General features: G+C 36.6%; 4 protein-coding genes, 7 non-coding genes, 1 pseudogene and 7 gene segments (V, D, J or C); 9 read left to right on the forward strand and 10 right to left on the reverse strand.

Annotated features, from left to right (window-relative positions):
* The first annotated feature begins 1,046 nt into the window (after positions 1 to 1,046).
* Positions 1,047 to 70,437, forward strand: grb10a (growth factor receptor-bound protein 10a). Of its 3 annotated transcripts, XM_048202474.1 has the most exons (17): positions 1,047 to 1,283; positions 9,328 to 9,438; positions 14,924 to 15,017; positions 24,558 to 24,804; positions 28,361 to 28,496; positions 54,647 to 54,803; positions 56,683 to 56,798; positions 57,671 to 57,745; positions 58,027 to 58,164; positions 61,521 to 61,631; positions 61,838 to 61,936; positions 62,947 to 63,024; positions 63,494 to 63,610; positions 63,876 to 63,942; positions 65,184 to 65,271; positions 65,356 to 65,449; positions 66,862 to 70,437. In XM_048202474.1, the coding sequence occupies exons 2-17, from the start codon at positions 9,388 to 9,390 to the stop codon at positions 67,006 to 67,008; spliced, it is 1,815 nt and encodes a 604-aa protein (XP_048058431.1). In that variant the 5' UTR covers positions 1,047 to 1,283; positions 9,328 to 9,387; the 3' UTR covers positions 67,009 to 70,437. The 3 variants fall into 3 exon arrangements, with proteins under 3 accessions (XP_048058431.1, XP_048058433.1, XP_048058432.1); XM_048202476.1 differs by lacking the exons at positions 1,047 to 1,283; positions 9,328 to 9,438; positions 14,924 to 15,017; positions 24,558 to 24,804; positions 28,361 to 28,496 and adding an exon at positions 34,405 to 34,425; XM_048202475.1 differs by lacking the exons at positions 1,047 to 1,283; positions 9,328 to 9,438; positions 14,924 to 15,017; positions 24,558 to 24,804; positions 28,361 to 28,496 and adding an exon at positions 53,701 to 53,900.
* A 366-nt stretch (positions 70,438 to 70,803) lies between these two features.
* On the reverse strand, positions 70,804 to 70,875 carry trnap-agg. Its single transcript has one exon. It is a non-coding gene; the product is annotated as a tRNA-Pro (tRNA).
* Positions 70,876 to 71,975: 1,100 nt separating this feature from the next.
* Positions 71,976 to 72,047, reverse strand: trnap-ugg. Its single transcript has one exon. It is a non-coding gene; the product is annotated as a tRNA-Pro (tRNA).
* A 3,833-nt stretch (positions 72,048 to 75,880) lies between these two features.
* On the forward strand, positions 75,881 to 78,742 carry LOC125275490 (interferon-inducible GTPase 5-like). The gene is made up of 4 exons (XM_048202478.1): positions 75,881 to 76,005; positions 76,190 to 76,226; positions 76,300 to 76,858; positions 77,040 to 78,742. The coding sequence occupies exons 3-4, from the start codon at positions 76,300 to 76,302 to the stop codon at positions 77,666 to 77,668; spliced, it is 1,188 nt and encodes a 395-aa protein (XP_048058435.1). The 5' UTR covers positions 75,881 to 76,005; positions 76,190 to 76,226; the 3' UTR covers positions 77,669 to 78,742.
* Positions 78,743 to 87,143: 8,401 nt separating this feature from the next.
* trnap-ugg lies at positions 87,144 to 87,215 on the reverse strand. Its single transcript has one exon. It is a non-coding gene; the product is annotated as a tRNA-Pro (tRNA).
* Positions 87,216 to 87,740: 525 nt separating this feature from the next.
* On the reverse strand, positions 87,741 to 87,812 carry trnap-agg. Its single transcript has one exon. It is a non-coding gene; the product is annotated as a tRNA-Pro (tRNA).
* Positions 87,813 to 90,180: 2,368 nt separating this feature from the next.
* Positions 90,181 to 90,252, reverse strand: trnap-ugg. The gene has a single exon. It is a non-coding gene; the product is annotated as a tRNA-Pro (tRNA).
* Positions 90,253 to 90,924: 672 nt separating this feature from the next.
* trnap-agg lies at positions 90,925 to 90,996 on the reverse strand. Its single transcript has one exon. It is a non-coding gene; the product is annotated as a tRNA-Pro (tRNA).
* Positions 90,997 to 92,008: 1,012 nt separating this feature from the next.
* On the forward strand, positions 92,009 to 92,751 carry LOC125276236. The segment is given in 2 exon segments: positions 92,009 to 92,074; positions 92,249 to 92,751. Coding segments are annotated over 2 exon segments (552 nt in total).
* A 291-nt stretch (positions 92,752 to 93,042) lies between these two features.
* On the reverse strand, positions 93,043 to 95,094 carry LOC125275491. The segment is given in 3 exon segments: positions 93,043 to 93,553; positions 94,475 to 94,570; positions 94,969 to 95,094. Coding segments are annotated over 3 exon segments (420 nt in total).
* A 39-nt stretch (positions 95,095 to 95,133) lies between these two features.
* LOC125275492 lies at positions 95,134 to 96,531 on the forward strand. The segment is given in 2 exon segments: positions 95,134 to 95,286; positions 95,366 to 96,531. Coding segments are annotated over 2 exon segments (402 nt in total).
* On the reverse strand, positions 96,490 to 96,561 carry trnap-agg. The gene has a single exon. It is a non-coding gene; the product is annotated as a tRNA-Pro (tRNA).
* A 1,501-nt stretch (positions 96,562 to 98,062) lies between these two features.
* Positions 98,063 to 99,340, reverse strand: LOC125276237 (annotated as a pseudogene).
* A 151-nt stretch (positions 99,341 to 99,491) lies between these two features.
* Positions 99,492 to 100,075, forward strand: LOC125274593. The segment is given in 2 exon segments: positions 99,492 to 99,575; positions 99,737 to 100,075. Coding segments are annotated over 2 exon segments (348 nt in total).
* A 553-nt stretch (positions 100,076 to 100,628) lies between these two features.
* On the forward strand, positions 100,629 to 101,749 carry LOC125275493. The segment is given in 2 exon segments: positions 100,629 to 101,271; positions 101,367 to 101,749. Coding segments are annotated over 2 exon segments (426 nt in total).
* Positions 101,750 to 102,830: 1,081 nt separating this feature from the next.
* On the reverse strand, positions 102,831 to 113,028 carry LOC125276238. The segment is given in 4 exon segments: positions 102,831 to 103,360; positions 111,062 to 111,169; positions 112,281 to 112,340; positions 112,983 to 113,028. Coding segments are annotated over 4 exon segments (537 nt in total).
* Positions 104,236 to 105,536, forward strand: LOC125275494. The segment is given in 2 exon segments: positions 104,236 to 104,346; positions 104,510 to 105,536. Coding segments are annotated over 2 exon segments (348 nt in total).
* LOC125275495 lies at positions 112,561 to 118,267 on the forward strand. Its single transcript, XM_048202479.1, has 4 exons — positions 112,561 to 112,616; positions 116,163 to 116,551; positions 116,763 to 117,051; positions 117,128 to 118,267. Exons 2-4 carry the CDS (start codon positions 116,466 to 116,468, stop codon positions 117,491 to 117,493), a joined length of 741 nt encoding a protein of 246 aa, XP_048058436.1. The 5' UTR covers positions 112,561 to 112,616; positions 116,163 to 116,465; the 3' UTR covers positions 117,494 to 118,267.
* Positions 118,268 to 132,718: 14,451 nt separating this feature from the next.
* LOC125274595 (zinc finger BED domain-containing protein 4-like) lies at positions 132,719 to 134,693 on the forward strand. The gene is made up of 2 exons (XM_048200968.1): positions 132,719 to 133,840; positions 134,374 to 134,693. Exons 1-2 carry the CDS (start codon positions 132,813 to 132,815, stop codon positions 134,525 to 134,527), a joined length of 1,182 nt encoding a protein of 393 aa, XP_048056925.1. The 5' UTR covers positions 132,719 to 132,812; the 3' UTR covers positions 134,528 to 134,693.
* Positions 134,694 to 144,179: the final 9,486 nt, after the last annotated feature.

The following is a 144,179-nucleotide window of genomic DNA, read 5'->3' on the forward strand; positions in this document are numbered from 1 at the left end:
TGTTACAAATTGATACATTTCTGTCCAAATATCAATTCTATCACAAAACAGTTGGCAAATATGGAACCATGAGACTCAGGCCTTTCTGACGATATGTGTTTTGTCAAGATTAGAAAAGGTTTTGACTATAAAGTAGCTAAAATAAATCACCACCCACTAGGGGAGGAGCTCACTAAAATAAATTAAAGTACAGTTTCCATGGTAAAGGTAATGGAAATTTCAAAACAGTTTTCACAGGCTGAATCTTGAGTTCGTAAGCTTTCGAATGATACCTAATTTATGATGATTACTAAAATATGTGATATGAAAAAAAGGCAATAAATAAAAAGAACAAGTTGTCCGCCGGTGACACTTAAGGGGTAAAGGCCTTCTGAAGCAAAGTGATGGGTTCTTGTAAGAAAAATATCATATTTAATAATGTCCAGATGACCGTACACATTGATTTGTGGTGGAAGAGTAACCCCTGAACTATCCCTTTAAAGTCAGCATGAAATGGAAGTTGCAGTCTTTTCTTCCCTAGTGTGACGTATAGGGTGAATTCAGGTTAAATGGGACACTTTTTCTCCACAGTCATCTCAAAGTCAAAAAGTTTCCTAATTAAGTTGAGTGAAACACTTTTCTACAAGAAAACATGTAGGGACTTAATTTTCTATCTGAAACTGATTAGATCCTTGTCATTTGCTATTACTGTGATCTCATGTGAGTGACAAGAGGGAGGAAAAGCTATTTTGATTCCAAATTATGATGGTACATGATTTTTTTTTTTTTTATCATAAATATATAGTAAATACAGCAATATTCCATAAAAATTAAGAATTTTCAATTTTGATTTCTTTGTGACTTTAGGTCTTCCATAAAATGTGCTGTTTTTACCTTGTACTTGAAGGTTGTAATTCTTCCTGATCGGCTTCTTGTTACTTCTTATTTAGAAGATGTGCTCATCCTAGCACAGATTAAATAGCCATTCGTAGATCATCTCAAAGGCTACCCCTGAATTTTGGAACAATGGGTTAAAGTGGGCGGGTTGTAACATAGGAGGTGTGTCTTGTGCAAAGGGGGCGGGGCTGGAAGAGTTCCTCACCCTCGTGTGTTTGATGCAGTCAGCTGAGCACAACTTGTGCGGACGCGGCTCTAACCTCGTACAACATGCAGGATCACAAGGAAAACGTTTAACCCTGTGCACAGTTTGTCATTCCACCGTGTACAGAAAACAATCCAGTTAAACACCCTCCCTTTTAATTCAACTTCTCCGTTCTTTTCCCGTGAAGATTACCAATTTGGAGGTGAGTATGCCAGACTGTTTGGATGGATGGGGGGATGTTTTGAGAACATATGGTTTCGTGCTCATGCTTTTCTAGAGATATGGGGGATATGATTTAGGAACATCCATTTATAACGTGTTTTTTGTATGTAATGTGCATTAAAACACAACAGTCAACAAAGGAGTAGCTTAGCCTATAGTTTACAATAGGGTCGACTTAAAGTAAACTTGCACACATATAGGTTTAATGAGTGAAACGGTCTCGAATAAAGTCAGTTCTGCTGCCAATATACCGGTAAACTCTGAGCAGGCGTGTTTACAAACAACTGAAAGAGTCGATGTATTTTTACGTCGTATAGATTCTCTTCTATGTCTTACTGTGAAGTTATATTTTCTTAAGGGTTGGGAACCCAATTTATTTTAAAATATTGAAACCGAATGATTGTCATGATATGATTTCCAAATTTTGTTAATAGTTATCGGACGTGCATTCTTCCGTCGATGCGGATACCGTATTAAACTATTGACAGTTTTTTAACGCACTACTAACGTTACTAGTAGCACCGCTACTGGGTAAACATCGCGAAACACTAAAGTAGTCCCCGCGTATAACTTTATTTTTAGTGGAATAAAAACATACAGTGCGACCAATGTAGTCCAGTTCGCCAAATAGATGAATTCCGTGAGCCGGCTGTTTTTAGTGAATCAAAACCATTCAGCACGACTTGGAGGGCCACAGTCCTGCAGAGTTTAGCTCCAACCCTAAAAACAACTCAGGAAAAGTATTCCTGAAAACATTGATTAGCTTGTTCAGGTGTGTTTGATTAGAGTTTGAGTTAAATTCTGCAGGACAGTGGCCCTCCAGAACCGAAGTCGCCCATCCCTCATATTCACGAAGGAATGACTCCCATGAGCCAGTTCTTTTGAGCGAATCAGAGCGCCACTTGTGTAACCGTTTTCAGAGCGAATGACTCTTGTGAACCAGTTTTTGTAGTGATTCAAAAGTAGCCTACTTATGAATAATTTGAGTGTTTTTGAAGTACTTACTGAACAGTTGTTACTTTCGTCGTGTTCGAAAAGAAGCAAGAAAAGTTACTGTGTTATGGCGGGCACGTGTGAGAGCGTTAGTTACTGACTGGTTGTGTGAATGAATTGTATTACTTTTATTTGTATTTGATTTATGTTGAAATCTGACATGGGTAAGTCCTATGATTTCTATTCTGAATGTTGATGCTTTTTTTCTTGCACATTTGGCCTTTTTTTTTACCCGTGTTTCAGACTTTTATATTTGGTTTTAAGATTATAGTTCTAATAATCTCATATGAGAGGAGTCTCATGCTTGATATTGTTCTACAGTGTGCTATTAGACTATCAACTTCAACATAATTAATCTTACATTATGGGATTGTGCAAATGTTTGATTTGCATGTCACAAATGCAAATGAGCAGTTTTTCATTGCCCAGAGAAATTGTCCAGAAAAGTTATGTAATATTCTTGTGCGAGAACTCTCTCTTTCTCTCTCACACGCTAACACAAAGGAGGTGTATCTTTTTTTCTTTTGTCAAGGAAGGAAGGAAAGTTGTTCGGTGGTTCTCTAACAATAGACTTGCCGAGTGCAGGGGTTGGATTTTAAAAGGCATGTTCAGGCACACATATATGAGTTTGTCATTCTCCCTCTCTCACACACCTCAACTAGAAATGTGTGGGTTTTATTTGGCAGAGATTCTGCAGAAAGAAATGAAGCAAGACGACAACTCCAAATTACTGCCTCCAGGGCTAGAGAGTTCAATTTAATGTCACTTTAGTTCACAAATTCACATGCATAGTGCTTGCTAAGGGAGGTAAGAGTAAGGAGAATCTTGATAACAGCAAGCACGTCAACATATTCTTGTTCAGATGGCACAGATTGTACCTTACTTGACTTATCCCCATATTTTTGGCCACTGGTTTTATCTTTAAGCCAAGGTGACATGTTGGTATAGAATATGTAGCCTATAGTCATAAAATTAGTTGTATAATTAGGTGTTTGAGATGTACAGTAATGTGAAGGTTATTTATACTAACTATAGTTTGTGGCAACAAAACGACCATAAGTTATAATTTTTATTGAAAATTTTAGTTGATAAAGGGATAAGAATTTCCTCCTTATTCTTCTTTATCTCTCATTATCCTCTAGTCTCTCTGATGTTGTCTCCCACCATCCTACTTTATTTGGCTACATCCCTCAATCTTTAGCTTCAGATGTAAGTGTTAAATTTCATCCTAAAAATAAACAAATCACCATGTACTCCAGTCCTGTGAAACAGCAGTTGGCTTGCTAAAAATGAGAAATAGAGAAAAGAGAAAAACGTGGAAGAATAGTTTTTGCACTATTATTAGCTTTGGCCACATAGAGTCTTGGGGGGGAAAGAGAGAATAAGGAAAAGTGCAAAGGTTTTGAAAGGGAGAGTAGTGTTACATGTGCTCTTAATTTAACCGTTGGTGACTGATCCAGACCCAATGTGTTTGTTTTGGTCAGAGCTGCTGAAGTCTATACAAAAGTGGTTTCGGTCAATCCAAAGCTGTTCTATTTAGAGCAAAAGTGCACTAAAACTACACATGGACTGTCATCCAACCCATCAAACTCATCCAAGCCATCAAACTCCGCTGGCTCACATGGACAGTTAGTGGGAACTCGCGTCGGTTTGCGTTGTGCTTCAGTCTGTCTCCAGTCTGATTTTTCTTTTTCTCGCTAGCTCTTTTGTTTGTGTGTGGTCACACGGGTGGTCCATGTTAGAAAGTTTCTGACCTGATTTTGGAGTCTTGGAACACACACATACCCAGCTGCCTCCGATGGACCGTCAGTCCGTCACAGGGCAGTAGCTCTTTTGATCTCCCCACCGTACCACCACTGCTGGCTTCCAAAGCCTAAAGATCTTCAACGCAGTCCAATATGACAATGCGCTGCTCTGACTTTTTCCCCATTCACAGCAAAAGCTTAACCTTATTTTGTATCTTTTGAATCAATTCGTGTTGACCTTTGACCCAAATCACCCTATTAGCCAGGATTACTATTATAAATGCGGAAAACAATTAAATATCCAGTATCCAACAATATATATTCAGTATTGGTCAATAACATCAGAAAGGCCTTATATCAGCCAAGAACCAGCATAGCTTGATGTGTAAGAAAATGGGCCTCATCTTCAGGCAACATTCCTTTAAGGTTTTGGGTGGAGTGAGAGACACTTGGAAGTCTTGAAAGTCTCAAGGAATTTCTGCCTGTCAGACTGAACTATAAAAAGTTGTATAGGTATTTTTACTTGAATATTGTTTAAGGACTTCAGAGAGTAGTGAAAGTAGTGATATGTCGAATTGTTTACGAAATACTGAAACCGATAATAAAGTTTTTATTTTGTCAAAAAATGAAAATAAAATATCGGCAATTAAATTCTGGTAATTGAACTTGATATTTTAGCCTAACAAATTTTACATAGTGCTACTATAGCATAATTTTTGGTCACGGTGAAGTGCGTCCACACTTATATGTTTACGTGTTGTAGCTTATCCACATTTTATGCATGAAATAGATGCTGATATAGTCAAAAAGAAGTGCAGACTGAACGGAATGTCAAAAGATCCTACCGCTATTTGGCCAGATGATACGCAAACTATGTTTCTTGGTTGGGTAAAGTAAACCAGCGACTCCCTAGAAAAGTTCTGATGGATGGTAAAGACGATTGTGGTGACGTCTAGGAGCCGTACAGTAAGCATGCATGACTAAGTCTGTTCTGTTGATGCACAAACAAAACCGTGTATGTGCGCTCTAGTTGCACCAATCACACATTGTATTTATGACCAGACACATTTCAGTACATTCATGTTGTTTCCACATTCATGATAATGTTTTGATTTGTCATGTGTATGTTGCTGCGTTTAGTAATTCTGAATGGATGTGTACTGTAGTAGTTATATGCAGCCAGGTTAAGGCGCTGTTTTTTTTTTTTTTTTTTTTTCTTTTTCCATGGGTGTGCAATAAATTTATGAATTATATCATTTGGTTATTTGGTGTTGTTTTGGAGTCACCACGTGTCCTTTTTGGTGATACACCTACATTTACAATGAAGAAAATCTTGCAGAAATTACAGTTTTGTGAGAATTACCCTTCAATCTGAAAGTTTACTTTGCTGGATGTAGCAAAAGATGACAAAATGAACGTGTTAAGCAAGATAAATTATGTATGCTTAATTGCACAGTGCTGTCATCTAACGCTGACTTAAAGTTAAACTTAAAAAATGAATAATTTAATTACACTATTAAATGTAATATTTAGCGAAATATCCATTTTGTTTTACTACTTATATCATTATGCTGTGAAATTCACCTGTAGCATTTAAAACTTTATTTTAGTTTAAGTGTTTCATTTTTAATCTATTTAGACAAAATATTATTTATTGGTCATTGGCTAATATAGTCCACCTGGTCTATCACTCATTGGACTTTATATAACAGACAAATACACTACTGTGAGTAGAGCCAAAAGACTTGCATGTTTCTTTCTGAGGCATTATCATCCACGTGGATATTGAAGTCACCGAATTCTACACATGTATACCACTTTTCACGCCATCCTATTGATTAGCCCAGCTGTAACCCTGTACGAATCCAATGTAAAGAGATGGATGAGTCATCCTGGCATTCCCCAGCATACATTACTGTACTTGTTTGCATCTAGAACAGACAAAGTTGCTGTAGACATGAAGCTCAAGTTATCTTTTTTTGGATCCAATTGACGTGGTTGACCTTGCGAAGGGCAAACCATAATGCCTATTCTTTCTCTACAGGAATTCCCAACCAATGATGATGGTGGTGGGTGATTCTTGATGTAAGAAAAGAAAGTAGGTTTCAGACGGACTGCTTGTCTTGTTCTCCTAATTGAGCAGTCCAGTAAGAATGGTGCAACTCTCCTCTATTATAAAGGAAAGATGGGCACTTGACCTGTGTTTATGTGCACACTCAAGGGAGGCCAAGGACGGGACTCTCTTGGAACGATCATCTAGGCCTTGAAATTCCTCAGAAGACATGAGAGGCAGTAGTGGGATCCATTCACCCTCTTATTTTGCCTCCCTGATAAGACCATGGCACATCAAGCTTTTCACCCATCTCTAAACAATGAAATTCCCCCATACTAGCTTTGTGTATGTTTCTCATTATCGAGTCTGGTTGTGCTTGGCTCTGTACACATCGGTTCTTGTCGGTTCTTGTGCAGAGCGCTACCCAAAACACTGGTGGACCATATCGGTATGTGGCAGCTTTATATAGTGTCTGATATCTTGACAATAACAGGTTGGGTTACGTAACCAAAACAATAGAGCCTCTGTCAATCAGCACTCAAAACTATGGGAGGTGAAGATAAATGAACTGGAGCAATTTGAACTTGGAAAGTCTATCTTTTTTGCAATGGATTTCAACATCAAGTTTAGGCCTCTGTCTCTTTTCATTCTTCGAATCACCATATGATGCAGAGAATGAACCTTTGTGAACTTAAAAAGCACTGAGGCAGTTACAGAAAGTCGATTTGTCATGCATCTGGATTTCACACAAGCTTTAAAACCTCCACCATGCCGATTTCACAAGTTTCATTAGTATTTGCAGTTAAAAATGAGTTCATTGTTGTTGTGGTTTTCAGATTATGACACAAGATTTAGTGTGTAGTGTTCAGTGTGTCCAGAAGTTTTAGACAATACTATGCTTTTTAAACACAAGCAAGGCTTCTTTTCAAGTATAGCAATGATTGGCAGTGTGCTGTGCATTGGAAAGCTTTTGTGTCTTTAAATTGATCCCCTATAAAGCCCCACCGCTATATCCAAACACATTCTCATCATCTTTGAACTGTCTACCACTGTTTTTCACCATGAGTATTACATTTTTAAGATGTTTTACAATCTCTTTTTGAACACAAGAACTGCGTAATTTGCCTAATAAGCCCAATTTTATGGGCTTCCTCAAGATTAGTCAACTAGTCTTTCAGGGAACTCCTCTACTAATCATTTTACTAAAAAATGTACTTGATTTTCATGCACCTGATTGAACTAACTTTTGCTGGCCTAATAGAGACAACCTAAGAGTGTGGTCTCAATCATCAGCCAGCTTCTCTGTGTGTGTATGTGCGTGAATGTGTGACGCTTTTCTTCTCTGTCAGTATAATGAGCTTGGCCATTGATGCGTAGCGGGCCTGAACGGCCTTTCAATGCTGGATGTTAATTTGAGGTTTTGCTGCCGTGTTCAGTTGCTCCAGAGTTGAGCCTTGAGTCCAGCTTTTAGCACCACATGTTTAGGCTTACTATTCCTCAGTTTGGACTTTCATTCAATGCTAAAGTACCCTGTCAAAGAGTGCTTCAGTGCTTCCAAACATGTTGGATCAAAATGTTCTGGGATTGAAATCAAAACACCATTTCACTCTCCTTGTTTCTTTTTCTCCAGATCTTTCATTCTTTCCCAATCCGTTTTGTTCCTGCTCACTTTTTAAGCTCTACTCCAGCACAGTCCCCATCTTCCAGCTCTCTCGAGATAAGAACGAAATGGTGAAGTGCTATTTTAAGTAGTAGATTCTGTCATGTAGCATACTATGTCAAACAAGCTGACTGTTAAAGTGCAACAGTGGACAAAGTATTACAGTCACAAACTGCCCATCCTTATCAGCAGCAGCAGATTAAATTTTACCATATGCCCTGATTAGTATATCTAATATATAGTGGTCAACCGTTATATCGCCAAGGCCGATATACCGGCTGATATTTGGCTTTTTTTTAAATTATCGGCATTGGCCGCTAACACTTGATCTCACAGCGCTCACATTCCATGTCTTCATTAGTTTACTGTCTCTGTTTAACAGCTGTGAGATCTTGTGAAGTTTGTATTTGTAGTCTGCATGAACGCATCTACTTGAATGTGAATTCAATTGAGTTTAGCCAGAGATGGTCTTATTATTGGGAGATACGAGGGTCTGTGGCTCTACCATTTTTATAGAAAGCATAAGAAAAGCATCTGATCATAACAACATTGGTATGTCAGCACGAGCTCTACAAATTAGCACTCCAGACACGTTTATTTTTGTGTCAGTGCCTCATTTTATCAGAAGCACAACTTCATTTTGTACTATAAATCTGCTATCCAGTGTGTTCATGTTTTCACCCGGGGAGATCTTACCTCAATGAACTCATCAGACGAAATGAGTCAGAGAACAGCTCCACGCGAATGAAGGTGTAGCCTCGGCGCACACCTCCTATTACGTTATCGTCAAGGACCAATGGTAGTACGAAGGTGTTTTGCGGCTGGAGCGAACTTTTCCTGAAAGTTTGCTTTGGCAAGCCGTTTCAAACTTCCAAAAAGAACACAAAACGAACTTCATTTTGGACTGATTTTGTTCGAAATTACGTCGCATCAGTTCGTTCTTCGATTTTGTTTGAAGTACATCAGGGCCTTAAGTTGGCTTGAAATTATTTTCTAAATTTTTTTTTTTTTTTTTTTTTGACCTTTTCATAACTTGATCTTCCAGTGAAACAACAGACTGGTGACATGCCAGATTTCTTCAGTCATTTAGTCTGCCTAAACACCAATTTTGATTTACCTCATTGATTTTACTCTTTTGAATGTGTTCATCAAAGTGTTTACCAGTTACTCTTTCTGCAGGTTGCATTCGTTATACCAGTAGGTGGTGACAAATGAGTCTTTTGTGTTAGGAGTGACTTATTGAATCATTCACTTAACTGAGTCATTCAATAATGGCTCACTGATTCAGTTTCCAGTGAATGAAATTTTCCTTCAAGGAACTTGAACTTGAATGTTCTTAGCGGGTACTATAGCCAGTCTTGAAGGCAGGAAAGCTATCACACCCTCTAAAGAAAAAGAAATGAAAAATATTAGTCGGTGCATAAAATTAGAATGGTTCATTTGCTTAAAACATTCATTCAAAAAACACTGACCAATTTTTTCAATATAAATGTTGCAAAGTGATTGACTATTTTTAGTGATGAGATTCAAGATTTTTTTATATGAACCAATTCTCTCTCTGTCTTTCTCTCAGGCTGTTGCACAGGGTTTTGGAGTTGCATGTGACTGCTCATCAATTGAGGTGATTCTGAGTATGGCCTTAGCTGGATGCCCAGACTACTTCCTCCACCATCCAAACTACCAGGTAAACTCTAGTGTAGTTGTAGTGTTCTCTCTGAAGCAATGGATTCTTCAGAGCTTTAAAGTTCAGCAGGGCACTGTGTCAGTGTTTCCTGACCGTGCTGTAATATCTCCTCAAGCGGAATATATGCATGTAAAACCCGAATGCTCACACGCACATGAACAAATCCTCCTGAACTAGCATAAGGGGACTCATCTCTTCAGCGCAACGATTCCCAAGGGTTCTGTGGCATGTCCGCATGCCTTTCGTCGCCATGGCGTTGCCATGGTGGCGCACAGCTGACATGCTGACATGCAAAGTGGCGGCTGTTGCTATTTATACCCGGGCTGCACAGTCAGCCCTCTCTCTATATTTGACTCTCCTTGTCTTCTCGCCCTTTCTAATATCATTCCTTTCATTTAACCTTATAAGCTACCAGTCCCTTCCACAAACTATTCCTTTCTCAGACCCTCCCCCCTTTTCCCTGCCCCTGCCCCCACTGGGGTCGCCTATACAAGTGGCTGGTGCTTGTGAACCTGGCAGAGCTTCAGTGTATACAGTGAAGGCAGGGGTGCGGACTGCCCTCTGTCTGTGGCCGTATATAACTCTGCAGGGGGTTTCTCAGAGCCACAGGCACCTGGCCCGAAACTTCCCAAGCAGGGGGGCAACACAGCCCAAATATTCACTTTAAGCATACACAACCCAGGCACCCTGGCTTGCACTGTGCTTCTGCTCTTTTTCTCTTGAAGCATTAAAGCATTCTGCTTTAGCATTTATTTATTTATTAATTCACTCACTTACTATATATCGATGGAGGACCAAATTACTAAAAATTAAATAAATCTTTAAAAGACATAATTAAATTCATAATAAAACATAAAAAAATCCAATATCTTTGAGTTAAAATGGTTAGTTCACCCAAAAATGAAAATTCTGTCATTAATTACTCACCCTCATGTCATTCCACACAAGACTTTTGTTCATCTTCGGTACACAAATGAAGATCTTTTTGATGAAATCTGAGAGCTTTCTGTCCCTCCATAGATAGCTGCGCAATTGAAACTTTGACGCTTTATTTTTTATATTGAGCGGTTTAGTCCAAATTTTCTGAAGAGACATGATTGCTTTATATGATGAACAGATTGAATTGAGGCTTATATTCACAGAAAAACATTTATCAACTCACACATCAGTTGTGGTTAATGGAAGCTCAAGCATGTTCTCGTGATGTGCGAGAACCAATGAGGTTCATTAACGTGCGTTACAGAGCACGTTTGAGCTTCCGGAAGAGGTTTGTTCTCGCGTGTCATTCAGGTTCGGTTGAGCTTCTGTTTATGTTCGCTGATCAATGTTTATAGGGGCTTTTGCACCGGAGGAACCTTTTCATAGTTTCTAGAACTATTGGCTGAAGTACCCGGATTTTGCCGTGTTCGCACCACAGGAACTAGGAACGATTTTAGTTCTAGGAACTCCTTTTGGGGGAACTAAATTAGATTCTACTTCAGAGTAGGGTCTAAACCAGCACTATAGGAACTCAGTGACGTGAGTGTACGTTGATTGGTCAAACCCCGGCACTCTGCATTTTTAAAAATCTGTGTAAATATATTTACTTCAAGAACATGAAAAACGGCGATAATGGTATTTGACTGTTGTCTGCAAGGTTTTGTTCTTTTTTTCACCTCGATACTGAAAGTTGTCATAGGTCTCTTAGCCCCAATTTTTGCTCTTTCAGTTATGTAAATTATGCGTTTACATTCCATCTTCGTTATCACGAAACCCACGACACACAGCAAACACAGCTCCGATCGCGGTGTCTTCTATCCACCGGTTTTTAGCGTTTGCAAATGCCGTGCTTAAAGATGCCACTGTCGGCTGCTTCACAGTTCCTATTTCCGGTGCAAATGCAACCATGAACATGGACGGGGGGAGAAATTAGTTTGTGGTGAACTATCCTAGTGGCTAGTTCCTATAGCTGAGTTTCTAGAACTATTCGGTGCGAAAGCCCCTTATATGTGAATAAAAGCCTAAATTAAAGCTGTTCATAAAGCGATGAGCCTCTTCAGAAAATTTTGACTAAACCACTTAATTCATATGGATTAGTTTTACAATCTCTTTATGAACTTTTTGAAGTGTCAGGGTTTCAATTGTGTAGCAATTGAATGTCAATGGAGGGACAGAAAGCTCTCAGATTTTATCAAAAACATCTTCATTTGCCTTCTGAAGATGAACGAAAGTTTGGAACCACTTGCAGAATCTGTGAAAATGTGAATAATTTTAACAAAATAGGAGGGATCATACATTTTTTTTTGTACTGTCCTGGATAATATATTTTACATAAACAATGTTTACATAAAGTCCGCAAGACAAAAAATAGCTGAATTGATAAATATGACCCCATTCAAAAGTTTATGAGCCCTCGATTCTTAATACTGTGTGTGGTTACCTGGATGATCCACAATTGTTTGTTTTTTTTGTTTTTTTTGTGATGGTTGTTCATGAGTCGCTTGTTTGTCCCGAGCAGATAAACTACCCAATATTATTCAAAAAGATCCTCCAGGTCCCAAAAATTCTTCAGTTTTCCAGCATCTTTTGCATATTTTAAGCATTTACAGCAGTGACTTTATGATCCATCTTTTCACTCCGAGGACAGCTGAAGGACTCAAACTTAAAAAAGGTTCAAACATTCACTGATGCAGAAGGAAACACGATGCATTAAGAGCCGGAGGAGTGAAAACCTTTTGAATTTGAAGATCAAGGAATATTGTACTTAATTTGTCTTCTGGCAAACATTTAATCTCTTCTGTTGCTTCCGAAGGGTAGTACTAAATGGGAAAAAAAAAAAAAAAAAAAAAAAAAAATTTTTAAACAAAATAAGAAAAATTTGGACATCTTTATCCTGTTCAAAAGTTTTCACTCCTGACTCTTAATGCATCGTGTTTCCTTCTGGAGCATCAGTGAATTTTGAACCTTTTTTAATAGTTATTTTTGAGTCCCTCAATTGTCCTCGGTGTAGATGGATCTCAAAATCATACAGTCACTGCTGGAAAGGGATCAAATATGCAAAAGATGCTTGAAAACTGAAGAATTTTTGGGACCTGGAGGATTTTTCTGAAGAATATTGGTCAGTTTAACAGCTCAGGATAAACAAGGGACTCATGAACAACCATCACATTTTCAAACTGTCGATTATAATGTTGTGATGCTTAAATTCACTTGTAGCATTTAAAATGACTCTTGAGAGTTGCAAGTCTTAAATTGCTTGTAGTTAATGAGGACGAACATTAGGGTCAGAGGTCATAGGTCAAATGGAGACTTGGAATTGTGTTTCAGGTTCATAGCAGGGTGTCTGCTCACCAAGAGCCAAATGGGAAAATTGAGTAGTTGTTTGTCTGTCAATGCGTTTATGTATCACAGCACCTAGAATGCAGCACCTAGAATGGCCAGGTTGTGGCTTTCGAGGTCATAGGTCAACTCCTAAATGCTTTCTAACCACTCGTTGTTAATAGCCTAGGCTCTGCCTTTCTAGGAAATTTGCTGTCTTTGTTGCCCCGTGGAATCAGCTGGGGGGTTAAGGTTTACATAACGGACACAAGGCCTGGAGCCTGTCCAAGTACAACACACACACACACACACACACACACACACACACACACACACACACACACACACACACACACACACACACACACACACACACACACACACACCCTCTCGCATTCCTCTGTCATCCACTGCTACAGATCCTGGTGCGTTCCACTTTTGTACTTCCTTGAAGAGAGTAAAAAGTATGTAAAAAAGCATTTAAAGTTTGAATTTGAAGTAATACGGCCAAGATTAAACCCCACTTAAATGAGAGAATATAAACTGAATACTTTCTGCTGGTGTCAGTGAGCAGCATTTATTGACTTTTTTTGGTCTTTTAACACTGTGCAAGATTAACAGTACACTGGCTAAAGCATTAGAGAAGCTTTCTCAGAGCTGTAAATTTTCCTTCCTGTTTTTATAGATGTTTTTCTCTTTTTCTGAGAGCCGGCTGGCTTGGTGCAGCGTGAAGAGAGAGCAGAAGAGAGAAATAGAAAGCAGGCAGGGAGAAGAAGAGAGCATGGGGACCTCTGGCAGAGGCTAGTTCCTGGAAACTCGGCTTCCATGTTCTTAGGTTTCCTAGAAAACTGGAAATTGAAAATGTGGCTTTATTTTTATTATTTTTTTTCTTGGACTACTACTTCTAGCTTTATGCATTCTGCTTTGAATTATATGGTGTGAGATTGTGTGTGCGGTTTGAGAGCACTCGAGCCATTGCTGTGTGCATAGTTTGCCTTTTTTGTTCTTAGTTCTGTGTTGATGCATTGGGAATGATTGATGGGACTGTATTCAGACACACACATATGTGCTTGTAATTACAACTGCCAAAGACATAGTTATTTTTTTCACATTGTTTCTGGCATTCGGTACCCATCTCCTCATGTAGTATACTATATACTGTATTTGTCCATTGCCATCGGTATGTTTTAAGTTATGCACATATAAATTAAAGCAGAACTAAGTAACTTTTTTTACCTTCACAAATAGTTTTCTAAGTCCTTACGATGGTTAATTGACGTGTAGTGGTGTGTTTGAGGCGAGCACTAACCCCCTCTGGCACGTCTACGCCAGAAAACAGCACTTGCAAGTTGAGCTTCGCCGACACAATCTCGCCTCATGTTCACGTTCACGGGAGAGTGACAAAATGCTTTACGGTAATTCAAAAACAATGTATATATTATGACTTTATAAGACAATTTCGAAAATTACCCACCTCCATCGAGATTTCTTGTACTGTATTTGCAAAACTACTGCGCTGGTGTGTGTTGTAGTCGTTGTAGTCCAGAGCTGCGCTTGGAGTATTTACGACAGTGTGATTCACTGAAGGAACCTGTAGGGGGAGCTTCGCAAATCTTACTGAGTTCCGCTTTAACATGTTATTTTACTTTTTTCCAGTAAATATACTATTTGATGTATTTCAGAGATCAGGCCTATATTAGAGCATTTGCTTATTTCCAAGTTATAACTGGGATGTAAACCAGAACATTAAAGGAATATATCACCCAATAGATCAACTATCTATATAACCTATGACCTATATAATATTAGTGACCGGCCATAATAACAGTTTATGATTTTTGACCTTATCGATCATCCATACCCGATTCCTCATTTACTTTAATTATATTGAAAAGAGTGACCAGTATTTTCTTAATAAAAATTACCCTTTTTTGCTTGATAGATAAATCATATAAGAACATCATAAGAGTAAGCAAATGATGACAAAAGGTGTGAATGATTCTTAAACATTAAAAGTATCCAAAAACAAATTAAATACAATTTCTGTAGCACATCTGGAGTATGAAGTTCTTATTTCATAAAGTATTAGGGGCAACATCATCATAAATGACACCTATGTTCATGTCTCACATGCATATCTTCATATATATTCCTGCTTGAACTGTATGATCTCATCCTTATTTTTCAGGACAATGTTGACCGGACTCCTCCTCACAGACCGTCCAATCTCATTGGTTCAAGCTTCCAGCAGTCATCCAATCTGAACTCTCCCAATCACCCAGGTGGGTTATTAAAGGGTCCTTCGGTACATTAAATTTTCCTTGTTTTATTTCTGTACATTCTTTTACTTTAGGAATATTGCATATGAATGACAACATTTAATTTCAGTGCATAAGCAGCATTGTCCTCAGTGGCATTGTGCAGGTCACCGAGTTCTGTAAGGTCACAGAGGTTACTTGGCGAACCCTCCTGTAGCTACAGCGGTTATGTGCACTTAAGGTTGTATATCCTCCACGAGCTGTGCAAGCCAGGGCCTTTCCTGAATCTCTAACCGTTTTATAGCTGTGAGCAAGGCTGTTGGCCACAGATCTTGTTGTATGCATGAGTGTGTACAAGTGGTGTGTGTGTGTGTGTGTGTGTGTGTGTGTGTCCTGCTCTGCTCTCCAGATGCTGCCTTGCTTTAACGTGTCACTACCCTGAAGCATATAGATTTTTCAGAAAGCCACAGCAGGCTTTTGTGTGTGGACATGTATACATTGCGGGCTGGACACATTGGTCAGGGTTGTAAGAAATACTGACATTGATGCATGCATATACATGTGCGTGGCTGTCTAAATGAGGACATATCATAAAGTTCTATTGTTTTGAATTTAAGGTAATTATAAACTAACCCTACCATCAAATCAAGGGTTTTCAGAACTAGATCTAAAGACTCCCATAAGGGGGGAAAATGTTAGATTTAGTGTTGGGGCTGTCAAAGTTACTGTGTGAATTGGATAGTATTGCTATTTAAAAAAAAAAAAAAGCAAACTATATATATATATATTTCTAATTCAGATCAAAGGGTGGGTTTGTCATATTTAGCTAACTTCTTGGGATAGATTTGTATAGCTAAATAAACAATGTCATGATGGGGATTTCTCTTTAACTTATTCTGTTTATATTCTCTGATAATGATGTTTTCTTTCCTCTACTCTAAATCCTCACACAAACTTTTCTGCATTTTTATAAGACATTATTTAGTCTGTGTATTAAGCCGTTTTCCTTGTGGGGACTGTAGAGGGCAGTATCCCGTACATAGACACACACATTTGAGGATAGACACACTCACACACACACAGCATGAACACCCATAAATCTTTCTTGTTGTGTTTCTTTCTGGTCATCTGTGGCCAGCCATTGGGTGTGTGTGCATGTGCCGCATGCTTGCACTTACATGCCTGTTTGCGCTCTATACGTTGAGGCTGGAGTTATACGAGGTGACCTATATTCAGTACACACACACGAAGAGAGAGAGAGAGAGAGAGTGAGATGGAAAGAGTTGGGCACATGAGGTTGGACCGTCTTCTGACACAGTTCCACAGTGAGGAAAGAGAGCTGAAAGAAAAACAACAGGAAAGAGACAGTGTGTCTGGATTATGCTCTGAAGAGATCTCTATTCTCTTTTATAAATTTACTGCTTGCTGGGAATCTTCCTTTATAGATTTCTGATACATTTGTGACATTTGTTCTTTAATTATCTGGCCATTTATTTCAACCATTGTTTGTTCTTGGTTATTGGTTGTTTGGTAAAGTCTGAAGTTAATAATCAAGGTATTGTGTTCTTCATACAATACAAGCATAAACCTGACTAATTCAGGAAGGTTTGTGAGACTTAGCCAATGAATTAGACGCACTCCTCCTTGAAACCCAACCCTACAAACAATCCAGTGTGCAGTCAAGAGTTTAACTTGAATATGATGCATCAAGGATTCAAATCGGCCCCTATTACACATCAAAAGTGTGATTTGGAAAAGGATTTTTCCATGGTACTATGTACAGAAACATGGTTTTACTATGGTACTTGTACATGTCCAAAAACTACAGTATCACCACTGTGCCATGTCAAAAATGTTACAATGGTAGCATGTTCTGATACATGTAACAAGATAATGCCTTGGTTTTTGAAGTAAACATTAAACGATCATGGTTTTACATTGGCACCATTTACATAAAACATGGAATTACCATGGTAACATACAAAAAGAACCTATCTCCTTATTCTATAGCATGTTCTTTTACATGTAGCATGGTAATGCTATTGTTTTTGAAGTAAACATAATAAAAACATTTACTTTTGAACCTTGTACTAAAAACATGGTATTACCTTGGTGCCTTCTTTAAAAACCATAGTACTTTATGGGAATGTTAGTTTTGTGGCTTTATGTAGTTTAAAGAAATGTGAAATTAATGAAAAGAGAGGAAGGGAGTGTTTGAAAAGGCATATTTGCCCCACTTGGCATTGAGAGTAGTAAAGGGGAAATGCTATTTGACACTCATTTGTGCTTGTTGTACCTCTTAATGATCTTGTACTTGTTGTACTTTATTGTTTTAACACTCCTATTCATCGTATGTGCATGTTTGTTTGTGTGTGTGCTTGATTTTGAGAAGACCCCTTTCGCGCACAGGACACTTGCCGAGCTCTTGTTACGTACACAAACACTAACACTCGGACACATGCGGAAGTGTGTGGGTCTGGGGTATGTACGGAATGCACCGTTCGGACGCTGCTGGTATTCTAGTGGAAGTCTGAAGCAGAGCTTTGATTTTTGAATCAGCCTTTCTGATTGGTCAGTTGCTAAGGTAACTCGTGTTAGGGAGATAGCCTAGTTAATATTAGCTAGTTAGCTTAAAGGGTTAGTTCACCCAAAAATGAAATTTCTGTCATTAATTACTCGCCCTCCTGTCATCCCAAACCCTTAAGACCTTCGTTCATCTTCGGACCACAAATTAAGATATTTTTGAGGAAATCCGAGGGTTTCTAAAGTGCACATAAGCCGCGTTTCCACCGCAGAAACTTACCCTAGGAACTAGGAACTTTGGGGTGGTACTCGGTGTGTTTCGACCGCAGGAACCGGGGTCTAAAAAAAAAAAAAAAAAAAAAAAAAAAATCCCTTAGTTCTTTTTAAAAAAAAATAGTTAGAAAAATAGTTAGTTCTTTTTCAAAGTTCCGGAACTTCCGGGGGTGGGACTTGTGGTGCTGAACAACATGCTGATTGGTAGAGCTGGGCGATATATCGATATATTGTCACACGCATTTCGTCAGTAAAGCCGGTTCCCTGATTACCGCTAAATCGCCATCACCTGCTTTCAAATGGAGCTGCATTTAATAGACAGAACCGTAGTTCACTGACAAGCTACGCAATATCGCGTTCATATCGCAGATGAATCGCCTTTGATAATGAATGCAATATTGCGTAGCTTGTCAGTGAACTACGGCTCTGTCTATTAAATGCCGCTCCATTTGAAAGCAGATGATGGCGATTTAGCGGTAATCAGGGAACCGGCTTTACCGCGTGACAATCGCATGCGATATATCGCCCAGCCCTACTGATTGGTTGAGTTCATGCAGCATTTTGATTGGTTGACTCCATGCAGCATTTTATTTCAACCATCATTTTTAAAAGTGTTGCGGTGTGAGCAGTAAGACTTGTTTGCTATTCAAATCAACAATGTAGTTTAAAAAATATGACAGATGGACTGACGATGAGGTCCAGGCTTTATTAAAGCTGCTGTCCGCAACTTTTTTTGTTAAAAATTTACAAAAATTATTTAATGAGAATATACAACATGAATCCATTTTCCAAACCGTGATTTTGTCTTACCCTGAATCATTATGGTACACTTATAATAAGTATTTATATTCGGACTATTTCAGGCCGGACTGGTAGGACCCGCCACAGAGTATCACAGTAACTGCGTGACTCGCCATAGACATACACGGAGAAAAGTAGCTCCGGCTACAATGTTCTTCCACAAGACGCGTGCAGTTCTGTTGATTAACCGCTAGAGGGCCAAAAATCGCGGACTGCAGCTATAAGTTTAAATGCGGAGGACGAAATCCAGTGGGAACTGGAAAGTCGCGTGTAGTCCTACGTCACCAGACTATCTTCACAGTACTTTAGACCGCTATGGAAATGCAGCTAACAATAGGTCTAGGGGGAAAAAAAGTTCCTGGGACAAATTGTTCTGGTAATTTAAGTGGAAACGCGGCTATAGGCAGCAACGTCATTGCACATTTTGAGGTCCAGAAAGGTATTAAAGACGTTGTTAAAATAGTCCATGTGACTACAGTGGTTCAACCTTAATGTTATGAAGCGACGAGGATACTTTTTGTGTGCAACACAAAACAAAAATAATGACTGTAACAATTTGAACTGATGCAGTTGATGTAGTAAGCGCAGTTCAGTGCTTCATTGTTTACGTCCAAATACCGGCTTAGTAAAAAATTGCTTTGAAAGTGATTCTGATTATATTGTTTCTGTCCCATTATCGGTGTGGACTTTCCTATTCTCATAGAATGATTATTGAAACTTTATATTTATAGTTGTCATCATAGTTGTTGTCCTTTGTGTGAACAAGACTTAAGTCAATATATGAAAAAGTGTTCCTGTTATACAGTGAGCTAGCTTAGCTAAATGTCCTTAGTCTACAATTTTTGATACGTTTGTCTGATGGTCATCTCGCTGCCTTCTATTTGCTTTACTAGCCTGGATCAATACGGAATGTCACATGTCATCAATGATAACAGTTTGACCTGATGAGAGAAAAGCACTTTTGTGGCCCACATTGCACTAGCATTACATTCTAGCATGATTTGCTAACCTTTTAAACGCACCAGTTGTTTGAAGAAATCACTTTAGGGCCTTAAAAGCTTGGTTTTTATGGGTCTTAATTGAACAGAGTGCTTCTCAACTGACAGGTCGTGACCCAATATTGTGTCTCAGGGCTGTTTTGATAAGGTTGCAGATGGCAGAGGACAAACAATGCTAAATGCTAATTATAAAATGCAGCACTGTGGTTTTTCTTCAGGACCTCAAGTGGTGACCCTAAGTTAAGAATCACTAGGTAAAGCATTCCAGTCATCAAGTTAGTGAAAATACACACGCCAAGTATTGAACCTGTCTTGCTTGCTTCATTTAACAGGCATGTAGCGTCACATGCGGCCGTTATTACAGAGTTATTCCATGAACCACCTGCTGTTCCTCCCACAGCACACATTACATGGTGATCACCTGTTTTCTGAGGAAGTGGAATATTTGGTTTTGGAAATGTCAGTGTTGAGGTGTCACTGTCACAATCAATGAATGTGAATGTGAGGGGTTCGATCAAGTCAGGGAACACTGGGAAATGTGACCAAAGTGCTGACCACTTGGGTATTTTCTCATTTAACCTAATACCGCCATCTTGTGGCAATTTATTGCTAGTTGCACGGTAAATACAGTATAGTGCATCATTATTAATGCTAATACTGTTCACATCAGACAATTAAATCTTTTGATTACAGTCCCAGATCTTTAGCCACTACACCACAGCATCTCAAGATGCAAACATATTTGAGTAAACAATCCATACTCAAAAGAAAATTACTAGAAGCACAAGGGAAAACTAGCAACTAAAGTTTTTGATATCATTTTTTTGCTGAGGCCATTTCTGAAATTCTGGGACACCGCTGAACCATAATGCATATAGAGAACAAGTGGACATGGTAGTGAATGTTCTGTGGCTGATCTGTCAAAGTGTGTCCAAAGGCTCAACCTAAAATCATTCAGGAAGCCACAGAGGATCTTAAAAAACTCTTCCAAAGAAATGTGGGCTGGGAGAGGAGCAATGTGGAAACCACTGCTAACCAAGAACATAAACTCTCATCTCTCATCTGCCAAAGAGCACCTGGCTGATCCCCAAGACATTTGGAAGAATGTTCTATGAGTCAAAAATGGAACGTTTTGGATGACATGTGTCCCATTATGCCTGGCGTGAAGTGAAAACAGCATTCCAGAATCTAAGAGCATCTTACCAGCAGTCAAACATGGTGCTGCCAGTGTGTGAATGCCTTGCTGTTTCAGAACTCGCCATGAGTGAATTGATAGTTAAATGAAGTTGTGCTTTATCAAAATAAATAAATAAAAACCCTAATATAATGATTATGTGGTGATGCATTGGTTCAGTGTAACATGACTTCATCAGCAATTTATTTTAAAATTTATCTGGGGGCATATGTATAAAGTAAAAATTTAGTCTTAAGTGTGTCAAAATTCTAAGAATGATGTAATTTTACTCTTATTCCTAAGATAATAAGTGTAATTCATAAAGGTTCCTAAGTGTCAAGACTAGGTCTCAGCTCCTAAATTATTTAAGAGTGCTGGAGAGGTATCCTAACCTAGTTAAGAGTAACAAGATGTCAACAGAGAGGAGGAGGCAGTGCACTTAAAGGTGCCATAGATTCAAAATTTGAATTTACCTCGGCATAGTTGAATAACAAGAGTTCAGTACATGGAAAAGACATACATTGAGTTTCAAACTCCATTGCTTTCTCTTTCTTATGTAAATCTCATTTGTTTAAAAGACTTCCGGAAAACACGCGGATCTCAACATAACACCGACTTTTACGTAACAGTCGGGGTGTACGCCCCAATATTTGCATATGCCAGCCTATGTTCCCAACATTATGAAAGGCATTAGACAAGGGCAGCCAGTAACGTCTGGATCTGCACAGGTGAATCAACAGACTAGGTAAGCAAGCAAGAACAACAGCGAAAATGGCAGATGGAGCAATAATAACTGACATGATCCATGATAGCATGATATTTTTAGTGATATTTGTAAATTGTCTTTCTAAATGTTTTTTTAGCATGTTGCTAATGTACTGTTAAATGAGGTTAAAGTTACCATCGTTTCTTACTTTATTCACGGAGACAAGATCCGTTGCTATTTTCATTTTTAAACACTTGCAGTCTGTATAATTCATAAGCACAGCTTCATTCTTTATAAATCTCTCCAACAGTGTAACATTAGCCATTAGCCACAGAGTATATAGCCTCAAACTCATAGAGAATCAAATATAAACATCAAAATAAATACTTTACTCACATAATTCGAAGCATGCATACAGCATGCATGACGAACATCTTGTAAAGATCCATTTGAGGGTTATATTAGCTGTGTGAGAGCTCGTGTGGCTGGGAGCATGCGAATTAAAGGGGCAGCGCGCTGAAAAAATCAGTGCATAGTTAATGATGCCCCAAAATAGGCAGTTAAAAAAATTAATTAAAAAAAAATCTATGGGGTATTTTGAGCTGAAACTTCACAGACACATTCAGGGGACACCTTAGACTTATATTACATCTTGTGAAAAAGCATTCTTGGGCACCTTTAAATGATGACAGGGAGTTGATAAAACGATAAAAGCTTGATTGTCAAGTTATTCTTTTTGTAACTAGTTAGAAATTTAATATTCACTAAGTTTACATGTGCACCAATAATGCGATTATTTCTCATAATCAGAGTCAGGTCCTAATCACAGTAAGATGTTCACATGACACAAGCAGAACTCTTCAATCCAGTTTACATGCAGTTTTCATTACTCTGATTATTACACCCTTGCAGGCTCACTGTTGACTGATTTAGAGATTGAGGATGGCCATTTTGGATTGACATTATTGTAGTCCTTAATTTGCAACACTTAATTGCCACCTCAGTCAGCACGTAAAGCTGCTGCCTGTAACTTTTTTTGGTTAAAAATGATCCAAAATCAATTTGAGCAAGTACATTACAGCCAGTGTTCAAAACTATCTCCTTACCTTTGCCCGATTCACAACAGTATGCTTGTAATAATGTTTTATAATAAAATCGGTACTGGTGGGTTTCCGTCTTTGCGTCATTATGTCATGTTTGTTTACATAAAGGAGGAGTCCCAGCGAATAGGCTATATGTGAGGATGCTACTAGTAGCGGATCATTTATAGCGTTTTCTCACAGCAGCTGGAATAATTAAATTTATCATGTTGATGGCGGATTGTAATCCAGAAATGACAATCATCAGTGACAACTGGAGATTCACCCGTAGTCAAAAGCAAAAGACTTCGAATTGCGGAGGTGCTACAGAAATTGAGATCAACAAGTAACACGTTGTTAACATTAACAATTGTAAACAATTTGAGAACAAAGTATAATAATAATAATACGTTTGACGTGATCGGAGCTAAACGATCATTAGATTTAATCACCATTGGCAGCGAGATTTATGCTTTTTTTTTTCCTCAGTTGGTCAGAACAAAAGTGGCAGATTTGTTACTTACTCCTTCAGGTGACATTTCCATTCTTATTTTGGTCATAGTTCCAAGACTTAGAATCTGTGAGTCTGTGATTGTGTATTCACACCGATGTGATGACTGACAGCAAAAATTAGATTAATCCGCGCTGAGGAGCCATGCCGATCCGCAACCCACATAAAGATGATAATTCCGCAAATAACTGCAATTACAGGTTTCAAACAGAGATGGCGACAAAGAGGCAAAACTTATGGACTGCAGTTTTAAGAATCAGTCTTAGACTTTACTGATAGTTGCTTTTACCTTCTTTATAAAAGTCTCCTACTTTTTAAGTCCTACTATTTACTAAGAATTTTTTGACACTTCAATCAAAGCTTAAGACTATTCTTAAGAGCATTTCTAAGAAGTTTTATACATACGGTCCCAGATTAAAAAAAATACTTTTTTCATTTTTATTTATTCACACAAATAAATAAATAAATACATTTAAATAAATAAACACACACACTACAATTCAGAAGTTTGGGGTTGGTAAGTTTTTTTTTTTTTTTGGTCCCACTTTATATTTGGTGGCCTTAACTACTATGCACTTGCATCAACAAATAAGTACAGTGTACTTATTGTGTTCATATTGTATTGCAGAACACTTTTGCTGCTGTTAAGGTGGGATACGGGTCAGGTTTAAGGGTGGGTTAAGTTGTAAGGGAAGTGTTAACAGTGTAATTATAAATGTAATTACAGAAATTAATTACAGATGTAATTACATGCAGGTATTTTAAAATATAAGTACAATGTAAAAACATGTATGTACAAAATAAGTGCTTTGTATTAAATGATTAATTTAAATGTTAGTACATAGTAGTTAAAGACACCTAATATAAAGTGGGACCGTTTTTTTTTTTTTTTTTTTTATTATGTTTTTGAAAGAAGTCTCTTATGCAAAAATATAGGGGGAAAAAATAGTATTCTGAAATATTACTATTTAAAATGACTGTTATTCCCGTCACGGCAAAGCTGAATTTCCAGTTTTCAGTGTTATGTGATCCTTCAGATATCATTCTAATGTGTTGTTTGGAGCTCAAGAAACATTTCTTATTATTATCAGTGTTAAACACAATTGTGCTGCTGTGATGTATTTTTCTTTGCATAGAAATTCCATTAAAAAAAAAAAAAAAAACGGCTTTTATTGGAAATACACAATATTTGTATTATTATTAATGTTTTTACTTTTCACTTAATTTAGTGTATCCAAGCTGAATAAAAGTATTATTTTTGTTATTTAATTTTTTTTTTTTTTGCCTTTTTATGTTTAATAAAATGCTTCTGCAGCATGACAAATACAAATATTACACGTTCTCTTAAGTAATATGCATGGTAATCGATTATTAATTACAGTGTACTATTGCATATGTGTTTGTTAGCAGTATCGTGGCTGCTGCTGACACACTTTTGTGGCTTGTGAATGATGTAAGACTCAATCTCTCTCTCTCTCCATGCATGTTTTGTTTTGCAGAGGATGATGTAGATCTGGAGGCCCTGGTGAATGACATGGCCTCTCTTTCATCCTATGAGAGCGTCTATGCAACCTGTGGGACCCAGCATTCAGACTCCGCCCCCCTCTTGCACCGCACCGATGGCAGTGGGCTCCATGGCAACAGAGTGGCCCCGCAGCTACGGGCCCCTAGTAATAAAGTCACCGCCCCCCACTCTCCAGCTCAAAAGCTCCGGCGATCTCAGCCAATGCACATACAGGCAGTCAGGTAATGCATATGCACACACAGAAATTGTAATTGAGATGTGAATACAGCAGTGAAAGTTATGATTTCCAGTCCTGCAAAATCATGTAAATTTTGACATTTGAAAGTCATTTTTTTACACTTGAAAAAAATACAGTATCATACAGTAAAAATTGAATTATTCCAAAAACATTATTACACTTTTTGTTTTTAATTTGTTTTAACGTAATTTATTTCTGTGGTTAAAGCTGAATTTTCAGCATCATTACTCCAATGTCAAATGATCCTTCAGAAATCATTCTAATAAGCTGATTTGCTGCTCAAGAAACATTTATTATTATCAGTGTTGAAAACAATTGTGCTGCTAAAAATTTCAGCATTTTTAGATTTTCTTCAAAAGAACAACATTTATTTGAAATGTAATTTATTTTTTTTTTATTTTTATTTTTTTATAAATGTCAAAGTCTTTACAGTAATTTGATCAATTTAAAGCTTAACGTTCCACTTTAAAGTTTTAAATATGGATATTTCTCTTATAAAAACCCATCACTTTGCTTCAGAAGGCCTTTATTAACCCCCCAGAGCCATATGGATTATATTTATGTTGGATGGATGCATTTTTTTGGGCTTCAAAACACGCCCCCCATTCACTCCCATTATAAAGCTTGGATTAGCCAGAATATATTTAAATATATCTCCGATTGTGTTTGTCTGAAAGAAGATGGTCATATACACCTAGGATGGCTTGACAGTGAGTAAATCATGGGATAATTTAAATTTTTGGGTGAACTATACCTTTAATGTCTTACCCAAAACTGTGCTCAATTATCCTCTAATATTTCATAATTTTAATCCTGATTTTTGTGAGGGCAGTCTTTATAAAAGGTGTTGGATCCCTGCCTGTATCACATAGGGTAATCATGAAATAATAATTTAAAAATCCCTATCCAGCCATTGATTTTTAACTATTACAATGAATGTAATTTAGTGCAATTTAATAATTAAAAATAGTTCTAAAATATTACCACAGTTGATTATTTAAATGTGTATATATAATATACACGTTAAACCTACACTTTAACCTATACATAACAGTCCCAAACTTTTGAGCGGTATCGGTAAGATTTTTAATGTTTTAAAAAGAAGCTTAGTCTGCTCACCAAGGCTGCATTTATTTAATTAAAAATCTTACCGATACCAAACTTTTGAGCGGTTGTGTATATATTCAATTTTCACTTTATTGTGTGTCTGTCTGTGTGTGTGTATGTGTGTGTATATATATGTGTGTATGTATATATATATATATATATACATATACATACACACATATATATACACACATACACACACACAGACAGACACACAATAAAGTGAAAATTGAATATATACACAACCGCTCAAAAGTTTGGTATCGGTAAGATTTTATATATATATATATATATATATATATATATATATATATAGAGAGAGAGAGAGAGAGAGAATATTGAAGAAAAAAAAAAAAAAAAAAAAAAAAAAAAAAAAAAAAAAAAAAAAATATATATATATATATATATACACACAGTACAGTCCCACTAAGATTTTTAATGTTTTTAAAAGAAGTTTCGTCTGCTCACCAAGGCTACATTTATTTAATTAAAAATACAGTAAAAACAGTAATATTGTGAAATATTATTACAATTTAAAATAACTGTTTTCTATTTGAATATATTTCACAAAGTAATTTATTCCTGTGATGGCAAAGCTGAATTTTCAGCATCATTACTCCAGTCTTCAGTGTCACATGATCCTTCAGAAATCATTCTAATATGCTGATCTGCTGCTCAAGAAACATTTAATGTGTACAATTGTACAAAATATTTGTGTACAATATTTTTTTTCAGGATTATTTGATGAATAGAAAGTTCAAAAGAACAGTGTTTATCTGAAATCTAATCTTTTGTAACATTATAAATGTCTTTACTGCCAATTTTGATTGATTTAATGCATCCTTGCTGAATAAAAGTATTAATTTCTTTAATTTCTTTTCAAAAAAATAAAAATAAAAATTCTTACTGACCCCAAACTTTTGAACGGTAGTGTATAATGCTACAGAAGCTTTGTATTTCAGATAAATGCTGTTCTTTTGAACTTTCTATTCATCAAGGAATCCTGAAAAAAAAAAAAAAAAAAAAAAAAAAGTACACAACTGTTTTCAACATTGAAAATAATCATAAATGTTTATTGAGCAGCAAATCAGCATATTAGAATGATTTCTGAAGGATCATGTGACACTGAAGACTGGAGTAATGATGCTGAAAATTCAGCTTTGCATCACAGGAATAAATTACTTTGTCAAATATATTTAAATAGTACACAGTTATTTTAAATTGTAATAATATTTCACAATATTACTGTTTTTTTACTGTATTTTTAATTAAATAAATGTAGCCTTGGTGAGCAGACAAAACTTCTTTTAAAAACATTAAAAATCTTGGTGGTTCCAAACTTTTGGACTGTACTGTGTGTGTATATATATATATATATATATATATATATATATATATATATATATATATATATATATATATATATATATATATATATATATATATATATATATATATATATATATATATATATATATATATATATATATATATTAAATATTGAACTTGCACTTCTTAAAAAAACTGTATGTGATTACATGTTATGTATGTGTGTTACTTTTCAAGTCGTCTTCTCATAGTCATAATCTTTTCTCTTTACAAAATCCTCTTAGAGTGCTTGTTCTAATCAGCTCTTTTACACCTCACCTTTCTGCAGGGCTTCTGTGTCGTTCGCTGTCTTTCATCCGCTCTTCTCTGATCTCCATGACAGCAGGGTGTAGTTTCACACACATACACACATCGAGATGGGTTCACTCAGAGGTTCCCGTCTCTACACACTCACACAGACACACAGTCTTCTTTCGTTCTGACTCGGCCATGAACCCTGAACGGCCCACCCCCTGCTACGGTTCGGATTTTAAAAATTCCCTCAGTTATTATGGTCGCTCCAACTGCGCTGAGGCAGTCATGTATTATTCCCGGTCTTATTGATGTAGATCAAAGACCCGAAGATGAGTTTAGAATCTGCAGTCTATGTGTCTGTCTGCTGAACTCTGCCGCACACTACGAAAGTTCATGAACCGATTCTCAGTTGGCTAAGTGGGTTTCAAATCTCTCGGTTTCATTCATATATTCTGTAGTAGAATCCATAATACAGTGGTGAGAATTTCATGTGGATTCTTCTGATTTATTTTTTATTAGCCTATCACTTTACAGCACTGAAGTTTGCAGGGAACTTTGGGGCTTTAATTCCCTGCTTGGTTTCATATTGATTAAAATACAGATGATATCGGGAATACTGCATGGTTAATGGAGCAACGAGACCTTAATGAGAAGAGATGAAACTAACAAGGTGGTTCGGTTAGACTTTTTAGTCTTGGGCGTTTTAGCTTCAGGAACAGTATGTATTTTTGAATAAAGGTGAGTTCAGTACAAAAGTACAATTTTTTTTTTTTTTTTTTTTCTCCTTTTCTCTCTGTCACCTCTTTTAGGCGACTTCAAGAAGAAGAGTTGCAAGTTCGTCCGGCATCTTTGCCAGCTATTCCGAACCCTTTCCCTGAGCTCTGCAGTCCCTCGGGATCTCCTGTGCTGAGTCCTGGATCGCTGCCACAGCCATCGGAGTCACATGTAAGAGTTGAAAACAGACACTGCGGCTCTGAGCCCTGTAGCTATTATCTATCAGATACACATGAGATGTTACATGAGTGATTTATTGCAGGTATAGAGTTGAACCTCACTTCCTGGTTTCACTGCATCTGGCATCCTCTTATGTTTTCACTTATGTTCATACAAAAAACCTAAAGGGGTTCTGGATGGTTCAGAGAAACTCACATGATTAGAAGTTAATTAGGTCTTGGCAGGTTTTGTTGTATTTCCTGGAAAACTAGTTCTGCCTTACCTTGCATTATAGAAATGCCACATTGGTTGTTTCAAAATCCATGTCCATGACCATGTATGCAGTAATTTTAGGCATCAGAGGCAACAAGCAAACAAAGACTTTTGGTGCGTTCAAGTCATGTCGGAAAGATCGTATTTACGAGCAGAACCGACATGAACGCCACCACAATGTCGTAAATACCAGTGGGAAGCTCGTAATTTTCTTTAAGCTCCGATCTATACGAGTTGGGGGCGTGTCAGTCAGAAACATAGCGAAATACCACAATACTTGCAGGTATTTAGCAGTGACATTGTCAGGCTTTTCTATTTACAACGAAGTAAGCTGATTCCAAGCAAAAATACGATAGCATCACAATATAAAAATGTAATATGTAATAATAAATTTTACAATGGCTTCATAAATTAATTAAAAACATAAAAAAGCAACATACAACTACTGCACATTCTTTGCTCTACATTTTCTAGAAGCAGAAGTGTTGTTATTTTGTGTAATTAATTTAGAGAAGGCACACCGCCACCTTACTCCGACGAAAGTGACTTGAACGCACCTACTGTTGTACACACGACTTCCCACCTCGTACATACGAACTTCCCAGGAAGACTTGAACGCACCATTTATTCTTATAATTTGGATGGGAAGTTATGTTCCCAATATAAGACTTTTGTTCATCTTCGGAACACAATTTAAGATATTTTTGATGAAATCCGAGAGCTTTTTGACCTCACTATAGGTTGCAAAGTCATAACCAATTTCAAGGCCCAGAAAGGTAGTAAAGACATCATTAAAATAGTCCATGTGACTACAGTGGTTCAACCTTAATGTTATGAAGCGATGAGAATACTTTTTGTGCGCAAAACAAAAAACAAACGACTTTATTCAACAATTTCTTCTCTTCCATGTCAGTCTCCTATGCTGTTCATGTTGTAAACACAGTGCAGCACTTCCGGGTTCTACGTCAGAATGCCGGCTCATTATTAGCCAGCTCCTGCATCAGCAGAACATGCGTCGTGCTGCTCACGTGAACAGAGTCCGCCAATACGGAGTTGGCGTTCTGACGTAGAACCCAGAAGCGCTGCACAACGCTATGGCATGGAACACTATAGCAATAGCTTTCTTACCTGTACACAATGGCATTTTGCTTTGGGGGTAGGGCAGAACAGACAGAAACAGTTCTTTTCAGTTTTTCCCCTGCATTTGGCCTAAAACACTATTTGTTGTCATCCTGCTTGAAATGTTGACTACAAACACAGAGGTTTTTCAGATTTTCTGTTGCTGTGTTCTCTCCATATTTATGCTTTACTGCAGACTTTAGCCACTGCCTACTATGTGCTGAAACCTTCACTGTAAACTGAAAGTAACATACTCCTGCTAAATGTTTACTCTTTGAATTCTTGCCCCCGGGAACAATACAAGTTTACACCATTGTGAGTAAAAGTTTGCTAAGAAGTATTTCCTACTAAAGCAAGGTGGTATTTGACTCTGGTCAAGCGTATCCACAGCAGACTGGGAGTAGCCTTTGATGGCAACATAACCAGTGCATTATGGGTTTTTTTGAAATAGCCTTTTTTCTTTGTTTTCTCTAGTCAGGTAGCACAGATTCAGTTTTTCCTCCTGCATTTCTACTGCATACTCTACTGGCAGCCAAGTTTTATTGAAAGCCCAGTTTGGCAGTGGTGAATTACCCCTTTAAGCCCAAAGTATACTTTAGTTTTGACATGAATGCTTAAGCCGATCGTATATCTGAAATATATCTGGCCAAATATTTTGGTGTTATGAATTGAAAATAGTAATGTAATTCATAATTTAATGTGAAAGGCATATTAGGTATACGATTTAAGAACAAATGTACTTATTTTGAAATAGTTATTTTTTGCAAATAGTTCAATTGTATTACTTTATAATAAGCATTTATTTCTTTAATTCCTTTCCATGTGTCAGCATCTCCCCGATGAGAAAATCCCAATGTTCAAGACACGATTACGGCCTTGCTAAGATGTTCTGTAATGCAGCCATCTAACATCTTACGTAGCTAGAATTGTTTGTTTTAGGCCTTAGTGTGTGCTAATTGAGGAGCACTATTTTTAAATCAGTCACTAATGAGGTTACAATTCAACTAGGATGCTGCCTTAGAATGTAACAGCCAATGTAGACAGTGGGGCAACTTGCTAAGTTTTAGTACAGAACTAATGACTCAAAGCTTATCAGGTTGCAGTTGCACGGAACGTTTCCTCTTTAATCTCCTGTACACTCTTTGGACTTCACCGGGTCAGTCAGAGGGATTGTTCTTAAAGCTTGTACTTTCCAAGTGCACAGTATTGTTGTGTAACAAGTGCCCTACGAGATAATATGTGCATTTGTCAAGCATTGTTACGAGTGTGAGATCCTGAACGGAAAAGTGTCAGCTCCTTTAACTCCTATTATCTTTTTCCTTAGCATCCTCTGAGCGGAGGCTTTTTTCTTGGAGATGAGAGTTGCTTTCCTTTCACACGCCACTTGCGTTTCCACTTGCGAGTGTGCATGGATGTGTATATTTGTCCAGATCTGTGCCAGCAGTCAAAGCCTTTCCTTCCTCTGTCCTATCCTCTCTGTCCTTTCCCACAATGCCCTGCCTTAAGCTCCCCTTTAAAAGGAAAAGGAAAAAATTATTTTATTTATATACATTGGCATGCACAAGCACATAAGAGAGATAATGTTTTGTACGTCCTCTCCCTGAAGGCGTTCCTTGAGCTTTGAGAAGTTAAGTGTCATTGTGGGATGGCCTTGTGTTTCCAGTTCTTCACTTGGAGTGACCTCACCTCGGGTGGGGTGACATCTTGTGATGTCCTTTATGTGCTGCCTGACTCTATTTCTGTCTTTTCATGTGAATATGATCATTTTGTTGTTGTCAACACCCTGAGGATAGTCTATCCATCACTCCTTTGTCCAATTTCTCTCTTTATTCTGTCTTTTAAGTCCAATCACCTACGGTCCCACCAGCTGTTATAGACTACTACATGTCTCTCTTGTGTTCTGTCTTCCTTTTCTTTGTGCTTTCATTCATTCATTTTCTCTTGCGTTCTTTCCTTTTTTTGTTCGTTCTGTCGTTTTCTTTTTCGCTCGTTCTTTCTTCTTTCTTTCTTTCCCTTTGCTATGGCAGATGAAGTTGAATGTTGTCAATTGTGAATGTTTACTTCAGTTTTGATGTGTATTGATAGAAAACAGAGCAAATTAAAAATGCATTTTTTTATGTAAATTATTACCCAATATTTGTATGTGCTATGTATGTCATTAGCTTAACAACATGCCAACATTGTGTTCTATGCATTTGGCAACCACGCATTGCTGTTGAATGCACTTTTATGTGCAGTTTTGCACAATGAAGTCATGCCATAAAGATCATTTATGCTAATATGCACTATAGCACCTCTTGTGGCCATGCAGAGAATGCAATAGTAAGTACTTTACATTACTTAAAGGTGCTAAAGAGGATGTTTTGTTTTATACATTTTTGCAATATTACTTGAAACTGTCTTTACTAACTGATAAAAGACTATTTATTAGGTGCACTGAAAGTAATAATATTAATATACATCTGTGCACGAGGTAGGGCCTTAAAAACATCAGCCAATCGTTTACACGATCATCGCGTAAACGATTGGCCCTCTGGCTTGTCAATCACTGCCGTGACGTTCCTTGTGAGAGACGAGCGCGGCTGCGCGCTCCAGTAACTTTCCACACTCCAGAGGCGCTGCATGCAATGTTTTTGTCAGGAGACAGGAGTAACAACTGCAGATTATGAGTTACCTGCGGTGAGTTCAACATAATGAATCCACTAACACAACACAGCGAATGCCGGTGGTAAACACTCGTTTTCCAATACTCGTGCACAACTTGCTCATTTCAAAAACTCAGTAACAGTCTTTGGATTCTCAGTCGACGAAAAAATCCTCTCTATCACCTTTAATGAATTTCTGACATTTTAGAATGTAACTGCACGTACTTGTGTTAGAGTATGTTTCGGGCTGTAATGTGAGTGGTAAGCGAGTTACACAGTATGCGTCTCTCTTTGATTTGATCGTTTAGTCATTTCAGCCTTTCAGGTATGCCAAATACAGTACAAGACCTTGGCACAAAGGCCTGGAAAAGTTTAGTTCTTTTGAACATACAGCTGGAACAGATTCCTCATTTAGACTAGGGGTCAGAAGATTGTTTTAAATGTCTTGGAATTGTTTGCAAACATGGTCTTCCTCTCCTTTTGTGCTTTCGCCCTTGAGTGAGTCTAGAACAACTGAAAAAATCTAAAAACAGGACGTGACTGTAGCTTTGAGGTTGAACCTAAGGCAGTCTGCTGAGGAATGAGTTCCGTTGTCAAGACGTATGGGACATCCTGAGCAGTCATGTTGATTTAAGGATAAGTTGACAAGTAAATGTGCAGTTTTGGTCCCACAATTAAGTGATTCTAATTAGTGAACAAGATCATAGCTGTCAACATCGAACACTGAAAATAAGGGAGATTTCCCGGGATCCATCCCCAAAATAAGGGATTTTTTTTTTTACACAATTATTACGTTGGCACTGGGGACAGGGGGTCAGGACCCCCGCACTTTTGATAAGGGCTGCTTCAATCAGTCACACTATATCATCTTTTAGCTTAGGATATTTTCTTTCAAATGAGACCATTTTCATTTTCACGTTTCTGTGAGCTTTAAACAATCAACGGAAATGCGCTCTCGAACGGAGAAACACGCGATCTCCAAACCATCGATCAAAGCGTGCTAATGTTTTAGGACAGGTCGATGGTATATAAATCATGCCCGAACGTTAGCGTTTGTCATTCAAGCCAAACCGCCCATTCAGAAACCAAGAAATTTGAAGGCTGATCTCTCAGGTTGACGCGCAAGCTGGCTTGACTTAAGTTTTCGTGAGGATAAAAGTTTATGGACTGTTTTGATTTCGGTAAATACATCTAGAAAGGTAAAAGCATTGATGGCATATATAAAAGAGATATCTGAAAGTGAAATGAAAGTGATACTGCCTCGTCCAGTGAGGAGGACGCACGAGAGGAGACCTGCGCGTTTAATTGACACAGATACTTGCGTGTTCTGAGTTAACACAATCAGAGCGTAAAAATACGGGATATTTTACGGGAAAATACTAAAACGGGAAGACAGCGGGAAAAGAGCTAAAATACGTGAGAAACCCGGAAAAAACGGGAGGGTTGACAGCTATGAACAAGATGCCAGTTGTTAAGCGTTCTTGTTTTTGCCTATGTTCGAGCGTGAGTTTAAAATATTCTAACTGTCCCCCAGAGTTAAGGCGACCGTTATTTTAGAACGTTTGCCTTTAATGTTTCCATAGCGACGCGTCTTGCGTGTCACGAGCGCTGAACGCAGCCACAATAACACTGTATGACAGATGGATCGCTATTATTTTGTTTTTCCTTGTTTATTTAAAATATTCACAAACTTGCTTACCATGTCATCAACTATCTGATATCCAGATCATCAAATATGTGTAAGTGAGTGTGTTTTGTCGTTTAAAAGCCTTTATAAATGATCTTTATTTTGATCTATAACGCGAGATGGGCGCCGCCATCTTAGTTTGCGCTGCAGTTCACAGAGTCCTGTCAGTCGGATTTACAGCAGGTGAATTCATCCTTTTCTCCCGAAATATATGCAAGTAAGTTGCTGGTGAACTGGAAGAATAATAGAGTAAACTTTATAGTTACTTGGGCCCATTATGTGTGTCTGATATGAATAAATGTCGGCAAATTATATTTGAATGGATTGTTATTGCTCCTTCCACTGATGTCTGACATCAGTGTGTATTTTATAAACTCTAAATATATTGTTTTAATGGTGCTTATGTGTATTTAAATGCCTGAAACCTTAAAAGAAACGTTATGTGGCTGAAAACACTGCATAGTTGTGATATATGACCAGAGCTGCGCGCGTCCGTCTCGCAGCCAGAGCGCGAAAGCACAGTTTGAATCTGGCAGTTATGTGATGTCGCTGAACGTTCGAAATCCCATATGTGGGACCGTACGCCCAGGGGCACAGAAATAAAAATCCCACATGTGGGACCGTACCGCTCAGCACCGTAGGCACCTATTGTAATCACTGGCCTTCTTCGTCTTCGTCTTCGTCTTCTTTGGCTCTGGAAATCTATGGCTGCCCATAGAACCACTTGCAGCAAACAGTTGGAGGACAGTCTGAACTGTCACCATAGCAAATTTGGAGTCTCTACCAACTTTGGACTTATGTTTATGCTAATAACTTTTTAACAGTAAGGGCTAGAAACAAAATTCTTTTTCCTCCTGATTCCTAAAATTTCAATAAACCTTGAAAAGACAAAACAAAACAAACACGTTAAATAATGCAAAGCAGTCATTGCTACTGATATCCCATGGTGTATATCAAAATTTCTTCCTGCTGTCACATAAACATTAACTCAATTTCTAACACAAAACACACTAATGTACATAAAAATAAGAAGAAACTAAATTATTTACAAAAAATTTAGTCATATATGATGTCATGAAGGGACTTCTGGGAATGTCCTTTCACTGTTTAACTGTAAATTATATGGTAATTCATAGTTTTTACTTGCAAAAAGTACTTTACAGTATTTTACAGTACATTGATGTTAAACCATTTACGTTTTTTTACCGTATATGGTAAGGTAACTTAGTTAACCAATTAACATATTTTTACTGTAGCATTTTTACAGTATTTTTCTGTAAAAAATTACAAACATTTTTTCAGTGTACAGTCACATGGTATAGACCTTATGTAGCCCCGCCCCTTTTCAGCGGTGCACTCATTGTCTTTTGACTTCCGGTTTGTATTTCCACAGCGATCTTACGTATTATATGAATGAACTGATCGTTTTAAAATCTTCCCAGTCTACTGACATTTGTTAACATCTGCTTTAAACATTACATTGCTCATGATAACTTTCATTAACTCTACAACAAGTAAATCCACTTAACCAGCTAATTATTCTTTGACAGCGATGCCATAGAAATGTACAGGGCTACCACAAAACGGAAGTTCAAAGACAATTTTATAAAGATGGCGGCGCTTGTTTCTCTGGTGTATAAGGTCTATATTGTCACACCACCAAGGCCTAATGTTTCTGATTGGGCCGTCATGATATCAGATTTTTCACTACACTGTTCTCATGACCGGAAGAATTCAATAACGATATATCGCGATATCTATAGAAATCTTGAAAAAATAAAATATAAATAATGCTCTGTTAAAGCTGCAGTCCGCAACTTTTTTTGGTTAAAAATTATCCAAAATCAACTTTTGAGCAAGTACATAACCAGCCAGTGTTCAAAACTATCTAATTATCTTGTCTCGACTCACAACAGTAAGCTTGTAATAATGTTTTATAATAAGAGCGACATGGCGGATTTCCGCGGGAAATTTGAGCATGCAGCAGTTCCTCTGTGCGTCATTACGTCATGTCCGTAAACAAAGGAAGGAGTTCAGGCTAATCGTTTATCACGTGAGGACGCTGCCGGTAGCAGCACATTTATAGCCTGTTCTCACAGCATCTGAAATAATTAAACTTATCATTTTGATAGCCGGTTGTAACCCAGAAAGATCCAAATGACAATCATCAGTGACAACTGGAGATTCACCCGTAGTCAAAAAGCAAAAGATTTGGACTGTGGAGTGGCTACAGACATTGAAATCTACAGATAACGCTAATACACACTAAATAAACATAGTCACGCAATGCTGATGTTGTTAACAATAACAATTTGAGATCAATATAACAGTAATAATAATTTGCACGGTTTGGCATGATCCGAGTTAAACGATCGTTAGATTTAATCATCATTGGCAGCGTGATTTATTGTAGGCCTAATGCTTTTTTCCTCAGTTGGTCAAAACAAAAGTGGCAGACATGATACTTACTTGTTCAGATGATATTTTCCAGTGAAAAATCTTATATTGGTCATACTTTCAAGACGTAGAATCTGTGATTCTGAAGTTCAGTATCCACACCGGTGCGGTGATTGACAGCAAGCATTAGATTCATCCGCAGTGACGAGCTGTGCCGAGGCACAACGCATGTATAGATAACCTTTCCGCATAATGACTGCAATCGCATGTTTCAAACAGAGATGGCGACAAAGAGGAAAACTTGCGGACAGCAGCTTTAAATTTATGTTTACTTGATTTTTATTTTTTTTATTTTTACTAATAAATCACACCATTGCAAACAAAAGGAACAATTACACTTATTTGCTACCTGATACTGAGAAAAAACTGATAAAAGGTATTTTAAGTTTATCGGGGAATGCAAAACATTTGCGAGAGAATGCAAAAGCATTGACAGTTTTTCCTCCGGTCTCATATTTTTTTCCATCACCATGTCCCTTTAGGTCATTGGTCTCAAACTCAGTTCCTAGATGGCCACAGCCCTGCAGAGTTTAGCTCCAACCAGCTCCAACTCACCTGCTTGGAAGTTTCTAGTAATCCCAAAGACTTGATTAGGTGTTTTTAATGAGGGTTAGAGCTAAACTCTGCAGGGATATGGCTCTCCAGGAACTGAGTTTGAGACCACTGCTTTAGGGGTTCTTTAGTTTTTAAGAGTGTCTGAAGGTTACACTTCCAGTAAGCATGGCTGTGGATGGTTGGCAATACTCTTTGGGTATTATTTTGGATATGATATTACTACTGAAGAATGCAACAGATGGTTTATGCACACATAAGGTTTCTTAATGATCTCATGAGGATTGTCTGACCCTTAGTGACCGGCGGGCATCAGACAGGACTGGCCAGGCATGGCGTGGGCACAATATGCATTGCTCAATATATAGTTAGTAGTCTCTTGCTGAGCGTGGGAATGGAATAAATGCTGCTGCTGTGTTTGTGATACTGACAGTGCGTTAGTGTGATTATAATCAGGTGCTTGAGATCTCTGTCAATATGCGTCACAAAGATGGAATCTTTTGTAATTTCTTGTGCATGCTCCACAGAGGTCTTTCTGTATGCGTGTTTATCTGAGCGTCTTTGTATTTATATTGGCACCACCCTCAGACTAGACGAGATTACACTCTGCCTGCATCTGCAACTGAAATCATACACTCCGTCTTGCTCAAATACATGGACAGCAGATTGAATCTGTGAGTTTTTTGACAGGTGAAAACTATGATGTATTGGTTTACATCTCTATGGTGATCACAAAAAGTACTTGGACACTTAAGACACTCTTGTGTGTGATTTGTGTGCAAACAAAATATCAAACCAATATTTTCAGGATTTTAATGATCAGGACTTCAACTTTTAAAGCAAGAAGTTTAGTGAGAACTTGTAAAAAAAAAAAAGGTTTTAAGAAGTTAGAATTCAAATTAGAAAACAGTAGTAGGCTGCGTGAACTTAAGATCAGATCACGTTGAGAATAATTGGTTTAATGCAGTGACCATTTGGCTTAAGTGTCCAAGTACTTTTTAGGGCCAATGTATATCACCAGAGCTGTGAGGAGAAACCTTTTATGCCTTGACATGTTTTCTCTCTCAGTCCCATCTTCTGGAGGATTCTAGGATTCCTCTTTTGGACTGATTGTAAGACATTTATGGAACATGTAGTGGCTGGTTTAGATCATAGGATCATAGGTATCCAAGTACATAAGATCTAAATAAAATCGGTGTGAAAGCTGCATTTACTTGCATAATGTGATATATACACTCATCAGCCACTCTAATAGGTACACTTGTTCAACTGCTTGTTAATGCACATATCTTATCAGCCAATCACATTGCTGCAACTCAATGCATTTAGGAATGTAGACATGGTCAATATGATCTGCTGAAGTATCAAACTGAGCATCAGGATGGGGAAGAAAGGTGATTTAAGTGACTTTGAATGTGGCATGGTTGTTGGTGCCAGACGGGCTGATCTGCTGGGATTTTCACACACAACCATCCCTAGGGATTAGAGAGAATGGTCCAAAAAAGAAAAAATATCCAGTGAGCGGCAGTTCTGTGGGCGAAAATGCCTTGATGTCGTCAGAGGAGAATGGCCAGACTGGTTTGAGCAGATAGAAAGGCAACAGTAACTCAAATAACCATTTGTTACAATGGTCAAAGCTTGAAGCAGATGGGCTACAGCAGAAGAAGACGATGCCAGGTGCCACTCCTGTCAGATGATAACAGGAAACTGAGGCTACATTTCGCATAGGCTCTCGAAAATTGGACAATAGAAGATTGGAAAAATGTTGCCTAGTCTAATAAGTCTTGATTTTGCTGCAGCATTCAGATGGTAGGGTCAGAATTTGGCGTAAACAACATGAAAGCATGGATCCATCCTGCCTTGTATCAACGGTTCAGGATGGTGGTGGTGGTGGTGTAATGGTACCCTTTGGGCACCTTAGTACCAATTGAGCATCGTTTAAACCAGGGGTTCCCAACTACATTCCTGGAGGCCCCCCAACACTGCATGTTTTCCATGTTTCCTTAATCAAACACACTGATTCAGATGATTTAGAGACTCCAAGACCTGAAATGGGCGTGTCAGACAAAGGATCAGACAAAGGAGAGATACAAAATATGCAGTGTTGTGGGGCCTCCAGGAATGTGGTTGGGAACCACTGGTTTAAACGCCACAGCCTCCTAAATATTGTTGCTGACCATGTCCATCCCTTTATGCCCACAGTGTACCCATTTTCTGATGGCTACTTCCAGCAGGATAACGCGCCATGTCACAAAACTCAAATCACCTCAAACTGGTTTCATGAACATGACAATGAGTTCACTATACTCAAATGGCCTACAGTCACCTGATCTTAATCTATTGCATCACCTTTGGGATGTGGTGAAATGGGTGGAGCGTGTACACACACGAACACACACACATATATGATTTCTTTCATTTAATTTATTTATTAAAATTTATGTAATCATTTAAATAATTAAATGTTTAATTATGATTATTTATTTGAAGCTAAATTGGTAGAGCATAGCACAAGCACTACCAAGGTTGTGGGGTTGACTCCCATGGATCACATGGACAGATATATAAAAAGTGTTCTTTGCATTAGAGGTGTCACGTTATGATGAAGATGATGATGATGAAGACGATGACACAGGGCTGATTGCAGCATACATTTATTAATTTGAACAAAAGAAACAAAATACATCATAATGGACAAGATGGACCAGATTTAAAAAGTCCATTGTATGGTCCTCGAGGGAATGATCCCCCTGGGAAAGGAGGATTTTAACTGCTGCTAGATCCATTTTGTGGTCTTGTGTTCTGTCATGTTATGACGATAATGCTGAAGAAGATGATGTGAGAGACGTAGTGGATCGAACTGCAGCATACATTCATGAAATCAAACAAAAGAAACAAAATACAAACTAGAAAGAAAACAAAGGTAAACAAAACCATGTGTAAACCACAATCAACAAAAGACAATGAACAGAGTAAACTGAAGGCCTTAAATACAAAAGATAATGAACTCAATACAAAACAGGTGTGCATTAATCAATCAATGAATTACAGTGACAACCAAACAAAACAGGAAGAAAACACAGGAATTACTGGTACTAAACTGAAAGTCCTTGAGAATTAAACCAAAACACTGACATAACGTTACAGGTATTTTCGGGCCCTAATGTCTGTACATGACCCAAATCACATGTTAATCGAATCCAACATGAATAAATTAATTTTTTAAAAAGGAAAAACCTGACTTTTTCAAACGGCGACCAATATCAGAGATGACAAATAACAAACATCATGGCAGCTGTAGATTCATAAGAATGCCCATCTTCTTACCTTATTTGTAGATTCATTCTTTGATCCTTCCTAACATTTATGTTAGGTACATTGTTTTAGTTCACTCAAAAATTAAGATTCTGTCATCATTTACTCACCCTTATGCTGTTCCAAACTCGTAAAAGACTTTCGTTCATCTTCGGAATACAAAAGAAGATATTTTTACTAAAACCTGAGTCATGACTTATGTCCCTCCGTTGACAGCTACGCAATTACCACTTTGATGCCTTAAAAAGTTCATAATGAAATCGTAAAACTAATCCATATGAATTGAGTGGTTTAATCCAAACTTTCTGAAGAGACCTGATCGCTTTATATGGTGAACAGACTTTGAACACCTCAACTTTGAAAGCCCTGTGGGTTATTTTTGATAGAAGCATCTCCCAAATGCATAAATGTGAATGTTTTTCAGAATGACGTGCATTGATGAATCGCCCACAGTAAGACTAGAAAATAAATGGGGTAAATTCTGATTGCATGTCGACTTTAAGCTTGTGTGTAACTTCTCCGAGTGGTGTTTGTGTGCTTGTTTAAAACTGCAAGAGCGCACAGGTCTGCCTCAGTGGGATTAATTAGGATTCACTAGATTTTTATTTTTCTACTTTTCTCTTTATTTATGTGTGTCAGAGTTCCTGTCATGCACATACAAACACTAATACGGCATTCTGTGCATGAGTGATCCATCTCTGATGTAGTAACTCGAGTTTCAAGCACTGAACCTGCCGTGAACTCAGCTGGATTCTGTGAGCGAGTGATTAATGGCAGTGAGCCAGAGCGTGGAGCCGCAGGGGGTGCGTGTCTGTGAGTTTGTGTACAGTGCGAAACGACACCAGGCCCTGAAGATGCTCGTAAACGTCAGACCACAAAGTGACAAGTGATTGAGTGCTAGCAACATACACAAAACCAACACAGACGCATATGTGTGTTAGTGTGTGAGCGACAGTGACACCTAACATGTTTGTTGAACTAGTTGTCTTTGTTTTCAGTCTGTCTGGATTTTTGGAACATAGACATAGCAACAAATCAAAACAATGCAGCTGCACTTCATGCTGTATATCAGGTCTTATATTTACATATAGGTATACATGCGCATGTTGAGAGAGAACAGAATGTTCAGGCTGTTGGCTTGGGTTCTTATTTGTGAATGATTATATCACATGCCCCGTCTGTACTCTCACATCTTTTTTTCCAGTGCCTGTTTATTATCAGAGACGAACAACATTATCAATATTGACTTAAAGGGTTAGTTCACCCAAAAATGAAAATTCTGTCATTTATTACTCGCCCTCATGCCGTTCCACACCCATAAGTCCTTCGTTAATCTTCGGAACACAAATTAAGATATTTTTGTTGAAATCCGCAGTGAGGCCTCCATAGCCAGCAATGACGTTTCCTCTCTCAAGATCCATTAATGTACTAAAAACATATTTAAATCCGTTCATGAGAGTACAGTGGTATTATAAAGTGACTAGAATTTTTTCGGTGCGCCAAAAAATTTTGGGGCATTTTAACATGGGGCTCAATGAGATTCTGCTCTCTTTTGGAGCATGTCCCTAGCGGCCAGTCGACGAATTGCAGTTGAAGTCACTTCCATATTGGCTTCAAGAGAATCTGGGGGAGGTTGCCATTTGGTTCAAACCCTTCAAGGTGTTATTGCTTTAATACCAGAACATGTGAGAAAATGACTTTTGCTTTTCTTCTGTTCCTTAAACTGTAATTTTTTATCTTCAAAATCACATTTGTCAATCTACTACAGCATATTAACTTGCAAAGTATTTACCCAGCAAATCTTGACACTATCTGAGAATTTTCTGATTTATCTCTCTCTCTCTTTTGTTTTTTAACTCTCTTTTGGAATAACAGTAGCATACATTATATAGATATTACAATTGAGTTTTGTTCTTTGATTTTTGCTTCTGAAGAAGGCCACATCTAAGTTGTAAAAGAAACCTTTGTCTACTGTTTCCTCACTTAGTCTTTAAACCGTAGTTCAGACAAGCTTAGACGTCCTCAGACTAGCTTTGCTTTGATGATAGGCTGACATTTGTTAACTTATAACTGAACTCAACGGCTTCTGGCAGCATGGGACAAAACTTTTTTTAGTCTATCTTGTCCTCGGGATGTTGCAGTCAGCTGATGAGACTTTGCATGCATGCTTTGCCTGATTGGAAAAAATCGAATTTCTCTGTGTCATCTTTCTTTCTCTTCGAATGGCTCTCTCGTTGTGTGTAAAGAGAGTGCAATACTGTACAATCCACAAGTTATCATTGTCATATTAACTAACATGCACTGTGTGCATTTACAATTGGATAATTGTTTCGGTTGTATTTTAGGAGTCTGGTTTCTTTGCGTGTTTGCGTAAAACATTTGTCTTGTGTTCGGCTTGTTTGCGCTGTTCCATTTCACATCCATCCAAAACAAGATGAGAAGGATTTCTAAGAAGCTTCTTACACAGAATTCATGTGACTTTTCATATGTGAATACATGGGTGTGTGTTATAGTTTCTACATTCTTCTTTACCTGATACACAGTCATTTTATATTTCAGGCATGGTCAGTCAGGCTTATGTGTTTGAGATAAGACTTTAAGTGGCAAAGATCATGGAGTTCAATTCACATGTATTTATGTAGCATTTTTAACAATGGTGAATGTCGCAAATGAGCTTTTCTGGGCGTGTTGCATAAAATCCCAGTGAGTCAGCACAAAACTGGCAGAAACATTTGTGAAATTGACAGTTTATGAACGTGGCATTGTCAGGCCATGAGAACTTACATTTTATTCTCCTTTTATTTCATTAGGCAGATGTTTGTCTATATAGCTGAGTACATGTATTTTGTGTATGTATGTATATATATAATATATAAGGGTAGGTTTTTAAGGAACCTTGTTTCCACCATGAAATATGCAAGATATAAACTCAATTCTGAGAAAAAATGTCAATTGAGAGTTTATATCTCACAATTGTGAGAAAAAAAGTCAGAATTGTGAGATAAAAAGTTGCAGTTACTCTAGTTCTTGTTATTTAGTGGCGGAAACAAGCTTCCATACGTTTTGATCAGCTATATGTAATAAAATAAAATATACATTGAAATTTTACTTAAAATATACGTGGAAATTGTTCTTAGTTATTATTTTGGAATAAAAATAAAAATGCTTTAAAAGTACTAACTTGAGAAATATACTTCATTTTAATAAATAAAACGGTCCCACTTTATATTAAGTGGCCTTAACTACTATGTACTTACATTTAAATTAATCATTTGATACAATGCACTTATTGTGTACATACATGTTTTTACATTGTACTTATATTTTAAAAACACCTGCATGTAATTTGATCTGTAATTAATTTCTGTAATTACATTTATAATTACACTGTTGACCCATCCCTTACACCTTACCCCTACCCTTAAAGTGTTTTGCAATTCAATATGAACCCAATTAGTACATTGTACTTATTTTTTGATAGTCACTTGAGGTCACTTAATATAAAGTGGGACCAATAAAACATTTAAAAAACAGTGAGGACTCCTCATTTGAGAATGCCACTGGTAAAAAATATTCTGTTATACCCTACTAACCTACGATCTGAATCATATTGATGAGTTTGATTTTTGAGGAGAAAGAGATTTTGAATCTCTTCTGTAAAAACAGTGAGCAGGACATCACGTTCCCTGTCTCGTTTTGTGTAGTTGATTTGAGTAGAATGATGTACATGCTGAATTTAAACAGACCCCTCACACCACTGGCAATCCACATATTTGTTTACCTGTCTCCTGAGTCACGCTGTTTTTGAAAACCACTTTGTATTCTTGGTTCACACAGTCAAACAAACTCAAATGCCCCATTTAGGAGAAGCTTTGCCAAAAATCTCCTCCCAGGTGACCCACTAAATGTTTGTGCTGTGAAATGAGACACCGTCGCAGTAGAGTTGAATGTGTCTCTGCGTGTGGATCCTGTCTCCACCCTAGTGTACACTCAACACCAGTTTGCTTCGATTTGTGTGCCAGAGCCTAAGGACACTCTACAAAACACACACACAGTCACACACACACTGCCCAGTCAGCTGACTGCAACACAAACCCTCGAGAGATGACATGACCCAACATTACTAAAAACATCAGCATGAGAAAATAATCCTCTCCTCAAACTACCCTTTTCCCTCTTGATTCTTTATTCTTCTTTATTCTATATTTATGTCTGTTTATTTTTGTCATCAGTTAATTGGAAAATTACATTTTAGGGGAACAACAATGATGATTGCTGGAGTGATGTGGACACTGAGTCCTTGTGCAAGACTTCAGCCACTTATGCTGATTTTATGCAAATTCTGAATACATATATATATTTAAATTCTTAGGATTTTTAAAAAAATTTAATTTAAGTTCTTAGGATTTTTAAAATCAGCTTCTCAAATGTAATGCTTATAATATAATGTGTAATAAAAATCTTTAAATTAAATTAAAAACTAATGTAAAACAGGTTTTCACTGATGATCTCAGATTTTCGAATTCCCTTACATCAGTAGCTGTATATAAATATGATTATATTTCTCATATATGGGTGTATATATGTTCAATGAGTCCTAGTGTTTGTATTTGGTTATAAAAATGCAGTATAAATATTCACCGCTCCAGTTGAGGGTGGTTGCACTCTACTGTTGATATGCAAATGTTGAACAGAAAATGCATCTTGTGGCAAATGTATCCTGTTCATCTGTTTTTATCCTTTATTCTTTCGGTTTCCACTTGTTGATAAACTGTCAAACACGTTGGGTTGCACAAACATGTCTCTCTCTCTCTCTCTCTCTCTCTCTCTCTCTATATATATATATATATATATATATATATATATATATGCACTGACTGACTTCTCTCCTCTCCGTGAAACCTGAAACTTCTAAAGCTGTCACTAAAGTTTATCCCCTGAGATCTCTAAACAAAGGTGTGTGTGTATGTATGAATGTCAGGGCAGGTTATGTTTTATATCTGTGTGAATTTTTACAGTATGTTTGTGATGTCATTGAAAGGCAGGGTCACATAGAGTTCAGTAAACTGCGGGTGGTAATAATGTGTGTGCATATGCATCAGGCCTGCGTGGGGTTTAAATTAAATTTGCTGTCTAGTTGGGTAATAAGAGTGAGGTGAATGATCGCAGCACACAGGTCTGTTCAGAAATAAATACATTTGGGCTGTTTTACTTTTTTTAATTTACTTTAGCTTAGAAAGGGTTTTATCATGGTGAATTCTACAATACTTAGAACAATATTTCCTTTGGGAAAGATTTCAGTTGGTTGTAAAAAGTATAATTTTCAAATGCCTTCTTGCCTAAGCCAAGTACATATATCATAATGCAGTGGTTCCCAAACTTTTTTTTGTCATACCCACTGGGGCATTTAACATCCTTCTGCGTACCCTCTCTCTTTCACTTAGACTGCAGTTACACATTTTCCATTAAGGGACAATATTTGCCCCCTTAAATTGATTTTACCTTTATAAAGTTTTTCTAACCCTATTAAATGTTTGTCATGTTTTGTCAAATTCTTAAAATTTAATTAATTTAATTATTAATATAATAAATAAAAACTAGATCAATAATTTAAATCAAATGAAATTATCAACAAAAGCCATCTTTGTACTACAGTGGTACAAGCTGCATTTAGATGTATTTACATACTGTTTAATCCTGCTCAAAGGTGGCATGAATGCAATTACAATGGAACAGTAACTTCAAAAAGTGCAACATTTGCAATGCAAGTCTGTCATATAGGCTACATAAAATTATAATGAGAACTAGGGCTGTCAAAATGGCTGAAAAGCTAAATTCGAAATTCTTTCTGAAATATTTGCAAAATTCGAATTATATTCGAATTCTAAAGGCAATACTTAATGTTAGAGAAAAAAAGTACTTTATTGTCTGCTATGCCCACAAGAGAGCGCAAGCGAGTGCAATAAGCAAATATACACCAAATCAAGCATCGCATCTTTTATTAAAATGAAATGACATTCACTTTTTTTTTTTTTCAAACAACCGTTTTTAAATAAAAAATGTCATTAATGTGCATGAAAGGTAACAAAAAGTGCATAAAAACTGTAAGTACATCACTGACTTGAGAAAACACGCTTCAACAGACAGCGTAATGTTTGTACTACATGAACACAAAATAGCGACCTGCCATTCGGAAACAATCCGCTCACTACACATTTTGCTAGTCAAAACACCAGGAAGTGTTTTTTTTTTTTTTTTTTTTTTTTTTTGACAATGTTTCCAGCTAATGAAAACACGCGCTCAGCTCTGAGGTGTGTTTCCCGAAAGCATCGTTAGTCAACTATGGCCGTAAGTCCCACTGAACTCTCTTGGTAAAGACGGAACTTGCGACCATAGTCCGTTTTGGGAAACGCACCTCTGAACGATGTGGCAGGTATGGTCAAGTATGTCTTTGCCAGCTGCGCAATATGTGGAAACAAACATACCGCACGGTTTTTGCCACCAACTGAGAGGGTTTTCGTCAGCGGGTAGCGTAGCTTCTCTTTCATACATATCCATCTGCTCCAAAGGCCTGATGCCTTCTTCAGCACTGCTTAGGGTCTGACTCTGACTGCATACGCCGTCGAACTAGTTGGCCATAGCAGACAGCGCAGTCTTTTTTTCTTGCGTCAACATCAGCGCGCTCACTTTTTGACTCCTCCATTATAGCCTATTTATCACATTAATGCACCCTGCTGTACTGTATAACCTAACAACAAACAAGCCGCGTCAGTTACCGTGGCTTGCGCTCCTCTTGACGCTGCAAAAATTCGAATGCACGGGTTTTACATTCGAATGTGCCTTTTCTTTTTAAATTCGACGAATATTCGAAATTCGATTTTTTTTTTTTTTTTTTTTGACAGCCCTACTCGAACATTATAATTGTGTGCTTGGGACATGGATTTTAATGGTGACTTTTAATGGTGACTTTAGTCTTTGTAATCAGGCTTTCAAAAATAATATAAAAATTTGGATTTAGATGTATCGGCCAATATAACGGTTATCGGCTTTCAAATATAAAGAATTATCGGTGTCTGCCAAAATTTTCATATTGGTGCTTCCGAAACGTTCACATTTTGTCCTGTTCCTGCCTTCAGAAGCCTGAAAGAAGAGGTCTACGCTGATTTTTTTTTTTCAGACGGGGTCCGGTTACATTCATAATTATATTTTGCGGGAGCCCATGAGTTTCCCACTTCCTGCGCGCATATCAGTATCTTCCCTCCTGCATCCGCACTCAGCAATTCAAGACTTCCCCCAGACCTCTATAACAAAGCAAGTGGTTGTACTTATGAATGGGTCATTGAATCATTGACTCTCCTGATTTATTCACTAATGTAGATACTACAAAAGATAAGGTAATTTGATTGGATGTCATGTATTTGACCTTTTACGGCACTACCGTAATACATGCTCAGTTTTAATGTTATTTTAAAGGTAGAGTGCTCTACAAAGCCACACCTCCTCCAAAACACATGAATGCATACAGCAAGGAGCATACAAAAGCTTCACGAGAGACGGCATTAAACTACCTCATGCCTCAGGACATAACGTTGCAATAATAATGAACATAAACAACTTAAAGAGAACTGACCTGTACCACCTGACTGCTGCAGATTAGTTTTGGCATTGATATTGTTGTCATTGAAACGCATAAATTCGAGTCACAAACCACTCCGAGTTCTTCCAAATTATGGTGGTTATGGCGTGAACGCAGCATAAGCTCTTTGTTTTGGTTCAGGAGGAACTGTAAAACGTGGCTGCCGTTTCGTTTGTGGTGTTCGGTGACTGACCCTCATGTCGTTCCAAACCCGTAAGACCTCCATTCATCTTCGGCACACAGTTTAAGATATTTTAGATTGAGTCCAAGAGCTTTCTGTCCCTCCATTGAAAATGTATGTACGGTAGACTTTCCATGTCCAGAAAGGTAATAAAAACATCATCAAAGTAGTCCATGTGACATCAGTGGGTTAGTTAGAAGTTTTTGAAGCATCGAAAATACATTTTGGTCCAAAAATAACGAAAACTACGACTTTATTCAGCATTGTCTTCTCTTCCGGGTCTGTTGTCAATCCGGGTTCACAACTCCGCAGTGACGCTGCTGACGTGTTATCCGGTGCGCCCGAGCTTCGTTTACAGTCTGAGGGAGAAGCACGCTGTATTCAAGCTATTCTACATTGTTTGTATTTTGATATTGCTATATTTTTTAAAATGGTGTGTAAGTGTGCATGTCGCGGATGTCCTAATCGCCAAAAACAACGATGTAAAAGTGCATTACCAATGCTGACAGATGAAAGGATTCAATGGAATCAGTTCAATGGAATCAGTTCAATGGAATCAGTTCAATGGAATCAATTCAGTGGAATCAATTCAATGGAAAGGATTCCAGAAGAGAATACAATGCTGAATAAAGTCGTAGTTTTTGTTATTTTTGGACCAAAATGTATTTTCGATGCTTCAAAAACTTCTAACTAACCCACTGATGACACATGGACTACTTTGATGATGTTTTTATTACCTTTCTGGACATGGACAGTATACCGTACATACATTTTCAATGAAGGGACAGAAAGCTCTCGGGACTAAATCTAAAATATCTTAAACTGTGTTCCGAAGATGAAGGTCTTACGGGTTTGGAACGACATGAGGGTGAGTCATTAATGACATAATTTTCATTTTTGCGTGAACTAACCCTTTAAGTTAGGTGGACCATTTTCGGTTAACCCTTATTCAGTTCATGGTCAAACACAGGGCAGTTTTTAGATGCACATGAGTTTGATTATGACACTGCACTGCATTGCACTAACTCACTCACACATGCTCACTCACAGAAATGATGAGTAAAGACAATCACAAAGTTTGAAATGACTTTATCAACTCAGTCACCCCTGCCTGTCTAACTAAATATAATAACTAAATATAAAAGTCTGTATAACTTTATACCTAAAAACTAACTACATAAACTTGTATAACTATTCAATGTCATGCCTGCCTAACTATCTAGCTCTTCACCTGTCTATCTAACTTCATACCCCTCAAACGATTTAATTTCATACCTGTCTATCTGTCTAACTTTCTATGCGAATCATGTGACGATCAAGAATTTTGGACTTGTGTTGCTGTCTATCTATTACTATCTGTCTGTCTAAATATATAACAATCTGTATAAATATCTAACCGTATAGCTGTCTAACTATTTCTATATATGTGTATATATAATCACAGAACCTAATGTATCAAAAGTATTGGCCATATACTGTGACCTCCGTTCTATTATTGGATTACCTCTTTCCCTTTATACAAACTGCGAACAATGCTTGAACAACCCTCTATTAACTCCCAACAAACACCTTGTTGCCATGTGACCCTCAGAATGTTTGCAAAAACTTTATTTAACATTTAAAGATCCTCCCATGTGACTGGCGGAGGCGCGACAGAGCAGTGCAGACTGCAGAGCAAACGTTTGCTTGTAGCCACATGACTATAAGGATGCGTTTAAACAACATTGGGTAAACGGTCTTAAATCGTAAAGCTTGTAGAAAATAGCATTTGCGGCAGTAGAATGGTACATGTATAACTCAGCTTGAGCAATGAAACAATGCTCTGCAAACAGTTTCCACTGCTATAGTGGTCTTGCCAATAGCTCAACCCCCAAACATCCTTTTCTTCATGGTGTCGAGTCAGATTACATGATACAGTTGTCTTCCGTCTGAGACGACAGAATGGTGTCTTTTAGAATTAGTTTTTATCCTTTAATGCCCTTAAAATGAACATGAACATATTTCGCATAGTGAGAAATTGCCAGATATTGATTGTGTTCAGTGTGAGAAAGAAGATCACTCATTTTTAGTGAAGTGTTGTGGGAGGAGGGATTTTGCTGGGATTTGGCCTCTGTTGTGTGTGTTTAAGAAACACTCTCCAGTTGTGATATGCTGAGTTTTGAGAAAAAGAGAGGGAAAGGTTTTCTTTGGCTGTGGAGTTCAAAGCCAAACTTCAGGGGGGAAATGGGAGTGAAAAAAGAATGAGAACAAAATCTCACTCTGTGTGTGTGTCGTGAGAGCTGGATGTGGGGCTCTGTCTCAAGGCTTTCTGAGAACCAGAGAGAATTTGAAACTTTGACAGAAGCCAAGGCAAAGTTTGATGAGGGGGAGAAAGAGAGAGTAAGGTTGAGGAAAAGCGAGAGCGAGACAAATGAAGGGATGATGGAAGGTAAAGGAAAAGAGAGAGACAAAAATGGACGGGGAGAAAGAATTGCTGTTATTAAAGGTTGGCTAATGTGCATTTCCCAAAGCCTGATGCTTTTGTACACAAACTGCCTGGCCAAAAAAAAAAAAAAAAGTCACCGTTTGGATTTAAAATGCTTAAGAGTCTATGACTGGATCATTATTACAGTGATTATTATGGTTTCTAGGATGTTGTATGTTTGTCAATAGTTCTTCTAACCCTACTTGATGGAGTGTGTAGCTTTTCATTTCTTAAACAACCACGTATGAAGACGTATCATGGCTGTATTCCAGGATGACAAAGCCAAGATTCATCAGGCTCAAATTGTGAAATAATGGTTGGGAGGGAGCATGAAGAATAATTTTCACATATCAATTGGCACCTCTGATACAAGATCTTGACCAAAAAATTATACACCCTTTGATGGAAATAAATGTTGTGATGTTATTTCCATCAAGAGGTGCATTGATTTTTGTTGAAGATGTTGTATTGACAATGCAAGAGTCAAACACTCTGTAAAGTCTACTCCAGCACATCCCAAAGACTTTCAATGAATTTAAGGGGTGGAAGCCAGGTTATCCCGTATATACACTACCAGTCAAAAGTTTGGACACGGGAAGATTTTTAATGTTTTTAAAAGTTTCGTCTGCTGACCAAGGCTGCATTTAATTAATTAAAATTACAGTGAAAACAGTAATATTGTGAAATATTATTACAATATTTATTTAAAATAACTGTTTTCTGTTTGAACATATTTTATAAAGTAATTTATTCCTGTGATCATTACTCCAGTCTTCAGTGTCACATGATCCTTCAGAAATCATTCTAATATGCTGATCTGCTGCTCAAGAAACATTTATTGCATACAACTGTACAAAATATTTGTGTACAATATTTTTTTTCAGGATTATTTGATGAATAGAAAGTTAAAAAGAACAGCATTTATTTGAAATATAATCTTTTGTAACATTATAAATGTCTTTACTGTCACTTTTGATTGATTTAATGCATCCTTGCTGAATAAAAGTATTCATTTCTTTCAATTCTTTTCAAAAAAATTTAAATAAAAATTCTTACTGACCCCAAACTTTTGAACGGTAGTGTATAATGCTACAAAAGCTTTGTATTTCAGATAAATGCTGTTCTTTTGAACTTTCTATTCATCAAGGAATCCTGAAAAAAAGAAAGAAAAAAAGTACACAACTGTTTTCAACATTGATAATAATCATAAATGTTTCTTAAGCAGCAAATCAGCATATTAGAAAGATTTCTGACCGATCATGTGACACTGAAGACTGGAGTAATGATGCTGAAAATTCAGCTTTGCATCACAGGAATAAATTACTTTGTCAAATATATTCAAACAGAAAACAGTTATTTTAAACTGTAATAATTTTTCACAATATTACTGTTTTTACTGTATTTTTAATTAAATAAATGCAGCCTTGGTGAGCAGATAAAACTTATTTTAAAAACATTAAAACTCTTACTGTGTCCAAACTTTTGACTGGTAGTGTAGTTAATGATTGTTATCCTGCTGCATAGTTAAAGATATATTTGTGATGTAGAGAACAAGAGCAATTTCAAACTGTGTTTTTTAGACTGTCTTTGGTTCACTGTAGTTTTAAAGGGTTAGTTCACCCAAAAAATAAAATTCTTACTTTAATTACCCTCATGTCGTTCCACACCTGTAAGACCTTCGTTCATTTTCGGAACACAAACTAAGATATTTTTGATAAAATCCGATGTCTGCATTGAGAGCAAGTTAACTTTCAAATGCCCAGAAAGGTACTAAAAACATATTTAAAACAGAACAATGGTTCAACTTTATTGTTATGAAGCGACGAGAATACTTTTTGCGTGCCAAAAAACAAATTAAAGACTTATCCAACAATATTCATCACTCGTCACTGAACTAAAAACTGCTTCATGAAGCTTCAAAGCTTTACGAATCTTTTGTTTTGAATCAGTGGTTCGGAGCACTGCCAAAGTCACATGAACCACTGAAATTTCAAAACACTTATGATGCAACGAAGCCTCGTTTACTGAAATCATGTGACTTTGGCAGTTTGAGATTGTTTGATACACGCTCCGAATCACTGTTTCGAAACAAGATTCTCGTCGCTTCATAACATTGAGGTTGAACCACCGTAGTCACATGAACTGTTTTAAATATGTTTTTAGTAGCTTTCTGTGCATTTGAAAGTCTAAGTTAACTTGCTCTCAATGTCTTAAAATGTGTTCCGAACATGAACGAAGGTCTTACAAGAACGACATGAGCGTGAGTAATTAAAGACATAATTTTCATTTTTGGGTGAACTAACCCTTTAAGGAGAAAATACTCAGCAATGGGGTTGATTTTAGGAATTAGCACATGGTTTGTCTTAAAGCATATCGTTAGCCTCATAGCATAATTGCCTAAGTCATTCATTTTCAAATGATACTTAGGCAATTATGCTATGAGGCTAACGATATTAAAAACACCACATAGACATATAAACAACATTAAAAACTTGATTTGCACCACAGGCAAGACAGAAAGTTAGCCTCAGCCCCCCTTCATTTTCCTTGTTGATTTTGCTCTTTCCCCATATAATCATTTTTTATTTTTTTTCTCCATGGAAGTATAAGTTATACACATTTGGAAAAAACGAAGTGATGATACAATTTTCATTATTGGGTGAATGATCTATTTAATATAGGAAACCCCATTATATGAGTTTTATTAACAAATTGAAGCACTAGTCATCTCTATCCATCTCTCCCTCACCTAGAGATTCTTTCTCGCAGCTTAATCCGCTAGAGAGTATTGTAAGACACAAGCTGCTTGTCAGCTGAGTCTGTCTCTCCCTTCTTTTCTCTCTCTCTCTCTCTCTCACTCTTGTTTCAGCAGCTCTCTTGGTCTCATCTCAACCCTCTGCCCATTCTCAACTCCTCTCATCCTCTCGCTTTCCTTCCCTCCTCCCCTCCTCTCCTCTCTTGCCCTCCCTCTTTCTCTTTCTTTTTCTCTCACTCACTCACTCTCTCGCCGCGTGAGTGAGCAGAGGTTGTCTCAGAGTGAAAATGCCATCGTGTTCGCCGGACTGTTGCTTGTATCAGGCAGTAGAGGTAAGGTTGACAGTAACTACTTTTTCTGAAGAAAACCGTCCTGCAGATGCCAGTCTACAAAAAATATCAAATTTAGTCATGCAGATCATGTTTGTGCATAAACTGCACACTATTCTGTAGGCTTCTTTTAGACTGTTAAAAAAGTCTATAATAATTATAATTGCAAATTTTTGCGTTTGTGGATGCATGTGTATGTCTAGTTGCGCATTTACATACATTTACGTTACTAGTCATTTCTGTGTTGTGTGCATGTTCATTGGAAGAATGGAAAGCATTTCTCTTTCTTTTTTTTTTCTCCTTTATCTGGGCCGTTGGCTTTGGCGTTCATGTGAATTCTGCCTCTTAATGGAGTATATCCTCTTGTGTGTGCGTGTTCAAGTCAGTCACGCTTATGAGCGCCGGGCTCAATCTAAACACCATGCAGATTGAGCTATGGGCCACATAAACATTGAGATATCCACGGTTTGCAAGAACAAAAGCATAAACGAGAATAAATAAACTTTTTGTCCTCCATCATTTTTACTCTTAGGTAACTTGAAACGCTTGTATTTGAAGCACATAATTATGCACATAGGTTTATTAAGGCTGAGTTGTCGAAAAACACAAGCTATGTAATCCCATCTGGAGCATTGTGCAAAAGTGTGACTGTAATTGTTCGACAAATTAGACTCGAGAACATCGCCTTGAGGTCATATTTAGCAATGTACGCATCTGCAATTGACATTCTGTATATGTGTTTTAAACAGATCATCAAAGTTTTCAGCGAGGATGGTGTGGGAAAAGTTGTGGAGGTCCCTGCCGACATGACGGCCAGAGATGTGTGTCAGTTCCTGGTCTACAAGAACCACTGCCTGGATGACAACTGCTGGTCGCTAGTGGAGCATCATTCCCTGCTTGGTCTGGGTAAGCCAAGCCATCATATGTGTAAATTCTTTTTCTGCATCCGTATGATTTGTGCGTGCGGCACACACCCAGTCTAGGAGGACACGCTGTTCTGTCCCAGGACACTGGGTTCCCAGTGCGCTGCACTTTGTGTAACAGGAAATCACCTTTCAGCAAGCCCAGACTCAGAGTCTTATATACACACATACTTGTTCTCCTATTAACACTTAAGCTCTCAAATACGACATTACACATCATGTACGGCTGCACGTTTTGCATGCGCAACGGCTCACAGAGCGTCTAACTCAAAGGAAAGAAAAAGCGCTCACAATGCAGATGCGTTTGAGAAAATGAGCGTAGATTAGATGTGGTTAGGAAGAACTAGTTTAATCTCGCCTGCGATCAAAGAGGACACGTGTGGCTGCCTATTTCTCAGGCAGATTACAGATTAACCCTTTCCCAAATCATACTAAACAGATTTAACTCTGTCTGACCTTTAGCGATGCAGTCATTGCTCTTGTGGGGTGTTGAAAATCCCTTTATTGAGCTTCTGAAATGACACAATGAGCTCTTTATTTTAATTCATCCACATTAAAGCCATCAAGGAAAGTTGTTACTTATGCATAGGCTCTGATTGTGCAGGTCACATGGTATGATGTCAAAATGTGACAGGGTGTGGTCTGTTTTGGTCAGCTGACTTCTCTAAAGAGGCTGAGCATTATGTGGTGTAGTTGGATGTGTTTCCCTCATCACTTCTGGAGACATCAGCGTGCCAACGTTAAGGAAACCTTCTAGAAACGTTGCTCTTACGTAAGCCATTAGCAGAGAGACTCTGCTGACTTTGCTGCCATCAACCCTCAGTGCAATCAAGCTAAATACATGACCTCATCCCTCTGCAATGCCTCTCACTTTCCCTCGCTTTCTCTTTCATACGCAGTCATGCTCTCTCTCCTTCTCTTGTGCTCTTCTCGGAGGAGTGAATTAGCGGATGAGGGATCAGATACACAACAGATACATTAGAAGGGATTTGAGCCAGTGCTTTATTGTCTTTGACATATGAGTAATGCTATACTTAAAAAGCATAGACATAACAATATACAGTTAATTTGGATAATTTTCTCATTATATGACATCACATAATGCTGGATTTGAAATATATGTGAGGTTTTGTTTGTTTGTTTTTGTTTTTTAACTGGTAGAGCATGCCGTTAGCAATGCCAAGGTCATGGGTTTGATTCCCAGGGAACGTTGCATACTAAAAAAAAAAATAAAAATATATATATATATATATATATATATAGCGTGAATTCATTATAAGACACTTTAGATAAAAGCTTCTGCCAAATGCATGAATTAAAATGTAACATTTAAATGTTTAACAGGAGATTACTGCATATTTCTAAAATATCTGGATTATTAAATATGAGTATTAGAGCATGAATATATAAATCTTATATTAAATTAACTTTAATATTTTTTATATGCATTATATATTATGTGAATAATTTATTTTATGTATTTTTAATATTTATATATTACAACATGAATGATTCACACTTTAATATTTATTTTTATATATATGAATTGCAAATCATTTTCTCTCTCTTTCTCTCTCTCTCTCTTTCTATATATATATATATATATATATATATATATATATATATATATATATATGTATATATATGTATATATATGTATGTATATGTATGTGTGTGTGTGTGTGTGTGTGTGTGTGTGTATATATGTGTATATATATTATACCTGTATACATATATATAATTTTCCCCCCTCTTAGAGCCGTGGCTTAGTGTAATGTATGTAAAACTCCAATACAGCATTAATGGCCACCATACCAGTAACTAACATTGTTTTGATGTCATCTGTGTTTGTTTGAATACAGAGAGGTGCCTGGAAGATCATGAACTGGTGGTTCCAGTGCAGGCCTGCATGTCTCCAGAGAGCAAGTTTCTCTTCAGGAAGAACTATGCCAAGTACGAGTTTTTCAGAAATCCACTGGTGAGTTGTCAGAGAGAACAACCGTTCCCATTCAGCCCACCCATGTGTTTCCTTACCTCTCAAGACCACCACTTCAAACTTAAATCCCTTGAAATTAAAGTCTGATTATCTTCGAAAACCACGCCAAGAACACTTGATACATGACCTGCAAGCTATAAATCCCTTAAATATGTAAATATGTCAAACAAACCAACAAGATCCCACATTCCAGTTTTCCATATGCGAGGAAAAACCTCCTTGTTAATCCATTTTTAGCAATTCAAGTACAGCTTGTACATGTTCCACCTCACTAAGCAAGTAACCTGCTTTTTTCATATAAGCTAGTACTCGACACCTTTTGATGGCATTTTGACAAGTACATTTGAACATGTCGCGTAAGTGCCTTACGGTGTGAACGCCGTGAACCATTTTATCCTTCTTTATAAGCCATGGACTTTTTGTACGCTTGGAAAAAATGTTCACGCAAATGCTTAATCTTATTTGAGCCTGTGCTTTAGTACGGTATGTACAGTGTGTGTCAGTGCTTGAGGCGTCTCTGGGCCGGTTAGTCCGAGTCTATTTGACAGAGCACTTAACCTGCTCTTGGTAATCCCTGGCTTTGGCAAATGCTTAGTGCAACTCACCCAAATTAGCTTTAGATGAGTTTCAGCTCATGCGTGTGTGAATTTGTGCATGCTTCTTACCATGTTCCGGTAACTCGACCTCAAACTTTTTTTTTTTTTTTTTTTTTTTTTTAAATACCTTTTACTCATCCTTTTCTCATTTAGACAATAATAGAATGAGTTGTTCCGTTATGTTTCTTCTGAGCTGCTGGCATATGTTCTTTACAGACGGTCTTTTCTTACCTCTCTTCCTTTATCTTCCTCTCATAGAACTTCTTTCCGGAGCAGATGGTCGCGTGGTGTCAGGAATCTAATGGCTCTATCCCACAGTCCCAGCTCTTACAGGTGAGGAAGATGCACAAATGGATCTGTGACACAGCAAAATCTGGATTAGCCTACATTATGAACCTGTGCGTCACACTTACATGACTGTGTGATTGCCAGTGCAGCCGAATGAGCATTTTAGTGCATTCAAACAGCTTTTGAACTGCATACTCATGTCTTGTGATAGCAGAGAGGCCACGTTATTGAAGCATGGAAGGCATCCAGGTTTGAAGAACTCATTTTCCAGATGGTCCTCTGATTTTTTTTTTTTTTTTTTTTTTTTTTTCCTCCCTCCTGCACAGAATTTCTTGAATTCCAGCAGCTGTCCAGAGATCCAGGGCTTCCTTTATTTGAAAGAGACAGGCCGAAAGTCCTGGAAAAAGCTCTACATGTTCTTGCGCCGTTCTGGGCTGTACTGCTCTACTAAAGGAATGTCTAAGGCAAGTTTCTCTTTAAACCTTTTTTAATATTATATTATGAATTCAAGTCTCTAAATTTCATGTTTCAATGTTTTTACAACTTTTGACAGCTATCTATTATTTGTAAATTTTCCTGCAAATAAATACAGCGAGCTACAAAAGTCCACATTGAAAGTCTGGGATTCATAAACTAACTAACACCTGGAAATAAAATGTTATGATTTTGGAAAAAAGAAAGTTTTGACTTAAAATGAATTGGAAATATAAAATGAACATTATATTAATATCTGCTGTTTTATTCAGAGATGATTAAAAATATGTTTTTAAAAAGGTTTTCCCCCAAAATAGAATTTCTAATGAATATTTAATATATTGTAATGTATTTTGTAAAGAGCTTAATTGTAAATTATTGTTATTACTAGTATTATCATAAAAAAATAAAAAGAGATACCATAAAAATAAATCAATTAAAACATATTTGTTAATCTGTAAATAAATATTTTTATGCTTATAATACAAATAATATAAATTAGAATAAAAATTGGTAACAAAATGCATCAAAGTACTTTAGAATAATCCTAATAGAATAGTATTTTTTGTGGTGAAATGCTAAACACAAGGAAGCCCGTTTCCGCCACAGTTGATTTAAAAAAATATAATTTTGTAATTCATAATAATGAGAAGCTTTCTTGTAATTATGACTTAGCATCTCATAATAATGAGAAATGTTCTCATAATAATGACTTAAAATATAACGGCGAGAAACTTGTAATAATGACTTCGTTTCTTATAATAATGACTTATTTTCTCGTAATAATAAGAAACTTATACGCATGCGTAAAGCAGCGGAGCAGAAGGGTGTGGCACAATAGCGACATCCGCTGGTCAAAGCCTAAATGTGAGAACACCGCAAACATGGCACGTTCTGCAAAAGTGTAGTAATAATATCATTAAATCTAATAATATCATTAAATAACATTAAAGGGGTCATGAACTGCGTTGTTTTATTGTTTCATAATGTTTCCTGGGGTGCACTTATTATGTTACTATGCTTTTTTACATCAACAATTGTCATAATTTAGAAATAAAAGGCAGTTTTGCTACCCTGATTTTAGCCCTCTTATTTGAACTCTCTGTTTTAAAGGGTTAGTTCATCCAAAAATGAAAATTCTGTCATTTATTATTCACCCTCATGCCGTTTCACACCCGTAAGTCCTTCGTTAATCTTCGGAACACAAATTAAGATATTTTAGTTGAAATCCAATGGCTCAGTGAGGCCTCCATAGGGAGCAAAGACATTTTCTCTCTCAAGATCCATAAAGGTACTAAAAACATATTTAAATCGGTTCACGTTCATTCTGTGGTTCAATGTTAATATTATAAAGCGACGAGAATATTTTTGGTTCGCCAAAAAAAATATAATAACAACTTATTTAGTGATGGCCGATTTCAAAACAGTGCTTCATGAAGCATCGGAGCCTTATGAATAATTGTATCGAATCATGATTCAGATCGCGTGTCAAACTGCCAACGGCTGAAATCACGTGACTTTGGCGCTCTGAACAGCAGATTCGATACACTGATTCAATATAGCCAAAATAGCCAAGTATTACTCTCTCATTTTAGCACATTTTTACTCTCAAGGTTAACTAATTGCAAAAAGTGCTGCATTACATTTACATCTATGGCATTATATTTAGATTGTGGTATGAGAGGTTGCAGTGATGAACAGCCGATCAGACATGTTGTTCAGCGCATGAAAGCAGTGATCTCGTCATTGCAACTCAATTTCTGTACACCAACAAATGCTTTCATTGTAACTAACAGTGCTAATGCGATATAACTAAGAGATTCGTTTAATAAAACAAGAGTTTTGGCACGTGTCCAGAACTCAGTCAATGATAAACTTAAGCTGTTTGATTGACAGCTCCAGCGATTGCAAAGGGAGAGTTCTTTGATTGCTTTCTTTATATAATTTAATCATTGTTTAAATAACAGATTAATTTCATCCTACTAAGAGAAACAACGTGATGCTGACCATTTAATCGCTGGTTTCATTTACTGACTCAGACAAACAACATCTGACTGTAGGCTACATGAATCATTACACATCAGATCAGGCATTAGAACAGTAGGAGTAGCTCAGTTACTTACATGTTGTTGCATTACTTTCGAGTCCATATCGTAAAAGTCTGTTTGCAAAGCCGGCGCCAAAATGCGATTGATTTACCAAAAAATCCACGGTGAAATACAGAGCCATTCACATTGCTGAAAATAAACCATATTCCTAACAAAAGGATCCTTTGAAAGACAATGTTATTTTTGTCTGACACCTTTCTTTTGTCTGAAACTTACAGGATATTCTTATAGTATGATGACCTCTTATATATCAAAAGCTCAAGGAAAAGTCGATTTCTCAATTCATGACCTTTTTAATGATAAATTATCAGTATATGAGATGGGATATAGTCTTTTATTCATTTGTAACATTCATTTTTATTTTTTGAACAAGCAGAAACAGAATGGTGATCCATGGATTTCAAAAAGATATGATAAGACAGTACACCTACATATCAGTCTGTTATAGAACGCTTCATCTGGAAAGCGGTCTACAAACATCTGCTAACCATATTTTCAAGCAGTTTTGCATACATTCTAATAAGTCATAAACATCTTAAAATGTTTTCTGTATGTCCAGGCTAACCTGCGCATGAAATAGCCTAGACGCATCTATGAAATAAGTGTTAATATTAAAGGGGTCCTTGATTATGATTTACATAATAACTTTTTTTAACATTAGTTAGTTTGTAATGTTGCTGTTTGAGCATAAGCAACATCTGCAAAGTTATGACGCTCAAAGATCAATGCAAAGGGAGATATTTTCTTTTAAAGAAATTGCTTTTTAAGGACTACAACAAGCTGCTTCCTGGGTTGGTGCTTCTTCTGCCCCCAAGAACACAGAACAAAGGGGGTGAGGCCATGTTGGGCTTCTTTAAAGAAGAGGAAGAGTTGTTGTTGTGTTCATATTATGGGCTCATCTGCTTGCCTGTACATTGTATGCGTTATTAATAATGTGTGTACTGAGTTTGGCCTCTTAAAAACACTCTTAACGCATTAAGCCACATTAAGAGTTTTAGAATGTCGTTAAGTCAAGAAAGTTTCTCAATGTGAGAAACTAAGTCATTATTACTAGAACATTTCTCTTTTTTTTTAACTCAACTGTAAAACAACGGGCTTCCATACATCTCAGACTTTTGGACCATATTGTGTTTTATTTTAATAAAGGATTTCAGGATAACTGTTTCACTGTTCATAGTAGCCATTATGTAGGACTGTCTTTGGGAGTTGTAATATGATGTTTTAACTGGGTTGTTTAGGAGCCAAGGCACCTGCAGTTACTGTCGGACTTGGAGGAGAGCAATATTTTCACTGTGACAACGGGCAGAAAGTTGCACAATGCGCCCACAGACTACCAATTCTGCATTAAGGTAAGTAGGACGATGGTCAGTGTTGTCATGCCAAAATTGAACGAAATCAGTGACTTTGAGAATAGAGGAGGCATGGCTGGCACAATTTCAAAATCAATGATTTTCCCCTTTAAATAACTACCCATGCCTCACCTGGTACAGTGCATGCTAGTCCTTATTAACTTGAGTGCCTTGATTTGACAGTAGATATCTTGCTTGATTGACAGCCCAGTAAGGGCAGGACAGAACAGAAGGAGTTGAAGATGCTGTGTGCAGAGGACGAGCAGAGCCGAACGTGCTGGATGACTGCTTTCAGACTGCTCAAGGTATAAACGCATATCACTGCTCATATACACACTCTTAAAACTGCGTACATTCAAAAGTGTGTAATGTTTTTCTATATTAAAATACACTGCTGTTTAAAAGTTAGTCATTACATCATGTCTGTTTACATAAAGAGGGAGTTCCAGCTAGTAAGCTATTTGGCATGTGAGGAGGCTGCAGCCTTTTCTTACAGCAGCTGCAATAATTAAACATCATTTTGATGGCGGATTGTAATCTAGAAAGGTCTAAATGACAATCATCAGTGACAACTGGAGTCAAAATCAAAAGACTTCAGACTGCAGAGTGGCTACAGAAATTGAAATCTACTGGTAACGCTAATACACACTAAATACACACAGTCACGCAATGCTGCTGTTAACATTAACAATTTAAAAACAAATTATAGCAATAATAATTTACACAGCTTGACGTGATATGAGCTAAGCAATCGTTAGATTTAATCGCCATTGGCAGCGAGATTTATTGTAATGCTTATTTTCCCTCAGTCAGTCAGAACAAAAGTGGCAGACGTTACTTGTTCAGATGACATTTATTTATTTTTTTTTGGTCATACTTAAAGATGTACAATCTGTGATTCTGCAGTACAGTATCCACACCGACTGACAGCAAGCATTAGATTAATCCGCGCTGAGGAGCCGTGCAGATGCACAACCCACGTAAAGATGATAATTCCACAAATAACTGCAATTACAGGTTTCAAACAGAGATGGCGACAAAGAGGCAAAACTTATGGATTGCAGCTTTAACATTCATAAGATTTCATTTATTTTACTTTGTTTATAGAGGCTAGAAAAATCTTATAAAAATTAATACAATTTATAATAATCATAAAAATAACAACAGTAATGATAAATAATTTGGGAACATTTTAACATTTTTAAAGTTTCATATTGTTCAGTCACAACAGACTTGGTGCGAACAAGCTTTTTACTCCCGCACACACTCTTGTCCATTCTTGTTAACTCATTCAGACGCAATCTTTTCTTTCCAGTTTGGAATTCTGCTATATCAGAACTACAAGACCCCACACCAGAGAAAGACTGCCATATCAAACTTCACCACACCTGTGGTAAGAAACATGTTAATATGTTACTTAGTGCTGACTCTCTAGTGCAGTCGATGGGTTAAATGTGCTGCTTTCACGCTTCTGTGAGTTCACCTGGTATTATATGCACCCCGTGTGCTCATGAGGAACGCTCTTGCTGAGAGTTCACTTAATCTGCCCATAAGAGTATGAACAGCGTGCTAATGAAGCGTGCGGCTATAGATTCCTTTACGCTGATTTGCATTGGGAACTTTCATGCAGGGGAAATGTACAAACACAGTGCTTGCTGTACGGATTCATTTAGAAGGTATTTAATAAGGCTTTAGTGGTTTAATCAGAGGGGTATAATGCTGACCATAATAGGTTTATTTTTGAGAACCAGTAGGTTTTGGCCATAGACTTCGACTATTATGCCTTTAGTTATTTCTACTGGTAAATGAAAGCTTGTTATGTGATAGACAACTTCTCAAGTGTAATATTGTTTTTACTATAGCGGAGTGTGTCCGAGAATTCACTGGTCGCCATGGATTTCTCAGGAAGGACGGGTCGTGTGATTGACAACCCTGTGGAGGCTCAAAGCGCTGCCATGGAAGAGGGACACACTTGGAGAGTGAGTAGTTAGATACAAGTATACTCAAGTTAAATCTGTCAGTTGTCAGTAATGAATTAGGGCAAGGGTGTCCAATCCTGTTCCTGGAAGGCCACAGTCATGCCGAGTTTAGCACAGACCGCAGTTAAACACACCTGTACCAGCTAATCAAGGTCTTACTAGGCATACTAGAAACTTCCAGACAGGTCTGTTGAGGCACACACTGCAGGACAGTGGACCTACGGGGTTGAGGTCATTTATAATAATTTTTATAATCTCTGTACAGAAGCGAAGTCAGAGAATGAATGTTTTGGGAAGCCCCAGTCCTCTACATCCCTCACCGTTAAGTTCAGGTGAGTACTGCAGTATTTACTCCGATGTTTAACGACTACAATATCAGTTCATTTAAAGAGGACCTATTATGCCCTTTTACAAAGTCTTGATTTTGTTTTTGAGCTAAGGTTGATAAGGTTGATATCAACCTTAGCTCATAGATAAGGTTGTCATGCTTGAATGTAGGGCAGTCCTCGACTAAAGATTTTTCTGGTCGACTAGTAGTTGTACATTTTAAGTGAATGTTTTGTTATTATTGTGAGTGCACACAAATAAAAGTAGACTCTTTACAAATTCAAAAGATGTATTACTCTTATCTGTATGATCTAAAATGAGTATTTTAAGTGCTAGTGATCGCACCAGTGTTAGCTGTGAAGCAGTAAGCACACTACTATTCAGCTTTCACACGCCACACAAACACTTGAATAGCCCACATTTTTGTTGTACATGTTGTACACTTACATGTTTCAGATGACAAGCCATATTTGAGGTCGATGAATGACAAGCAGCTAGTTAATTATTTGTCCATCAAAGACTGAGTGACTTCACCACTTCCTGTGGATTTTTTTCCCCTGCGAATAATAAAATTTTGGTCCACTTAGCCTCTTCTCATCGACTAACGGTTAGTCGACTATTAGGGGGCTGCCCTACTTGAATGTTTTTCATATATTTTTCATATATTTTACATTGTTCCAGCACCTCTCTTCACAGTCTGTCAGTGACGCTCTGAGGTGCGTTTCATAAAAGCATCGTTAGCCAACTATGGTCACAAGTTCCATTGAACTATTGGTAACAACAGAACTTGTGACAATAGTTGGCTTTGGGAAATGCACTCCTGTTTAAATTAAGCCCCTTCTTCCGAAAAGCACAATGTGCTCTGATTGGTCAGCTGTACCAGTGTGAAACCACTTTGAGCTTATTTCAGAAATGTCTTGCCATAATAGCATGTTGCAACACACAACAAACTCAACCAGGCCTCATCCCTTTTTTTGCGTATGCCTTGGGTGGGAATTATTTAAATGAGGAGTATTTGAGGAGTACGTTCTTGGAAGAAAACTCAAGACTAGGGAGTTCAGAAACAGTGTTTACTGATATAGAGAAGAACTCCCTTTGGAGTGGACTTTGTGCTCTGTAACTTGCAGACCTTTTTCATGCTCAAACAGCAGCCTTACATGCTAAAAGTTGAAAAGGTAGAAAAGCATAATAGCTCTTCTTTACTTGGTACTTTAATAGAAATAATTCATTGCGTTCATGTCCCTAGTGATTCACAGGACGCAGTTATGGTTTCACGGCCGCATTATGAGAGAAGAATCCCACAGGATGATTATGCAGCAGGGCCAAGTTGATGGGTATGACATTTTCCACATTCATAGACAATATTAATTGCTGTTTTGAAAGAGGGCAGTGAAATTAATCAGCGTTTTGTCTTGCAGATTATTCCTATTGAGAGACAGCCAGAGCAATCCAAAAGCATTTGTTCTCACCTTGTGCCATCATCAGAAGATTAAACACTTCCAGATTTTACCTGTGAGTCCTAATAAACATTAACCACAAATTTCCTTTTGCATGTATTAATATGAAGTATAATTGGGGAAAGCAGGGCAAAGTGCAAATTCTTAATCTTATCTTATAAAAACGTGAATTAATGAATAAATTGTCCATAATTGTCCAGTCTGCACACACAAATAGCTCTAAGATTATATTAAATGATTTTCACATTAATAAGTGCAAATTATAATAAGAAAAAAGAAAAAAAGTGCTTAATTTACAGCTGTAAAGTGATTTAGAGAGGTATATTAAAATGCTAAAAACCTATTTTAAAGCCAGGAAAAAAAAATATATATGTTTTATGTCCAAAAAATAAAAAATCCAGGTCTAGTATTATATTTTGTGTGTGTCAGTGAATTACCACTTTATAAAAACATTTTTGTAGCTAAAAAAATAAGCCATTATTTATTAAAGGAAACACTATTCAAATAAAATGTTCACTATTGAAATATTTATATTAATTATTAACAATAATTAAATTAATTATTGATTATATTATTGTATTATATTATTATTTGTACTTAAATTAGAACTGCACGATTAATTGTTTAAAGATTGCGATCTCAATTCAAACACCCATGTGATCTCATTTCCTATGACTACGATTCGCCTGTAAAACCGTTGACAAGTATGATCACAGTGTAAAATTCAGATCTGCATTGATGCTGCCACTGACCCAGAGAGAGCAGTTGTCATGTAGAAGTATGAAACGGCTTCACAAGTCTTTTCAACCACACAGTATCATTATTTCTGTTACAAATATTCACATTATTACAGAAGTACTAAAGTTTATAGTTTAGATATAAACACTGATGTCTACAGAAGGGATCAAAATAGAGTAAATCACCTTTTGAAAGTAACTTGATGCTTCAAATAACGATTGTATTGATTACATTATGCCACAAGGTGGCGACAAGTGACTGTTAACAAATTTATTAGTCATTGAATCATTCATTCAAGAGTTTAGTTCAAAAACGCTGATTCATCCAGTAATTAAACAAGTGAAGTATTTATGAGTGAGTCAGTGAATCATTCATTCAAATGATTTATAAATAATAATTCATTCAGATTAATTAAAATAAATAGACTGCAGCAGTTAACATTTTGTTAGAACCTCTAGTAAATCTAGTAAAAAATGTGATTCTCAATTTATCCAGAATCATGCAACTCTAAATTAAATAGTGAATATTTTATTTTATTTTTATATTATTTATTTTTGAATTATTGTGTTTTAGTAATGGGTACATTTTACCCCAATCTCCATTATATTATGCAATAGCATTTCATTATTTATTGAGAGATTGGTTCATTTTAGGCTTTTGTTGTCTTGACAGGAGTTTAGTCTTATCTTCAACTCGTTTCATCTTGCATTTCTTTTCTCTCTCTGGCAGTTTGAGGAGGACGGCCAGGTCTTTTTTAGCCTTGATGACGGCTCTACCAAGTTCACAGACCTGATCCACCTGGTAGAGTTTTACCAGCTCAACAGGGGTGTACTGCCCTGCAAACTCAAACACCCCTGCACCATGGTGGCCTTATGACCCCCTCCTGATCCTTACAAACAACACACACACAAATGTAACTGAGAAACTGGATGTTTTGTTTTGTTTTGTTTTGTTTTTTTATAATAATTTCCAGTCATTTTCACAATAAGCTGACGCAACCCACAGGCATGAAAATTATCTCAATTTTTCTCACTGCCCTGGGATTAGCATAAAAACGTTTGGGAATAATTATGGGACAAGATCAACTTCCCACACACCCTGTCCTTTGGTTTTGACAAGGGTGTCTGATTTTTTTTTTTTTTTTTTTAAACAGTCTCTGTGGTGATATTCATGAACTTTCACTGAATTCAAGACTTTTTCATCATTCAGGACATGACAGTAGACACACACCCCCATAAACTGATTGGATCAGGATGGTCGTTTCGTGTGGTGTGTCTGCGGGGACTTGCATTGCAAAAAGTTACTTGATGACAATTGATATGTATTATGTTATTTCCTACCTGAACATTTTGCACTCTCAAGCTGAAACAGGTGTGATCCACTTCATCCTGAGCTTACCGCAACAACTGTTACCCATTTGCCTTCCTCCTACCGTTCACCCTTTCTGTTGTTTGTCCTCTTTTAAACTCTTCCTGGGAATTCCCTGTGTAATGATGGGATTAGTGCAAAGGCAATGACAGTAGTGACCATATGAGGTGTGACATCCTCAGTGACAGCCAAATAACCTAACTCGGTCTTTCATACATCGCTATATCTATGTCAGCGAGGAGGGACTAGCCGCAAGGGGTGGCAGACTTGCACTTCAATAAATTATACTTGATTTGCTATGCTTTACAAGCATAAGAATTAGTTAAGTTTGGAGTTCTTATCAAGCTTTGCCTTAAAGGAATGCTCGGGGTTAAATATAACTTAAGCTCCATCGACACTATCCGTCACATGCTGTTGATTACAACAGAAAATGTACTTTGACAAAAAACAAAAAGTGTGTCGGCAGTCACCTGCTTATAATGCAACTCTATGGGGTGACAAACCCTTTTTATCAATGGACTTGCTTTGTAAGTGGATTTCAATCAACATATTTGTTTTTCAATGTGTTTCTAAACTGTCAAACAAGTATTTGTCATAATTGACCACATATGCACACCGTAGCTTAAAGGGACAGTTCACCCAAATATTGAAAATTGTAATGTCAAAATTATCACCATCATGTAATTCCAAAGGTGTATGACAGTCTTTCTTCAGTGGAAAACAGAAGATATTTTGAAGAATGTTTTTGTCCTCAAAATGAAAGTCAGTAGTGTCCAAAATGGTTTGGAACCCATTGACTTTTATTCTACAGAGAGAAAAAAAAAAATATTTGAAATTTATAGTAATATATTAATGTATATATTATAAATGTATTATTGTTTTTATATTAATATTTGAATATTCTAATATTTTCTTTTGTGTTTCACAGAATAAAAGTCTTTGGAATAACTTGAAGGTGAGAAAATTATCGAATTTGTTTTAGTAAACTGTCCCTTTAAAATGTATTTAGCTCAGAACGTAGGAATAGTGTTTAGGACGCGAGGATTAACGATCAGTAACCACGATGTGTTCGTTAATATCTTTTGAAAACTATCCACATCCCTTTTTTCCGTTTAGGAAGACAAAGCTCTATTTAAATCGTTTCGCTCTCGGCATTGAAAAATGCTCTATATATCGATTGTGCGTAGTTTATATTTGGAGTCATTAAAGGGATAGTTCACCCAAAAATGAAAATTCTGTCATCATTTACACACCATCAGGTTGTTCCAAACCTGTATGAATTTCTTTGTTGTGTTGAATTCAAAAGAAAGATATTTAGAAGAAAGTTTGTAACCAGGCCGCTTTGGGGCACCATTGACTTCCATAGTAGGGAAAAAAATACTATATGTTATAGAAGTTGTCAATGGTGCCCCTTTGTGTTCAACAGAACAAAGAAATTTATACAGGTTTGGAACAACCTGATGGTGTGTAAATTATGATAGAATTTTCATTTTTGGGTGAACTATCCCTTTAAAAACTTGATTCGGCCCTCAGAATGCAACTGAAACTTGACCTAGGCCTCGTATCCCACCCTGAGCACAATTCAAGAGGGTTAGTATTCGTTCAATTCACTGACTCCAGGTCGTGTTACTTTTTGCGAACGTACCTAGCTGTTAGTATAGCCCGAAGCTTAACAACTGCCTTTTCAAATCACTGTGCTGTTCTTGAGCCATGTTAAAACCCTAAAAGTGACAGGCCAGCCTCGAACTGAGCGCCTGCAGGGATCGGCCGCGCACACGGTTGAGGACTTTGCGAAGTCAAGTCTCACGGGTGTGTCTGTAATCCTCCGGGGCTGAGTGTGACATAATGCGGTGAGGAGATTATCTCGCGTGCCAGCTTTGCTACAAGGAGGTTAGCGGCAAAAGCTGGTGTACGGTTACCTGCGGCGCTACTTCAGCAGTCTCCTGTCTGTCCCCGACGTCCGCCTTGTTACCCTTCAACACTGGCCCAGCAAGACTAAGCTATGGTTTTTTTTAATATGCTGACAGCTGACTGTTATACTGCTGAGCTTAGAACCACACGCGCCTAGGACGAGAGTGTGTATGATGCACACTGCGATTGTGAAACACTTTATGATACCACATAAGCACCTTTTTTAATTTTCACATATGATTCACGCTGTTTAACTTATGTGAAATGCTTTTGAGGACGTTTTTCATCTCAGATGTTAGCTACGACTCTGATCTGCCTTATCTTATGTTATTATCGCTTCCTTGCCGCACCTAATTCGAATTTGTAAATTGTTACGAAATGTGGAAAGTACACGCATTACGCATTCAGTGTCTGGGATTGTGGTTGACTATCATCATGTTGTTTCAATTTAGTAGCCTAATTTAGTCACAGTTCCAGCCTGCATGAGTTATACCTACAAGGACGCCTGAAAACGTATATTCTAACTGGAATACGCAAGTGTGAACGCTGATTCGTTTCGTCCAACTCATGATCAAAGTGTTTGGACAATGCTTATTTTCGTCAGACCTGTGCTGTTGTGTGGCTCACAACTATGAAATGCCAAACATGCATGTGAAATATGAACGTCCCCTACCTTCATTATGCCGTTTTGGTGTTGATTTTTTTTTTTTTTTTTTTTTTTTTTAAATAATAACACAGGTGAGTTTGTTTCACCTGTATGTTTGGCTCATATGCAGCAGTCACACTCTTCTAAGTATGTGAAGCCTAAAGAGAGGTAGTAGATCTAACACTGTATTAAACACCATCTATTACTATATAAATGTGGTGCGCTTCAAAACAGAATGAAGATGTTTTGCATAAAGTGCAAATTATGCATATTCCCTCTCGACATGTACCAGTGTGAAATATTTTTAGCTTGTATCGTGTTTTCATTTTTATGTCACAAATGTCTTTTTATAAAGAGTATATATTACAGTATTAAATTAAGATTGTCTTCTGTCATTTTTCACTATTGAGGATGTTTATTAGATGAGAATATCCAGAATTGTCCAAAGTTGCAGACTGCACATATACAAATAGCTCTAAGATTACATTCAATGATTTGCACATTCATGCAAGTATGCTACATCAAATAGATATAGATATGTACTTCATAATGAATGAAACAGTACAGTTTTAAAGGTTTGAACACAAAGTATTAGGATATTGTTGATTATTTTATAGCAGTAATCAAATTTTAGGCCTATACATTAACACTATATAGGTTACACCCCAATACTGACTTGCTCGTTATGAATAATTGTATTTATTTCCTATATACTGTATATATCTCATACATACACAAACAAAAGTGGGCTCGTCCGGGATTTGAACCCGGGACCTCTCGCACCCTAAGCGAGAATCATACCCCTAGACCAACGAGCCTTGTAATTTTTAGGTACTATGGTTTGCCACGTTGCATAGGAAAGTACAGGACTATAGGACATTCGATGGACTGAGTTTAGGATGTTTATTTTGGAGTTTGACGAATGGCGCCATCTGGTGTCATCAACCTGCATTTGCATAGGTCTTTGAGTGTCCTTTACAGTTTTTGAAACTATGACTCCATTTCTCATGCAAAACCTCACATATCTTTCAAAAGCAAACACTAAATTCAAAACTATTTTAACTACTCTAAAAAATGCATTTTAAGTGTAGTAACACAAACATAAAATGATTAGCCACATACATGCCAAACTACACACAGATGTGAAAAATGTATTTTGTGTCTTTTGCTTGTTCAGTGTGCAGTGCAGTACAGGAGTTTGTCATGGCACACGCATGTACATGTGCACAAATACACTATATACAGTATGTATGCACAACTGATGAATTTTACACAGGTATTAAACTGAACTGAATCAATACTGAACTGACTCGAGCTGTATGATGACACTTGGCTTGTTAGAGATGCTTACATAACAGCAGAATTTGAATCTTTTACTATTGTGAAGCTGTTGTGACAATCTATATTGTATAAAGCTGACTTTCTGACTTGGCTTGTATGCACATTCAGTGTGTGTGTGTATATATGTACACACACAGACACAGTTTTGCAGACTTGGTCTGAAGATTCAGTACATGAGTGAATGGATTCACTAAGTGGGCCTCAAGTACCACTTTCAGTGTGTAAGCAATATGAAAAAACTGTAACACTATTTTTGATTAAACATGTTTGTAAAAAATAAAAAAATAATGATATTAACAATTAAATAATTTCTAATAAATTCTGCAATGTTCCAAAAAATGAGAATTTTGATTTCATGTTGACTTTAAGAGAGGTTCATGTTCTCAGAAAAAAAAAATACTTTAAGCATATTAAAAAACATCATTATGGTAAGATAATTGTCAGATCATTATTTTGCTGCTGAAAATAACCTACTGTAGACCCGTAAGCTACAGCATGTAGAACTCAGTAGACTAACATTTACCTATAAATAGTTACTGTAAAGTTTGTCATAGATTCTAAAGCTTTTAAAACACTTGGGCTCGTCCGGGATTTGAACCCGGGACCTCTCGCACCCAAAGCGAGAATCATACCCCTAGACCAACGAGCCTTGAGAATTGTTATCAGTTTGCCACGTTGCATAGGGAGTACAGTACCATAGGACTTTCGATGAAGTGAGTTTAGGAAGTTTATTTTGGTGCTTGATGAATGACGCCATCTGGTGGCATCAACCTGCAGTTACAGAGGTCGTTTAGTGGCTTTTAGAACAAATTAGAATCAAGTTTGCGACTCTGAGGCTGGATTATAGCAACGTTTGAAAGCCTGCAAATAATTAAAAAGATTAAAGGGTTAGTTCACCCAAAAATGAAAATAATGTCATTTATTACTCACCCTCATGTCGTTCCACACCCGTAAGATCTTCGTTAATCTTCGGAACGCAAATTAAGATATTTTAGTTGAAATCCGATTGCTCAGTGAGGCCTACATAGCCAGCAATGACATTTCCTTTCTCAAGATCCATAAAGGTACTAAAAACATATTTAAATCAGTTCATGTGAGTACAGTGGTTCAATATTAATATTATAAAGCGACGAGAATATTTTTGGTGCGCCAAAAAAATAAATAAATAAAAAAACGACTTATATAGTGATGATGGCCGATTTCAAAACACTGCTTCATGAAGCTTCGGAGCATTATGAATCAGCGTGTCGAATCAGCAGTTTGGAGCGCCAAAGTCACATGATTTCAGCAGTTTGGCGGTTTGACACGCGTTCCGAATCATGATTCGACACACTGATTCATAACGCTTCGAAGCTGACCCACACCTTAGGCATGGAGGACTAGATTTGGGGCTTACACGGGAAGCTGGGTAGGTTACGACTTAACGGGAGCAGTTCCCAAAAGGGCACACAGCTTGCCAGCATCTGCATCTCTAACACTTGTAACAGTTCAGTGGCTTGTGGCACTTATAGGGACCCCATTTGTCAGTCTTTGACACAACGTTGAACGTGACTGTCAGATGTCTTGTTTACTGATGTAAACCTCGTTCCTTGTCATATTTTGTGACAGAAGTACCATTGAATCTTGTCACAAAATTTTCGTAACTTATAGCTATTTTTTTCAGTGTAAAGGGCAAGATTTACTAACAGCTTGTGCCAGCGCAAACCCTCTTTTGGCGTTAAACTACTGTCAGGATATACTAAAGACACAGTGAACGTTTAACAATAAAAAGACATGGACACAGTTATTTTTGTGGCTTACCTTTTTCATATGCATTTGTAGAAGTTTCCCTTTTAGATGCAAAATTTATGAGAGGAGAGTATTTAAATAGGCTAAATCATGCAATGTGATTTACTAAAGTTTGCTGTAGTCAATTTACTGGTATTTGTTCCATTATTTAAAGCTAAAAAGCATGTCTTAACCCATTTTGCAGCTGACATGCTGCAATAGTTGCCACTAGGAGGAGGCAACACAGAGAACAGAGAGCGTGTGGAAGGAGAACATTTTCTCCACTTATTTGGAATGCCAGAGGACGAGTTTATCTGAACATATAATTTGCTCTTGATTGCATTGGTCATTATGGAAAGGATCTGACTGCATCTGTGTTTTTTAAAGGTGCAGTAAGTGGTATTTAAACTACGCTGTTGGACATTGTTGATATTTGAAATCAACCCAAACAAATCCACCCCTCTCTTCATTGCTCCGCCTCCAAAACTCACACTCCAATTCTAACCACTCTGCTTTGAGTCGGTCTCAAACCGTTGCCTGCTCGCTGCTGGCATGCAATGCGAGCGCATTGCCAATGACGCTAAACACCTCATTCTATAGCGGCCGTCAGTGCGCAGTCATTTAACTGCAGAGCTCTCACTATCTGCCCGCTGTTACACACGCAATGCGAGTGGATGTCTGTTTATCACAGCTGACACATTAAACAAAATGCTTCACGAAAAATAAAGCACAGTTGATGAACGAACAACGAGGAATCACAAAAAATGAACATATAGTACACACGCTCCAGACAATCAAAACCCAGTGTTACTCACATGAGAAGCGGGATCAAAGCAGTTTTCAGGCCTTCCCTCTTAGCTTTTCTAATATAACCGGGTCCTAAAGCACTTGCCCAGGCATAAACCTTCATTCCAGTGATATTCTTTTGAGCTGTTTTGTATTGTGTCCCATTTCTCGTTCTGCAGTTTTTTATTTATATATCTCCCTCTTGCTCTTTCTCTCTCCTCGACCATCATACTCCCCCTGATGCTGATTGGTTAGACGTTTGTTATTGGACTCAGCCGACTAACTTCCAAAAAGTGGATCTGAAATATCACTGAGTCCCCCTTTAATTTGTGCTTTGTCAATAGATCACCCACAGTACTTTTCACTCCCACTTTGCACTTTTTAATGGGATTGTGGTCCCATGCTAATTTGCCCTGTTTAGTAAATCCTTACCTATTAATAGAAAACTCCAAACTAATGTTTAATGACAAACATGATGAAAATTAGCCAGTTAGTTGTCAGTTCATTAAATGATAAGCTGTTTCCCAGCAGCATTATTTTTTTAAAGCATTTGTTCAATATAGTGAAGCATCTCCTCCATTGATATCTATTAAAATAACTTTTTTTTCTGCTAACCTTGGAGGCTTACCTTAAAGAGGTTTTGTCCCAGATTCCCTCCTCAAAGTATCAATGTTGGCTGGCTAAGATGATGATAAGTTCTGTCTTTGCAAGTAAGAGCTAAAGTCCTTTATCCAGACAGATTTCTGAAAGGCAAGCAGATATACACATATGATATTTTTTTATATTTCTATTAGTTTATTGCTTAGTTGATTATTAAAATTATTTTATATTTATATATTTATATTTTATATTTTTTTCTGATTTTGCAATGACATGGATTTGCAAGTTACTATACTTAGCCATTTGAGATTAACTCATATCTGGGTGTGTGCAATTGCTTTAGAGCCCTTTGATACAGTGCCTGTTGTCAGGCATGTTGTTATGTCTTATTAAAGACTCACTGTACAGGTTTTTATAGACAACAATAGTTGCAAAATATGTTATGAAACATCAACAATATTTTAAAATCTTACAATGTCTAACTTTTGTCATTTGTATTTTGGGATCAGTGGTTTTTCCTGATTGTTTGTGTTATATGCTAAACTCAGTTTTACACAAAACTGACACACACACAAAATACATGTTCTGTTTACTGAAACTCATAAATCATCACAGATGAGCGCATTTGATGGAGATAGCACGACAGAGATGGGAGTGAAAGGGTGTGTGTGGTTTCCCATGATGCTCTGTAGTGTTGACATTGTGTTGTGACTCATAAAATATGGGAGTGATTCCAGTATACTTATAATGCTTTTTTATTTTGAATCCAAGTTTAGAGCAGATAATACATTTGCATATGCACATTTGTGTTTAGATGATTACTGTATTTATTTATTTATTTATTTTCATATTTTCTCTGTTTCTCATAAGAAAATAAACACTACTCCATTTACCCCTTAAGCCCTGAAAGCATTTTCAGAGGTTTTTTTTTTTTTTTTTTGAATGTCATATAAAAAACTAAAGACTCGTAACTCCAAACCTGTAGCAAGGAGTCAGGCCGGCAGGACACTTCGGGCTTAAGATGTTAATATCACTAGCTCATAGCTACATTCTCTTACTTCTCTGCCGTTTGTTACAAAGTGAAAGTAAAGGGCTTGGGTTAACCTCAACCATGCAAATATTTTTCATGCAAATGTTGTTGCTTTTTAAAATAGTCCATAATATATATTTATAATATATGCATATATATTAATTTTGTATTATATAGATTTAAGCCCTGTCCTTTTAATTTAATAATGTTGTTCATATGCCATCTGTACATCTGAAGGTTCTGACAGTTGAACTATGTGCTATTTTGCTGGCTTGTTACTATGGGGATTCTGTGAAAGTGAAAGTAAATGTTTGGGTGGATCCTGCTCTGGTTATATTTCTGTAGAGCTGGAGTTTAGATGCATACACTCACAGACTTTGATTCTTGTGCATCTTGTTGGAGCCATCTTGCTTAGACATATTTGGTAAGAATAAAAAAATCTGTATTTTCTTAATGAATTCCTTTCTCTTTTATTGTTTTGCAACTGAAATAATAAACATGCTTTGTAATGATTTGTACATTAATTAGTGTGCATGCTGGTACTATATACAAGTTATTCTGGTACTATATACAAGTTAACTGAATTTACAAAACTTATTTTCTATTAGTTATTTTCACCTACCACACTGATCTGGAGGCATAAAGGTAAGAAATTGTCTATTTCATGAGATAATCCATTAAAAGCATTTTTATATGCTAATATCCTTTTTTTTTTAAGATGTTGGATGATTTTGGCATAACAGAGGAGGAGCTGAAAGAGCTTCAAGAAACAATATCTAATCAAGATATTCAGTCAGCAACAAACACAATCAAAGAATTCCTCAAACAGCAAGATCGTGTTGAGCTAAACATTGGTGTGACGGGAGAGTCAGGTTCTGGAAAGTCCACATTTGTCAATGCTTTCAGGGGTTTAGGGGATGAAGATGAAGGCTCTGCTAAAACTGATATAGTTGAGACTACCATGAAACCTGAAGTTTACCTTCACCCAAAATTCAAAAATGTGAAAGTGTGGGATCTTCCTGGCATCGGAACACCAAACTTCAAAGCCGACGAGTATCTTGAACAGGTTGAGTTTGAACGCTATGATTTTTTCATCATCATTGCTTCGGATCGGTTCAGAGAATGCCACACTCAACTGGCCGAAGAGATCAAGAGAATGGGGAAAAAGTTTTATTTTGTTCGTTCTAAGATTGACTTGAGCATTTCGGCTCAAAAGAGGAAAAAAAACTTTGATGAGAAAAACACACTGGATACCATCCGAGAGGACTGTGAAAAGGGTTAGTTATTCAATTCACATGACATAACAATGATTTTTATATAATATATTGTGAATATATCCTTGGTCATGATGAACTCATCAATATACATTATTGTAGAATTAATTATTAGTATTGTTCATAAAAAATAGATTTTGTTAATGATTACATCATTCATGATACCTTTCCTGTTTCTGTCTAGGGCTGAGAAAGATCTGTATAGAGGATCCTGATGTGTTCCTGATCTCTGGTTGGGAGCTCGGCAAGTATGACATAAATCTGCTGCAGGAAAGGATGGAGAAAGAGCTTCCACAGCATAAGAGACGTGTGCTGATGTTGGCTTTGCCAAATATCACAACAAAGATTCATGAGAAAAAGAAGAAAGCTCTAGAGGAAAACATTAAAAGAGTAGCCTTCCTGTCTGCTTGTGTAGCTGCAGTTCCAGTTCCTGGTCTTTCATTTGCTGTGGATTTAGTTATCATAGCAACTGAGATACAGAAGTACTGCAGTGCCTTTGGTCTTGATAGGAAATCTCTGCAGCAGCTCTGTGAAAGGTTTGGTAAGAGCATAGAGACTGTAGAGAGTCTGATGACTTCAGTTTGGCATAAAGGAATATGCACAAGTTCAGTCTTATCAGTACTGAGTGATTCATCTCTTCTGGTAACAGAAGATGCTGTTGAGTCCCTTTTTAGGTTTGTGCCTCTTTTAGGCTCTATAGCGGCAGGAGCTATGTCCTATTTAACTGTGTCAGTAATGCTGAAGAGAGCTCTGAATGATATAGCAGAAGATGCCAGAAATGTGCTAATGGCTTTATTGGAGAGTGAAGTGTAATTAGACACTGTTGTTGTTGTATTATATAGATTTTAGCCCTGTCCTTTTAATAAGTGTCGTTCATATGCCATCTGTACATGTTTTTACAACTTTGCTGGCTCATTACTATATGGGGATTCTGTGAAAGTGAAAGTAAATGTTTGGGTGGATCCTGCTCTGGTTGTATTTCTGTACACCTGGAGTTTAGACGCACACACTCACAGACTTTGATTCTCTTTTATTGTTTTGCAACTGAAATAATCAATAGATTAAAATATTGAGGACATGCTTTGTAATAATTTTTGTACATTAGTTGATTTGCAGGCACTACATATATTATATCTAATTAGACAGATTTAACCTGCATAAATAAAGAACATAATTTTTGTTTTGTTTTATAACACTGATTTTTAATCTTAATAGTTTAATCATTTTGTACATAACTGTGCTATGCTATATAAATGGAAATTGTTAAGCTTGTTTAAAAAAAGCAAAGGCAAAGCAGCTTAGTTGATTATTTAAAAAATGCATTTTGAGAATTCGATGTATTTGTTATCACTTTCCTTCTATTCTTATCCCCCCACCCCACCCCCTGTTGTTAGGTCCGGGGTACAGTTAGATTTTGCCATATATATCTCTTTTAATATTCTAACTTTCTTTTGGTGCAATTCAGCAGCTCACTGGTAGCGATCTTTTGGAATTAAGTCCTGCCCTCATTGTGTAAATTGTGAAAATGTAAAAAAAAAAAAAAAGAAATTGTGTAAATGTAGATCTTTTGAAATGGAGATATGAAATATTGTTATTTTCCAAAATAATTTCAGAAATGTATATTTTACATTTTATATATACTGTTGTAGCACTTTTTAAAAAATAGCAATATTACTCTTAGTGGACCATCAGAAAACATCTATTAGTTTTGCCTGGATTCTTTTTTCCCCCTATCACATTTAGATTTTTATTTTGCATTCACAAGATACAGTGATTCTACAATGTTGTGAAAACTGTATATGATTGTAATCAGATGATACACATTAAATTGTGATATTTCTAAGTTTCTTCTTTCCATCACAATTTTTTCATTACAGAATAATCAACCCATTCTCACTCCCAAGGCATCAAAAACTGAAGCATGGTCTTTTTTTAGTTATAAACAATACACAAAAAGCCAGTAAAGAAACAAAAAATAATATTAATAATAATAATAAAAAAAACAAAGAGCCAGAGGTAACATATAACTTAACGTAAATTAAATTTGAAAGGAGAAAAAGCACCCCCCCCCCCTTTTTTTTTTTATCTGAGGTTTTCTGGGGCCCTGGAGAAGGTTTGACATGCCCTGACATTTGTGCTTTTTTCAGTTGTTCATAAACATATTAATGGAAAAAGTGTCATTACACTGTATTCAGCACAAACTAGGCTACAATAATATGTGAGGAACATGTATGTACATGTTTGTATTTTTGAAGGAATAACATTTATGCATGGTTATTGAAAAAACAAAAAAACTTAAGTCACTGAAATAAGGCCAAAAATATATATTAAATTTGTGTTCACAAGAATTCTGGTTATTGGAGGTTGTAGACTAGAGTTTTTGCTTCAAAATGAGGTAAAAATTATTCTGCCTGCTTATTCATATAAAACAATAGAGAGATTTAAATTTTCTAAAACATCTTTGGTCAAGAAACACAGTATGCGTGGAGGCGTGAATCATCATGAATAATGGGTGATTCTCACCTGAGAAGACAAAAGAATCGCATAAAGAGCTCTAATGTCCTGCATAAATAATGAGCTCTTTCAGTCAGGTAGGCTATGAAAAAATCATGTCTCAGCTCATCATGGTGTAAATCAAACATACAGAAAAAACTGCAATACTGTGAAATATTATTACAATTTAAAATAATGGTATTCTATTCTTTAAAATGTAATGCAAAGTGTCTGAACAGTTATGTTACCTCTATGGCATTTCATATAGGCTTTTAGCTTAAAAGCATGCTCATTTGGAGAAATATTGATGGATTCTCATATGTTTGTCAATTTTCTATACAGATGAGTAATATTTATTCAATATTTATTGTCTTCACTATGAACGCTGGATACTGTTTTCAATTCATACTTGCAGCCGGAGGGCGCTCTGTACACCTTTAGTCCACAAATCCATATAAAGAAGAAGAGAAACCAGGAACTAACTGCATGTCTTCTAGAGCTCGCTAACCATGGCTTTAACATCCAAATAAACATTTTTCAAGACAATAAATACACGATTGAGATGATGAATGCATGCATTGCCTCTGAATTTGCCTCTGAATAGCGCTGGCTCCGTGGGCGTGGCTGCATTAGCGGATAATGAGCTGAATCACCGGCATCTGACGTGGCTCTCTTTTCATACAGATTACATAAACACAGAATTTTTTTTTCGATTTGACTTACACGATTTAAAACCTGACATTTCAACGTTTTTTTAGACAGAAGTCTCATTTTTTTGTGATTAGTATTCACTAAGTTACAGTTAATTTTCTGAGAACTATCAGATTGGACTTCGTTCAGAGGGAGACGAGAGATCACGCATCATGTTAGTTTTCTTTATTTTGCAAAAAGCACAACATGTTGTTTTTACTCTGAGTGTATACAAATAAAAGAAGATATTCCACAGATTAAAATGGTGTATAGCTCTTAATTGTATGTGCAACATTGACAGAGTATTTTGAGTCTCTTTCACACTGGTTAGAAAAAAAAAGCGGTGGTCACGCCGGCGTGACCGCCGACCCCAGAGTGTTGTTTAAAGAAGCAAAGTCAAGAAAGTTAAGACCCCCATGATCAAAGCTATTTATGACAACAGATTTTTTGTAATGTCTCTTGTGTTTCCATAAAAAGTCAAAAAACATTCTATCAACCTTCATACAAGCCGACTTGTCCACGTGCAAGGAAAGAGCAGGGTAGGTCAAACACCCTCCGCTTTGGTGAGGAGTGCCCTTCCTTGTTGCTTTGGAGACAGAAATTAAATTTTTTCTTAGCTTTAGTAATTACTGAATCAATGTTTAACTCTCCTCTCATATTGACATCTTTACAAATGATCACATCCAAATAACTCACTTCAGTCTTAACTGGAATACTATGCAGGAATGGAGCAGAACAAGACTTTAAGGGAAGGAGAAGTAATAATTAAAAATTTTTACAACAAAAGCGATTCAATCAAAAACCAACTTTAGCTCGATAAGAATTTTCATATTGTCACTGTGAAGCTGCTTTGAAACAATATGTATTGCGAAAAGCGCTATATAAATGAAGATGACTTGACGTTTATCTAAATTCAAAAATAAACCAGAAGCTTTAGAGAATACTTTAATAAGATCAAGAGCGATAGGGATCTGTAAGTCATTTTTTAAAAAGAGTGTAGTATCGTTGGCTAATTGGGTTATAAGAATCAGTTTATCAGCTATTATACCTTTTAGTTGACTATTCAACAGGGAAGAAGTAAGGAGTTGAGCAGCTAATAAGAACAAGTAAGGCGATACCGGGCAACCCTGGCGAACCCCTCTAAACACATTCAATCTTGGAGAAGTGCCAGATTTAAGATTAATTGAGCAGTTGCCATTTTTGTATAAAGTTTGGACAGTTTTGCAAAAGAAATCACCAAAACCAAATTTATACAAGGATTGTGAAATAAAATCATGTTCAAGGGACTCGAAGGCTTTATAAAAATCTAAAAAATAATAATCAGATCTTCATAGTCTAATCTAAAACTAGGCATATATTATTAGCAATATGCCTGTTCAGAATGAAACCTGACTGAGTTTCTTCTATTTTTGTACCCAGAACACGTTTCAGTCTTTTAGACAGTAACAAAGCTAATATGTTATAATCACAGTTTAACAAACAGATTGGATGCCAATTATCAATCAAAAGAATGTCTTTCTTAGGTTTAGGTATTAAAGTAAGTAATCCCTGTGATAAGGTTGGTGGAAGTGTTTCAAAAGCAATACTCTCCAAATATGTCTTAAGCTAGAAAGGTGCTAACTCTAGGGAAAAAAATTTCAGATGCAAAAGCCTCTAAGTGCCGTCTGAAATGTTCTTCTAAAATTAGCATTTTTATCAATCTCGTTGCACAAAATGTGCCAATTTCCTTAGGATCAGAAATACTGTTGATATTCAAAGACTTAATAGTTAAGCTTCTAGAATTATTCTTTTCCATTCTGAAGAAATATGCTGTACTTTGCTTTCCTTGCTCTGACCATCTTCTTCTAGTGCGAATTAAAGAGCCCTCTGCCTTATACTTATACATTGAGTCTTACGGAGCCCCTAAAGGGACATGGTGGTAGAAAAAAAAAATGGGAAGGAAGGAAATTTTACTTGGTGGTGGGAAAAAAAATTTGGGATGGGAGGAATTTTTTTTTTTCAAATCTTTTGCGTTCCCTCGCAAAGATTGCGTTCCCTCGCAAAGATGTTTTGCGTTCCCTCGCAAAGATGTTTTGCGTTCCCACGCAAAGGTGTTTGCGTTCCCTCGCAAAGTTATAATCGTTCCCTTGCTGTGAGCTCAGACAAACACTTCCTCTTTAATGTCCCGCTGGCTGGCAGTAGTGTTTCAGTTAGTAACATACGTTAATGCACACAAATAATGCGCGGCTCATAGAGTTTGAACTTGTTGGACTCAAAAATGAAGAAATGCAGTCAGTGCTTATGTCAAGCAGTTCGGTTGGTAATATATTCACAGATTCGAGCTTCCCGGATTAATAACTCGTGAGCTCAACGTTGTTAAAACACAAATGCAGCTACTTCCAATCATAGTAGCATAGATAACAAGCTACAACAACCCAATTTTCCTCAAATGTGTTTTATAATAAATTGGTCTCTATGAGCAGGCGGCGGAGATACACGCCTGAAGGGACCGTCTGAAAAGTGCAAAACCCGAAACCCTTTTGCTCATTTTATATTACGAAAAATACTCAATAACTTCACTGTAACATACTGTACTGGCACCAAATTCAGTTCATACATCACTGCTCTCCTGCTGGTTATAGGTACTACAACACTTAGTTTGGCAAGTAGCACTTAAAGGCCTTCTTTACACAAATGATGTTGGTACACAGCTTACATACAACAGCTTTTGCATGATAATGGCTTACTGGATTTGATGGCATTAGGCTACAATTTATTTAATATTTTACTAATAACAGTTAAGTTATTATTATATTATTTTATTTAATAATTAATAATTATAAACGTTATGCATTTTTTTTTTTTATCAAACTAAGTGTTGGGTTTTGCACTTTTCAGACGGTCCCTTCAGGCGTGTATCTCCGCCGCCTGCTCATAGAGACCAATTTATTATAAAGCACATTTGAGGGAAATTGGGTTGTTGTAGCTTGTTGTCTAGGTTACTATGATTGGAAGTAGCTGTATTTGTGTTTTTAACAACGTTTAGCTCACGAGTTACTAATCCGGGAAGCTCGAATCTGTGAATATATTGCCAACTGAACTGCTTGACATAAGCACTGACTGCATTTCTTCATTTTTGAGTCCAAGTTCAAACTCTATGAGCCGCGCATTATTTGTGTGCATTATTAACGTATGTTACTAACTGAAACACTATTGCCAGCCAGCGGGACATTAAAGAGGAAGTGTTTGTCCGAGTTCACAGCAAGGGAACGATTATAACTTTGCGAGGGAACGCAAACATCTTTGCGTGGGAACGCAAAAGTTTTGCGTGGGAACGCAAAACATCTTTGCGAGGGAACGCAATCTTTGCGAGGGAACGCAAAAGATTTGAAAAAAAAAAATTCCTCCCATCCCAAATTTTTTTCCACCACCACGTAAAATTTCCTTCCTTCCCTTTTTTTTTTCTACCACCATGTCCCTTTAGGGGCTCCGTAGAGTCTAACTGAGTTTGCAGATCAGTGAGTTCTACTAACTCAGCTTTTTACCACAGAGAGTCATTATTTTGGAAATGACAGTCCTCTTTATGTCTTTTAAGTTTAGTTTGATGGCTGCCGAAATTTTGTTTTAAGAAGCTCAATTGGTAATGCTTAAGCAAAGAAGTTAAACTTCCAATAAAAGGTTAAGCCACAGCAGAATCTTCTCTTCTATCACTTCAAGCAGTAAGTCATTCTCATGAGAACTATTACTCATGAGAACTCCATTGCTTTCAATGGGAAATCTTTAGCGTCAAAAACAGACACCAATTTTATTGGTATGAAAGCACGCTGAAGAAGTCTCATTCAGAATACATCGCGATATTTGGCATCAGTTCACGTGTGCCAGATGTTGGTAAGTAGTCGTAAATATGCTGTCCTAATGTTTGATATAATGGCTGCGTCCGAAATCCTAGGTAGCTGATTTGCTGCCTTGCTGTGAACTGGCGCCGCATTCGTTCCATAAGTAGAATAGGAAAGGGTAGGACATACAGTGTAAGCTTTTTGAAGAATACGGAAAGCGGAAGCACGTGCTTTGCGATCATTTGTGTTTATAAAGCATATCAATTTTTATTTTTTTAGAAAATGACAGATCGTTTCACAAGATAAGACCCTTATTCCTCGTCTGGTATTGTTTAAAGCCCTTTGAAGCTGCACTGAAACTGTTAATTTTGACCTTCAACAGTTTGGAGAGACCATTGAAGTCCACTATAAGGAGAACAATCCTGGAATTCTTTCAGCAAAAACCTTGATTTCTATTTAACCGAAGAAAGACATGAACATCTTGGATGACATGGGGGTGAGTAAATTATCAGGAAATTTTTATTTGAAAGTGAACTAATCCTTTAAACTACGCCAGAGCGCGTACACACCTCATGGACCGGATGCCGTGCTCAAGGCAGTTGGATATAGTGGTGTATTAGAGGTAAAAAATTATATAAATACTGTTCGGTTTCTCGCACAAACTGATCGTTTCGAGTCTTAGAACATCAATGTGTTGTCACAAGCCACAGGGTTTAATTTGGATTTGTCTGTGCATGTTTTTTTTTTACTTTTATAGATGGAGTTCCTATTGACACGCATTATACAACTGACAGACGGCAACGGTTGGAGTTAAATATCATCATTTGTGTTCTACTGAAGAAATCACCTACATCTTGGATGCCCTGGGGGTAAGCAGATAAACATCAAATTTTCATTTTTGGGTGAACTATCCCTTTAAGCCTTCCATCATGGACAGTGAACAAAACCTGACTCAAGTGTTATACGAAAATGTGAAATGTGTGTATGAAAAAAGTAAGGGGAAGATTAATCATGTTTTGTTTTACCAGAATATTCTTTGCATACTCATGTTTGCATTGCTCCTGTTTGCAATGTAAATGGAAACCCATGGCAAACACACCTTATGTAAAGGTTAGTGGATCATCATATCTAACCGACTAAAGTTTAATTAAGAATTCCCCTTAATCAACCACTTTGATGAATGTTTGGGAGAAAAAAGTCTATGGTAACAGCCCTGGTTGACGTGTGCATTTCCATGGTTGTTAGTTTCATGTCTGTCATATCACTCTGTGATGCATTTTGTGTTCCTTTAGCTTAAAAGGTAGAGTATGGTGCTAGCAGCACCAACTTATTATTTTTGCTTTGAAGAATATTTTTCTTAATTTATATTTCTAATATAAAAAGTACAATAAAGATTTCATATCATGAGGAAACATTAGGCTCATTTCTGAGATAAAATCAAGGGAAAATGCAAATAAAAAATTTGCATTCATTAGCATGTGAATACAGATCACCTATATCTGTCCTGTGATACAAGAATTAAATACAATTTTTACAAATGCACAGTGTTGCCCTGCTCAAGGTATAGGCCTATTGTAAGAATAAATTATATGATTTATAGGCATGATATGATTTGTGAGCATTAGTTGAACTGAAGGTGTCAGTATAAACACAAACCACATGTTGTCATCTGTGAATACAGCCATCATGAAACAGCCGTGTTGTCATCAGAGGTGTTTTCCAGAAAGCAAGCTCAAATGTCCTAGTTGAACTAAGGCTTTATCCTGGCTTAATCTAAACCCTGACTGTGAAACTGGGCCATTGTGTAAGAATTATATGTACATGCAGAATTTGACAAGTCACGCAAACCTTTTAAAAACATTTGTCTTCAGGTTAAAGGTGCTCTAAGTGATCTTGGGTGGAGTAACTTTCTGTTGACGTTCGAAGTGTTGTCAAACAAAACAGAGGCTAGCTAGACCCTCCCTCCTCCTCCCCCTCCCCTCCGTGCTTCCTGAAACAGTCATGAACGCGCATTTAAAATCATTCTTGTCGGTTATTGGCTGGAGCATGTTTATTATGATTTGTGGTCCAGGCTGGACCAGTTTGTTTTTATTGCCGTTTTCGGCGCTTGTGGTGACTACAGAGACCGCGTTTTTTTACAGTGTGTTCAGGGGACAGGCAGCTAGCGGATAGTGAGGAGATGTTTGCTGTATGTGACAAAAAATGTTTTGGCCTAAAAACGCGTGACATCACTTAGAGCACCTTTAATGTAGAAAAAAGTGTAGAATGTTTTGGATGATGACCTTTCAGTTTAGTGCTTTGAAAATCAACAATTATTAATTTACATTTAAAGGTGAATCCAGTTTTAAGGAAAAGGAAAGTTAATGTGCATTATCAAAATAATTTGGATAATGGTGGTCAAATCTTAACGTCATTAAACACGTTTAATTAATCTCACCCATTAACAACAATAGTCAAAAATATATATTTCCACATGTTTGTGAACATACCTAAAATGCTGCATGTGATTAATCTGGTTTTCTTTTTTTTTTTTTGCTTCTCAGCGCCAGAGTGCTGTTGTCAGTATGAGGTGGGGGCAGGGAGAAGCGGGAATGGCGTGTTGCCTGTGCTTAAAGGATTAGTTCACTTTCAAATAAAAGTTTCCTGATTATTTACTCACCCCCATGTCATCCAAGATGTTCATGTCTTTCTTTCTTCAGTCGAAAAGAAATTAAGATTTCTGATGAAAACACAAATGATCGCATTGCACGTGATTCCCCTTTCCGTATTATTCAAAAAGCTTACACTATATGTCCTATGCCTTCCCTATTCTACTTACGGAAAAAATGGAACTGGCATATATAGTTGTATTTTAGTAGAAAATATTCCTTATTCCTCGATGTGAAAAATGTATTTTGTGTCTTTTGCTTGTTCAGTGTGCAGTGCAGTACAGGTTTGTCATGGCACACGCATGTACATTTGCACAAATACACTATATACAGTATGTATGCACAACTGATGAATTTTACACAGGTATTAAACTGAGCTGAATCAATACTGAACTGACTTGAGCTGTATGATGACACTATTGGCTTGTTAGGTTCATGTTCTCAGAAGAAAAAAAAAACATCATTCCATATTAAAAACATCATTATGGTAAGACAATTGTCAGATATTTATTTTGCTGTTTGAAATAACCTACTGTAGACCCGTAAGCTACAGCATGCCATGTAGAACTCAGTAGACTACAGTAACTATTTATAGGCAAATGTTAAAGTTTTGTCATTTTGTCTTAAGCTTTTAAAATATTTGGGCTCGTCCGGGATTTGAACCCGGGACCTCTCGCACCCAAAGCGAGAATCATACCCCTAGACCAACGAGCCTTATAAACTTTACGTGGAAGCCTATAATTTGCCACGTTGCATAGGGAGTACAGGACCATAGGACGTTCGATGAAGTGAGTTTAGGATGTTTATTTTGATGTTTGATGAATGGCGCCATCTGGTGGCATCAACCTGCAGTTACAGAGGTCGTTTAGTGGCTTTTAGAACAAATTAGAATAAAGTTTGCCACTCTGAGGCTGGATTATAGCAACGTTTGAAAGACTGCAATTAATGAAAAAGATTAATGTCCATGTGTTCTGAAAACAGAATGATCTCAAAATAAGAATATGAATAGAGCTGATATCCAATCGGCTAATAGGTGTGATTTGAAAACTTTTCTGTGTGAATCGTTTGTGAATACCTACTGTACCTTAAAAAGTGAGTTAAAAATGAAATTTTTTATCAGCCAGAAAGTAGACTACTAAATACTACAATGTCCCGTAAAAAATAGGGATTGTCGATTTCATGTTGCCTTTAAGAGAGGTTCATGTTCTCAGAAAAAGATTCCAAGATTTTAAAACATTTGGGCTCGTCCGGGATTTGAACCCGGGACCTCTCGCACCCTAAGCGAGAATCATACCCCTAGACCAACGAGCCTTGTAATGTTTAAGTACTATGGTTTGCCACGTTGCATAGGAAAGTTCAGGACTATAGGACATTCAATGGACTGAGTTTAGGATGTTTATTTTGGAGTTTGACGAATGGCGCCATCTGGTGTCATCAACCTGCAGTTACAGAGGTCGTTCAGTGGCCTTTACAGTCTTTTCAAAATGCTTACACACACTTTTTGAAACTATGGTTCTGTTTCTCAAAACTCTACAACCAAAACCACAAAACACACACACAACATGCAAAATGTCACATATGTTTCAAAAGCAAACACTACATTCAAAACTATTTCTCTAAACATTGTATTTTTTGTGTAGTAACACACAAACATAAAATGATTAGCCACATACACGCCAAACTACACACAGATGTGAAAAATGTGAAACACCACTATCTTGTGTCTTTTGCTTGTTCAGTGTGCAGTGGAGTGTACAGCAGTTTGTTATAGCACTTACATGCATGTTCCCATTGCCATGTATTGTACGACTGACAGACGCCAACGGTTGGAGTTCAAAATCATAATTTGTGTTCTACTGAAGAAACAAAGTCACCTACATCTTGGATGCCATGGGGGTATAAGCAGATAAACATCAAATTTTCATTTTTGGGTGAACTATCGAGATATCCCTTAAAGTTACACCGTTCAAACACTGAGGTTTGTACAGTGCTGAGTTATGAAAGCTCGCGAATCATCTAATTATAACAAGCAAAGTAAAGACACGATGTAAATAAGAGATTCATTGTGCAGTATAGACAACTTCATTAATTATAACGGAGGTTTGTGAGATCGCGATGAACTGAAACGAGTGACAGCTTTTTAATGATTATAAAGGGAGTTTGCGAATGTATTATTGCTTTTATACAATAATTCAAACATTAAGTTAATATTTAGACACTTACATTTTAAGGCCAATTCACACCGCACCGACAAACGCCAACAAACACCAACAAACGTCAACGAACAAGTTGGCCGTTGGATTTAGAATTCTATGAGAAAAAACTGTCATGTTCACACCGCCCCAACAAACACCAACAAACGAGTCTGACTGGGAAAATTCCACAACTACATATGTAACCATGTTAACAATATTGTCAGGCAAGTTTATTATATTAATAATATAGTATATATATTCATTGTATTAAAGTATTGAGGCAAAACAAAAATACACCGGTTTTTTTTTTTTTTTTTTTTAGCGCGACCCTTTTTATTAACGAGACCCATAAGCATATACAACCATGTAGCTAAACAAGCCAAAACGAATTATTAAAAACGTAACTGAAGGTAAACCTGCGTTGCTCTCATAGTGGTTAAATTACCTCTCTCTTTCGGTGAAGTGGAGCAGCTGCTCTTGCTGAATGGCACGGATTGCACTATGGACTATTGTATCTTTTGTATTTTTTATTTTTTTAACTGTATTTTATTTTTTATAACGAACAAGCTGCGATGTCACATTTCCAGTACTTTGTTGTGTAGGGGCGCGGGCGCGATCAAACAGCTGTCTTTGCAGGGGACTTGCCTCATCATCATGGCAACGGTTCGTAGCCAGGTCAGATTACTTCAGAGTTTGTTGCCGTCAACCGTTGCCGTTGGCGCCAACAGGGGTTTCACACCGATCCAACAAACTCCAACAGACGAGTTTGTTGGCTGTTGTCGGTGCGGTGTGAATTGGCCTTTAGGAACAGTGTTGTCAGATTTTGCTCTATTTTGTCAACGAAAATAGTTCCAAACAACATTACAGCTGAACCGCTGCGTATCTCCGAGCGTATCTTTTCTTGTTTAATGTGATTTTTTTGCTCTTGCATTTGGAAATGCATGGAAGAGAGCACGATAAGGGCGAGTCACTTATAGAGGCTGCTTTTATTTGTTTTATATCAGGAATAAAAGATCAGCGAAACTGCAGCTTGCTGACCAGTTTTTCAAAACACAACGCAGAAAACAGACCAGTTACAATGGGAAGGTTAATTTCTGTCATTGATCAGAAGATGCTCCTAAATTTTTGACTGCTCCTAAATTTTTAAAATTAGAAGCAAAAGCCCTGTATTCACATGACACTAGTTGATTAAACTAAAACACTAAAAATGAACACTATTTAAAATAAATAAATAATGATATATTAACAAATAAATAATTTCTAATAAATACTGCAATGTTCCATAAAAATAAGAATTTTGATTTCATGTTGACTTTAAGAGAGGTTCATGTTCTCAGAAAAAACATTATCATCATTATGGTAAGAGAATTGTCAGATAATTACCCCATACGCTACAGCATAGAACTCAGTAGACTAGTCTTTGCCTATAAACAGTCAATGTTAAGTTTTGTTGGTTGCAAAATTCTAAAGCTTTTAAAATATTTGGGCTCGTCCGGGATTTAAACCCGGGACCTCTCGCACCCAAAGCGAGAATCATACCCCTAGACCAACGAGCCTTGAGAACTGTGGTTAGGCCTAGTTTGTCACGTTGCATAGGGAGTACAGGACCATAGGACTTTCAGTGGATTGAGTTTGTGATGTTTATTTTGGTGTTTGATGAATGGCGCCATCTGGTGATATCAACCTGCAGTTACAGAGGTCGTTTAGTGGCTTTTAGAACAAATTAGAATAAAGTTCATTTACAAAGAAATTAAGACAGAGACTAAAAAGTGTTGCTTAATAAAATATTATTTTCACAGTACCAGCCTGGTAGAAGCCTTTGTGCTTGTTTGGTTAATAGATGTGATTTGATCTCTCAATAAAACAGCATAAATCAATTGTGAATACCTACTGTACCTTAAAAAGTGGTAAAACTTACTATTATTTATCAGGCAGAAAGTATGTTACTAAATACTGCAATGGTCCATAAAAAATAAGAATTGATTGAAAAATAAGATTTTGATTTCATGTTGACTTTAAAGAGAGGTTCATGTTCTCAGAAAAACAAAACAAAAAACAACATCATTATTGTAAGATAATTGTCAGATAATATTTTTTCTGTTGGAAAACACCAGACCTACTGTAGACCCGTAAGCTACAGCATGCAGAACTCAGTAGACTAACATTTGCCTGTAAAAAGTTAATGTAAAGTTTTGTCATTCCAAGATTCTAAAGTCTTTCAAAAAACTGGGCTCGTCCGGGATTTGAACCCGGGACCTCTCGCACCCTAAGCGAGAATCATACCCCTAGACCAACGAGCCTTGCACATATTCGGATATATGATGTGCCACGTTTCACACAAGAGATCCAGGCCCACTGACAACGTGGATGTGGGATGCTTGTTCTGTTAGATTTCTGGTGAAATCACGTGTCTAATGGCGACATCTAGTGGTTGAAAAGCAGATGTGGAGTTCTGCAGCGAACAGCTTTTATGCAAAATAGATGCGGTAGGCCTGACTTGTGACAGAAGTCTCTGGACAAATGTTGTGAAAGTTAGATGTGATACGAGTCAGAACAATTTGATTAATAACTTTTATTGATCAGCATCTGAGATCATTAGAATTTTTAAGATGTTCAAGGAAGAAAAGAAAAGAAAAAGATAAAGATATGGCTGATCCACATTACCACCTGAAATATTCCTTGACAGTAAGAGAGGTTCTTGTTTTTACATTGTGAAGACCAGTGATGAAGCAGGATATTTTCATAGGGGTGACCAGGCAGGAGCCAGCAACCAGTCTGGGGTGGCACATAAATGTTTATTATTCAAACATAAAAAAATTGGTTTAACTACAAAGTACTGGACTGTATTCAGTTGGGTTCAGTAGGCACTAAAACAATTAATGTACAATTGTAATTCAGGTAGTACTGGAATAGATCAAGTAATGTTTTTGAATACAAATGAACATTTATTTGCGCATTAAATTACAGATAAAAAATTAATTTAATTTGTGCCTTATATTGTGAGCTCACATACAGTAACAGTAGGCTATATATACATTGGAGGCAATGTTCATAAATGTGATGCATATGCAGTTGGCCTATAAAAAAAAAAAATACATACTTTTTTTTTTTTTTTTAAGTTTTGACACTGCTTTAATAGTCTCCACATTTAATCATGTTGCATTTACCCAACTGTTCAGCGATAAAAAGACAGAATTGGCCATTTTGAGCAAGCCACACCCTAACTCCGCCCCTGAAGAGCTGCATGCTTCAGTGCTCTGGAGGTCTTTATAGATCTGTGAGTTTATGACTGACATATCTCCTTCGTGATAACAGATCCAAAAGCAAACATGACTTTAATAGCTGTCATTATTTGGACACTCACAACCTGCATCTGGAGTAAGTATAGGTATTTAGGTAGCATATTGTGTACAAAAAAGATAACTTAGTCCTTGTAGGGCAACAGTAAGAAATATTGTGTGCTCAATCTGACAGATGCCTTATAACTGTTAGATTTTAAATGTGCTCATCAGTTTTATATTATTATCCAGTGTTTTCTGACTCTCTCTTCAGGTTCTGTGGGGCAGATTCTGACTCAGTCTGAAGCTCAAACAGTTCAGCCTGATCAGACTGTCACTATTCGCTGTAATCATAAACCAGCAGTGATCTGTGTTAAACCAAAAACCTCTCAGGATTGTATTGCCTGGTACCATCAGATTCCTGGAGAAGTTCCTAAACTCCTGATCTATGCCACATCAGACAGAGCTTCAGGTGTTTCTTCTAGATTTAGTGGCAGTGAAAGTGGAAACCACATGGATTTTACTCTGACTATCAGTGGAGTCCAGCCTGAAGATTCAGGAGTTTATTACTGTCAGAGTAAACATGACAAGCGAGTCTTTGTCACCGTGGACTGGGTGTTCACACAGTGTAAAAGCATCATACAAAAATCCCTTTGGCTGAGACTTCAGCGCTGCAGCTTTGAGCTTCTGCAGATGTTGATGTTGTTGATTATTCACCTCACTGACTTTACACACAAACACACAGATACACAGAGATTCTTTATAGTGAACTGTTGATGTTGACACACACTCATAAACGCATTCTACAAATTCAGTCTGTTATTGTTGTTGTTTCTATGCCTCCGAAAAAATCTGAAGTTTCTCCTGATATTATTAAACATCAAATTCTTTAGCAGTTCATTTACCCGTAACATTAATGTTTAAGTCCATTCACATAATAGATAACAAGTAAATTAATAAAATCAAAACAAACTCATAGATCGACAAATAAAGTGGATAAAAGGCAGCAAAATTAACTGAAGGTATTTAAAACTATAATATTCATGCTTATAAACAAGAAATACACAATTAATGATTCAAAAAGCTTTTATTTGGCATACAAACGTGTTAAAATAGGCTTAAAGAAACATTAACATACAGAGCAAATTGGTATACAGCGGTGTTTGTCATTAATTAAGACTTGTTTTAATTGTATGTGTGAGTGTGAATGAAACATTTTGCATCCTATCTACGTTTTTATGTGATGTGTGTGTGTTTCACTGGTCATCACACTGCTGTGTGTTCAGGCTCTCGGTCACTGCATTCTGGGATGGGTGCGTGGCGTCACAGCTGATGGTTGTTGCTCTGCTCCACTCACTCTCAGTGAGGCTCAGGCTGCTGCTCCAGCTGTACAGTCCATCCTTCTGCAGCACACTGGGACTCAGATTCACAGCAGAGCTCCTGCTGCTGCCATCCACCTTCCAGCTCAGCTTCCAGTCAGAGGGGAATCCCTTACTGCCCACACACACCACTGTAGCCTTACCCTGCTGCAGCTCGTCTCTGGAGGGCGGCAGGACCGTGAGAGTGGGACGAGCGGCAGCTAGAGAGAGAGAGAGAGAGAGAGAGTTTCATTCTTCTTAAAAACAGCTCTATCAGTCTTTCACTTCCCTTTAAGAGATTCAGAGTTAATCAAGCAGATCTGAAGTGCAACAGCCTGTAAAACACATTTACCAGCAATCACACATATACTACTTGGGAAAAAAAAAAAGAAAAGAAAAAAATTATATAATATAAATTATTCATGTTATATTATGGATCCTTAACTTTTTTGGTGTTTATTTTTCATTTGTTTAAATTATTGTTAAATTATTTCTTGTTAAACAGTTGTAGCTGTTTGTAGATTGAAAGCAACAGCAGATGAAGACACATTTCTGTCTCTTGTGACAACATTCATTTAAAAACCTTTTATTAAAAATCGCTTTCATTAATCAAGAGTTATTAAAATATTTAATTATTAAAAACTTAATAATAAAATATATTTTGAACTTTCCATAATTCCTTAAGCTGGCCTACAATCTATACTGACACATTTCAAGCATAAATATACATATAGCCTATACAGTATTTTTTTTTTCTTGTTGACTTGTTCAGAGTGTCTCAAGCAAATACTTGTTTGCTTTGTTAAATCAAGAGGCGAGTGAAAGACTGCATACATACACCAACATTAGCTTTCTATTTTCATGCCAAATTAATAATAATAATTAAAAAAAATACAAATATGTATTCTTTGTAAAATGCAATTTATCAAAAAAAGAAAAAAAAAGAAAAAAAAAATGTTTTAAATGGGTCTGAAAGAGAGCTAAGGAACGTATGAATGTATTTGGTCACACCAGAACAAATCTTTTCAAATTATTCTTATATTAGTAGTTAGTATTATTTTTAAAATGTTTTTTCCCCCTAAATTCTCTGTTGTTCTTTTCATTCAGTCTTTAATTTATGAATTAAAAAGAGATTTACTTACTTCCAACTGAGAGTCGAGTTCCTCCACCGAACGTCCACCACAGTGATACAAACCCAATCAGCGGCTGTACAAAAACCTCCTGCACTAAAACTGACACTGACAATAACCAGTTTGCTCTTTTAGAATTAATAGCAAAATAAATAAGTAAATAAATAAATCAAAGCTGCACAATTAAACCAGTTTATTTTGATAATTTCCCAAATCTACAAAGAAAAATATTATTATTACTATTACAAATACTATAATTCAGAACTATACATGTACATCAGTCACTTTCAAGTAAATTTTGATTCATTAAATTTTGAAGCATTTAGTTAACTGATATTTTACATTTTTACACAGCTTTTATATTTTTTTATTTTATATGGCATTTACAGTCTAATTTACAGCCCTGTTTTATGCAAAGCATCAGTGCAGTATGTAATATGCTACCAATTCAGATTCACAATTCATTAGTCTTTATAGGACTACATCTTATTTTATTCTGCACTTACTTTAAATCCTCCATATTAATTCATTCTCATTTACTGTAAAATCCTTCAGAATATTCTGAGAGCGTCAGACAAGTTTTAATTAAACCATGACGATAATCAAAATATGCATATATTACAATGCAATCATCATATGAGAATGAAGATATTTCAGTTGAGGAAGGGTTTTTCCACTGTAATGATATTTTGCATTGGCAGCTCATGCCTCAGTGCTCTGGGTGTGTTTATAGTCCTGTGAACGATTTTAACACACAAGATCTGTCCAGTTGAAAACAGAAGACAATATGATTCTCTTCATCTGGGCATTTTTCTGCATCCAAGGTAATATGACTGAAATATATATATATTTTCATTTTTATTTTATCCTCATGCTCTAATAATAGTTATCTTTCTCTCACAGGCTCTTTGGGGCAGGTCATTGTGACTCAACCTGAGTTTAAATCAGTTCAGCTTGGTCAAACAGTCTCTATTGATTGTAAGGTCAACACTGTAGTTTATAGGCTTCCAACTGGTTCAGTATCCAAAGATTTCTACATCTCCTGGTACATTCAGAGGCCAGAGGAACCCCCTAAACTCCTTATATATTTCACAACAATGAAGCCCTCGAGTGCTCCATCTAGAATGAGCGGTGGAGGCAGTTTTCACTCTGGAGGAAATGGTCTTGATTTCACTCTGACCATCAGTGATGCCCAGCTTGAAGATGCGGGAGATTATTACTGTCAGAGTTACCATGCGATCAGTGGTAAAGACGTGTTCACACAGTGAAAAAATGCTGCACAAAAACCTACCTTGGTTAAACCGCATGAGAATCCTCTCTGCATCCGAGACCTACAGGTCTGAAATGAGAACAAAAACAGGGGTAACTTTATATGTATTTTAGTGTTCCCTATCAGTAGAAATAATAATTGAATTTATTGCTGTTCCTGTTACATATCTAATTTTTGTCAAACAATTCCGTTGTTTATGATATTTTTCATATAGTACAATGCTTCATATTCATATAGAAAAATCAAATTTAATCAATACCCTAATGTGTGAGTTGTTCATTATGCAAAGATAAAACTCCATTGTTTTACACAAAGTAGAGAAGCAGAAATACCTATTCATTAGTTATGGAAAAACTCTTTTAATTTAGTTGTCTAACTCTACAATTACATTCAGAGATTCTCACATTATATGTAGCCTACAAGTACATTTATGACATAAATAGTAAATACATATTTTATAAAGTTTGAAATTTATATAGCCTATGGGACTATAGGAACATGAAATTGTCCAGCCATGACTTCTTGTTTCACAGGAATATAAATGAGGAAACGCAAAGGTCAAATTCTCTTAATCATCCATCACAATGAGTAAAAACCAAAGAGTTCTGATGTGAAGCAAAAGATTGTTGGGCTTCACAAAATAGAAAGAGGCTGTAAGAAAATAGCTAAAGCATCAAAAAGTTCGATTTCATATATAAACTGTTGTTTCAATGTTATTATATGTTGATAAAATAAAGTCATGTAAAATGCAAAAACAGGGCTCGTCCGGGATTTGAACCCGGGACCTCTCGCACCCTAAGCGAGAATCATACCCCTAGACCAACGAGCCTCGACTTTATGGGAGTAGCTACATAATATGCCACGTTGCACACAGAGGACAGGCTACAAGTCCAAAAAACATGGATGTGGGATGCTCGTTCTGTTGGATTTTTGGTGCATTTAATGCCTTATGGCGACATCTAGTGGTTAACAAGCAGATGTGGAGTCCTGCAGTGAACATGTCCTTCGATTCAGAATGCGGTCAGGACCGGATTTATCTCGTATTGTGACATATACTGTAGGCAAAATAAATGGGTGACACTAAAACTGACACAGAGTTACACCGACACTGACACCGACTCTAAAACTGTATCTTAGCTTACATTTGCTTATGTCAGCTGAAAATGCAAAATGTATTTTGTAAAATATAGTGTTTGTTTTATTGCACTTTAATTTTTGTTTTATTATTGCACTTCATCTATTTGCGTCTGTAGATTATTCATATCTTTAAAGGTCAAATGTTTTTTTTTTCTCTCATGCACTGAGCTAGAAAAATCTCCACTTCAGTATAAGCACTTACTTTACAGTTTTATTCCTTACAGAGGGGTTTGTTCACTTTTTTTTTTCTGATTTTGTAGGCTACATCATTTTATTTCTAAAAACTTGGTGACTTTTTTAAGCTGTTGATGGTATTTTCTGATTTTTGGAGTGATAAAAGAGATTTCCAAAATCCCCTCTATAAAAACACAACTCTAATATGTCAAAAAAAGTTGACATGTAAAATTTTAAAAGGTGACTTTAAGGTGACGTTCAAATTTCTGTTCTGGAAATATGTGGCAATTAGTGCATATTTAATGATGTTTTATTAACAAAATTCGGGAGGAGCAACGTTCAAATAATCTGACTAATCATCACGTCATCTCGGCCAGCTGTCAGCAATCAGTAATCAACATATCTACCCAATCAGCATGAGTGAAAGCATATATATTAGACACGGTCGACTCACCCATATTCCTCGACAGTTTGACAGCATCCCTCCACCACCCCGTCTCCTCACACCTGCACTGGTTACTTTCCAGAATACTAACCAGAATGGGGGGAGTAATCTGGGTTCGGGCCAAAATACCGAGCTCGGAGCCCTCTCCTCGGACAGCAGCCAAATACGCAAATACTACTACGCATACTATTTTCTATCTGATTATTTGTAAGTGTGAACTCGTGAAATTAAAAAATGCCTCATTTGTGTGTGTGTGTGTGTGTGTGTGTGTGTATATAATATATATATATATCTCTTTTACTGTAGGCCTAATTGATATTTTCAGTATTAAAATATTATTTTAATATCCATGCTGTTCATCACAATAATCACAATGGATGCACATCCCCAAAAAATAAAAAGTGGTATTTCACATTTTAGGCTGTTTTTTCGATTTTCGAAGTGTTTAATATTTCAGCAAGAAAGTGAACATATTTGAGTCAAAATGCTTTTATTTGGCAGCAATAAAACTACAAACACATCATTGCTGTTACAACAGATAAGAATATTTGAACAATATACTAACAGAAGCGAAAGATTAATTTTTGAGCATTGACTGTTTTAGGACAGTCCTTTGTAATAATTTGTGTGTGTATGTGTGAGTGTAAATGAAATATGCATGCCTATATAATCTCTGTGTGATTGTGTGTGTGTGTTTCATTGGTCATCACACTGCTGTGTGTTCAGGCTCTCGGTCACTGCATTCTGGGATGGGTGCGTGGCGTCACAGCTGATGGTTGTTGCTCTGCTCCACTCACTCTCAGTGAGGCTCAGGCTGCTGCTCCAGCTGTACAGTCCATCCTTCTGCAGCACACTGGGACTCAGATTCACAGCAGAGCTCCTGCTGCTGCCATCCACCTTCCAGGCTCAGCTTCCAGTCAGAGGGGAATCCCTTGCTGCCCACACACACCACTGTAGCCTTACCCTGCTGCAGCTCGTCTCTGGAGGGCGGCAGGACCGTGAGAGTGGGACGAGCGGCAGCTAAAGAGAGAGAGAGAGAGAGATGAGAGAGAGAGAGAGAGAGAGAGAGAGAGAGTTTCATTCTTCTTAAAAACAGCTCCTATCAGTCTTTCACTTCCCTTTAAGAGATTCAGAGTTAATCAAGCAGATCTGAAGTGCAACAGCCTGTAAAAACACATTTTACTGAATCATATTATTCTGATTTTAGTCTAAACTGGAGTAATAACATTAATATATTCAGTACTTACAAATAATACAAAAAAATATATATAACAAATCAGACTAAAATGTATTAGATTTATATCTATTCTGACTCGTGAAAATATATTCAGAGTTTAATAAGAAAATGATTTTGTTTTTTATAAAGCATGAAAATGAAGATGTTTTATTTTTTTAACATTAAAAAATATCAAGAGTAAAGCTTCATTTCTTTTCCGTATATAAATACACATTCAGAATTATAATCAAGTCTGATATATAACAATATATTGTATTTATTTTTTAACTACCCAATTATACAGCACATATTTACAGTACAGTAATAACTGACACCTTAAATATGAGTTAGATATATTTCTGTATTATCTTAAACATAAATAAAATCAAGAAAATTTATTAAAATAATTTTTTATGAAAATATATTTTTTAATAGAAAGATATTTACTTACTTCCAACTGAGAGTCGAGTTCCTCCACCGAACGTGCGCCACAGTGATACAAACCCAATCAGCGGCTGTACAAAAACCTCCGTTGCTCGAGAATTAACTGACACTGACTGATTGTTAAAACACAGAGTTACATCAACACTGACTCTGACACTAAACTGTGTCTGTATGTAGTTTAGTTTTGCTCATTCAGCTGAAAAAAAGAAATAAATTGTTAATGAATAAAATGTTGTAAAATGTATTTTGATTGTTTTTTGAGGTAAATTCCATGATGCATCTGAAAGTGTTTTTGAGTAGAGAGTGTTTTGCATATGAACTGAACACTCGCTTAAAACTCCACTGATGATTGTGTGACATTGACACACACTTAAAACAATGATGTCTCTTATTCTAATGCTGTGGACACTCGGTCTGCTCGCTCAAGGTTCAAAAAAATATATTTTCTACACTGTGATGATGAATTTTTATGATGATGTATTTGTGCAAAATTTTGAATTTGTGCTTTATGTTTTATTTTTTATGCATTAATTTCAACTGTTTTATAGCAGATGCAACCTTTTCAATTGTGTTTGAACTCTCTCTCAGTGTCTCATCAAGAGGTTCAGTCTCCTGAGTCTCTGATTGTTAAAGCAGGAGAGTCCGTCTCTATGAGCTGCACTGGGACCAGTGGAGTTGATGATGACATGAGCTGGTATCTGCAGAAACCTGGAGAAGCTCCTAAACTCCTGATCTATAAAGCAAGTACACTTCAATCTGGAGTCCCAAATCGGTTCAGTGGAAGTTATTCTGGACTTCATTTCACACTGAATCTACGTGGAGTCCAGCCTGAGGATGCAGGAGATTATTACTGTATGGGGGCTTACAGTGACAGGTCCACACAGTGAAACAACATCATACAAAAACCTCCCTCAGTCAGACACTACAGAGAACATGAGAGTAATTTCAGGCTAGTCGCCCTGTACAGCAGCTGATCAACAGTAATGAAGATTTTCTTTTCAGTTATTCAATAATTTGTTCACTTTACTTAATTAGCAGAAATTATTATGTGAAATTTTGACCTTAGCATCAGTGTGGACAGAAGCTTGTTTTATATTTAAAGACTGGAATTATAAACTTTATTATATGCAGCATGAAATTCATCACATTCTGACATCACATTATATGAACGTGAATGCACGCCATCAAATTATTCTCTTTAAGTGATATTTTCAATATAAAAATATAATGTTAGTATTCATGTTACTCATATCCACAAGCTTTGTTTAAAAATGTATCCTATAAAAGTAATTATCAAACATAAAAAAGAGATATTTTACAGGTATTTAAAAATGTATTTAAAGTTGCTGGTATACATGACAACATTAGAACGTCTTTAAATACCAAGACATGTTCTTGTTCAGTTGGTCCACATGAGTGTTAAAGAAATATATCCAAATTTCCTCGATTCAACACTAACCACAATATAAAACATATCAGAGAGACATTATAGGTTGATAAAGATGTTGTCCAAGCCTTAAATATAACATTTTTCCTATTCCAAAATCAAATTAACTGACAACAAGGACAAACCAGATGTTGATCTATAGGAACAAGACCTAAATGGCAAAATTTTAGTCACAGTCCATCATTCTGCAGCACACACCAATCCAGAATCACTTCTAAAGTGTCTTCTCACTCACAGGGGAGATAAAATAAATTGAATATTTGAATGTTGACTTCGTAAGTTACAAGTAGAAAAATGGCATGTGATTTAAAATTCTGCTTTCATAAAAATACACAATACATGCATAAATATATAGTTAATTATTTTCATTCTTTTCACATTCTGCACTTCCTTCCAGCATTCAGTTCGGCTCTTTAATGATAAATAAGGGGTATGAAATGCAAATGGTGTCCAGCCTCCAACTGTAATATTGTAAAATAAGGAACAGATTTCAGGAAACTGTCAGTATTGTGGAATCTTCTGCTCATATATGGTGCTTTGCATAGACAGTGTCAGTGATCTGAGAGTGTTTATAGGTCTGTTTAACTCTTCATTGAGCTTCTCTTCATGACAACAGATCTAACAGCCAAAATGACTTTGATCTCCTTTATCATTTGGACACTCTACAGCATGCAAGGTACAGTTACATGTCATTTTTAAAATATATTTAATTAATAATATAATATACTATATTGTCTAATAATCTGTGCTGTTATCTCTTGTTCTACTCAGGTTGTTTAGGACAAATTGTTGTGACTCAGTCTGAGGTTAAATCAGTCCAGCCTGGTCAAACCGTCTCTATTGACTGTAAAGTTGATACTGTCGTTCACAAAAATGAGCAAGGCCAGTACTCTAAAGGGCGTTATTTTGTGTCTTGGTACAGCCAAAAGCCTGAAGAGGCTCCAAGACTCTTGATCTATTATACAAATGAAAGAAACTCAGGAATTCCATCAAGATTCAGTGGCAGTGGACAAGGAAACGGTCTTGATTTCACTCTGACCATCAGTGACGCCCAGCTTGAAGATGCAGGAGATTATTACTGTCTGAGTCTACATAAGATCAGTGACAACTGGGTGTTCACACAGTGAAAAGATCCCGTACAAAAACCTCCATTGGTCAGATTACTGACATCTTCTGATGCAGCTGCAAATGGAATTAATACACACAAGCACTAAGACAGCTTATAAATTTAATATAATTAATCATCCAGTTCAACGATATATATATATATATATATATATATATATATATATATATATATATATATATATATATATATATATATATATATATATATATTTATTTATTTATTTATTTATTTTTTTTTGTATGTTTATTATTGTGCTATATACAAGCTGAAAATTAACATATATCATGGGTCACTATATAAAATAACCTGTCTATATGTTTCTATATATATATTTTTTTCCAGATTAAATAATTATAACTTAAAATTGAACATATGCAATGGAAAGTTCAGTTTTGTTATAATTAAATGTGAAACGTATGGTAAATAGGTGGAAATGTTTTCCTTCATAATGTGATATTCATGTAAGATAAAGCAGCGTAATTTTTTTGCAACATTTCCCAAACACAAAAATACAAACAATACAATATTACTAATGATATTGATGTATATAGCCTACATCAACTCCTGCAGATTTATACTTGAATGCTTCTCCATCATTTAGTTTTTTTAATTGAAATATTAAGCTAATTTTTCCATTTATTTCACAACCCACAACAGTCTTTTACAAGACATACTGTTTTTCAGGTTCACATTTACAATGTGATTAACTGAGAATTTATTTAATTTCTTACTTTATTCTGCACTTACTTCCAGCTCTCAGTTTAGCTCCTCCACAATGATTCTCATTTATTCAGTGTTCAAAAACCTCCAGAATATTTGAAGAGCAGCAGACAACAATACAATCCTGCAAAAAGTGCCTGTTTGATTGTTTTATCACATTATGTAAATCCAGGAGGAAATTGAATGTGTTTTCAGGAGTCTGTTGAGTCTCTTTTACTGTAACTGATATTTCTAATATTAAAATATTATTTTAATATCCATGCTGTTCATCACAACAATCACAATGGACACACATCCCCCCTAAAAAAACTGATATTTCATATTTTAGGTTTTTTTTTTTTCATTTTAAAGTGTTTAATATTTCAGCAAAAAAAGTGAACACCATATTTGAGTCAAAATGCTTTTATTTGTCAGCAATAAAACAACAAACACATCATTGCTGTAACAACAGATAAGAATATTTGAACAATAACAGAACGAAGGATTAATTGTTGAGCATTGACTGATTTAGGACAGTCCTTTGAAATAGCTGCATATATGTGAGTGTAAATGAAATATGCATGCCTATAATCTCTGTGTGATGTGTGTGTGTTTCAGTGGTCATCACACTGCTGTGTGTTCAGGCTCTCGGTCACTGCATTCTGGGATGGGTGCTTGGCGTCACAGCTGATGGTTGTTGCTCTGCTCCACTCACTCTCAGTGAGGCTCAGGCTGCTGCTCCAGCTGTACAGTCCATCCTTCTGCAGCACACTGGGACTCAGATTCACAGCAGAGCTCCTGCTGCTGCCATCCACCTTCCAGCTCAGCTTCCAGTCAGAGGGGAATCCCTTACTGCCCACACACACCACTGTAGCCTTACCCTGCTGCAGCTCGTCTCTGGAGGGCGGCAGGACCGTGAGAGTGGGACGAGCGGCAGCTAAAGAGAGAGAGAGAGAGAGATGAGAGTTTCATTCTTCTTAAAAACAGCTCTATCAGTCTTTCACTTCCCTTTATGAGATTCAGAGTTAATCAAGCAGATCTGAAGTGCAACAGCCTGTAAAAACACATTTACTGAATCGTATTATTCTGATTTTAGTCTAAACTGGAGTAATAACATTAATATATTCGGTACTTACAAATAATACAAAAAAATATATATAACAAATCAGACTAAAATGCATTAGATTTATATCTATTCTGACTCGTGAAAATATATTCAGAGTTTAATAAGAAAATGATTTTGTTTTTTATAAGCATGAAAATGAAGATGTTTTATTTTGTTTTGTTTTAAAAAATATCATGAGTAATAGAATACATTTCTTTTCAGTATATAAATACACATTCTTATTTACAGTACAGTAATAACTGACACCTGAAACAGGACTTAGATATATTTCTGTGTTATCTTAAACATAAATATAATCAAGAAAATTTATTAAAATAATTTATTTTTTTAAAACATAATAAAATGTTTTTTTTTTTGTTTTTTTTTTAATAGAAAGAGATTTACTTACTTCCAACTGAGAGTCGAGTTCCTCCACCGAACGTGCGCCACAGTGATACAAACCCAATCAGCGGCTGTACAAAAACCTCCTGCACTAAAACTGACACTGAGTTACATTATCATCAACACTGACACTAAAACTGTATCTAGTTTAGTTTTGCTCAGACAGCTGAAAAAATAAATAAATTGTTAATGAATAAAATGTTGTAAAATGTATGTTGATTGTTTTTTGAGGTAAATTCCATGATGCATCTGAAAGTGTTTTTGAGTAGAGAGTGTTTTGCATATGAACTGAACACTCACTTAAAACTGCACTGATGATTATTAGTGTTTGACACCGACACACACACATGCACACACACTTAAAACAATGATGTCTCTTATTCTAATGCTGTGGACACTCGGTCTGCTCGCTCAAGGTTAAAAGAATATATTTTCTACATTATGATGATGAATTTTTATGATAATGTATTTGTGCAAAATTTTGAACTTGTGCTTTATGTTTTATTTTTTATGCATTCATTTCAACTGTTTTATAGCAGATGCAAACTTCTTTTCATTTGTGTTTGAACTCTTTCTCAGTGTCTCATCAAGAGGTTCAGTCTCCTGAGTCTCTGATTGTTAAAGCAGGAGAGTCCGTCTCTATGAGCTGCACTGGGACCAGTGGAGTTGATGATGACATGAGCTGGTATCTGCAGAAAACTGGAGAAGCTCCTAAACTCCTGATCTATAAAGCAAGTCGACTTGAATCTGGAGTCCCAAATCGGTTCAGTGGAAGTTATTCTGGACTTCATTTCACACTGAATCTACGTGGAGTCCAGCCTGAGGATGCAGGAGTTTATTACTGTATGGGGGCTTATAGTGGCAGGTCCACACAGTGAAACAACATCATACAAAAACCTCCCTCAGTCAGACACTACAGAGAACATGAGAGTAATTTCAGGCTAGTCGCCCTGTACAGCAGCTGATCAACAGTTAAAGCAGTAATGAAGATTTTCTTTTCAGTTATTCAATAATTTGTTCACTTTAATTAATTAGCAGAAATTATTATGTGAAATTTTGACCTTAGCATCAATGTGAACAGAAGCTTGTTTTATATTTAAAGACTGGAATTATAAACTTTATTATGTGCAGCATGAAATTCATCACATTCTGACATCACATTATATGAACGTGAACTCACGCCATCAAAACATACTGAAATTATTCTCTTTAAGTGATATTTTCAGTATAAAAATAAAATGTTAGTATTCATGTTACTCATATCCACAAGCTTTGTTTAAAATTGTATCCTATAAAAGTGATTATCAAACATAAAAAAGAGATATTTTACAGATATTTAAAAATGTATTTAAAGTTGCTGGTATACATGACAACATTAGAATGTCTTTAAATACCAAGACATGTTCTTGTATCAGTTGGTCCACATGAGTGTCAAAGAAATATATCCAAATTTCCTCGATTCAACACTAACCACAATATAAAACAGATCAGAGGGACATTATAGGTTGATAAAGATGTTGTCCAAGCCTTAAATATAACATATTTCTTATTCCAAAATCAAATTAATTGCCAACAAGGACAAACCAAGACCTAAATGGCAAAATTTTAGTCACAGTCCATCCTTCTGCAGCACACACCAATCCAGAATCACTTCTAAAGTGTCTTCTCACTCATAGGGGAGATAAAATAAATTGAATATTTGAATGTTGACTTCGTAAGTTACAAGTAGAAAAATGGCATGTGATTTAAAATTCTGATTTCATAAAAATACACAATACATGCATAATTATATAGTTAATTATTTTCATTCTTTTCACATTCTGCACTTCCTTCCAGCATTCAGTTTGACTCTTTAATGATAAATAAGGGGTATGAAATGCAAATTGTGTCCAGCCTCCATTTGTAATATTGTAAAATAAGGAACAGATTTCAGGAAGCTGTCAGTATTGTGGAATCTTCTGCTCATATATGGTGCTTTGCATAGACAGTGTCAGTGATCTGAGAGTGTTTATAGGCTCTGTTTAACTCTTCATTGAGCTTCTCTTCATGACAACAGATCTAACAGCCAAAATGACTTTGATCTCCTTTATCATTTGGACACTCTACAGCATGCAAGGTACAGTTACATGTCATTTTTAAAATATATTTAATTAATAATATAATATACTATATTGTCTAATAATCTGTGCTGTTATCTCTTGTTCTACTCAGGTTGTTTAGGACAAATTGTTGTGACTCAGTCTGAGGTTAAATCAGTCCAGCCTGGTCAAACCGTCTCTATTGACTGTAAAGTCGGCACTGTGGTTTACAAAAATATGAGCAAGGCACAGTACTCTAAAGGGCGCTATTACGTATCTTGGTACAGCCAAAAGCCTGAAGAGGCTCCAAGACTCTTGATTCTATTATACAAATGAAAGAATACTCAGGAATTCCATCAAGATTCAGTGGCAGTGGACAAGGAAATGGTCTTGGACTTCAGTTTGACCATCAGTGACGCCCAGCTTGAAGATGCTGGCAGATTATTACTGTCTGAGTGTACCATAAGATCAGTGACAACCTGGGTGTTCACACAGTGAAAAGGTCCCGTACAAAAACCTCCATTGGTCAGATTAACTGACATCTTCTGATGCCAGCTGCAAGTGGAATAAATACACACAAGCACAAAAGACAGCTTATAAGTTTAATATAACTAATCATCCAGTTCAACTATATATGTTATATATATATATGCTATATATATGCTGATAAATTAACATATATCATGGGTCACTGTATAAATTAACCTATCTATTTGGTTCTATTTTTTTTTGTATGTTTGCAGATTGTATATACAAACTTGAAAATTGAACATATGCATCATGGAAAGTTCACTATATGTTATAATTATTTGAAACCGTATGGTATTAGGTGGAAATGTTTTCCTTGACAATGTGATAAAGACTCACTGTAAGATTAAGCAGCGTAATCTCTTTGCAACATGAGTGACCAAACACGAAAATGAGCAAGCAATACAATGAGTTTCAACTACATGACTTACACAGTACAAACAACATTAAAAACAATTACATTTCATTGAATCATCTTCCATTTGCCAAATGACTACTTTAAATTGATCCAAAGACAGCAAATTTTGTACCTTCAATTTCGATTGAAGGTGATTCCAGTCAAACAGGGCTGCATATACAAAAGCCTTCTTAACTAATTCAGATCTAGCAAAAGGAACAGAAAGAGTATAACAGTTTTGAGAATGTAAAAAATATTCATCAACAGTTATAATGTTTTTCAGGTTTGCATTTACAATGTGATTAACTGAGAATTTATTTAATTTCTTACTTTATTCTGCACTTACTTCCAGCTCTCAGTTTTGCTCCTCCACAATGATTCTCATTTATTCAAGTGTTCAAAAACCTCCAGAATATTTGAAGAGCAGCAGACAACAATAAAATCCCGCAAAAGTGCCTGTTTGATTGTTTTATCACATTAAGTAAATCCAGGAGGAAAGTGGATGTGTTTTCAGGAGTCTGTTGAGTGGAGAGTGTTTTACATGTTTACTGATCCACACACAAAACTCCTCTGATGATCAGTGTGTGTTCAGTCCTGACAGAGTCTCTGACACACTGAACTATAATGTCTCTTTTACTGATTCTGACTACACTGACTCTGCTTACTTCAAGATTACATTTTGTTTCCTACATTTTCAGAGTTTGGTATTTATTTTGTGAATCTTTGTCTCTCTTGTGCTTTGTTTTAATATTTTAATTACAAATGTTTTTTAATGTTTTTTTGGTCCCACTTTATATTAAGTGGCCCTAACTACTATGTACTTACATTTAAATTAATCATTTGATACAATGCACTTATTGTGTACATCTTATTGTTTTTACATTGTACTTATATTTTAAAAACACCTGCATGTAATTACATCTGTAATTAATTTCTGTACTTACATTTATAATTACACTGTTGACCCATCCCTTACATCTTACCCCTACCCTTAAACCTACCCATACTACCAAAGCTTTCCCTAACCTTACCCGTATCCCACCTCAATAGCAGCAAATGTGTTTTGCAATTCAATATGAACCCAATAAGTACATTGTACTTATTTTTTGATGTAAGTACATATAGTTAAGGTTATTTTATTTTTTATAAAGGATGTAAATATCTCATAATTTGTATTTAAATGTAACACTTACCTTTTTTTTTTTTTTTTTTTTTTTTTTTTAAATCTCTCTCTCAGTGTCTCATCAAGAGGTCCAGACTCCTGAGTCTCTGTCTGTTAAAGCAGGAGAATCTGTCACTATTAGCTGCACTGCGTCTTTTGGAATTGTTTATCACATGAGCTGGTATCTGCTGAAACCTGTCAGGGTTCTGCCCTGACAGCCCTGTCTGTTTTGTCTTTGTTTAATGTGTCCATGTTTATGTTGTGTCTGAGCACATGGCTTTGTCTGTGTTTGTGTTTGCCATGTGCTCCTCTGTTCCCTCCTCCTTGTTTGTCACCACGCCCTCTGGTCTAGTCATTGTTCAGTCCTTGTTTGTTATTAGTGTTCTCACATGTTCCCTGCTCCCTTTCTTGTTGAGTCCTCGTTAGTCTAAGTGTTGTCACCTGTTCCTCGTGTTCTTTGCCTCCTTTATATTGTGCACTCTTTCCCTCATGTCTTGGCCAGTTCGTTAAACGTCGTGCCTGTATTCTAGTCGTTTGTTCACCTAAGCTCATAGCGTTTTGTGTAGAAGATTCTCGTATCCATTTTGTTATCGTTGTCTTTCTTGTTTCAGATCATCTAACCACCTGTCTTGTCTAGCCCTGGTAGTGTCTCTGGTCTCCCCCTGTCCTGTCCAACACACACTGAGGATCCCTGTGGCTGCTATATCTCTCCGCCAAGCAGCCAGACTGGTTCTGTGCCTGATCGTATCTGATTGTTCAAGCTACTTCTGCTGGTTGATCCTGTCCGGCTCCCGCTACTGCTTTGGGCCTCATACTGCGCACTTGCCAATGTTCACCGGCCTGCTTACTACCTGGGCTGTTCTCAGTGGCTGTTCCCTCAGCGTGCTCGTCTTTGTGTCTCACCCCCTTCCTACCGTTAGGACTGTGTTCACCTCCTCTCCCTCTATATTCCAAGTCTGTCAATAAACCTGTAAAACTCATCCTGCGTTTGAGTCCTCCCTCACAGATCCCTGACAGAAACCTGGAAAAACTCCTAAACTTTTGATCTACACAACGAAGTAACCTTGCATCTGGAGTTTCAAACCGGATTCAGCGGAAGTTATTCTGGACATCAATTTATGCTGAACATACGTGGAGTCCAGACTGAAGATGCAGGAGAATTATTACTGTATGGGGAAATATGATGGTCCAGTGTTCACACAGTGAAACAACATCATACAAAAACTTCCCTCAGTCAGATGGCTCAATGAATTTACTCAAACTAATTTACATTAAATGAGAAATTAATTCTTCAGTATGAACAGAATATATTCTAAGTAAATAGGCAAATTAGTGCATATTTAATTGGAAAATTTTGTATATTTAAACATAACATTTGCAGAAAACTTGGAATGAGCAAATTTTTGCAATTCTTAACATAATCAATCAACTGGTGAAGTATGGTAAAATCTTTTAATTAATTTTTTTCACTCTGTTCATCTGGTTTCTCTTGCCTTTTTTTATTTCATCCTTGTTCAAATGCATAAATCTTGACAGTCAGAGTTTCAGACTATTAGCCCTGAATTTAATGTAAACTATGTAAAATAAGTATAAATTAAAATCTTTTATTGTCTCTATAATTTATATATATATATATATATATATATATATATATATATATATTTCTAAATTAAAAGTAGCTCAAATGTGATGCTGTTGATCACAGTAATCACTACCCAAATCAATAAAAAAGTGATATTTAGGTTGTTTTTGTTTTAAAGTGTTTAATATTTCAGCAAGAAAGTCAACACCATATTTGAGTCAAAATGCTTTTATTTGGCAGCAATAAAACAACAAACACTTCATTGCTGTAACAACAGATAGAATATTTGAAGAATATACTAACAGAATGAAAGATTAATTTTTGAGCATTGACTGATTTAGGACAGTCCTTTGTAATAGTTTGTGTGTGTATGTGTGAGTGTAAATGAATGATATGCATGCCTATATAATCTCTGTGTGATGTGTGTGTGTGTGTGTGTTTCAGTGGTCATCACACTGCTGTGTGTTCAGGCTCTCGGTCACTGCATTCTGGGATGGGTGCGTGGCGTCACAGCTGATGGTTGTTGCTCTGCTCCACTCACTCTCAGTGAGGCTCAGGCTGCTGCTCCAGCTGTACAGTCCATCCTTCTGCAGCACACTGGGACTCAGATTCACAGCAGAGCTCCTGCTGCTGCCATCCACCTTCCAGCTCAGCTTCCAGTCAGAGGGGAATCCCTTACTGCCCACACACACCACTGTAGCCTTACCCTGCTGCTCGTCTCTGGAGGGCGGCAGGACCGTGAGAGTGGGACGAGCGGCAGCTAAAGAGAGAGAGAGAGAGAGAGAGAGAGATGGAAACTGAGAAGTTTCATTCTTCTTAAAAACAGCTCTATCAGTCTTTCACTTCCCTTTAAGAGATTCAGAGTTAATCAGGCAGATCTGAAGTGCAACAGCCTGTAAAAACACATTTACTGAATCATATTATTCTGATTTTAGTCTAAACTAGAGTAATAACATTAATATATTCAGTACTTACAAATAATACAAAAATATATATATAACAAATCAGACTAAAATGCATTAGATTTATATCTATTCTGACTCGTGAAAATATATTCAGAGTTTAATAAGAAAATGATTTTGTTTTTTATAAAGCATGAAAATGAAGATTTAACATTAAAAAATATCAAGAGTAAAGCTTCATTTCTTTTCCGTATATAAATACACATTCAGAATTATAATCAAGTCTGATATATAACAATATATTGTATTTATTTTTTAACTGCCCAATTGTACAGCACATATTTACAGTACAGTAATAACTGACACCTTAAATATGAGTTAGATATATTTCTGTATTATCTTAAACATAAATAAAATCAAGAAAATGTATTAAAATATTTTTTTATAAAAATATATTTTTTAATAGAAAGAGATGTACTTACTTCCAACTGAGAGTCGAGTTCCTCCACCGAACGTGCGCCACAGTGATACAAACCCAATCAGCTCGTCTCTGGAGGGCGGCAGGACCGTGAGAGAGGGACGAGCGGCAGCTAAAGAGAGAGAGAGAGAGAGAGATGAGAGTTTCTTTCTTCTTAAAAACAGCTCTATCAGTCTTTCACTTCCCTTTAAGAGATTCAGAGTTAATCAAGCAGATCTGAAGTGCAACAGCCTATAAAAACACATTTACCAGCAATCACACATATGTCTAAACTTGGATTTTAAAAAGACTCATCATTTATTATATCATGGATCTTTAATTTTTTTCAGAAATCTATTTTTAATTTGTCCAAATAATTAAATGATTTCTTGTTAAATATTTACTGTATTACTACTAACAGTTACAACTCTTTGTAGACTGAAAGCAACACCAGATGAAGACACATTTCTGTCTCATGTGACATTCATTAAAAAACTTTTCTTTATTCAAGAATTATTAAAAACATTTAATAATTATTAAAAACTGTTAATAATAAGATAGTTAGAACTTTCTAAAATCCCTAAGCTGCCCTACTATCTATACTGACACTTTATGCATAACAAATTTTTTTAATGTTTTCTTGTTTGCCTCTGTTAAATTAATCTGGTGTGAAAAAGACTCCATATACAGACATTAGCTTTATATTTCATGTCAAACGAATAAAAAAATACAAACATTTATTCTTTGTCAATTTAAAAAAAAAAAAAAAAAAAGTCCTCTGTTGTTCTTTTCATTCAGTGTTTCATTTATGAATTAAAAGAGATTTACTTACTTCCAACTGAGAGTCGAGTTCCTCCACCGAATGTGTTACCACAGTGATACAAACCCAATCAGCGGCTGTACAAAAACCTCCTGCACTAAAACTGACACTGACAATAACCAGTTTGCTCCTTTTATGACTAATAGCAAAATAAATAAACAAACAAACCAGATAAATGCTGCAAAATTAAACCAGTTTAATTTGGATAATTTCCCTAATCTACTAAGAAATATAATCATTAAATTATATTTTAAATTTGTATACAGCTTTATATTATATATGGCTTTCATTAGTCTAATTTACAATCCCGTATTACTTAAAACAATGCAGTATGTAATAAAAACAACAATATTAATCTCTAAATATGCTACCTATCCACATTACATTTGTCTTTATTCATCTTTTTATTTTATTCTGCACTTACTTTCAACAGTCAGTTTGGTTCCTCCACCAAAAATCCTCCACAATAATTCATTCTCATTCACTCCAGATTATTTTGAGAGCGCCAGACAAGTTTTAATTAAACCATGATGATTAACTCATAATTAAAATATTACAATGCCATAATCATATGAGAATGAAGATGTTTCAGTTGAGGAAGAGTTTTTCCACTGTAATGATATTTTGCATTGGCAGCTCATGCCTCAGTGCTCTGGGAGTGTTTATAGTCCTGTGAAACGATTTTAACACACAAGATCTGTCCACTCGAAAACAGAAGCCAATATGATTCTCTTCATCTGGGCAATTTACTGCATCCAAGGTAATAAAATAGAAATTGTTTTGAATTTTTTTTCCCTTTCATGCACTAATAATTATTTGAATTCAGCAGAGTTTTCTTTCCATCACAGGCTCTTTGGGGCAGGTCATTGTGACTCAACCTGAGTTTAAATCAGTTCAGCTTGGTCAAACAGTCTCTATTGATTGTAAGGTCAATACTGTAGTTTATAGGTATCCTGAGGGTTCAGTATCCAAAGATTACTACATCTTCTGGTTACATTCAGAAGGCAGAGGAACCCCCTAAACTACTTGTATATTACACAACAATGAAGCCCTCGAGTGCTCCATCTAGAATGAGCGGTGGAGGCAGTTTTCACTCTGGAGGAAATGGTCTTGATTTAACTCTGACCATCAGTGATGCCCAGCTTGAAGATGCAGGAGATTATTACTGTCATAGTCGACATAAGATAAGTGACAAATGGGTGTTCACACAGTGAAAAAATGCTGCACAAAAACATCCCCTGGTCAGATAACCGACAATGTTGTTATGCTTTCTTGTTTAATCTAATTTCTTCCAACACAGATCTGCCCTAATAGTATTAATCAATTAATTTCTTGCTGTTCCTGTTACATTTTTTTCAGATAATTAAATTGTATTCTATGATATTTTTCATATTTAATACAGTGCTTCACATACAGAAAATCATATATACCTCTATAGATACATTTGTTCCTTATCCTTATATAAGATAAAACTCCATTGTGTCACACAAAGTAGAAGCAGAAATGCATATTCTTTAGAAAAAAAAAAAATCTAATATTAAATAGTTGTCTAAATCTATTCATTGATTCTCACATTCATAACAGCAAGTACATCATATATAAACTTTTAAACTGTTATGTTTCAAACTTTATAAAATATTTATATTTTCTATTTATATCTTGTCTTAACATGAGTAAATATTTGTATAAACACACTCTAAAAAGTAATTCAGAGGACCTGTTGCCACAACTTAAATAAATGCATATGGTTAAAAGTTAAAAATTATATTTATTGATTTAATTAAACCTTTTAAACTGCAAAAATTATTTTGCAGAGTTCTGCTCAAGCAATAATGTTGATCATTACATTAAATTATTATTGTGTGTAACAAACTCAAATTAAAATAAACAATATAAATTGTCTTGAAAACATTGGGAATTGGGCAGTGCATTTCTAATTCCCAGCATGCTTTGCATAGGACTGGGAAAGGATAATAAATGTTGAAATTAAGTGTTATTTTATTTGTTTTTCATGTTTAATGCTGTTATGTTTGACATTTAAAAGAGTTTAATGTTGTAGTTTTTGTTATATTGTGCTGAAGGTAAACACATGGTTACATGTGGTTTGGCACTGCAAAGACAATCAGCTGTCTTTCCTGTCTCCCTTTAGCACTGTCTTAGGCGTCTTACATTATGAATATTGCGGTTTATTGCTGTGGCCACATCTGCAGTCCTCATGCTTTCCTTCAGCAGGACTATGAAACGTTCATGCAGGTGTCAAAAAGGTCATGTCAGTGCCAAAAGTTATGTAAAAGTTAGAGATAGCTACAGAGGTATGATTCTCGCTTTTGGTGTGAGTGGTTGATTTTGATTTTGATTTTTCACTGTCAAAAATGAGGAGAAAAGAGTCAAAATTCAGTTAAAAAAAAAAACTTACGTTTCAACAAGACTCAGTTGCCTAACTCACAGGTAAATCTGACTTTAAACCTGACCAGTAGCCAAGAGACAAAATGACATCTTCATTGTCTAAACACAGACTGGATTTCCAAGCCCATCTGAAGTTTGGACACTACTGTATTCAAGGCAAAAAATCATTTTTAAACATACCTTGATCTCTTAATTGAAAAAAAAATGAGATAGGCCATTATGTTCCAATAAGAAGTTTATGTTCTCAGAAAGAACAATATTATCATTATTATAATATAAGCCTAATTGTCAGATCATTATTTAATGTTAATTCAAAATTTTAATAATGTCATAAAACAAAACTGTTTTGTAGGCTACAACTTCTCTTCTCTATGGACCCCATGTTTTACCATCACAGACTCCTGGTTAAAAACCTGGCTGTCACATGGACAGTGTGTCAGTGGTCTGTAAATGTGTATGTTGTACAGACCTGTGAGTGGGACGAGTGGCAGCTAAAGAGAGAGAGAGAGAGAGAGAGAGAGAGAGAGAGTTTCATTCTTCTTAAAAACAGCTCTATCAGTCTTTCACTTCCCTTTACAGTTTTTCTCAATTGTTTACACACAAATATTTGTACTTGAGACACAATGACCACAACATGTAACTCATGCACCAACGCCCTGAACCAATTCTGCTAAACTACAAGCACAATTCCTGCTTTACACTCACATTGCAGTTCTAAAACACAGTTTTTTCAAAACACTACACACAATTCTCTGCATTTGGCACAATTTTCAGGCAGAAAAATCTCTTGTTTTCACAAGGAACACACTGCCATTCAAATATGCACACTGACTCATCACATGGGCAAACACCTGTCACACATTTTTACAATTAGCAAACAGAGCTTTAGCATAAAAGGGCAACAGGTGAGCTCTTCTGTTTTGGAGCAATGAATGCCAACCATGGAAACAGAGGCAGAGCAGCATTTTTTTTTTTTTACTGTAAACAGTAAAATGTATTACTGTATACAGTAAATTCTTCTGTTGTTTTGTATGTATACCTGTGTATGTGCAATTTTGCGTTGGTTGGGATGTGCACTGTACATTGTTTTTGTTGGAAAAATAAAATATATTTGTTACTGTGTGTATATATATATATATATATATATATATATATATATATATATATATATATATATATATATACACTACAAATATTTTACAACACACTTATGTATGTACTGTAATAAGTGTAACACTGAACCAAATAAAGACCAAAGTCATTATGATGATTGGAGAAGTGTTTTCCATTCATCATAGTGTTTTACGTAGAGCACATCAGTGTTCAACTGGTTCTTATAAATGTCTATTCATATGATGGTTTGTGTGTGTCATTTGAAAACAAAATACCATTTTGAGAAGAAAGAACATTGTTTTGAATGTAAAGTTTCATTTTGCAGGAGAAGGTTTTGCCCATTGTGTGTGTGTTTTTTGATTTGTGTGTAGAGTTCTGAGAGTATGAGGCATGCTTTCAGAAAATGTGTGTAAACAATCAAGAAAAACTGTAAGAGATTCAGAGTTACAGTTTTTACCAACTGCTTACACACAAAATCTTTTCATGTCACATGATTTTTGAAACCTCTCACTCAAAGTGCAAAACTACATGCCAAATCTTCAAAACCATAAGCTATTTCTCAGCCTTTGACTCAGTTTTCAATTGAATAAAACACTTTTTTCAAAACACTACACACAATTCTCTACCTAAAACACAAAGATCTATCAGGAAGTGACTTGCTTTCCTTTTCCAAACACAACCAATCAAAATGCTACACTTATTCACCAGGTCACACAGACACACTCCTCACATGTGCAAACACTAATTGCTTAACTGATCACTAACCAATCATTGCTTTACTTTACAGTAGATAGGCCTATAAATAGGTCAAAGGTCAGATTACCTGTTTTGAACAATGGATGCTAACAATGAACAGAGACCAAGAGGAGTAGGAGGAAGAGGCAGGGGACAATGAGGACAAATACCAGGAGGAGGAGGAGGAGGAGGAGGAGGAGGAAGGGGAAGGGGAAGGGGAAGAGGAAGAGGAAGAAGAAGACGAAGAAGAAGAGGAAGAGGAAGAGGTTGAGGGCAAATAAGAGAAGGAAGGAGAGCCATCTCTGATGAGATTAGGGCAACACTTGTTGATCATGTAATCAACCACGGTTTGACCATGAGAGAGGCTGGACTGAGAGTCCAACCCAAATTGAGTCGATTTACAGTGGCGTCCATAATTCGAACCTTCAGAAATGAGAACGGGTATGCAACTAATGACTGTTTTAGAATTATAGTAATGTACTGTAAAATACGTATGACTGCATAGTATTGCATAAACATTTGTAACTCTAAGCCATCCATTTACTGCACTGCATTGAATGAATAGGGTTGGTACTTCATGTTGTACTACATTTTTTTGTAAATGGTTTACAGTTCCTATGCTGAACATATACTGTGTTTGAATTCCGTACAGAGTGGAAAGGCAAAGACATCATGGAGGACGAGGACGAGGACGCTTGTTTACAGATGTACAAGAGACTGCAATTATAAATATGGTTTTGGCCAACAATGCAATTAGGATTCGAGAGATAAGAGAGCATATCTTGAATAATGACACCATATTCAACAACATCAATGCTGTAAGCCAGTCGACCATACAACGCATCCTCCAGCGGCACCAAGTGACGATGAAACAACTTTACAAGGTGCCATTTGAGAGAAACTCTGACAGAGTCAAGAATCTGCGACATGACTTTGTAGAGGTATGTATGCAGCACTACTTCCAGTACTTCAGACATACCATATTTACTCATCTGTATAAAATTTTGTCTGTTACAGAGAGTATTGGAGATGGATGCCCAGGTAATTCACCACAAATTTATTTATGTGGATGAGGTTGGCTTCAACCTCACCAAAACCAGGCGCCGTGGACAAAATGTAATAGGACAGAGGGCAATTAAGAATGTCCCTGGACAGCGTGGGGGTAATATAACCATGTGTGCTGCCATCACTCAAAACAGGGTCCTCCATCACAATGCCACACTGGGTCCATACAACACCGGCCTTTTCTGGATGCAATTCACACAATGCTTGTCCCTGATCCAGATCAGGTGCCTGCTAGATTTGTGGTTATATGGGACAATGTTAGTTTTCACCGGGCTGTTCTGGTCCAAAACTGGTTTGCCACCCATCCACAATTTGTAGTTTTGTACCTATATTCACCTTTTCTAAATCCCATAGAGGAATTCTTCTCAGCCTGGCGCTGGAAAGTGTGTGATCGCCAACCCTTTGCCCGCATGCCGCTTCTCCAGGCAATGGAGGACGCATGTGGGGACATAGAGGTGGCCTCTGTCCAAGGTTGGATACGCCATGCTAGGAGATACTTCCCTCGATGTTTGGCAAGAGAAAACGTATCTTGTGATGTGGACGAAGTATTGTGGCCAGACCCAGCTCGGAGAAGAGATGAAGCTTAGCACTGGGGACTGCACCCCCCCCTTCCCCCCTGCCAATTCCTGGACCGGGACCCCACACACAATTTACTGTATTCTACTGTAAAGAATATACTTTTGGTTTACATGTTTATAGTTTTGTTGTATGCTAATGTATACAACAGTAATGTTTGGCCTAATAAATATTTTCTGTTTCTACATTGCATTGGCATTTCCGGTGTACTTGTTACCCCTCTGAGCAGATTACTTTCACTGTAGAACATTGTATTGAAATGTAGATATAAGCCTATGAAAGACCAAAGAGCTTTAGATTTAGAACAGCAATGTTTACATGGTATATCCAAAAATTTATTATTATGAAAGAAGTGTTTGCCATTTGATGCAAATGCTTCATTCTGACATGTGTTTATGGCATTTTGAATGCAGTGTTGCATTTTGAAGGAGATGTGAGGCATTTTGCATTTTGTGTGTGCAGTTTTGAGAATTGTGTGTAGAGTTTTGAAAAAAGGAGACTTAGTTTTGAAAACGTGTGTAGGCAATTGGTAAAAACTGTAATCGAGCAGATCTGAAGGGCAACAGCCCGTAATGACACATTTTACTGACTGTATTTTTCAGATTTATATTCTTTTCTAGTCTTTATATTCAGTATTCATATAAATATATGGTTAACATGAACTAATAATGTTCACCATATAATGATCAATTTTTAATCAATGTTCAATTTAACATTTTCTAATACAAATCAAAAGTTTTATCTAGTAATATTAGGCCTTATATTAGGCCTTATGGACCTGAGCTAACTTGAAGTAACAATGAACAGTTTAATTTTTATTAATGTTAACAAAGATTAATAAATGTTCTATTAAATGTATTGCTCATCATTATTCAATGTTAGTAATGCATTAACTAAGAATAACTAATGAGACCAACCTTAATGGTTCAGCATTTATAAAAAAATCAAGCTGCATATCTCTATCAGACTTTAATTTACATAGTAGTTTTATATCTAGCTTTCAGATTTATATTATGATTTGTTACAATATAGCCTAAAATTCAATACACTCTTTACTGGAATCAGTGGCTCCATGAAGAACCTTCATGGAACATTTCCATTTCCCTAAAGGTGCTTTATCATGCAAAAAGTTTCTTGGATTAAAAAATATTTTCACACCAAGGGGGAAAACATGGTTCTTTTAAAAACCGTTCACATAAGAGTTCTCTGGGGAGCTCAAGATGGTTCTTCTGTGGCACCTCAGTGAAAAAATAAAATCCCTTTTGGAATCTTTGTTCACAAGAGTCAAACTTAAAATGAAAATTTTGAAATATTTCATTTATAAATATTTCTCCTAAAATTAAGATGTTACGTTTTGTTTCAAAGTTACAGTTTTTCTCAATTGCTAAAACACAATTTCTGAAACCTTGCTCCATTTTCTGAAACCATTAAACACAAAACCTCATCTTCAAGCACTATTTACAAAACCTCTGACTCCTCTTGCAAAATGAAACTTTCGCCTCAAAACAGTTTTACCTGTGTTCAAAATCAATGTAATATGTACAATGACAAAATCAGAAAATGTTTTCCTCCAGCATCACATAGTGACCCTGCAATTGTTCTGGAAGAGGAATGGCTCAAAATCGTTCTGGCCACCGTGAAGGATTTGTATCTGTCACATGTAAAATGTAATACAGTTTTTCTCGATTGCAAAGACACATTTCTTGAAAGCTGCTCTCCTTTTCTCTAAACTGTGAACACAAAACCCAATTTTCAAGCTACATTCACAAACCTTAGACTCTTCTTGCAAAACCAAACTTTCACCTCAAAACAGTTCAATCTGTGCTCAAAACTAAACTATGTTGTCAAATCGTGCCCCGAGTCAATCAAAATTAAAAACACTACTGAACAGTCACTAAACACTACGTAGAAAAATAGAAAAAACAATGCTCAGGACATGAAGCTGGAGAAATAAATGTTTGTTCACTGTAGGCTAAATGCATGTTGCAAAAAAAAAAACCTGTGCATTTAGCACTTGTACAAAAAGACAAAACAGAAATCTTATGCATTTGCCACTTGTGTACAGTAAGCCCATGTAAAAATAAAGTACAAAAATATACAAATAAGTGCATTACTCAGCCACAGCATCGTGTCTCCGTACTGAGTCAGGCCACAGGACTTCATCCACATCACAGGCCACATTTTGTCTGGCCAGGCAACGGGGGAAAAAAACCCTGGCATGCCGTATCCAGGCTTGGCATGCCTCCACACCTATGTCACCACGGACAAGTCCCATAGCTTGCAGGAGATTTACCCTGGTGTAAGGTTGGCATCCTTATACACCGCCATGAGGAGAAGAATTCCTCAATGGGGTTTAGGAAAGGGGAGTACGGTGGAGGGAAAAGATTGATAAAACCTTGGTTCATATTGAACCACTCTCTAACCTGGAGGGCTCTGTGAAAACTCACATTGTCCCAAACAACAACATAGATGGGATGCTCATCCTGCTGCCCTAACAGAGCATCTCGCATGTGATTGAGGAAAATGAGGAGCTGGTGAGTGTTGTAGGGCCCCAGGTTGGCATGATGGATGGACAACCCCATGATTGCTAATGGCAGCACATAATGTGACATTGCCACCACGCTGCCCAGGAACACCAACAATGGCCCGATGGCCAATCACATTATGGCCTCTCCTTCTCCTTTTGGTGAGATTAAACCCAGCTTCATCCATGTAGATGTATTCATGGGGTCTTTCCATTGCATCCAGCTGAAAAACCCTCTGTAGAAATAGATATAGTTTTGTAAGTGATACGGAAAAAGTGATTTAGGCCACTACAGTAAATCACTACTTAGAGTAATCAACATTGAATGTGTCTGGATATATGCCAACCTGTACATACTGGAATCTTTGCTCTTTGACTCTGTCTGAGTTGCGATCAAAGGGCACTCTGTATAGCTGTTTCATGCGCAGTCTGTTGCGCTTGAGGACACGATCAACAGTAGAGAGGCTGACACTGTTGATACCCTCAAAATTTCACTCAGTTTAATGGCATTGTTCTTACGGACCATATCAGGGTCTCTTGGTGTGGGGAGAACATACCTGTCCTCCCACCCCCATGTGGCAGTCTTTCAATTTTACAAAAAGAGAACATGGAGTTACAAAAAATATACATGGAATACTAGCCTACAAACAGTTAGACCAACCCTACATTACAATACTACAGTATATTGGTACAGTGATGTACTGAAACATATATTTACTTACAGTATACTGTGGTACAGTATATAGTATGTCATACAGTAATTGCTTTCAACATTTACATACTGTACTATAATGTCAAAAAAAGGTAATTACCTGTTCTCTTCTCTAAATCTTCGGATTATGGTGGACACAGTGAATCTACTGATGTTTGGTTGTACTCTTTGTCCAGCCTCCCTCATGCTCATACCATGGACAAGAACATGGTCAATCACAGTAGCTCTGATTTCATCAGATATTACTGTTCTTGGTCTTCGCTGACCACCTCAACCTCCTCTCACATGAACTCTTCCTCTCAGATTTCTATCCATTGTAGGGCCTCACAAACCAGTGCTCTCTGAACTGGCTTACTTTATATGTTCCCTCACATCATTAGCCACAAGTGTGATCAATTTTGAGTTGTTGTGTTCAAGTGGTGACATCTGTGCTTTAATTGTGTTTGACTTTTGTCACCTGTGCTCACCATTATGCAGCATGGGTGCATCACAATGAAAATGTGTTGGCAAGTTGTGTCTAAACAGGTGAAAAGTGCTTATGGTTTTGCCAAAAGAGTGATTGATTCAATCAGTGGGTTCAGGCAACTGAGCATTTGGTTCAGACAATAGGGTTTAGTGTTTTAGCAATTGAGAAAAACTGTATGTCTCCGTCATTGTCTTTTGATAAACAAAAACATGTTCGTAGTAGCTCAAAATTGATCAGAAATTACTACTCTGCTTTGCTCTTTGCAATTTTTTTGTTTTTCTTCCTCCTCCTCTTCCTCTTTCTTGCCCTCCTCCTCCTCCTCCTCCTCCTCTTTCTTGCTATTTGATTGTTGCCACTTGTGTTTACCAGTATGGATGACATGTGTGTTAGAGTGCAGAATGTGTTTTGAGAATGAGAATGTGTTTAGAGTTTTGCTGAAAAGTCTAAGTGAGATCTGCAAACTGTGTTTTACCATGTGAAATGGTTTAAGGTATTGACAACAGACAGCACAATTAGCTAAATGAGGTCAGGCAACTGAGAACTTTGTTCAGCCAATGGGTTTTAGTGTTTTAGCAATTGAGAAAAACTGTAAAAAATATCACTAAAATATCAAGAAAAAAAGAATAAATTCAATTTTTGTTTAATTATGCATTTTATAATCATGACTTATAATCAAGATGTCATAGATTTATAATAAAATCTGATAAATAACAACATATTTAGCTTTTTATATTTGTTTAGTGCCCAGTTCTACATTGTATAATACATACATATTTATAACTGACATCTGACACAGGAATTATATTTTCCGTAACATATTTTACACAAGGTATGAAAATATTTATTTTCTATATTTTTTTTATTTTAGTTATTGTTGTTCTTTTCTTGTTCTGTTGTTTCCTTTTTTATATAATTTTTTTTTTGAAATAAAAAGAGATTTATTTACTTCCAACTGAGAGTCGAGTTCCTCCACCAAACGTGTATCACAGTGATACAAACCCAATCAGCGGCTGTAAAAAAAACCTCCTGCACTAAAACTGACCCTTTATCTTAGTTTAATTTACTTCAGCCAGATCAAAATTAGAATATTTGTTAATGAATAAAATGCTGGAGTAAGAGTGCTGGTATGATTGATTGATTGATGATTGATTGATTGATTGATTTTGTTGAATGAGCAATATCACACTCGTAGCCGTGCGATATGGCTGTATATCAGCGCTGTGATTCGTCCGTAGGCACGAGGCCGCAGGCCGAGTGCCGTAGGTAATCACAGCGTGCTGATATACAGCCATATCGCACGGCTACGAGTGTGATATTGCGTTTATACAACAGTTCGACGGCACGAGTGTGTAAATAAATAAGAACAACAACGGAGTGTCTTTAAAACCCTCTTTTGTGCAGCACTACTTCCTTCCGCCACGGATTCAAATCTCAATTTGACAGTTGGACCAAGCCTCCGTTACTAACTCTAAAACGTCACTTTAGAACTAGTAACGAAGGAACGTTGAGTCGCTTCATTGAAACACATTGAATTTTGTACAGTATTAGAGAGAGAGAGAGAGAGAGAGAGAGAGAGAGTAGGCTATTACCTGTCTGGTATATTGCATTACATTCATTCTTCAAGTCGATGTCCATAATATTATATCCTTTATACAAGTCCGTTTGAATGTCCGCTGAGGAAAGCGATCTTTGTATTTGTCCTTTTTTACATCCACTACACCCATAGACAGTAAAAGAAATGGACACAGCGACCCCATTGGAACTCAATTGAGAGACAAGTGAAGCCCATTTTTAGCGATTTTTAGCACTTCCGTTTCTGACGCGCAGACTCAAACTAAGCTTGATGACGTCCGCAACCTGTCTGACAGATGTAAATCTTCTAGTAGCTGTGCGTGAAAACTGCCATCGTTAATCTTGCAGAGACGGCGAGCTTGAGCGGGGAGTTCTTTGGCGTGAGTAAGCAGGAGTAAGTATTCTGATTAATTATTTTGTATAGTATTTTAAAATGTAACGCCAGTACGCCATCTCTCTTGACATCTCCCCGATTGCCTGCGAGCTTCTCCTCCTGTCTGTACGGTAATTTCTCTACTGTGCGACAGAGAGTCGAGTGGTTATGACGCAATCGTTAGCCTATTTTTACAAAAACTGTATCTACGGGGCCATAATGTAACATAGAAGGTAATGGAGCCCTTTATACATTGTCGTGTATCTTTAGAAATAAATAATGGACAAATGGAGTCTTTAAACGCCTCAGATGTAAAGTTATTCACTGTCAAAGTGACGCCAAAATGAATGGGAGTCAATGGGGATGCTAACGCAAGTGAAGTTCTGCTACAAGATGGCGGCACCCGGCCGACTTCAACTTCCGGTTCATTTTCTCAGTTTGATATGTCATCTATGTTGTATTCTGAATAAAATATTGAAATTTGAAACTTCCACATCATTGCATTCTGTTTTTATCATAGACTGTAAAAAAATATGGACGTAGCGTCCGTGACGTCACCCATAGAGTTCTGAACAGCAGTTTTGACGCCTAAATGAGGCCGCGGCCATCTTAGCTGCGTGTCACCGCACGTCACTCCCGGATAACTGAAAATGGGCAAAGAGGCGGGGAGGTGGTTTGAGCTGATATGATTGGTTGCTGAAACCACGCCCGCCTAGCTCGACGTGACCATGTTAGCAAGCAAAGGAGCTATCTATCTTAGATACGATCTAAAATATTAATGAAGATAAGTTTTATCATCAGAACGTTCTAAAGGTTTACTGTCAATCTACGGTGTTTTTAAGATATAGATCCTCCAACACCAGTAGTGTTGGGTGTGCAAATAACAACATGGAAAATCAAAATGGGACTTCATACCTTTATAATGAAATAGAGATCGCGAGATGAATCCAATCTGTGGCACTTGGGTAAAATATGAGTGTCCATTGCAAAACAAAAAACATTTCACATTTCTTCTGAATGATCTGCTCTCTGTCATCATTCTTCAAGAAAGGATACAATCTGAGCAGCGTTTATGTTGTAAAACTGTATACGATCGTATCTAACAAACAAATGTGCCTGTGTCCAAAGTATATTTTTTTCAAAATAGTGCAGCAGTTTTAGTTATAATATCCAAGCAGTGCTGTCAGAGTTGTATATCCTCCCGCCATTGTCATTGTAGTAAATCTCACAATCAAAACTTTCAGCCAATGCCACGATCCAACAACGTGTGTTCTGTGTCTCTTCCGCATGCATGCACATCAGTCTCGAATATTATGCAGCAAGCCATATTTTATAATTGTATAAAATAATCGAGCACAAATACGGCTGAGATGCCAAATTCAGCGGCAGCTGAGGTAACATGACGGCTCAGACAGCAGCGCAATCTACCTGTCACTCAAGTGACCACGCCCTTAATTATGCAGAACTTTAAGGCTTAATATAATTTAAACGGATAAGTTATAAAAAAATTCACCCCCCTCAGAGTTGTCATGAAGGGCAAAAATAGCAGTATAGACCAAAACCACAATTTGAACCAACTTGTAAACATGTTTTTTTCTGCTATAAACTTGGCCAATTTAACATGGGACTCTATGAGATTCTGCTCTCTTTTGGAGCCTGTCCCTAGCGGCCAGTCGATGAATCGCAGTTTAAGTTACTTCCGTATTGGCTTCACGAGAGAAAGGGGGAGGTTGCCGCTTGGTTTTTATTCACAATTTGTACAGTGTCCCGACTTTTTTGGAATCGGGTTTGTATTAATGCTAGAATTAATTATTTTTTTCCGTTTTTATAACCAACACATTTGCAAATGAACACTATCTACTTTTTTTTTTTTTACATAAAGATAGTCAGAACATCTGCATAGCTTACATAAATACAGCTAAACAACAGTGAATCTAACATGACTCATTTGTACAGCATTTACACATATAAAGTCGTCCGAGTCCACACCCTCCTGTCCTGTGTGAATGATCTGCGCTGTAATCAGCCTCAATGCTGCTGTTTGTGTACAGATTGAGACGTCGCCCTGGGGGCAAAAACTATTTGTTCTGGCCTTTCCTCCACCACACCTGTCTGTCTTTCCTCCTGTCTGCCCCTCATAAATAGAGAAAATAGAGAAACTACTACAAACAGAACATTATCCTGTTTAAGTGTGATGTGTAGTTTGATGTCTTTGAGAAATAATTTGACAGAAGCTTTATGTAAGTAAGAATGATTTACTCCTATAATGCCAGAATGGCTTCAAACTCAAGTTAATTATGTTCAAACATTATGTTTAAAAATCAATTATCCAATACTCGGTGGATGATGCATCAGATTTTTTAATCACATCAAGATTTTAAGCTTACGTTTAAATGAGGGAAAGTGTCTATTTTAGGTACAATGCTGATATGGTTATTAACCATTCATTTAAATATTTATTCTTTTGTAATAGAAAATTTAAAATTGTCACTAGTTCATTTAAAAAGCTGCAAAAATTAATTACAGAAGTCAAATATTCTTTGTACTATTTATAATATGCAATAAAAAAAAATGGTCACCTCCAATTATTTTTTATTTCAATGGTCCACTTTAGACATTCTACTAACTATAAGTTACTCTGCAACTCCATGTCAACTAGCAGTCATTAGAGTATTAGTAGACTGTCTGCTTAATATCTGCTAACACTTTATTTTGATGCTCCTCAATGACATTCTACTGACTATAATAACTTATTCTACTAACCCGAACCCTAAGCTGCCCTAACATAATTAAATAATTTAATGTATTTAGTCAGTGATATTAAATAATATATATGTTGCCATTTGTAAGGTTACCACTGAACTCATAAACACTAGAGTGAGATATAACATTTATAAAATAATTAGCAAAATGTTGTTTAAAATATGTTTTGATGGAGTACAGAACGTCAGGTTATAGGACATGTCAGCTAATGTAAAAGATCAATCTCCAGTTTTTAGTTAATGTAATAAAAAGTTTTAAAATGCATAATTTGCAAAACAATTGTCTAAATATTAATTGAAGTTTAAAAAACAATATTTATTGTAATTTTCTAATTTATTAATAAACATCTGTAAATGTAATAAACAAAAACTAAATACAGTATAGTGACAGTATTTTTATGTAATTTATGCGTGTATATTACACACACAAAACATGATCTATTATCAGGACATAAATAATGTATCAGATTAAGTGCACGCATGTTTCTCTCTCATGAGTCGTGAGCTTCAGTGAGAGCAGACGACTGATGTAACCCGACTCCAGTCCTGACTCCTGCTCCAGTTCCTCTCTCTCTCTCTCTCTCTACACTGGATTCACTGCGCAGTTACACTAATGTTTGTGTGTAATACTTTACCAGAAATATGCTTAATTGTGCTTATTTAAATATGCTCATGTATTACACACCAATTTAAATATTTATGTAATTTATACTACCACAACTGAACTGAAGTTTCTGAATATCCTATCCTAAAGGAATTTTGATCAAAAAGTATATACTTGATTTGGATAAATAAATTTAAACTGTGCCAATATATTTAACTATACTTAAACTATAGTTTTTAAATAATTTAATTTAATTTAATTTAATGAGTTAAAAAAACAGCATATATGGGAAATCTTTTTTTTTTTCCAAAGTACCGTCCAAACTAGTAGTGAAAATTTTATTTAATTTAATTTAATTTAATTTAATTTAATTTAAAATGTAATTTAAAAATTATTTTAATTTAATTTAAAAATATATATTTTATTTTATTTATTTTATTTTATTGCAGTTAACCAGAAGGAAAAACTGCATATGTGGGAAATCTTTTTCCCAAAATACTGTCCAAACTAGTAGTGAAAATAAGTAAATAAATAAATACATTTTTAATTTAATTTAATTTAAAATGTAATTGAATTGAATTGAACTGAATACCCCATCAAAATACCCCATTAATTTAAAGTACTGTCCAAATTGGTAGTGAAAATAAGTAAATAAATAAATACATTTTGATTTAAATTCAATTTAAACTTTAATTTAATTTAATTTAATTTAATTAGCTGCAGTTAACCAGTGAAGGAAAAACAGCATTTTGGGGAATCTTTTTCCCAAAGTACTGTACTATTAGTGAAAATAAATAAACACATTTTTATTTAAAAATTAATTTAATTTAAACATTAGTTTATTTTTTATTTAATTTAAAAATTAATAAAAAATTTAATTTAAAATGTAATTTAATCTAATTAGTTGGAGCATATAGTGCAGGAAAAACAGCAAATGTGTCCAAATAGGTAGGGAATAGTAAATCAATCAAAAAATAAATAAATAAATAAAATACATTTTTTTACATAAATAAAGAAGAAAAAAAATGCATAGTGTCTTTCACTTATTAGTAATCATTTTCAAAGGGTTTGTCATAAATTCATTGTAATCCTCGTTCAGACATCAGAGATAACTCTCCAGCGCCTCTGGCAGTACGCACAGACATTCCTGTCTGTCTCTGACTCTTTTCCGATCACGCTGACATGTGGGAAGTCTGTCGTTCGGCCAGTTGGCACGATGGAGTGTTGTTGGCAAAGCCGCTCTGGAATGACTAAATGAAGCATAACTTTCTACATTGAGTACAACTGTTGGAACAGTACAAGCGTTATTAACACACCGTTTGGCTGCTACAACTGTGACCTGGTCTATCATGAGTTACTAACACCGATGAAGAGCTAATACAGTTCAGCTTTGGATTTGAAACTAGTCAAAGTAGCCCTGTTCTCAATGATATGCTACAACAGCATTTCGATTATTCATTTGTTGATTATTTCTTTGATTAATCAGATATTAAACACCTTGCTAAATGCTCTCCTTCAAACAATGAAGAAACTGAACTCAATATAATGTATGTTATACATCATCTATTTTTGCACAACAGGTAATATGATTATTACCATATCCACCTTCCAAAAAAGAGGAAGTGACTTCTTATGTTTTAGACTGTGAGAGAAACATCCTGTTCAAAGATCATCAGCTATCCAACTTTTAGGGTTGGTGTAGGGCGATAGAAAATACAGTTTGTACAGTATAAAAACCATTACGCCTATGGAATGTTCCCACAATTCACTAAAACAAACGTGTGTGTGTGTGTGTGTGTGTGTGTGTGCTACTGTTCAACCATGACCCAGTTAGCACTGATGCTGTCCTTTCCTTCACATGCTCTGGTATTTGTTTCCCCACCGCTGACACTTCCTCACCTCTCTCACCCTGCGATCGCTTTACTTCAGTCTGTGCACTGGTTACGGCTTACACTTAAAAATCCATGAGGAACCTTTAACATCCATGGAACCTTTCCAGCATTAAAAGGTTCTTTATAGTGGAAAAAGGATTTTTAAAATGTTTTTCACACTGAGGAAAAATATGTTCTTTTAAGAACTGATCACTGCAAGGTTCTTTTGAGAACCAAAAATGTTTCTACTATGACATCACTGTAAAAAAAAAAAAAACCTTTTGGAACCTTTATTTTTAAAGGGTTAGATCACCCAAAAATGAAATTTCTGTCATTTATTACTCAACCTTGTGTCGTTCCACGTAAGAACTTTGTTCATCTTCAGAACACAAATTAAGATCTTTTTGATGAAGTGTGAAAGGTTTCTGTCCCTCCATAGAGATCCAACGCAACTACCACTTTCAAGGTCCTAGAGAAGCATTCAGTTTTTCCACTTGCAAATTCCACCTTGTAAATAGCAAATCCGCCATGGCGCGAGCACAACTGGCTTTTAAAGGGAATGGAAGATGAGACTCTGACTGGTTTATTGCATGTTACTCCCAAAACACACCCATTACTCATTAAGAGAATACTGACAACCCTTTTAGCGCCTACCATTTTTCCCGTCGTTAAACTAGCAAAAGTGGATTTGAACACGCCCTAAGTGCACTTGCGCCATGCGCTTTAGACCATGTGCTGAGATCGTTAATATAGGGCCCCATGTTTACACTGTTATACGGTAGAGGGCACTATTACGCTTCTTCTGAAAGAGTTCAGAATCTCTTGATCAAAACACAGACAAAAAGGAGCAGAAACAAGCGATAAAAGCATTGCTTATGCACATTGTAGTCTGTGAAAAAAATTATTTTCTCAGCTTTGTTGAAACGTACCACATTCAAGTGTTAATAAAAAAGAATTCATGAAGCTAGAATTGTAGCTCTGTTCTTTTGATATACTGCATGTTCAGATATTCATACAAAATTCCTAGAAAAAAATATTCTGGGGGTCATAAAATTGTGAAAATGATCAAAAACGTTGGCGGTGGTTGGCAACTTTAAAAAAAAAAAAAAATCTGCAGATAAATAATCAAATAAATAATCTGCAGCTGAACATTAACACTTAGGGCCCTATCTTAATGATCTAAGCACATGGTCTAAAGCGCACGGCACAGGTGCACTTAGGGTGTGTTCGAATCCACTTTTGCATGCGCGCCCGGCGCATGATCCAAAAGGGTTGTCCCTATTCTCTTAATGAGTAATAAACCAATCAGAGTCTCATCTCCCATTCCCTTTAAAAGCCAGTTGCGCTCACGCCATGGTGGATTCACTATTTACATGGCGGAATTTGCAAGTGGAAAAACTGAATGCTTCTTTAGCGAGGAGACGGATCTGCTCGTGCACGAGGTTAAAGCGCAAGCAGACCATCTACGGGACAAGCCGGATTCCACCAAAGCATTTTATCTTTATGTATACAATAATAATCTTTTACATCCTTTTATTTTTAATATTTGGCATGTTTGTGTGCTGCCCTGTGTGTGTAACAAGCAGAATGTACGCACATTGTGCACCCGCCTGTAGGCGCATATTACTAACGCGCTCTTTAAATAACAACAAATAAATAAATACTGCGCATTGTGGTGTGTTCAGGCGCATTGTTGGTGTGTTATTATTTTAAGGCAATTGAAAAAGACTGTGCCATTGACCAACTGAAACCTGCTCTAAAGTCAATAGAGCAATCGTTTCCAGTTCCTCAAAATAGCAACACGCCAACAATGCACCTGAACACACCTTGTTTTCAGACCAGCACGCTCATGGGCACACAAATGAGCGCGTATGCATTTGCTATTTAAACAACGTGGTGCAGGACGTGAAAATGAAAACTGTGTCGGGCTGAAACTAGCAAAAATCATTAGTCACGCCTGGTGCTGCATTGCACTGGGTGCATGATAGGACCCATAGTTTTAATTACAAACCTGCTTCTCAGTCAACTTAAAAACTATAAAAACTATAAAAACTTAAATGTACTCAATGTTTTTGCTGAAACATTTTTACATTTAAAGATTTTGAGTAACTGTTAAAGTTGTGAAATCACTGAAATGATTATCTTATGAATTAATAAAAAAAAATTGTAACTAGATCTAAATAACTACATTTAGAACCATGACAAATAAAAGAGTAGCTACACTATAAAATACAGGTTACACTCTTAAAAATTAAGTTTTCGCAGCAATGCCGTAGAAGAACCATTTTTGGTTTCCTCAAAGAACCTTCCAGTGATCAGTTCCTAAAGAACTGAGTTTTTTTTAATCAGTGTGAAGAACATTTTAAAATCATCTTTTCCACTATAAAGAACATTTTATTAATGGAAAGTTTCCGTGGATGTTAAAAGGTTGATGGAACCATCTATGGCAATAAACAACCTAAGAGTGTTTAACTCAGGTCAGTTGAGGAAACTGATTTAAAAACCAATATTAAGCAATATGAACATACATCATTTGAATCCACTAAAACAGAACACATATTTTGCAGCTGACTATTAGCTAGTAATAGCAAACAACTAGCAAAGAGACTATCACTGTTAATGCTTTTAAAATAAAGCAGCATCTCTTGGCCCTTCCTTGACTGAACCAGACACTCTTCACCACAATGTTAACCCCAACATTAAAGAAATCCCTATAAATCCCAACATAACAGAACATTAAACACTAACAGATCTCTCTTCATATTAACACCTCTGCAAAACACACAGAATAACACTTTATTTTATCATTTATATAGTTCAATGCGCTGACAAATCAGATTCCTTCTCTTTGCATGTGATTGTTAAATTCCATTTCTGAAGCTGCTGTTAAATATGAAGAATACTGATATGGAATGAGTAATAATTGTATTTCTTGAAACTGATCAGCATAATTTATCCAATCTCAAATATTTTGATTCTCGATTATTTTCAAATATTCATTCTCGATTATTTTGAATGTTAGCAAAAAATATATAAAGTATAAATTGTTGATCGTTTATTTTCATAAAATAAATTTATATGATAGATGTAAATTTTAGACAAAATTGTTTTTAGGCATTTATTTTGGTATGTCCAACTCGTCTCTTAAAGGTGCCCTAGAATCAAAAATTGAATTTACCTTGGCATAGTTGAATAACAAGAGTTCAGTACATGGAAAAGACATACACTGAGTTTCAAACACCATTGTTTCCTCCTTCTTATGTAAATCTCATTTGTTTAAAAGAATCTCAACATAATTAATATGTACGCCCTAGGGATGCACCGAATGTTCGGCAACCGAAATTATTCGGCCGAAAATAGCCAAAAAAAGCACTTTCGGTGTTCGGCCGAATAAGTAAAAAGGCCGAATAAATTTTGCCGAACAATGACGTTAATGACGCAATCAAATAACCCGCGTAGAGTGAGAGGCGCGCGCTTTATGCAGCAAACATGTCAGCAGTGTGGAAGCACTTTAAAGTGTCAGAGAAAGAGGCAAAAACGGCCGTTTGCAGACATTGTTCTGCTGAATTATCCAGAGGGGGTGCATCTGCAAAAACGTACAGCACTTCAAGTTTAATTTATCACTTAAAATCAAGACACCCTGAACATCATGCAGAGTACGAGAAAGACACGGCGGCGGCAACGGCAACAGCAGCAGCGAAAAGAAAAGTAGCTCCCAGTCCTAGGACACCCACTCCATCTGTGGCTGACTTCTTAGAAAAGGCAAAAAAGTTTGCCAATGACAGTGCCAAAGCTAAAGGTATTACTAAAAGGATAATGGAATTCATCGCATTGGATGATCAACCATTCTCTGTTGTAGAGGATGTTGGATTTCGCAGGCTTATAGACCATATTGAGCCCCGTTACACCATCCCTAGTAGACGGCATTTCTCAGACGTGTGCTTACCTGAGATGTATAACGTCGTTTCAACTAACGTCCATGAGCTTTTGGCTACAGATATTCCAGCCCTCAGCTTCACGACTGATATTTGGAGCTCGGATGTGAGCCCCACTAGTATGCTGAGTTATAACGGCGCAGTGGATCGACAAAGATTTCAAGCTACAAAAGATTGTGCTTCACTCACAAGAGTTTAGAGGGTCCCATACAGCTGTAGCCATATCTGAGGCGTTCGCCAACATGTTTGACACTTGGCGTATCGACCGATCTAAAGTGCATGCGGTAGTCAGTGACAACGCAAGAAATATGGCTAAAGCCATGGAAGATAGCAATCTGAAAGGCATACGGTGTATGGCACACACAATTCAACTGGCGGTCAACGAGGGATTGTTGAGTCAGCGCAGTATAGCAGATGTGATAGCGATAGGCAGGAAAATTGTTGGCCATTTTAAACATTCACCGCTTGCCTATGCGCGCCTACAATCTATCCAAGAACAGTTCGGAATGCCGCAAAAACGTTTCCAACAAGATGTGAGCACAAGGTGGAACAGTACATATTATATGCTGGAAAGCCTTTTTGCGCAAAAGCGAGTCTTGGCTACATACATAGCAGATCATGACCTGCCCGCGACATTCACCGCATACCAGTGGGTGTTAATCGAGAACGTTCTCTCTCTTCTCGCCCCCTTTGAGCAGATAACAAAAGAGATAAGCTCATCTGATGCATCTGTGGCAGACGTCATACCCTTACTTGCAGCACTAAAGCGTCTTTTAAACAAAGAGGCTGAAACAGACCACGGAGTGAAAACAGCTAAAAGTGCGCTCTTAGAAGCTGTCAGCACACGATTTAGTCAGGCGGACTCAGAACCCCTGTACTGCATCGCGACTGTGCTTGATCCAAGATATAAAGATCATTACTTGGATGTGGGGAAAAAGATGCGCACACGAGAAATGATCCAGGCCGAGTTGGATTTGGGAAAGCCGCTAGGTGATGGAGACGGTCAGGTGATGCACAGCGCAGGAGATGAAAACAGCGCAGAGAGTAAACGGGCTCGTACTACAGATGAGCCGCGCACAGTCTCGCTGTCTGACATGTTCGATGAGATCCTCCAAGAGAATAACCCATTTGCAAGACAGAGGACAAGCTCGACCGCTCAACAGTTAGATGGGTATCTCTCAGAAGTCCCCATCCCCAGGAGCAATAACCCTCTCGAATTTTGGAGGACCAATCAAGGCCGCTTTCCCGACCTGGCGCAGATGGCACGCAGGTAGGCTACTTGTATGCTAAATTAATTTAAGATTTTATTTATATTTTGGATTATGGTAACACTTTATAAGTAGTTTCTATTTTTAACATTAACTAACAATGAAAAACCCTTATTAAAAGCATTTATTAATCTTAATGTTAACATTTACTAATACAGTATTAAAATTAAGTATCACATTTGTAATTTTTTGAATTAAAAAGTATCAAAAGTGGTAGGCCTATTTGTTAAAATTGTTAATGCACTTATACTAACATGAACTAAATATTTTTTATTATCTTACATTAACGAAGATTAATAAATACCATAACAAATGTATTGCTCATTGTTAGTTAATGCAATAATGTTAACAAACATTGTAAAGTGTTACTACCTATATTTCATATTAAGTATTTTGTGAAAATTTAACTATTTTCAGTGTAGTAAAATAGTAGGCCTACACTGGGTTTCAACCATTTCATTATCTTGAAGACATTGTTCATTTTGAAATGAGCAACTGTCAGAAAACTGCAATAAAATTTTCAACTATTCTGCAGGTACTTGTCTGCTCCATGCACAAGCACCGACAGTGAGAGACTGTTTAGTGCTGCATCTCATGTCATCGATGAGAAGAGGAACCGACTTTCATGTGAGAAAGCAGAGAAGCTACTTTTCATAAAGAAGAACCTGCCACTTTTCCTGAAGAAGTAGGCTAAGTAGGCTTATGTCTAGGACAGTTATTCATTTGTTGTGGGTTCATCCACATTTTTTGCACTATTCAATGCACATTTGTTGTTGTAGACATACAGAGTTACATTCTTTCAGCAGTCAGTTATAGGCCTAACATAGGCTATTCAAGAAGGGGGGCTTCAAAGATAGCCAAATTTTTTTTTTTTTTTTTTTTTTTTTTTTTACTAATTTATTTATTTTAAGTTATATTGTGCTTTGTTTGTATAATATTTGCTGGAATGTTCAAAAATGTTCAGTGTTAAATAAATATTTTGAAATTGTATTTTTGTTATTTGATTTATTTATCTGAAAAGCAACACAAAATAGTAAAAAGCAAATTTTTACTATTTAATTATTGTAATGGTGAAAAAATTGGCAAAATAAATGGAAAAAATGCGAAACACCGCGTTCGGTATTCGGCCTTCGGCCTTCGGCCAAGCATTTCATTATTATTCGGCTTCGGCTTCGGCCAAGAATTTCATTTCGGTGCATCCCTAGTACGCCCCCAATATTTGCATATACCAGCCCATGTTCAAGGCATTAGACAAGGGCAGCAGTATTAACGTCTAGATCTGTGCACAGCTGAATCATCAGACTAGGTAAGCAAGCAAGGACAATAGCGAAAAATGGCAGATGGAGCAATAATAACTGACATGATCCATGATTAAATGATATTTTTAGTGATATTTGTGAATTGTCTTTGTAAATGTTTCGTTAGCATGTTGCTAATGTACTGTTAAATGTGGTTAAAGTTACCATCGTTTCTTACTGTATTCACGGAGACAAGAGAGCCGTCACTATTTTTCATTATTAAACACTTGCAGTCTGTATAATGCACAAACACAACTTCATTCTTTATAAATCTAATGTTAGCTGCAATGTTAGCTTTAGCCCATTAGCCACGGAGCACTATCATTAACAGTAACAGTAACTCATTCAGAATCTAATGTAAACATCCAAATAAATACTATACTCACATGATCCGACGCATGCATGCAGTATGCATGACGAACACTTTGTAAAGATCAATTTGAGGGTTATATTAGCTGTGTGAACTTTGTAAATGCACTGTATTATAGTCGTGAGCTCGCGGGGCAGGGAGCGCGCGATTTAAAGGGGCCGCGCGCTGAATCGGTGCATAGTTTATGCCCCAAAATAGGCAGTTAAAAAAATTTATTACAAAAAATCTATGGGGTATTTTGAACTGAAACTTCACAGACACATTCAGGGGACACCTTAGACTTATATTACATCTTGTAAAAACTGGTTCTAGGGCACCTTTAAGTGATATTCAGAGATTTTATTAAGGCAGTATAGCTTTTTATTACTCTGATACTTGCAGATGCAGTCAAAAATTAAAAGAAACATTCTGCTCATTTCTGATGATATATTAAATGAGAAACAACAAATTAAAGCATTTATCTGCTGGAGCTTTAAAAAAGGTTTGGCGAACATGCAGTTCAGCCGGTTGATATGTTGGACTGCTGTTGAAGGAACCACAGAGCCACAGTGTTTAACTTATGAATGGCTTATTTAGTTGTGTCTGCATATTAAGCTGTGACAGAAGTACATGACGCACACATTTATCCAGCTACACACCATAGCAAATCATGAACGCAGTTTGTTTTAGTCTGTTAAAGTTACATCCTTCATACAGCAGGAAAAGATCACTCATATAGCAGTTGGCTAGACAGCATGTGAGGCCATAAACGGAGAGCTTTTACACAGATTACATCATCATGAAATTACCGTAAACGTCCCTCTTAACCTACAGTCTCCCAGCGGGGGGAAACTGGGTGGATCAGGAACAGAGTCTTATAATTTTACAAAAATGCATATGAAGCCAGATGAGACTACAGCAGTGAAATAGAAAGCAAAACTGACTTGCTTCATGTCTAACAAATCATGTCAATGAACTCGCATTTACTCTGATCGACACACTAGTCAAAAGCTTTGCAAAATCTGTTCATTCTCTCAATCCACTTCATAAGGTGGGATGTTTTTTTTTTTTTTTTTGTAGTATTGAAGGAGTTCACATGTATACTAGACACTTGTTGGCTCTTCTTCCAGTTATTTATATATAAAACAATTTCAATCATTTAAACAAAAACTGCTTTTAAGATTCAGTTAAGAGAAACAAATTCAGTCAAATGTGTCCTTCACATAAACTGAGGACTGTCACCTGAATCTTTCCATAGCAGAAATATGGCTGTGCTGATGTTTATGGAAAATCAGCATTAGTGTATGATGTACTTTTTTTCTCAGAAATGTTTAAAAGCAGCGTCGCACTGCTTTTTCCAGTTCATCTCCAACAGAAGCGAAGCGTCAGCACCTCTCTCTCGCCTCGGTGCAAACGCTGTCCCACATCTGAACTGAACTGAAGAATGTGTCTGTTTAAACATTAATGATAGGGTCTAAACAAGATTGGTCTTGACTTGCACAAGCAAAACCAGTTCTCAGCCTCTAGAAATCTGTAAAATTATGGTATACTGCCGCACAATTTACTTAAGACTGATAGTACGGCTTGTATTCAAAGCACAAATTATCAAGTTTAGCAAGACTATTAACATGCAAAGCTTCTCATGAGTAGATGTACAGTGTTAGCTTATACTACATAAAACCTTACCAATCTACAATGAAAAAAAAATCAACTAAAATTTATATATAATTATACATATAATTTATATATCTTTATATTATTTGCACAAGTGTGTAAATAAATAAGAAGCAACAACGGAGTGTCTTTAAAAGCCCCTTCCTTCCGTCATGGATTCAAATCTCAAGTTGATAGTTTAATAGTCGAGCCCAAGCCTCTGTTACTAATTCTAAAACATCACTTTAGAACTAGTAATGAAGAAATGCTGAGTTGCTTTACTGAAACTTATTTTATTATGTAGAGTAGAGTGTTATGAGAGAGAGATCGACTTAGCGAGTGCATTATTCATAATCACGAAATCAGTTTGAATGTCCCCTGACGAAAGCGTTATCTTTGTCATTTAGTAACAGTTAAGGGGCTTTCCCATGACAACACTAGTCAATGCATTTATAGCGTCTTATAAAGTGCTGTTTCAAGTAAAAAATAATGTCCTTCTTTACAACCTTGTTTCAGTCCCTTTCAATATAATAGTCTTTGCGACTGACTCACTCACTAAAGATGCTGCCATCTAATGGCGCAATAATGTAAATTTTTATTGAAGTTGAAATCACTAACAGACTCTTTCTCAATACCAAATATGGTATATTATTATTTATATAAAATAAAATATTATTTATTGAACAATAATATTTACACATTTTTTACATTTATTCATTTGGCAGACGCTTTTATCCAAAGCGACTTACAAGTGAGGAATACAACAAGCGAGTCGTCATGACGAGGCAAATAGACAAGAAGTGCTCACAGTACAAGTTATAGGCAGTGCTCAGAGTATCAAAAGCTACAATAGAGAGGGATTAGAGGAAGTGAAAGGATAAGAATAAGAAGTTGTTTTTTTGGGTTTTTTTTAAGATGAGGTTAAGTGCTCACGAAAGAGATGAGTTTTCAGCTATCTTTTGAATATTGCCAGGGATTCAGCATTCCGGATGAAAGCAGGAAGATCATTCCACCAGCAAGGGACAGTGAATGAGAATGTTCTGGAAAGTGATTTCGTGCCTCTCTGTGATGGTACCACAAGCCTTCGCTCCTTTAATGAGCGTAGGCTTCTGGTAGGAGTGTAGACTCATAAGAGTGAGTGGAAGTAGGAGGGTGCTGAGCCTGTGGTAGATCTATAAGCAAGCGTCAATGCCTTGAATTTGATGCGAGCAGCAAGTGGTAGCCAGTGCAGAGAGATGAAGAGAGGCGTGACGTGGGCTCTTTTGGGCTCGTTGAAGACGAGACGTGCTGCAGCGTTCTGAATCATTTGTAGAGGCTTGATTGTGCATGATGGCAGTCCAGCCAGAAGTGCATTGCAGTAATCAAGCCTAGAAATGACCAGGGCCTGGACCAGAAGTTGTGTTGCATGTTCTGTTAGAAAGGGCCTGATTTTCCTGATGTTATGTAGTGCAAATCTGCATGACCGAGCTGTCTTTGCAATGTGGTCTTTGGTCATCAAGGATTACTCCAAGATTTCTGGCCGAATTTGATGGGGTAATTGAGGATGTGCCTAGCTGGATGCTGAAATCGTGATTTAGAGTCGGATTGGCAGGTAAGACGAGAAGCTCAGTCTTAGCCAGGTTGAGCTGTAGATGACGTTCTTTCATCCATTCCGAGATGTCCGCCAGACAGCGTGAGATTTCGTGCAGCTACTGTGGGATCATCTGGTTGGAATGAAAGGAAGAGTTGTGTGTCATCAGCATTAGCAATGGTAGGAGAAACCGTGTGCCTGAATGATGGGATCAAGAGATGTAGTGTAAATGGAGAAGAGGAGGGGTCCAAGCACTGAACCCTGAGGAACCCCTGTGGTCAGTTGATGAGCTTTGGATACCTCCCCTCTCCAGGCAACCCTGAAAGACCTTCCTGAGAGATAGGATTCAAACCAGAGAAGTGGAGTACCTGTGATGCCCAGTGAGGAGAGGGTAGACAGAAGGATCTTATGATTCACTGTGTCAAAGGCAGCAGATAGATCGAGCAGAATGAGAACTGATGATTTGGAATCAGCCTTTGCAATCCAGCAATGAATAATAATAGCCATTATAGAATAATAATAGAAGAATAATAATAATAGCCATTATGAATAATAATAGCCATTATAGAAGTATAAGAAGTTTGTACAATAGGAAATAAACACAAGCAAACAATTCAGTCAAAAGTACAAAAGCAGCACTCTAGTTTGTAGATTGTAAGTTAAATAGAAATATAAAGTCATGAAACTTAACTTTGCCCTTAGTAAAATCAGTTTGCTTTGGAACAAGTAATAGATTAATAAGACCAAAGATTGCCCATTTAATAAACAAATTATATCTGATGCTTAAACACTATTAGAACCAGGGGCAAATTGCTGAAGGACTGGCCGAGATTAAAGGTTTAGTTCACCCAAAAATGAAACTTATGTCATTAATTACTCACCCTCATGTCGTTCCACACCCATAAGCCCTTCGTTCATCTTCAGAACACAAATTAAGATATTTTTGATAAAATCTGATGGCACAGTGACGCCTGCATCATCAGCAAGAACACTCCCTTTTTCAATGGCTAGAAAGCTGCTAAAAACATATTTAAAACGGTTCATGTGACTACAGTGGTTCAGCTTTAAAGGTGCCCAAGAATGCTTTTTCACAAGATGTAATATAAGTCTAAGGTGTCTCCTGAATGTGTCTGTGAAGTTTCAGCTCAAAATACCCCATAGATTTTTTTAAATTAATTTTTTTAACTGCCTATTTTGGGGCATCATTAACAATGCACTGATTTAGGCAGCGCCGCCCCTTTAATTCGCGTGCTCCCTGCCACACGAGCTGTCGACTATATTACAACGCATTTACAAAGTTCACACAGCTAATATAACCCTCAAATGGATCTTTACAAGATGTTCGTCATGCATGCTGTATGCATGCTTCGAATTATGTGAGTAAAGTATTTATTTGGATGTTAACGTTTTATTCTGAGCGAATTTGAGGCTGTCCTCCGTGGCTAACGGCTAATGCTACACTGTTGGAGAGATTTATAAAGAATGAAGTTGTGTTTATGAATTATACAGACTGCAAGTGTTTAAAAATGAAAATAGCGACGGCTCTTGTCTCCGTGAATACAGTAAGAAATGATGGTAACTTTAACCACATTTAACAGTACATTAGCAACATGCTAACGAAATGTTTAGAAAGACAATTTACAAATATCACTAAAAATATCATGTTATCATGGATCATGTCAGTTATTATTGCTCCATCTGCCATTTTTTGCTATTGTTCTTGCTTGCTTACCTAGTCTGTTGATTCACCTGTGCACAGATCCAGATGTTAACTGGCTGCCCTTGTCTAATGCCTTTTATAATGTTGGGAACATGGGCTGGCATTATGCAAATATTGGGGCGTTCACCCCGACTGTTACGTAACAGTCGGTGTTATGTTGAGATTCGCCTGTTCTTCGGAGGTCGTTTAAACAAATGAGATTTATATAAGAAGGAGGAAACAATGGAGTTTGAGACTCAATGTATGTCTTTTCCATGTACTGAACTCTTGTTATTTAACTATGCTAAGGTAAATTCAATTTGGTTGAATCTAGGGCACCTTTAATATTATAAAAGCGACGAGAATACATTTTGTGCACCAAAAATAACAAAAGAGCGACTTTATTCCACAATATCTAGTGATGGACGATTTCTAGAATATCTAGTGAAAACACTGCTTCATGAAGCTTCGAAGCTTTACGAATCTTTTGTTTCCAATCAGTGGATTGAGAGCGCCAAAATCACATGATTTCAGTAAACGAGGCTTCGTTACATCGTAAGTGTTTTGAAACTTCAATAGTTCACATGATTTTGGCAGTTTGATACACGCTCCGAACCACTGATTCAAAACAAAAGATTTGTAAAGCTTCAAAGCTTCATGAAGCAGTGTTTTAAAATCGCTTCAATTTGTGTTCTGAAGATGAATGAAGGTCTTACGGGTGTGGAACGACATGAGGGTGAGTAATTAATGACAGAATTTTCATTTTTGGGTGAACTAACCCTTTAAGCTGTTCTCGGTGGCTATATGAGCGCTGAACAGCCGCTGACCACCTGGAGCTCACATCTCCGAAAGAGTCTAAACAAATTTTCAAATAGGCACTATGCTTATATATAAATCGCATATTTGAGGTCATACCAAATAAAATTTCTTAAAACTACATTCCATGACACAATAACAGTAGCATCTGTAAAACTGTAGTGGGTTTGCTCCTCCGTCATTGACGCTCGCTGAGAGAAATTCTGCGAGTATAGATCCGGCAGAAATAAGCAGCGTGATACAAATTGTGAAACGGTTTCTGTGTGAAATTAGTAGAATATTGTATAGTTTGAAAAGGCTCTAAGCCAATCATATTCGAGAACCAGAACCAGAATTAACTGAACTAAGGCCGTGTGTCCACCAAAGCGAGGGGAGGGGCTCGCTTTGAATCGTAGCAAGCTCAAAATGCTAGGCGCTCTTCTGAAAACACTTAGCTGAAGGCGCCCCTCCTCCACTGTGATTGGACGGCTGGGTACAAAGTGACATTGATGAGCGCTGCTTTTTACCCAAAGTCGAACATTCTTCAACTCTCAGTGACCGGTAAAAAACGAGAATGCTGCTGGCATTTTAAAAACATTGAAAACAAAATATGCTAGCCTCAGAAAAAAAAATGCTTTGGTGGACATACGGCCTATACTGGAATTAGCTGAAAGGATTTGTAAAGTTGTTTGATGTAACATTTTAAAATAAAGCTCTTGGCTTCATCACAAGAAAACAAAGCATTTCCTTTCTGCCACTCCTATTTGATTTATGTCTCCTGAATTTACCCTCATGTTTCCTCTTTTGAACCACAAATGGCTTGAGTTCTAACCTCAAAGCCTACCATAGTTTGCGCAACAAAACATACTCAAAGTTAGATCTGATCTTGAGATCTCTAGACTATAAACACATTAACAAGCAGGAGTTTGTAGATGAAAAGTCCAACTTAAAGGGTTCTCATCAAGATTTTTTTTAAAAAAGTATCACATGCATGTGTATCACAATATAAGAAGTCCTAAAAGAGAAAAGTGTGCTTAAAGGAGCTTCAAAGCAGTGGTGTCTGAACCTCTTCTGAATGCGACCACAAAATCCCCTCTGAATGTTTTTTTCCCTATGTAAATTCATGCTCTATTTAACTTCTTAAAAAATGACATGGAACACGTTACACTATCAGTAAGTTCAAAAACAATACTGCAATACAGTTTATCAGGTTTATACATTTTAAATCTCATCAAGTTTGTGCATATTAAAAATAATTTACATTGCTTTCAAATATGCAGTAAAAATTTAAAGTTTTCATATAATTCACTCTACAAATTCATAGGAATTCACCATCAATTTTCCAAAATAGTTGCATTTTCTTGAGATTGAGTTGGTTTTAAATTTGGAGTGGTTCACAACTAGGGAGTGAACCCATTAACCATCTCAGACGTAATGTAGACATTTTAATGACACATTTGTATAATAAAAAAAATCTCTAATAGTCTCTTGTAAGAGTCTCTAATAGTCTCTTGTTTGCCTAAATAGCCGCACCCTCATTAAAACACACAAAACAACCCCTACAAATTAATAAAAGAACATACAGTCATGCTCAAAAGTTTACATACCCCTTGCAGAATCTGCAAAATGTTAATTATTTTAACAAAATAAGAGGGATCAAGCAAAATGTGTGTTATTTTTTTATTTAGCACTGTGCTGAATAAGATATTTTGCATAAAAGAGGTTTACATATAGTCAAAAAATAGCTGAATTTATAAAAATGACCCACTCAAAAATTTACATTCTCTTGATTCTTAATACTGTGTGTGGTTACCTGATGATCCACGACAGTTTTTATTATTTGTGATGGTTGTTCATGAGTCTCTTGTTTGTCCTGAGCAGTTAAACTGAGCTCTGTTCTTCAGAAAAATCCTCCAGTTCCTGCAGATTTTTCAGTTTACCAGCATATTTTGCATATTTGAACCCTTTCCAGCAGTGACTGTATGATTTTGAGATCCATCTTTTCACACTGAGGACAACTGAGGGACTCAAACTCAAGCTATTGCAAAAGGTTCAAACATTCACTGATGCTCCAGAAGGAAAACACGAATGCATTAAGAGCCGGGGGATGAAAACTTTTGAACAAGATGAAGATGTCCAAATTTGTCTTATTTTGTTTAAATATCTATTTTTTCATTTAGTACTACCCATCGGAAGCTACAGAAGATACTCACATGTTTCTGGAAGACAAATTAAGTAAAATTTATCTTGATGTTCAAAGTCAAAAAGTTTTCACCCCCAGGTCTTAATGCGTCGTGTTTTCTTCTGGAGCATCAGTGAATGTTTGAACCTTTTTTAATAGTTGTGTTTGAGTCCCTCAGTTGTCCTCAGTGTGAAAAGACGGATCTGAAAATCATTCAGTCACTGCTGGAAAGGGTTCAAATATGCAAAAAATGTTGGAAAACTGAAGAATTTGCAGGAACTGAAGGACTTTTCTGAAGAATGCTGGGCAGTTTAACTGCTCAGGACAAAAAAAGAGACTCATGAACAACCATCACAAATCATAAAAACAGTCGTGGATCATCAGGTAACCACACACAGTATTAAAGGTCCTATGACAGGGGTGGGGAACGTTGATCCTGGAGGGCCATTGTCCTGCAGAGTTTAGCTCCAACCCTAATTAAACACACCTGAAACTAATCAAGGTCTTCAGGATTACTAAATTTACAGGCAGGTGAGTGTTTTTTTCAGGGTTGGAGCTAAACTCTGCAGGACAATGGCCCTCCAGGATCAACGTTCCCCACCCCTGTCCTATGACATGCTACTTTTTGGATGCTTTTATATAGGCCTAAGTGGTCCCTAGTACTGTATCTGAAGTCTTTCCCGAAATTCAGCCTTGGTGCAGAATTTCAGCCTCTACAAGCCAGTCCCACAAGCTTTCCTCAGGACGTGCTGTTTCTGGGTCTGTGGCTTTAAATGCTAATGAGGAGGAGAGAGA

Source organism: Megalobrama amblycephala, linkage group LG9 (genome assembly GCF_018812025.1).
Source record: "Megalobrama amblycephala isolate DHTTF-2021 linkage group LG9, ASM1881202v1, whole genome shotgun sequence".
Taxonomy (NCBI): Eukaryota; Metazoa; Chordata; class Actinopteri; order Cypriniformes; family Xenocyprididae; genus Megalobrama; species Megalobrama amblycephala.

Coding starts and splice junctions, on each gene's coding strand:
- grb10a (XM_048202474.1), top strand. CDS start 9,388: ATGGCCTTAGCTGGATGCCCAGACTACTTCCTCCACCATCCAAACTAC. Junction 28,497..54,646: donor CACAGCCATCGGAGTCACAT/GTAAGAGTTGAA, acceptor TGTTTTAAACAG/ATCATCAAAGTTTTCAGCGA. Junction 57,746..58,026: donor CACAGTCCCAGCTCTTACAG/GTGAGGAAGATG, acceptor CCTCCTGCACAG/AATTTCTTGAATTCCAGCAG.
- LOC125275490 (XM_048202478.1), top strand. CDS start 76,300: ATGTTGGATGATTTTGGCATAACAGAGGAGGAGCTGAAAGAGCTTCAA. Junction 76,859..77,039: donor CCGAGAGGACTGTGAAAAGG/GTTAGTTATTCA, acceptor GTTTCTGTCTAG/GGCTGAGAAAGATCTGTATA.
- LOC125275495 (XM_048202479.1), top strand. CDS start 116,466: ATGAGAGAGGCTGGACTGAGAGTCCAACCCAAATTGAGTCGATTTACA. Junction 116,552..116,762: donor ACCTTCAGAAATGAGAACGG/GTATGCAACTAA, acceptor AATTCCGTACAG/AGTGGAAAGGCAAAGACATC. Junction 117,052..117,127: donor TGCGACATGACTTTGTAGAG/GTATGTATGCAG, acceptor TGTCTGTTACAG/AGAGTATTGGAGATGGATGC.
- LOC125274595 (XM_048200968.1), top strand. CDS start 132,813: ATGTTTGACACTTGGCGTATCGACCGATCTAAAGTGCATGCGGTAGTC. Junction 133,841..134,373: donor CTGGCGCAGATGGCACGCAG/GTAGGCTACTTG, acceptor ACTATTCTGCAG/GTACTTGTCTGCTCCATGCA.